Source organism: Camellia sinensis, chromosome 12 (assembly GCF_055761805.1).
Source record: "Camellia sinensis isolate YWXY chromosome 12, ASM5576180v1, whole genome shotgun sequence".
NCBI classification, from domain to species: Eukaryota; Viridiplantae; Streptophyta; class Magnoliopsida; order Ericales; family Theaceae; genus Camellia; species Camellia sinensis.
The window spans coordinates 174032533-174176711 of NC_138972.1; the positions used below are offsets into that span (position 1 = coordinate 174032533).

At 40.7% G+C, this 144179-nt stretch overlaps 3 long non-coding RNA genes across 5 annotated transcripts; 2 read left to right on the top strand and 1 right to left on the bottom strand.

Annotated features, from left to right (window-relative positions):
* Positions 1 to 24938: 24938 nt before the first annotated feature.
* LOC114318555 (uncharacterized) lies at positions 24939 to 72133 on the bottom strand. The gene is made up of 6 exons (XR_003649039.2): positions 72005 to 72133; positions 71879 to 71922; positions 71680 to 71748; positions 25265 to 25308; positions 25066 to 25134; positions 24939 to 24983 (listed from the first exon to the last, which is right to left on the bottom strand). It is a non-coding gene; the product is annotated as an uncharacterized LOC114318555 (long non-coding RNA).
* Positions 72134 to 72751: 618 nt separating this feature from the next.
* LOC114318574 (uncharacterized) lies at positions 72752 to 109877 on the top strand. Of its 3 annotated transcripts, none has more exons than XR_014345521.1 (3): positions 72752 to 73441; positions 74365 to 75173; positions 81770 to 81904. It is a non-coding gene; the product is annotated as an uncharacterized LOC114318574 (long non-coding RNA). The 3 variants fall into 3 exon arrangements; XR_014345522.1 differs by lacking the exon at positions 81770 to 81904 and adding an exon at positions 109814 to 109877 and having other exon boundaries at positions 72790 to 73441; positions 74365 to 74575; XR_014345520.1 differs by lacking the exon at positions 81770 to 81904 and adding an exon at positions 85633 to 87738 and having other exon boundaries at positions 72791 to 73441; positions 74365 to 74608.
* LOC145803413 (uncharacterized) lies at positions 105722 to 108660 on the top strand. The gene is made up of 2 exons (XR_014345523.1): positions 105722 to 105996; positions 106420 to 108660. It is a non-coding gene; the product is annotated as an uncharacterized LOC145803413 (long non-coding RNA).
* Positions 109878 to 144179: the final 34302 nt, after the last annotated feature.

The following is a 144179-nucleotide window of genomic DNA, read 5'->3' on the forward strand; positions in this document are numbered from 1 at the left end:
GCATGCAAAGATGGCTAGACGAGTAACCAAAATAAAGCATAAAAAAGAGGAAAATGGGTTACCCTTGAAGCTCTGCAAAACCAGCAACTTCTCCAGCCCAAAACCAACTCTTATGACCCAAAAACCACCTCTAAGGATCTTAGCTCAAATATGGTGATGTGTGGCTAGGAGTTGTAGTGCAAAAGTGAAGGAATAACACTCTTTAAGGCACAAAATATATATATATATATATATATAGAGAAGAATATAGAGAGGAAGATGTATGTATCACTCTTAGCCAACTTTAGAACTTGGAGAAGGGGGAGAGGTCTCCTCTCTTATAGAGAAACAACTCTCAAGCTTCTTGAGGAAGCCAAGAGCCCCAAGCAATCCCTCCATACACGTGTATGGAGGATACAGTCTGTGCCCTCCAGCTGGCACAGGTGGCATCCACAGACTCTGTAAAATATGTAGGAAGGCCACTGACCAGTTAAAGTGGTCGGTCGACCACATTTTCTGGTCGGCCTGCTACTTTTTCTGGTTTTTTAGGACAAAAAGTGGTCTCCTAGAAAGAAAAGTGGTCCCCAGGTGGTCTCTAATGCCAAAAATTGGTTGACTAGTGTCCAAAATGAAGCCCCAGAAGTTAGCTTTCCAATGGAACCAGTCTTGCATCAAAATTCGACCTGTGTAAAAAGTTATGCCTATTTTGGTGAAGTCGCGTAGTTTCGGTCCAACCGGATTGATGCCCTACTTCAACCAACCATATCTCCCCCATCCGGACTTGGCTTTAGGAGATTCTTGAGTGAAAAATGAAGCCCAAGAAGTAAGATTTCCAATGGCAGTGGCCTCATAGCTAAAATCCAAGTATTTAAATGAATAGGCCCGATTCAGCGAGGGCTGCTCGACTCTCTCTTAACGGTTCATGCCCATTTTCTTCCCCAACTGGATTTCTTCCCTCTTCTCCTCTTTTCTTCAACTTCAAACCCCTAAGCAAGGTGTTTTGAAAGATTTTTCAAAGATTTCATCTCTCTTTCATTTATTTCCACTTCGTCCTTGCTTGGTTTACCGAAAAGCGCAACATTTAACGAAATGCGAGTGTCGGAACATCGTAGGAACTTTATTTTCAAAAATTTTTGAAAGAGAGGGTTTCAAGGTCTAAAATCTTTTGATCAAGATTGTTTTGGTCCAAAAGGGATATGAAGTTGAGATTTGACTCTCCCTCTGTCGAAGAAACTGAACCTTTTCCTTGCATACCTTTCTCCACCAAGTAAACCATCAACAATGCCCAAGTCTTAAGGGCGATCAAAAATGGGGTGTCTATAATGTCATCGTTTGAACACTCGATGATCATCTATGTGCATGTTCATTTTGAGTTCTCGGAGGTGTCAGTCACGCGCCTTGCCTCAAGATCTCTCAACTTGACTGTTTTGTGCTTGGTTGTGGACCAAACACTTGTGTTTTTGCTTTTGAGGGAAGAGGGTGGCTTGTTAGCCATCCCCTCAACCCATCAGCCAAGGCATGAAGCCATCGGCCTTGTTTTCCTTCCATTGGCCAAAAGTGTTGGCCAATCGACACTCTTTTTGGTCGATCGGCCATATTTTCTGGCCAAGCCCTGTTCATCTGCTTTATGCAGATATTTTATGCCAGCTGTGACAACTGGCATCCACAATTCACCCCCTCCATACACGTGTATGGAGGGATTTGCCCCTTAGCTTAGCTTCTCCTAGAAGCTTTGAATTTGGATTTCTATAAGAGGGGAGGCCCTCCTCCCTTCTCAAGGGTTCTGAAAATCTGAGATAGAAGATATATATATCTCTCTCTATATATATTTGATCTCTCTCGCTCTCTTGTTTAGTGCTTGTTCTTGCTCTAAAGTGTAGTATTGTCTTACTATTGCACACAAACACCTACTAGAAGACTATCTGTAGACACCCCATTTTTGACCGTCCTTAAGACTTGGACGTCATCGTTTGAACACTCGGCGATCATCCTTGTTCGTGTTCGTCTTGAGTTCCCGGAAGTCTCGGCTACGCGCCCTACCTCAGGATCTCTCGACTCGACTGTTTTGTGTCTGGTTTTGTACCAAACACTTGTTGTTTTGCTTCTGAGGGTGGGAAGTAGCTTGTAGGCCATCCCCACACCTCACTAGCTATGGCTTGAGGCCACCGGCCTTGTTTCCTTGCCACCGGCCATTGGTGATGGCCGGTCGGCACTATTGATGGTCGGTCGGCATTGTCTTTGGTCGGCCGGCCACTGTTTTTGATCAATCGGCCACTTGTCCTGACTGAGACCTTTTCTTGAGGGAGCTTGACCCTTTTGAACCTTTTTTTAGCTTCTCCAAGAAGCTTGACCCTTTTTTAGCTTCTCCAAGAAGCTTAACCCTTTTGAACCTTTTTTTAGCTTCTCCAAGAAGCTTGACCTTTTTTAGCTTCTCCAAGAAGCTTGACCCCTTTTTAAGCTTCTTGAAGAACCTTGAACCTCTTGACCCCTTTGCCTAGCTTCTCCAAGAAGCTTGGCCCTTTTGCTCCAAGCTTCTAAGAGAAGCTTGGCCTTTTTGCTCAAAGCTTCTAAGAGAAGCTTTCCCCCCTTGGTTTCTCTATATAAGGAGAGCCTCTCCTTCCATTTTAGGGGTTAGAAAAATCAGATATATATGATATATATATCACTCCCTCTCTATATCTCCCTCTCTCTCTACATTTGTGTGGATTAGAGGGTCCAAAAGGGGCTTGTTCTTGGCCTATTGCACACCACTTCATAGCCACACACTTCCATCATCACTTGGAGGTTCTTGGAGCTTGTTTTCAGAGGTTGAGGACTGGTTTTTGAGACCTAAAGGCTGCTGGTTCTTGCTGGTCTTCAAAGGTAACTTCTTACCCTCTTTATTTCCCGTTTTTGCACACCCTTTTAGCCTATCTTTCTTGCAGATTTGGGCTTTGTGTATAACATAAAAAAGTTCTGTTTTTTTGTGTTTAAGATACTTCATTAAGACTACTTTTGTGTTTGGGGTCGTTTACCCCCTCTTAGGCCTTGTTTGGCCCATTTTTTGTGTGATTTTGGTGAGCTCCGGGACCACATTGTTTGGGCCTCCTCACCACTGAAATCTTGAGGGATTTTAGTGGTGAGGATGGTGGTTTGAGGTCCTAAGAAGGAGAGGGGTGACCCTCTCCCTTGTTGCCTTGTTTGTTGCCCTTTTTGGCCTTCCAAAGGGGCTCCTATTTGCATGCTTCCAAGCCTTGTTTCAAGAATTTTTCAGTGGGTTCTAGGACCCCCATAAGCCATTTCCAGAGTTGGTTTCGTCTTGTTGAATGTCCTTATTGCATGTGTAGAGTAACCCTCTTGTTGGCCTTTCAAAGGAACACCCCATTGTAGCATGTGTGGACCTTGTTTCCATGGGTTTTTGGGGCTTATTTGACATACCATGTTACTGTTTTGGGCTGGTTTGGTGACCTCTCTTGTGCTTCATATACATGTAGTGTAAACCATGTTTACTAGCCTATGTTGCATGTTGTTTTGGCCCTTCATGTTAGCACTTTTTGGCCATGTCTTGAACTGATTTCATGCACGTTTTGGACTGCCTTAGCACTATTTTCATGCCTCATGGTCGAATAACGCTTGTTATGCATGCTTGTAGTGCAATGCCCATGCCTAGCTTTGAGTTTTGAAGCTTCTTTCATGCTTAAATGGTAGTGTTTTCATGTTTTGGGGTCATTTTGGAGTCATTTGGTATGCCATTTCAGATCTGGAACATGCACCATTGTATGCCATATTTCCTCCTTGCCATGCTTTGGTAGAGTTGCATTTTTGTGCCTTAAGCTTGGTTAATGCATTGTGCGTGCATTCCATGTATTTTGTGGCCTCACTTGCATCATTGTGGCCACTGATTTTGGCATGCTTGCGAGCTATCCATGTTAGTTTAAGTCCACCATCGCATGTTGTTGCATGCCATGTTTGCTTACATGTTTAGGTTGCGCCCCTAGTATACATTGCTCATTTGCATGTTCATGTTGCATACTTAGCCTCCATGCCTAGGTTGCATTTCATTGAGCATGCATCCCTTGCCTCTTGATCAATCATGAGAGGGGTTGGGGCCCTTTGATGTGTTTTGTGCTTGCATTTCATTTGATATCGATGTTACAAAACTTGGCCTCTTAGGCCATCATGCATAATTGATGGCCCGAGGGTCGAGGGGCATACTCCCTTGAGTCCATTACATGATTGGGAGAGTGGCCATGCATACATTGCTTTGGAAATTTCATGCCATACACTGCTTGCCCTCTGCTGCTGTCAATTGCAAGTTCTGCAGGAAGTTTTGGCCGGTCGGCTACATATAATGCCGACCGGCCAGGAATTTGCAGCCGATATATCAAAATGAAGCCGGTAATCATTCCCCGCGGCCGGTGACCATTCCTCCTAGCCGGTGGTGCTCCAAAGTGTGCAGAGAACCTATTCCAAGACTTGTGCAGTTTTCAGAGGAGCTAAGGCAGTGTAAACAGAGGCAGTAGTGCTATGGCAGCGAGTTTCCGGGCGAGATGAGTCAAACATGCATCATTCGAGCATCCCGAGGCGGGGCTGTGGCCATTTTAATTCTGCATTTAATTTGTTTATTAAATAGGAATTCTGTAATAATTAATTAAGTAGTTAGTTATTTATTTGGACTGTAATATTTATTCGGTCCCTCCGAGTGAGGGCGTATTTGTAATAAGTGTGGGTGCGTGTGTGTAAGTCTTCCAATTCCACGTCTTTCTTCCCTTTTATTTACCCACTTATGATGGTAGACTAGGGCATATTTAAATTAGCATACCTTATGCTATGCATGCGTGCATCCACACATTTGTCTTACATGCACCGGGCTCAGCACATCATGCTAACTGCACTGGTATTTCAATTCCAAGTTGAGTACTTGTTAATTGCAGCATTTCACATGCCACGTGTAGATTAGCCGAGCTTGTCTAGATTGCATCCTTGCATGTGTTACATTAGCCATCTTGAACATGAACTAGGATCATGCATATGATTACTAACTAGTTTCTGTTTTGGCTTGGAGTACTAGGTGAGCTTTTATGCTTTAGCATACAACATGCGTGTGAGTGTTGCTATAATTGCATGATTACCATGAGGCTAGTTGCTTATGTGATATAACTGCTTGAATGCCTGTGGATGGAGGTTAAATTACCTAAATTAGAATAATGCATTAAAACTGTGAGTTTCAAGCCCACTAGATAGTGGCAAAACCATCTTTTCTAAAATCCCACTTGAGGGTGGCAAAACCTGCATTTTAGCCTACTTGCGAGTAGCAAACCATTTTCAAAACAAACATAAAATGTTTTGTTCCAATTTAGGCGATTTGGTCTATACTTGTTTGCTGTGCGCATAACATAGTAACTCTAGGCTAATAACTGGAATAAGAACGCATAACGTTTTCAAAATTGGATATCATGGTTAGTAGAGGCCGATCTTCGGATCGGGCGAGAGGGGGTGCTCATAGCTGACCTTCCCCGATCGTACCCAAGTTCCTGAGCCGAGGCAACTTTGGTGATGACGGACACGTGGCCTTTGGCACCGAGTTAGGGTTTCCTAAATTCCCCCAAAATAAAATATTTAGGTGGCGACTCTGTATCTGGCAAAGCAGTCCATGTTTGGCACTTCTTTCAAAAATCTATTTTCTCAAAACGATTTGCCAGATTTGGACTCTTTGGTTCAGATTAAGAACCGTCACAATTCGAGAGTCCGAACTGTAGTGAGCCCAATATCGAACGGAACGGGACTCATCCTCCCGGGGCGTTCGGGGACATCTACACTATCCTTGGTTGCTGAGGTGCTAAGGAGTTGGTGTTAGAGTTCTTGAGGTGGTTTTGATCAGAGAAAGGTGCTGGAGCCTTGTTCTTGAAGGTGTTCTTCAAGGGTGAGCATTCTTGCTTTAGATATCCCATTTTGGCTTAAGTTTTTAGCCCTTCTTTCTTATTGTTTTAAGCTTAACTATAAACTACAATAAGTTCTATTTTTGCATGCTTTAGATCTTTGATTAAGGTCATTTTTGTGTTTGGGGTTGTTTACCCTCTCTTAGGCCTTGTTTTGCCTTGTTCTTGTACTTTATTTTTAAGCTTTGAGATCACCTTGTTTTGGCCTTCTCACCACTGAAATCCAGAGGGATTTTAGTGGTGGGGATAGTGTTTTAAGGTCTCAAAAAGGAGAGGGTCATCCCCTCTTCTTGTTGTCTTGTATGCTAGTATAAATAGCTTATATTGGTAGCATGTTCGCTTAGCTTGTTTTAGCTCCATTTCAGCAAGTATTTGGTGTTATTTTGCCATAATATATCTCTGTTTCAAGTTGATTTAATGGCCTCTTACATGCTCTATATACTTGTCTTGCAATCCCCTCATTTGCCTTAATATGCATCATGTTGTAACATGTCATTCTAGCATGATTTTGGCTCAAGTCCAAGAAGCTTGTAGCTTCGTTTTAACATGCTAAAGCTCTATTTTGCATTGTCTTGATCATATATGCCATGTTTTGTATAGCCATAAGGCATTTTAGTTTGTTAGCTTTGAGTGTCCAAGTCACTAGCATGCTTTACTTGGGCCATTTCAGTGATTTGGCATCACTTGTTACGTTATTTCAGCCCACATAAGATGCTCATACACTTGCATTTATTACTCCTTTAATGTTTTAAAGAGTTGATGTTTTATGCCTCTTGAATGGATCATTGTGTATACTTCCATGCTTAGGTCATTTGGATGCCATCTAAGTGGGTTTTTGGTTTTGTTTTACCATGCCATAACTCTGTTTTTATTGGTTTATGTCATGCCATGTTTGGTTTTGATAGGTGTAGTATAACACCCCTTTTATAGCCTTGCATGCCTCATACTTTTGCCCCTTTATTCTAGTTTATTTTGGCTTTGATCCTTGCATGTTTTAGGCTCATTTTGACATGATCTAGGACTTCTTTTGGATTATACTTGCCATTTGCTTCATGTTTTGCATAGCCATGGTTTGAGCTCCTTGGCTAGCCTTAAGCTTTGGGCTTTCTTGCATGCTATACTTGCTTTGATTGGTTGATTTGGCATCATTCCTCACATATTTTTAGAGCTTGTTGCATTGCCACATTCTCATGTTTGTCACACCTTGCTCATGTTTGAGAGTCGTGTCTTGTTGCCTAGCTTATGGGCCAATTGGCATGCATGTTTGTTTTGCATTTTGGTACCATCATTTTAGCATTTTGGCCACTGATTTGGGCATGTTTGAGAGTAGCCCATTTCGGTTTAAGTCCATCTTACCATATTGTTGCATGCTTGTTTCATTTTGCATATTTAGGTTGTATGCCTATTGCATATTGTATGCTTGCATACTCATGTTGCATTAGATTTGTATCATGCTTGAGTTGTTTACATGCTTGCTTGCATGCTTAGGTTGTATTGCATTATGTGTGCATTCCCTTGCCTCTTGATCAAGCATGATAGAGGTTGGGGTCCCTTATGTGTTTTGTGCATTTCATTTGATATTGAATTGCAAACTTGGCTTCTTTGGCCATCATGCATTGGAATGCATGATTGATGGCCCGAGGGTCGAGAACTACACTCCTTTGAGTCTTAAACATAATAAGGGGTGTGGTTGCAAACATTGTCTTGCAAATGTATTGCCATGCTCTGTCTGTCCTCTGTTGCAACAAAAGGAGCATTTTATAGGAAGGGATGGCCGATTGGCTGCCTTCAGTGCCGGCCGGTTAACAATATTTGGCCGATAACCTCATATTTGGTTGATGACCACTGTCCATGGGCCGATGGCCACCCCTTTTAGCTGATGACCTCTCAGAGTGTCCATGAGGTGGTTCAGAAGCATCACAGAGATTTTCACAGTTTCCAGAGGTGCAAAACAGTGCAAACAGAGGCAGCATGAGGCATGGCAATGGATTTTCGAGCGAAGCCGACCAAGCATGCATTCAACACTCGTCCCGAGGCCATTTCAATGTTTTAATAACTTAGAATAGTTATTTATTTCGATTTGGTTGTGTAATTAATTAATTAGCTTGTTAGTAAGTTAATTAGATGATTTGTATTATTCTTTTGGTCCCTCCGTCGAGAGGGCACAATTTTGTAATAAGCGTGCGTGTATGCGATGCATGTCTTCCAAACCTCCATTTCTTTCTCCCTTTTACTTAACCGCTTACGATGGTTAGTTCTAGGTCATTTTTCAATTAGCATCCTTATGCTTGCATGTTTGCATCCATTTATCTATATTGCATGCACCGGGCTCGACGCATCATACTAACTGCATTGTATTTCAATTCCAAGTTGAATACATGTATCGAATTGTCACATCTCATATGCCATCTTAGAATAGCCGAGCCTATTTCTAGTTGCATCTTGGCATGTGTTGCATTAGCTATCTTAACATGAACTAGGATCACACATGATTTCTAACTAGTTCTTTGTTTTGGCTTGAAGTACACTGTGAGTGTTTATGCTTTAGCATCTTGCATGTGTGTGAGTGTTAACATGACGGCATGCTTGCCATGAGGCTAATTGCTTATGTGATATAACTGCCTGAATGCCTATGGATGAAGGTTAGATTACTTGAATTGGAATAATTCATTGAAATCTGCATTTTAGCCTACTTACGAGTAGCAAACTTCAAACCATTTCCAAACAAACGGATATGTGATGCTTTGTTCCAAATTAGGTGATCTACTTTATACTTGTCTTCCGTGCGCATCACATGGTAAGATTAGCTAATTAATCGGAATAAGAACACATGTGTTTTCAAAAACAAGATATTATGTTTACTACAGGCCGATCTTTGGTCGGGCGAGCGGGGGTGCTCATAGATGACCTTCCCCAATCATACCCAAGTTCCCGAGCCGAGGCAACTTTGGTAATGACGGACACGTGGCCTTAGGCAACGAGTCAGGGTTTCCTAAATTCCCCCAAAACAAAATATTTAGGTGGCAACTTTGTATCTGGCAAAGCAGTCCATGTTTGGCACTTCTTTACAAAAATCAATTTTCCAAAACAATTTTCCGGATTTCGACTCTTTGGTGATTTATCAATCTCATATCGCACATTGTGAGATCAGATTAAGAACCGTGACACTTTGAGTCTGAACTGTAGCATGAAGCCCCAGGGCGCGTCTACAGTAACCACTATGTTTACTAAAGTATTTCCTTTTATTTTTTGATAATTTTGAATGGCCAGTAAAATCTTGTAACTGTTCAGCATTCCATTTGACTGCATGTGTTTGGACAATTTGTATTTCTTGATGACAACTCATTAATTGGACAATGGCAAAAAGTTCGATGATAAGGTTGTGTTAGTTTTTTTATTTTATTTAAGTTTATTTTTAAAAATCATGTTGTATGTATTTATGGCCTTATTGAATTTGTTTTGCAATATTTGAAGTCAGAGAATTAAATATTAGAGTCCATTAAATGAAATTTATTTGTTTGTAGTAAAACTTAATAGTCTTAAACACCTATCATACCCTTGGGAATTTTGTTGATAAATTACTGTAGCAGCAACAAATTGCACTAACATACCAAACTTGAGATTGTAACCAACCCAACAATTAAAGTTCAACGTGATATCCACACAAGCTCTTGGTGGACTTTGAATTTAGGCACCTATACTACGCATGCTTTTAGACTTTAATTTTTTGTTCATTGAAATTGAAACATCAAGTGTCGTTACCTTGATGAGCTTGGCAATTTAACCGTTGGCATCGTTCTAAGAGGTTGTGGAAGAACATCCTAGAGTACAACCAAGTTGGTTGAGCAGTCAGTGAAACAGAAAGAATTTATATGCATGGGAGAGAGCAAGAACTTTTTAGGTTGTCATTTGTGCTAAAGACATTTGAACATCGCAATTCAACTTCCATGGTATGTCCACACAACACTACAGGAAATTCAGCATTTAGCGGCGTTTAGAAAATGCCGCTATAAGTGTCAAAAACGCCGCTAATTCTTTTTACGACGCTTAGTACAAAACGCCGAGGATGCGGCCGTCGCTATAACTTTGTGACGTTTTAAAAACGTCGTTATATTAGTATAGGCGGCATTTTTAAAAACGTCGCCAAATGTCTTACTTGACAAATTGTGACGCCATTATGATATTTAGCAACATTTTTAAAACGTCGTCATATCTTTTTTAAAAAATCTAACCGTTAATATTTAGGGTTTAAGTGGCATTTTTGAAAAATGCCGTGACATCTCCTTTTTTTTTTTTTTTTTTTTGAAATTGTGCTAATTTTATGTGATTAAACTAAAAAAATACATATAATAAAATTGAATAACAATAATATAAAATAATAACTTACATTCAAATAGCAAATGCATCATTAATTCACTTTCCCATTTACCAATGACCATTACCCACAAAATAACATATCCACAAATGATATTTTAATATTACCCCCAAAATAACATATCCAAAAATTGTATTCACAATTCTCAACCAAAATATTAATTACTACTTTGTATACAAATCCACAAAATAACATTACCCTCTTCTCTCTCACTCTCTCTCACCACTCCCTCCCCCATTTAACATAAAAAATAAGAAGAAACTGAACCAAAACACCCAACTCCCCAATCAGATCAAAGGAAAAAAAAAAGGGAAAAAGAAGAGAAATAAGAATCCGAAGGAAAGCCCCCATCCATCCTTTATTGTCATTCTGAATCGCTCTCCATGCTGCTTCCCATGGCCTTCAATCCTTTCGGTCTCTGCCAATCATAAAACATAATAATAAACCAAGAAGAAGATCCAAATCAGAATAACCATGTACTCAGCTTTAGTTTATAAGTTAAATTATTGGCTTCTAACTATAACTTCACCTATGAATGAAATTATTTTCTAGAGTCCATTAAGCATGTCAGCTATTACCAAGAATTAGATAAAACATTTCCTCTCCATTTTTTTGAGAAAGTGAAACTTACTTATATAGATAGGTGGCAATCTAAAAAATTATGCACAACAGTATAATATCAATATAGAAATTTTGATTGGACCTCAGCTCAAACAAATCAAAACTTTCTGTCAAATCCAGCAAAGAGATCTACGACATAGCATAGCTGAATCTCTCTCTCTCTCTGTCTCTGTCTCTCTCTCTCTCTCTCTCTGCAGCACACACTGTAGACACCCCATTTTTGACCGTCCCCATGACTTGGACGTCACCGCTTAAACACTCAGTGATCATCCATGTTTGTGTTCGTCTTGAGTTCCTAGAGGCCTCGACTATGCGCCTTGCCTCAGGATCTCTCGACTCGACCGTTTTGTGTCTGGTTTTGAACCAAACACTTGTGTTTTTGCTTTGGAGGGCAGGGAATGGCTTTTGGGACATCCCTACACTCCACCGGCCGTGGCTTGAAGCCACCGGTTGTGTTATGTTGCCCTCGGCCAAATGTGATGGCCGACCGGCCAATTTGACTGCCGGTCGACTACTTTGATGGTCGGCCGGCCAAATGTGGTTTTCAACAGATATTTCTGCAGGCAGTTGGCAGCTGTCATTCCAAGCCATACCCCAGCCCATGCCTGGATGTGGGACTTCTGAGGGGGCTGTAGATTGATATATCTATATCAATCAAGCTTTCTCAAGAGAAGGAGAGATATACAAAGAGGAAGAGGAGGAGATATACAACCTAAGGAGTAAAAATCTCCCTCTCTCTCTACATTTTTCTGCCTCTCTCTCTCTAAGGTTTAGGGCTTGTTTGTGCTTAAAAGTGCATTTTCTTTGCACTTTTGCATACAAACACCTAGTTCTCTACTCCCTTTATTGAGCTAAGGTCCTTGAAAGTGATTTTTGGGGTGATTTGAAGCCTTTTCTTGGTCCAAAAGTTGCTGATTTGTTGCTGTGCTTCAAGGGTGAGCTTTTACCTCTTTTTAAGCCTTGTTTTCATAGCTTGTTTTGCCATATTTGCAACTATTTTTGAGCTTAACATATAACATAGAAAAGTCTTGTTTTTGAGTGCTCTAAATAGTTTATTAAGGGCGTTTTAAGCTTTGGGGTTGTTTGACCCCTCTTAAGGCTTGTTTGGCCTTTGTTTTGTGCCATTTCGGTTGAGCTCCGGGACCATTGTGTTTGGGCCTCCTCACCACTGAAATCTTGAGGGATTTCGGTGACGAGGAGGGTGCCTTGAGGTCCTAGGAAGGAGAGGACCATCCCCTCTCCTTGTTGTCCTTGAAAAGGGCCATTTTTAGCCTCTTGAGGGAACATATAGTTTGAGTGTGTATCGACCATGCCTTGACTGATTTTCATACTTATTATGTCATAATATAGCATTGTTGTATGTTGGTTTTGGTACACCATGCTTGCTTAGCATACATGCCTTGTAATGCCTTGTTTTAGCCTTAACATGTCCTATGCTTTGAGCCCTTATTCAAGCATGTTTAGGCCTAGCTTTGTGAAGCTTTTATGTTTGTCTTGCCTTGCTTAAGGTCTCTCCTTGGCTGTTTTGGTCGACCAAGACATGCATTGCATAGTCCCTTTGCATTTTGGATTGTTAGCCTCAAGTGTGTGAGTGTGTAGTGTGCGTTACTTGCATCATTTTCAGTGGTTTGGAACCACTTACCATGCTATTTCAGCTCTCATAACATGCTTGCATGCATGCCTTTGATGCCTCTTTGATGCCTTAAAAGCTTGTGTTGTATGCTCCATGTTTAGCCTCTTTTGCATGCTTCCATGCTTAAGCCACTTGGATACCATCTAGGTGTTCCCTTTGGATGGTCTAGGCCTACCTTGAACCTGTTTTAAGCCCTGTTGGCCTTGTGAGGCTTGGTTGGCTTAGCCATGGTTTAAGTCTCCTTGACTAGCTTCAAGTACTTGGACCAATTGTACGCTATGTTTGTCTTGGTTGAGTTGGTTTGGCACCATCATTAGCATAGTTTTCAGAGCTTACATTGCATGCCCTTAGTCCATGTTTAGTCTCTTCCAAGCGTGCTTGAGAGTTGCCTTTTGATGTTTAAATGTTGGCCCATTAACATGTGCATGTTTGTGTGTGTGTTGGTCCTCATGTTTGAGCACTTCGGTCACTGATTTTGGCATGCTTGCGAACCATCCTAAATTAGTTTAAGTCCATCCCCTTTGCTTGATTGTGTGCTCACCCTGTATGTTTGCTTGCATACTTGCATATTCGCATTGCATTGCCATGTTGTATGCTAGTTCACATACTTAGGTTGCATTGCATTTGCATGCATGCTTCACCTCTTGATCAAGCCATGATAGAGGTTGAAAGCCCCTTGACTTGTTTATGTGCATTGCATTTCATTTGAAATCAAAATGCACACTTGATGCTTTGGGCCATTATGTATGGAAATGCACGATTGGTGGTCCGAGAATCGAGAATCATATCCCTTTAAGTCATGAATATGATAAGGGGTGTGATTGGTGCATACATTGCTTGAAATACATTGCCATGTCAAGTTTTGTCCTCTGTTGCTGTCAAAACAGTTTCAGCAGGAATAATTGGCCGGCAGTGTTAAGTGCTGCTCGGCAAAGAATGTTTGGCCGAGAGTTCAATTTATGGTCGATGACCACTTCAAAATGGCCGGTGATGATCCCACTCAGCCGGTGGTGTTCTAAAACACTCAGAGAAGCAACCTTGGGAGTTGTGCAATTTTCAGAGAAGCAGAACAGTCAAAGCAGAGGCAAACTTGTGCATGGCGTTGGATTTCCGAGCAAACCCGAGCGCGCACATTGGATCCTCTTCCTGAGGCCTTTACTGCTTTCTTAGCGTAGTTAATTTGCTTAATTAATTAGGTGGTCTGTAATAATTAATTAGCTTGTAGGTTAATAAATTTGTATTATTCTTTTGGTCCATCCGAGCGAGGGTGAATTTGTAATAAGTGTGGGTGAGTGTGTGTAATACCCCTGTTCCGTAGTATGCCAATTGATCCTTAAATTGAGTATGATTACGTGTTTACCATGATTTTATGTGCCATTATGTGAATATATATATATATGATTTTGAAGTTTTATCTGTTCACCGTAGGAATATCTGTTTGAATAATCAGCTTTGGAAATTTAATTGAGGGCCTTATCGGCCACAGAACCCGGAATTGATTACGCCGTTGTGATTGGCATAATTCTTAGAGCCTACGGTGAACTTTAATTGAAGAATTGATTTGGACCAGATTAAGTTGATTAAGTTAGTAAAATGAGTACCCAATTACTCTATATTATTATATTATGACTTAGTGAGGCTCTATACACTCAAATACCCTCTTTGTTATTCTCCTTGGCTGAAAAACGCAAGAAAGAGAGAGGGGAGTCGGCTAGAGAGAGGGAAAAGAAGAGAGTTGGGTGTTTGGCTCAAAATTGTGATGAAGTGGAAGATCAAACTCAAGAAATTACTATAGGTTGGAAGATTGAGCCTCTAGGTAAGCTTTTGGTCTTGAATTCGTAAGTTTGAAACTGTGATCTTGTAGGTTCAAGGGTTGTTTGTGATCAAGAGCATGTAATAAGTTGATTTTTGTTGAGTTTGAAGTCTTGGAACTCATGCATGTAAGAAATCGTTTTGAATTTGCATGTTTGAGCTTGAAACACATGATTTATGTAGAGTTTTGGTTAAAGCTCATGTTGTAATCATCATTTGTACCATCTAAGTTGAGAATGATGAGCATCTCCCACATGCATGTACAAATCATGGGAGTATAAGTCTTGAATGTCTGAATTTGAGCATGTTGATGATGGGTTCGAGATATCTTGGGACATGCATGTAGATAAATTATGAAATTGAGCTTCCTAATGTTGTAATCTTGTATTAGTAGCATGTTAGCATGTGTAAGTGTGTAATTTGAGCCATTGCATGCAAGAAATGTAGATGGGGAAACCGAATTGGAGCTCAAGAACACGATCTGGGAAACCTAGATTTTTGAGGTCCGCTCGAGCGGGGTAATGGCCGCTCGAGCGGGAAAATCGTGCTCCCAGCACTTTTGCAGAGTTGGATGTCCGCTCGAGCGGGGAAACCTCACGCTCGAGCGTGGAGTTTCGTAGACAGGCCTTCAGCTCGAGCGCTCTATTCCACGCTCGAGCGTAATTTTCATGCAACCAGTACTTTTGCAGGCCTTAAGGGTCCGCTCGAGCGGATAAGTTGACGCTCGAGCGGGGACCCTGTTTCCTGGAATTTTGTTTATGCGTTCTGTGTTTCGTTTTCCGTTCCCTTTCACTTGTAAGCACTCTTAGGCATATGTTAAACCTTGTAAACGAGTTATTGAGATAAAAATAAAGCCTAGAGAGGAATATGTGAATTAAAGAACGGATTGAACTGTTAGTGACCCTTTTGTACTCATGAAATGTGTAGGGTCAAGCTCCAGGGCGCATCCACAAGCCGATCACTGTGAGTAATATCAATATTTGAAAGCTTGTCAATGTCCAATTGTTATTCCCTTATAAGCTTTATGAGTTGTTAATTGGGATTGTGGGCAAAAGTCTGACAGGAATAAGAATGAATGGACCGAAGGTCGTTTTGATGTAAATGAATGGACCGAAGGTCGTTTTGATGTGAATGAATGGACCAAAGGTCGTTTTGATAAAAATGAATGGACTGAAGGTCATTTTGATGTAAATGAATGGACCGAAGGTCGTTTTGATGTGAATGAATGGACCAAAGGTCGTCTGATGAAATGAATGGGCCAAAGGCCGTTTTGACATGAATGAACGGGCCGAAGGCCATTTGGACAGAAATGAATGGGCCGAAGGCCGTTTCGACATAAATGAATGGGCCGAAGGCCGTTTCGACATAAGTGAATGGGCCGAAGGCCGTTTTGCCATGAACGGAAACCTGAGTGGGCCAAAGGCCAGAATGTTTAGAACTACAGTTACTTGACTTAAATTTTTGTATAGCTATATACATTCGTTAAATAGAAGTATGAATTGGGCCCAAGGCCGTTTGGAGCATGTTGTTCTATATATTGTTATGTAACTGTCATGTTAGATATTATTCACTGGGCTATCGCTCACACTCATTCATGTGTTTGTAGGTGAGCCAAGAGAAGTCCAAACCCAGCCCCAGTGAAGTCTGCTAGGAAGAATCCGAGTTTTTGAGGAAGTCAGCCTTGCGTCTCACTCTTGAGACCTACCCTTGCCTTTTGCTATGTAATTATGTTTTGTCGTGCCGGCAGGGACTTTATGTAAATATATAAATAGTCTGTCATAGGTTGACTTGTTTTGGATGATCCTGTCTGTAACGAATTTTGTGAAACTGTACTTTTGAACTGTGGGTTATTAACGTAACTGAATATAGTCTGTTGATGTGCATATAAGCACGGCTCTATGGACAAAGTTTTTATTTATTGCTTCCGTTTGGCCCCTTAACTCTGACAGGTTATGTCTGTTTTGGTCTGAGGCCGTAGGTAATCTCAGGATTACTGGCCGGTTATGTCCTTAACCCATAGGGGCGGGTTTGGGTCATGACAGAGTGGTATCAGAGCACAAGTTAATAACTCACACACTTGTCCAAAAAGAGCAATAAGCGTCTAGATAAGACCTAGGATGCATTCATGTGATAAATACGAGTTTGGAAGCATTGATTATATGCTTAAATTTCTTGTTATGAATAATTATATGCGTAAGTTGTGAACTACTTGCATTGCAAATTATCTGGAAATATGTGCTCCTTAGTGTATGCGTACTTGTGTACCTTTTGTGTGAAATATAATACAAGTTTAATCAGATGGTGAGAACCAGAGGTGATGAGTTAGAGGAATCCTCTACTGCCAGACTGGACAGAATGGAAAGACTGATTCAGGAAATGGCAGAAGCTTTGAGACAGCAACAGGAGTGGCAACAACAGTGGCAGCAACCACACCCGCCACCTCCACCTCCGGCACCACCCGTGCCGGATAATCAAAATGATGATCGGATAATCGCTCTCACCAAGGAGTTCAAGAAAATGAAACCACCACAGTTCCATGGTGGACTGGATCCTTTGAAAGCAGAAGCTTGGGTTCTTGGAATCGAAAAACTGTTTGAAGTATTTCCGTGCTCGGATACACAGAAAGTGCTTCTAGCCACTTTTATGCTAGAAGATGAAGCGAGAAGATGGTGGATGTTGATGAGGGAAAACCACAGAGATATTGATTGGGCAAGATTTTTGGAAATCTTCTATGACAAGTACTTCCCGCAGTGTGTCCGGGATAGGAAAGTGGCAGAGTTCATGGAACTCAAACAAGACAGTATGACTGTAGCTGAGTATGAGGCCAAATTTACTGAGTTGGCCAGGTTTGCACCACATGTAATTGACACTGATTATAAGAAGGCAAGGCATTTTGAAGGTGGGCTCCGAAGTGACATCCTAGAGCGAGTGAATGTCCTGAAGTTGGAGACCTACATCGGGGTGCTTGACCGGGCCATCATATCAGAGGCTAATATAGCTAGACAAGCTAAGCCAACAACCGAATGGAGAGGCAACAAAAGGCAAGGTTTCTTTTCGAAGAAGAAATTTCTGAAAAAGCAAAACACGGGCTCCTCAACTACTTCAAGTTCTTCCCGAGACACAGCTCCCATGTGCAACACTTGTAGCAAAAGGCACTGTGGAGTCTGTTACCGTGCATCGGGAGCCTGTTTTAAGTGTGGGAAACAAGGGCACATAGCCCGAGATTGTAATCAGAATAATGGGAAGATAGCTGCTAGCTCCACTGCATCGGTCCCGAAGCCGGGAAACACTTTGAGATCTGCTACTACTGGGGATACAGTGAGACAAGGAAGAGTTTTTGCACTCGTTCCGGGTGATACACGGAATGCCAACGCCGTTGTCTCAGGTACTATTTCAATATGTAATCAGGATGCCTTTGTATTAATTGATTCTGGATCGACGCACTCATTTGTGACATATGCATTTGCATCTAGACTGAAAAGACCCCTAGAATTGTTGCCATATTTGTTATGTGTGTCTGCTCCATCGGGGGAATCTGTGTTATGTGACTATATATATCGGTTTTGTGACATGCATATTGAGGATGCTACCCTGTATGTAGATTTGTTGCCCTTAAACTTTAGACACTTCGATGTAATTTTGGGCATGGATTGGTTAACCAAATATTGTGTCACTATAGATTGTGTGACAAAGAGGGTTGTGTTTAAACCCCCAGAACAGAAAGAGATTGTGTTTGTGGGAAATGGGGTAGTGCCTCCACCATATTTGATATCTGCAATGAAAGCATGTAAATTGATCAGGAAGGGGTGCCAAGGTTATTTGTGTTATGTATTGACTGAACAATCCGTGAATGTTGAATTGAATAATATTCCTATTGTTAGAGAATTCCCGGATGTGTTTCCGAATGAATTACCAGGGGAATTGGTAGACAGGGAGATCGAGTTTACCATTGAAACTATGCCGGGTACCCAGCCCATTTCTAAAACTCCCTACAGAATGGCTACTGCCGAAATGAAAGAATTAAAGGAACAGTTGCAAGACCTTCTTGATAAAGGGTTTATCCGGCCTAGCACTTCGCCTTGGGGTGCACCAGTGTTATTTGTAAAGAAGAAGGATGGTACTCTGCGCCTGTGCATTGATTACCGGGAACTGAACAAGGTAACGATAAAGAACAAATATCCCTTACCCCGTATTGATGACTTATTTGACCAGTTGCAGGGATCACAGGTGTTTTCTAAGATTGATTTGAGGTCCGGGTATCATCAGCTAAAGGTTAAAGCAGAGGATGTTGAGAAAACAGCTTTCAGAACGAGGTAGGGTCATTTTGAGTTTCTTGTTATGCCATTTGGAGTGACTAATGCTCCGGCAGCATTTATGGACTTAATGAATAGAATTTTTAAAACCTACCTTGATGAGTTTGTTGTAGTCTTCATCGACGATATTTTGATATACTCTAAAGATAGGCTTGAACATGAACGTCATTTGAGGACTGTTTTACAAATACTTCGGGAAAGGAAATTATTCGCTAAACTAAAGAAATGTGAATTTTGGCTGGATGAGATTGTTTTCTTAGGGCATGTGATCAACAAGGAAGGAATTTCAGTGGACCCGCAGAAAATAGAAGCAATTGTGAATTGGCCTACACCAACTAATGTGACAGAAGTTCGCAGTTTCATGGGCTTGGCCGGGTACTACAGGAGGTTTGTAAAGGACTTTTCGAAATTAGCTGTGCCTCTTACCCAATTGACACGTAAAGGACAACCATTTGAGTGGAATAGTGAAAGAGAATCAGCCTTTCATGAATTGAAGGCAAGATTGACCACTGCACCAATTTTGACACTACCTTCAGGTACGGAAAATTTTGTGATTTTCAGTGACGCATCTTATAAGGGCTTGGGCTGTGTGTTAATGCAGAACGGAAAGGTTATCGCTTACGCCTCCCGACAGTTGAGGCCACATGAGAAAAATTATCCAACACATGACCTAGAATTGGCCGCAGTTGTTTTTGCTTTGAAAATTTGGCGGCATTACTTGTATGGGGCAAAGTGTGAAGTCTACACGGATCATAAGAGCCTGAAATACTTCTTCACGCAGAAAGAGTTGAATATGCGTCAGAGAAGATGGCTAGAGCTGATAAAAGACTACGACCTAGAGATTCAGTACCATCCCGGGAAAGCTAATACAGTGGCTGATGCCTTGAGCAGAAAATCAACAGGGAGTATGGCTTGTTTGCTTACTGAACAAAGGGAGATTTTGCAAGACTTTGAAAAGTCTAAAATTGAGGTGGTGGTATGTGAACAGGGCGGATTGATAGCCGCTATTACAGCCGAACCGGCAATTGTTGATGAGATCAAGCAGAAACAGAAAGAAGATGAGTTCCTCAGAAAGGTGATTGATGAATTGGAAGTAAGCCCAAAGGCAGAGTTCAGTGTCGAGAATGGAATGTTGAAATTTCGAAACCGAATATGTGTCCCAGATATCCTGGAGCTAAGGAAAAGGGTTTTAGATGAAGCCCACAGATCTGTATTTGCTATGCATCCGGGTAATAATAAAATGTATCGAGATTTGAAACAAACCTACTGGTGGCCTAAAATGAAGAAAGAGATTGCAGAATATGTGTCCAAGTGCCTCCAATGTCAGCAAGTTAAGGCTGAACATCAGAAACCAGGCGGTCTACTTCAACCTCTCCCTATTCCTGAATGGAAGTGGGAACATGTGACTATGGATTTCGTTGTTGGCCTACCTCAGACTTCCCGAGGTATGGACTCTGTTTGGGTTGTAGTTGACAGACTGACCAAATCTGCACATTTTCTGCCTGTCAAAACTACATTTACTGCTTATAGATTGGCTACTATTTATGTTGATGAAATTGTCCGGTTACACGGAGTTCCGGTGTCCATTGTGTCAGATAGGGACCCGAAATTTGTATCTAGATTGTGGAAGAGTTTGCAGGAAGCTATGGGAACAGAACTAAGGTTCAGTACTGCATTCCACCCACAGACAGATGGGCAGTCAGAACGAACGATACGGACTTTGGAAGATATGCTTCGCATGTGTGCTTTGGATTTTCAGGGGAGTTGGGAAGACTATTTGCCGCTTGCAGAGTTTGCTTATAATAACAGCTTCCACTCCAGCATCGGTATGGCACCATACGAGGCTTTGTATGGTAGGAGGTGTAGATCACCTATTTGTTGGACAGAGGTTGGGGACAGAGCTTTACTTGGGCCTGAGATTGTACAAGACACCTCTGAAAAGATCAAAACTATTCGGCAAAGGCTCAAAACAGCTCAAGACCGACAGAAGAGTTACGCAGACGTCCGGAGAAGACCTCTTGAGTATGAGGTCGGCGACCATGTGTTCATCCGTGTTTCTCCAATGAAAGGCCAAGTCAGGTTTGGGAAAAAGGGCAAGTTGTCGCCCCGCTATATTGGGCCATTCCAGATTTTGGAAAGGCTTGGTCCAGTTGCCTACAAGGTTGCTTTGCCACCGGGATTTGAGCAAATCCACAATGTGTTTCATGTGTCAATGTTGAGGGGTTACCTCCGAGACCCGTTGCATGTGATTGATTATCACCGGGTTGCTATAGATGAAAACATGGAATATGCCGAATGGCCGGAAAGAGTTGTTGACCGACAAGTGAAAGAATTGAGAAACAAATCCATTCCAATGGTGAAAGTGGAATGGAAGGAACACTATGGGACAGATGCTACATGGGAAAAAGAGGAGGAAATGCGTCTACGCTATCCACACTTGTTTCCCGACGAAGGTAAATCAAGTTTGGAGGACCAAACTTCCTAAAGGGGGGGAGACTGTAATACCCCTGTTCCGTAGTATGCCAATTGATCCTTAAATTGAGTATGATTACGTGTTTACCATGATTTTATGTGCCATTACGTAAATATATATATATGATTTTGAAGTTTTATCTGTTCACCGTAGGAATATCTGTTTGAATAATCAGCTTTGGAAATTTAATTGAGGGCCTTATCGGCCACAGAACCCGGAATTGATTACGCCGTTGTGATTGGCATAATTCTTAGAGCCTACGGTGAACTTTAATTGAAGAATTGATTTGGACCAGATTAAGTTGATTAAGTTAGTAAAATGAGTACCCAATTACTCTATATTATTATATTATGACTTAGTGAGGCTCTATACACTCAAATACCCTCTTTGTTATTCTCCTTGGCTGAAAAACGCAAGAAAGAGAGAGGGGAGTCGGCTAGAGAGAGGGAAAAGAAGAGAGTTGGGTGTTTGGCTCAAAATTGTGAAGAAGTGGAAGATCAAACTCAAGAAATTGCTATAGGTTGGAAGATTGAGCCTCTAGGTAAGCTTTTGGTCTTGAATTCGTAAGTTTGAAACTGTGATCTTGTAAGTTCAAGGGTTGTTTGTGATCAAGAGCATGTAATAAGTTGATTTTTGTTGAGTTTGAAGTCTTGGAACTCATGCATGTAAGAAATCGTTTTGAATTTGCATGTTTGAGCTTGAAACACATGATTTATGTAGAGTTTTGGTTAAAGCTCATGTTGTAATCATCATTTGTACCATCTAAGTTGAGAATGATGAGCATCTCCCACATGCATGTACAAATCATGGGAGTATAAGTCTTGAATGTCTGAATTTGAGCATGTTGATGATGGGTTCGAGATATCTTGGGACATGCATGTAGATAAATTATGAAATTGAGCTTCCTAATGTTGTAATCTTGTATTAGTAGCATGTTAGCATGTGTAAGTGTGTAATTTGAGCCATTGCATGCAAGAAATGTAGATGGGGAAACCGAATTGGAGCTCAAGAACACGATCTGGGAAACCCAGATTTTTGAGGTCCGCTCGAGCGGGGTAATGGCCGCTCGAGCGGGAAAATCGTGCTCCCAGCACTTTTGCAGAGTTGGATGTCCGCTCGAGCGGGGAAACCTCATGCTCGAGCGTGGAGTTTCGTAGACAGGCCTTCAGCTCGAGCGCTCTATTCCACGCTCGAGCGTAATTTTCATGCAACCAGTACTTTTGCTGGCCTTAAGGGTCCGCTCGAGCGGATAAGTTGACGCTCGAGCGGGGACCCTGTTTCCTGGAATTTTGTTTATGCGTTCTGTGTTTCGTTTTCCGTTCCCTTTCACTTCTAAGCACTCTTAGGCATATGTTAAACCTTGTAAACGAGTTATTGAGATAAAAATAAAGCCTAGAGAGGAATATGTGAATTAAAGAACGGATTGAACTGTTAGTGACCCTTTTGTACTCATGAAATGTGTAGGGTCAAGCTCCAGGGCGCATCCACAAGCCGATCACTGTGAGTAATATCAATATTTGAAAGCTTGTCAATGTCCAATTGTTATTCCCTTATAAGCTTTATGAGTTGTTAATTGGGATTGTGGGCAAAAGTCTGACAGGAATAAGAATGAATGGACCGAAGGTCGTTTTGATGTAAATGAATGGATCGAAGGTCGTTTTGATGTGAATGAATGGACCAAAGGTCGTTTTGATAAAAATGAATGGACTGAAGGTCGTTTTGATGTAAATGAATGGACCGAAGGTCGTTTTGATGTGAATGAATGGACCAAAGGTCGTCTGATGAAATGAATGGGCCAAAGGCCATTTTGACATGAATGAACGGGCCGAAGGCCATTTGGACAGAAATGAATGGGCCGAAGGCCGTTTCGACATAAATGAATGGGCCGAAGGCCGTTTCGACATAAGTGAATGGGCCGAAGGCCGTTTTGCCATGAACGGAAACCCGAGTGGGCCAAAGGCCAGAATGTTTAGAACTACAGTTACTTGACTTAAATTTTTGTATAGCTATATACATTCGTTAAATAGAAGTATGAATTGGGCCCAAGGCCGTTTGGAGCATGTTGTTCTATATATTGTTATGTAACTGTCATGTTAGATATTATTCACTGGGCTATCCCTCACGCTCATTCATGTGTTTGTAGGTGAGCCAAGAGAAGTCCAAACCCAGCCCCAGTGAAGTCTGCTAGGAAGAATCCGAGTTTTTGAGGAAGTCAGCCTTGCGTCTCACTCTTGAGACCTACCCTTGCCTTTTGCTATGTAATTATGTTTTGTCGTGCCGGCAGGGACTTTATGTAAATATATAAATAGTCTGTCATAGGTTGACTTGTTTTGGATGATCCTGTCTGTAACGAATTTTGTGAAACTGTACTTTTGAACTGTGGGTTATTAACGTAACTGAATATAGTCTGTTGATGTGCATATAAGCACGGCTCTATGGACAAAGTTTTTATTTATTGCTTCCGTTTGGCCCCTTAACTCTGACAGGTTATGTCTGTTTTGGTCTGAGGCCGTAGGTAATCTCAGGATTACTGGCCGGTTATGTCCTTAACCCATAGGGGCGGGTTTGGGTCATGACAGTGTGTGTATGTCTCCCAACCCCACGTCTTTCTTCCCTTTTATTTACCCGCTTATGATGGTAGACTAGGGCATATTTAAATTAGCATACCTTATGCTATGCATGCGTGCATCATTCATTAGTCTTGCATGCACCAGGCTCGGCGCATCATACTAACTGCATAAGTATTTCAAATCTAACTTAAATACGTGCTACTTGTGCATTTTCACATGTCATTTATAGACTAGCCGAGCTTACTCTAGTGACATTCCGTATGCGTTGCATTAGGCATTTAAACATGGACTTGGATCATGCATGATTGCTAACATGTTCTTGTTTTGGCTTGGAGTACTTGTTAAGCATTTATGCTTTAGCATACCGCATGCGTATGAGTGTTGCCATAACAACATGATTACCATGAGGCTAACTGCTTATGTGATATGACTGCTTGAATGCCTGTGGATGGAGGTTGAATTACCTAAATTGGAATAATGCATTAAAATTGTGAGTTTTAAGCCCACTAGAAAGTGGCAAAACCATCTTTTTAAAAGACCACTCAAGGGTGGCAAAACCTGCATTTTAGCCTACTTGCGAGTAGCAAATCATCTTCAAAACGAACATGCAATATTTTGTTTCAATTTAGGCGATTTGGTCTATACTTGTTTGCTGTGTGCATAACATAGTAATTCTAGGCTAATAACCGGAATAAGAACACATAACGTTTTCAAAAACGGATATCACGGTTAGTAGAGGCCGATCTTCGGATCGGGCGAGAGGGGGTGCTCATAGCTGACCTTTCCCAATCGTACCCAAGCTCTCGAGCCGAGGCAACTTTGGTGATGACGGACACGTGGCCTTTGGCACCGAGTCAGGATTTCCTAAATTCCCCCATAAAAAATATTTAGGTGGCGACTCTGTATCTGACAAAGCAGTCCATGTTTGGCACTTCTTTTCAAAAATCTGTTTCTCAAAACGATTTGCCAGATTTGGACTCTTTGGTTTAGATTAAGGACCGTGACACAAATTGAGTTCGAACTGTAGCAAGGCCCACGGGCGCGTCTACACACACAAAGTGATGCAAATCTACAGAAAATACAGTGGCAGCTCAATCACCTGGTTAACAGTATCCTTAAGTCTCACATTGGTGTTCTTAAGGTCTGATCCTGCATTGTCGACTTGTAGGATGTGAAAATACACCATTAATAATTTAAGAATACTTGTAGCTTCAGATATTACTAGGACGGGATGTGTTCTCAAGCCTTAGTGTCAATCTGTCCATTAAAGGAACTTGCCTATCCATTTCCTGTATGAATTGCAAAGTCAAAAATTGATGTGCACAAAATGGGACAAAGCAATAGATACAAATGCACAAGGCAGTAGCAAACCTCATTCAAATCATGGGCCATGTTTTTCAATGTATCCAAACCTTCTGATATCACTTCCAATCCTTGGTCCTGTGTGAACATTAAAGTAAAACACAGTCAGATGCTGCATTGTTGACCTGTAGGGTGTGAAAATACACCATTAATAATTTAAGAATACTTGTAGCTTCAGATATTAGTGGGACAGGATGTGTTCTCAAACCTTAGTGTCAATCCGTCCATTAAAGGAACTTGCCTATCCATTTCCTGTATGAATTGCAAAGTCAAAAATTGATGTGCACAAAATGGGACAAAGCAACAGATACAATGCATAAGGCAGCAGGAAACCTCATTCAAATCATGGGCCATGTTTTTCAATGTATCCAAACCTTCTGCTGTCACTTCCAATCCTTGGTCCTGTCTGAACATCAAAGTAAAACACATTATTTTTATTTTTTTATTTGGAATCAATAGAACAATGGATGCAGAAATCATAGAAGAATAAATCCTCATCAGAAAGGAAAAATCATATTTCCCTCCAATTAAAAAAAGAAAGGTATTCAACTCTAAAGAATTACATGCCTGCTTTATTTTCTGAATTTCCTATGCAAATGAATTCCATTGACCTGATCAATGTTGACAAGCCTTATCTGGTTTTTATATCTATACTAACCTCACCACAAAAAATAAATAAATAAATAAATAAAAAAAATAGTGTTGCTTTATATATGACGGACCTAAGAAATCTATTTTCTAATCTTGTTGGATTTAATTGAACAAGGCTCCAAATCATCCAAGAAAACCGGTTCTGTAGTTTCCTAAACAACCACTAAAGCTTTGGATCATTTGTGCAAAGTGGCTGTTCAAACCAGAAGTCACATGCCTAGGCTTTTGTTCTTGAAAATTAGAAATTTTTGCTAATTGCAATGCACAGGTAATGTTTCTTCTCACAACATTTCAGAAGATAATGAATCTTGAGATCTTGCAGTATAAATTGAAACCATATGATCTGAAATGAAATTATTTGTAGTATTTATTTTCGCCCTTAAGGTGTGGGATCTGCCCAATCTGATTTGATTTAAAATATTAGATATTCGTTTGTGTTCATGCCAGCATATGGGCAGGTTCAAAATTACCTGAACTCTTCATAAAGAAAGTTATACTGGTTCAAAGGCTTTATGGTCAGCTTTATTCAATGTGATTAAGGCTCCATTTGGCAACTTGCCACCCAAAAAAAAAAATAATTTTGAGATCCAAAAAGTCAATAAAACAATCTAAAAAGCCAGTAAAAAAAAGTCAAACATCTCAGTAATTCACAGTTTTCAAAACAACTCAAAAAGTTCATTCCCAAACACATTAACTTTACCTCATTAAAAAGCCGATTCGCCACTAAAATAACCAATTCCCAACCAAGACCTAATTTCCAGAATGAAATCAATCGCAGTTAACCTAACAGTCAGCAGGTATTGATTGAACTTCTCCAGTTAGTAAGGGAACAGTACATGACATATTTATTAGGATTTAAATTAACCTATTAGCTAATTAGGTATATTATGTGAGATTGTTAAGCAGTATAAATGAAAGTTTAACTTAATTACTGTCACTTTCTTTTTAGGAACTGCAAAATACTTCTTTTGTCAATTAATACGAAATAAAATCTTATCTCAAGGTTTTATCCAGATTAGGAGGGTAGTTTATACCAAATCATTTTTCGAGGCGATCAACATTCTATAACAATATTTATTAGGATTTAAATGAGCCTATTAGCTAATTAGGTATATTATGTGAGATTGTTAAGCAGTATAAATGAAAGTTTAACTTAATTACTGTCACCTTCTTTTTAGGATCTACAAAATACTTCTTTTGTCAATTAATACGAAATAAAATCTTATTCAAGGCTTTTTCCAGATTAGGAGGCTAGTTTATACCAAATCATTTTTCAAGGCGATCAACATTCTATAACAATATTTATTAGGATTTCAATGAACCTATTAGCTAATTAGGTATATTATGTGAGATTGTTAAGCTGCATAAATGAAAGTTTAACTTAATTACTGTAACCTTCTTTTTAGGATCTGCAAAATACTTTTTCTGTCAATTAATACAAAATAAAATCTTATTCAAGGCTTTTTCAAGCTTAGGAGGCTAGTTTATACCAAATCATTTTTCAAGGTGATCAACATTCTATAACAACTCTGTCCGTTGAAGGGCTCAAACCATTCACCTAGCAATGATATCAACCAATAAAATTGCATGTTGAAATTTCAAGAACAATAAGAAAATATTCTTAAGAAATAATGAGATTGCAAATCCTGAAACTTCAAAATCAAATGACATCTAAATTCTTACAAAAATATAATCTTGGAGACTTTGAAAATTTACCCTTTCACATCTCTCTAATCTCATTGCCCGCTGAACCGGCTGCTCAAGGCCGATGATTTAATGCAAATCTTGGCCACAAAAATGATCCAATAATCCATTAGCAATGACACAAGTCCAAAAAGAACTAGCTCTGCCAAACGGTAAAGATAACCAAAAATATAACTGCACAAAATAAGAATAATGAATTTTAAAAAAAATAGATAAAAAACAAAAACCCATCAATATACCAAGAAAAGCTAAAGAAAAGAATTTTATGACTCTTGGAAAATAATACCTCTAACAAATAGCCAACCATTACTTTGGGCCTATTGAGCACATTTAAACAAAAACATGAAGATGGAAAGACATTCTAAAACAGGGGACCAATATCTTGAGTTCAGCTGAAAATCATCCAATGCATCTGCATGGGTTCAGCTTTTATGTCGTTGGGTCAGGTTTGGGAATTTTGACAAGAAAACTGACCCGAAAGGGTTTAAATTGGTTGATCCACCTAAGTTGAACACTGTTGGGGTCCGTAAGAACGGATAGGCTGTCATGAGATTTAAAGCTGGTAATCCAGGTATGTTAGGGCACTTTTGGTATAATTTTCATTTACAATTTTTGAATATAGAAATTAAAATAAAAAAACTAACAAAATTTGCATGACAAATTGTTTCTAAAATATGTAAATAGGAAAAAAAAATTGACATGTTTTGCTAAAGTGGTTGTAATATAACAGCAAAAGTGGTGGCATGAATTCTTAAAATGATTTTGTTAACTTAACTTGTGCCTTTATGGCACATTTCAAGAAACTTAAAATAATTGTATATTCTACATGAAAAATATGTGTCATAAAGAATGTATAATATTTATTAGCATTCTTAATATGTACCCTAATGTTGTTGAACAGTCCTCGTTCCAACAGAGCCCACTTCAACCCATAACTGAGTTTAACGAGACCCTTTTGACCAATAGCTCTATCAGGGCTAAAATCAACAAGTTTTATAGTTTATTTTGGTTGAATCATTTACTACAAATACACTGTGACATCAAAATTGACTCTGTTATAGTTAATCACCTCTAAGACCCATCCAAGACATGTTCTTTTGTCCCCCTTTGAGAGAGAGAGATGAAGAGATACGATCCAAAGCCATCCACAAATAGATGTCATGGTAGGCATGAAAACTACATGGCCCACTACTAGCCTCAATAACTGGCATTTTGAACAAAAATCAACAAGCAATTTTAAGCAGCCCGAGAGTAGGTATAATCTTTATCAGTAGCAAACAAAAAAGTCTACACCACACACTAAATTCTGTCAAATTTAACTGCATGCTTGATAATAATCACAATGTAAGTTGCATTACACCAATATTTCATCACTTGATATATATATCCAATGCAACAAGTGGGGTATGAATCCAACCAGCAACCTTAAAAAACAATTTAGTTTTCTTTATCCATGCTATCTCTGATTTCTAGTATCAAAAAATTAAAAATTTTAAAAATAAATTAAAAAAATAGGAGGAATAAACATGATAGTACTAGGATTCTAGGGCATTTAACATTAAATAAACCAATGCTAACTCATTTGTTGCTTAGAGTCAACATAAGAGTAAAAGAGCAGACAACTAACTAAATTAGATATCCACTATAGAAGTATATAGAACAAACAATTTAATTGTATAAATTTGTTGCTTAGTGAAAGAGAAAAGAGAAACATACACTACCAAAGTCAATCAACAATACATTTATCACACTACACATTAATCTCATTTGTTATTCCTATTCAATATTCTATTTTGTTCAATAATATTTACTTACTTGCCCAATGCTTTAAACATAGAGATGAGTCATCTGACCAATCAATATGTATTCGCCAATACCAATTGATGAAGAATTGCTCCATAACAATGTGAAAACTAGAAACTATGCAGTTTGATTACATCCAACATGCCCTTGATCAACAACTTCCATGACCTTTGACAAACCTACTACTGCCACTGTGATCACAGCCTTCCAGAATCTGGTTTCCACTAACGTTCACACTGAGGTACACCCCTCACCCCCATATCCAACAGTCTGGAATTCCAACCATAAAGTATCAGACAACACCTTGGGCCTAGCTGACATGCCAATAAAAGTATGGTTATTTAACAGCATTTGCATCCTCCACCATCTAATCAGTGTAACCTCCAAACAAGATTCTATTGCACCACAAAACACTTAAAAACTAAACATGACCAAAAAAAAAAAATAATAATAAATTCAAATTCGTAAGTGAAATCAAACAACTTATAGCCTTTCTTCTCAGCGTCTTGGGTTTGGACAGGGAGGAGGAGCTTGAACTTGACTATGAAAAAATAAAAACAAGATTCAAATCATTAGAAGAGAAGCCACAAAAAAATTGAAGTAATTTGAGAGGAAATTGAGAGAGAGAGAGAGAGAGAGAGAGAGAGACGGTGAAGGTCACCTTAGTGAAATCGAAATCGTCGGTGCAAATGGTGGTGGGGATGGCGCTTGGAAATCAAAATCGCTCTGCAATCACTGAATCTCTGCAAATGACGATCAAATAAGAATGCCTTAAAAACATTGATTTCATAGATCTAAAGAGAGATAGCGATCTAGAGAGAGAGAGAGAGAGAGAGAGGATGGAGCTCGTTACCTCGCTGGTGTAGATGGTGGTGGCGATGGAGCTTCGAAATTGCTTTGAATCTCGAAATCGATCTGAATCTTCGAAATCGCTTCGAAATCATTCTGAATCTTCAAAATCGCCAGTGCAGATGGAGCTTCGATGGAGGATTGAGTGCGTATAAGGGTTGAGAGAGAGAGAGAGAGAGAGAGAGAGAGAGAGAGAGAAATCATAAAGGTCTCAGTAAAACAACCAAACTACCCCGACCTCCATAGCTGAGCTTCAAGCTAAGACTTAGTGTTATGTATACTTACAGAATTGAGAGTGTTGTGTTCTTTGAAGCTCTCTTCAATAATAGCCGATTGATCATTTGAGAAATGAAGCTTCTTCCTATAGTCATCTCCTCCGTCTTCTTCATCGCAGAGAGAGAGAGAGAGAGAGATGTGTGCGTTTAATGGTTGAGAGAGAGAAAGAGCTCAGATTCAAAATAAAGGTTTCACAAAGAAGCATCAGCGCGTGTACCTACCGCATTTGGAGGTGGTTTCAATTATAAAATGGTGCCGTTTTGGTTAAACAATATGCGGCGGTTATAGAAATGCCGTTAGAAATTAACAAAAGTGACGTTTAAAAAAACGTCGTTAAAAAAATGCCATTAAAACCTATTTTTCCTGTAGTGCAAGCCTTTATTGGATTTAGTATTTAGGCACCTATATGTGACTGAAGTTTGGTAGCAGCATGTTTCTTGATAACTGTCTCAACTTTTCTCATTGTTCTTTGTCAATAACCATTCAACTTCATTGTGGCGTTTGGAATTTAGTTACTGTTATCAGTTCCTGCCTTCTACAATTAAATTTTTCCTGATAAAATCTGAAGTGAAAATGTCAATTTTTTGCAATATGTAGGGGAAGTTATCTCCGAAGACTATGAGCTTGAGTGTGGTACTGATTGATGATTTAGTGGCGACAGGGGGGACATTATCTGCAGCCATAAGGCTTTTAGGTAACTTCTAGGGCTTCTTTCATGATTTTTCTTTCCCAGTTCAGTATGTGTATTTCAGCGCTTTCCTTAATTCTCTAGCCAACAACTAATGTGCTTGGAATTGTTATCAACTAGAACGTGTTGGGGCTGTGGTAGTTGAATGTGCATGTGTTATTAGGTTGCCAGACTTAAAGGTAATGCTTTATAAATTATATGTGATTTCCCTTTGTTTGTTACATCATCAAACCTAGTTTATGCTGCTATTGCAACATTAATCTTCTTTTCTCTTCTGCTTCTTTAATAAAATTATTATATTATCAAATTTATTGAAATTTTATTTGTCATTTTATACTTTATTTTATTTTCCTCTGTCATGGATGAACTTCGAACATTGTTGAGACTTGAATTAGTTTTCTTATACTGCACTATTGTTGTGGAGCAAAATGTTTGAGTAACTTGGATATTAGCTGTTTTAAGTACTTAACTTCGAGTGAAAATATTTAAATAGGAAACTTTGACAACTTAGCAACTCTTTCATAATAGAATATTTAAAAACATTTTAACTTTAATTAGTAGAGCATTTTACCATTCTAGAAAGACTAGAATGACGTAATTAGTTGTAACAATAAATAAGAAATAACTGAATCCATAATCAATCAAAGTTTCTAAGTATGTACAGTTCCTAAACAAGTCCTATGCTTAAAACTATCGAGTCATCGACATTTAATTGATGTGGATTTATTTTTCTACTCCTGTTATGTGTATAAAGTGTTAAAAAGTGTTAATGCATTAGGTGTTAAGAGTTATTACATCTTAAATTATGTTGGTCTAAAGTACTCTTCGTGTATTTTGTGGAGCCTTGGATGCTTGAATAAGAAATGCATCATTTAATTGGGACTTGGAGTATCAAAATGAATGTATAGCTTTCAACCGGATGTAAGTTAATTGAACCCGACTTAATTAGCTGTTGAGCTTTTATAGTTTGGTTTTCTTATTAATGATGCAACTTCCCGTGTTGTTGTCTTTTGATAATCTCAATTGACTAAATTGCATTTAGTACTGTATCTTTAACTATATCTTTGATAATCTAATTGACTATTCTTGTATTTATGGTATAGCGATCCCGGTTGTCCCTTTACTGTTCTGTTGTGTTCCGGACTCAGTTCTGTGAAGTTGGTAGTTGTATCTATCTTGTTGTCATCCTTAAATTCCGTTTGTTTGGGTTATAGGATGTGTTGGGCTTGTTTCGAACAGGTGGGTTGAACCTTGGTCTGAAATCTTATTGCCGGGTTTTTGGTCGTCCCGCTTGAGCGGGTCTTGTTGCGCTTGAGCGGATATTGCACACTCCCAGTTTTTCGTGTCCCTGCAAAACTTCTGCAGGTGTGATTTTTACGCTCGAGCGGGTTTCCTTACGCTCGAGCGGTGGCGCTCGAGCGGGTACTCTGGCGTTCGAGAGGGTAATACCTTTTCGGTGTAAGTTCTGGGAGGGAGAAATCTACGCTCGAGCGGACTGGTTTTCGCACTCGAGCAGATATGCTTTATTCTTGTGTCTTGGCGCTCGAGCGGGCCTTTTTGTGCTCGAGCAGACCTAGTTTTTGTTCTTGACGCTCGAGCGTTGTGTTTTCCGCTCGAACGGGAAAGTCGTATATCAGTTGGCAGCTGGGCGTTTTAAATTCACTTTTTCTCATTCTTTCTCTCTCTTACTTTTCTGAAAAAGCCATTTGAGAGCTCCTCTCTCTAAAACCTTAACTTCTCTCTAAGTATTGATCTAGCTAGGGTGTTTTCCTCACCTTTGGCCTTTACAAAAGAGTTGTTGATCGTCGAGGGCTATCTTTTGATCCGAGAAACTCGTGGTTTGGAGCAAGTTCGTTGTCACCATCTTCTTCGTTGGGTGTCATCTTTTGAGGTAGGGATTCCTACTCATCCTTATAGTCTTTGACCTAGATTTTTAGTTGTTTTGATAGAGTGTTGAACTTGGGAAATTTTGGGACTTAGGGTTTCAAAATGTGTAAAAAGGGTTTTGTGATTTTGGGCTCATAACATGTATTTTGGGTTTCAAAGTGATGATATAGTTGTTGGTTGTTGATATTAGGCCATTGGGTCAATATTGGGAAATGGGGTAGAAAACCCTAATTTGTTGTATAAATTAATTGGCATAATGAATTTGGAAAAATTGTAAACTTATGGAATTGAGTTGGAAATAATGAAATCGGTTCATTATGTGGTTGAATAGTGGAGTTAGATTTATTAATCGCTCACTTTTGAAAACATCGATATTTTATCTGTTGGAGCTTTTATTACCTGTTTAGAAATAATTGCTTGGGCTACCGGTGGAGGGTAGTTTTGATTGTTGTAGACAATGCATGATGATTAGGCAAACTAAAACTAATCAATTGGATATGTCATAGAGTATGACGGTTTATAGAATACATTAACGTTATGCATTGATTGATTGCGTATATGACCTTTATGTATATATGTTGTGTGTGTGGGAGGAGAGAGGGGATGTACTCCACGGTTTAGGGGAAGATAGGGGATGGACCTCTAAACCGGATGTTGTTTGGGAGGAGATAGGGAATGGACTCCACTGATACAGCTCATATACTTGTCAGGTAATGTGTTGATACAGCTCGTATGCTTATCTTTGGAAGTGTTGATACAGCTCATATGGTTGTCATTGGAAGTGTTGATATAGCTAATATGCATATCTGTTGAAATGTAGATGCAGCTTGTATGCTTATCTGTTGAGATGTTGATACGACTAATATGTTTATCTATTGTAAAATGGGAAGTGCTTAATATGAGCCATCGTCTCATATAAGTGGTTGGCCAGGTTCTGAGCTATTGATGTAAATTGTGAAATTGATAAGACATGGAAACTGAAATGAAACATGAACATAGTGGTCATGAAATGGAAATGGATTATGAATTGGTTTATGAAAGTTGAACATTTATCAATTGCTAATGTCTTAGTCATTGCTCATACTGTGTTTAGCATATCTCTACTGGGCGTTGCCTCACCCTTTATGGGACATTATTTTCAGGTACAGGTAGTATGCCACCCCCAAGGACATAGCTGGGATGATGATGAGAGTTGAAGACTCTTTCTTTTGTTTCTTTTGATGCATTACATGTAAATTCAAGCCAAGGGCTTAATATGTATTGAGTTAGTACTTTTCTTTTTGTAACCAAGTGTTAACTTGGAAAGCTGTAAGCCCATAGGGCATTTGCTTTTGTTGTTAACATGTAATACAATTGTAAGAATTATTCTGATGAATAGAAATGGTTGATTTCCTTTGTATCAATGCATGTCTAAAATGTTAGTTTTTATGTATTATTTTGAGGGCGTTACATATGGAGCCTTGGGTACTTGAATAATAAATGCTTCATTTACTTGGGATTTGTAGTATAAAAAAGAATATCAATATTAGTGTGATGCGAACTAATTGAGCCTGAGCCTGACTGACTTAGCTGCTGAGCATTTTGTGTTTGTTTCTTTGTTGATGATGCAATCTTTGCTTTTCCATTTATTGGAGGTCGTTGGCTCATGATAAACCCAGTTGACTAGATTGCGTTTTTGCTTAGGTGTGATGTAAATCTATTATTGTCTACTCTGTGCACACATTCAATTCAAACTCGTGAAGGGATTATTGTTAAAGCTTTGGATTGTAATGCTGCTATTGCAAGTCGGGATGCTCTGGAAAAGACTATTTATGCTAGGCTATTTGATTGGTATGCTTGTTATTAATGTGTTGTCAGTAGCTTTTTATTTTTCCTGATTTAAAAATTCACTGTGGTTGCTTGATGAGTATGCTTGTGTGGCTTCTACATTTGTTTCTTTTAGGTTTGTTGAGAAGATTTGAATGCTTTAAAAACAACAGGTGGATTTTTTTTCTCATAAATGTTTTTGAAATTACTTCTACTCACGTTTTTTCATTTTTCATGCAATTCAGGAATTAATTTTTGAATGTTGTCTGTTTTTTGTTATTGTATTTGGGAGGAAACATTCAACTCCTTCAGTGAAGAGAAAAGAGGAACAAAGAGAGATGGTATTTTAAAAACAGACAGTTTAAATATAAAATATATCCAAAATGATGTGTTAATGATATTTTTGTAGCCCCACATGCAAAGATCAATTTTTTTTTTAATCTCATCAGTACTTTACATGAAATTGATCACAATATAAAAAATTACTGAATAGTTGTCTTTGTGGGCCATTAGCTTAATTTGTATATATTATTTGTAGTCATTATTTTCAAATATTGAGTGTCATGGTAATTTGTAGATTTCAAATGGGAGATTGGTCAGGACTTGGTGCGCACATCAAAAATCAGTGACTTGCTTGACATTTTCCAACGATGATTCATTTCTTATTTCTAGTTCAGAAGATGGCATGATCATTATTTGGCCTATGATCGGGTAAAAAAAATGAATCTTCGTTTCTTCAACAATTTAATGTTTGTATTTGAATGTCGTTTAGTTTTATTTTTCTGGAAAAATAAATAACTGACTTTGTAATCACATTGTTTGGTGGAAGTTTGGTAGACGAGACAGATTGTTGGACTGTGGCTTTAAAACTAAATTTTTCGTTGTAGCTTTCATCATCTATAACGGGCCTATTGTAGCACGCGCCCACGAGGGGCCCTCGCTACAGTTCGGACTCGATTTGTGTCACGGTTCTTAATCTGAACCAAAGAGTCCAAATCTGGCAAATCGTTTTGAGAAACAGATTTTTAGAAAAGAAGTGCCAAGCATGGACTGCTTTGCCAGATACAGAGTCGCCACCTAAATATTTTATTTTGGGGGAATTTAGGAAACCCTGACTCGGTGCCAAAGGCCACGTGTCCGTCATCACCAAAGTTGCCTCGGCTCGGAAACTTGGGTACGATTGGGGAAGGTCAGCTATGAGCACCCCCTCTCGCCCGATCCGAAGATCGGCCTCTACTAACCATGATATCCGTTTTTGAAAACGTTATGTGTTCTTATTCCGGTTATTAGCCTAGAATTACTATGTTATGCGCACAGCAAACAAGTATAGACCAGATTGCCTAATTTGGGAATAAGCATTGCATATCCGTTTGTTTTGGAAAAATATTTTGGAATTTGCTACTCGCAAGTAGGCTAAAAACATGGATTTCAACGAGTTTTTCCAACTCAGACAATCCAACCTTCACCCACAGGCATTCAAACAGTTTATCACATAAGCATCTAGCCACATGGTAAGCATGCTGTCATAATAGCATTCACACGCATGCGATATGCTAAAGCATGAAAATACTTACATTGTACTCCGTGCCAAAACAATAAACTAGTTAGCCAACATGCATAGTCCTAGTTCATGTCAAATTGACTAATGCAACACATACAGGATGCAATTAGAGTAGGCTCGGCTAACCTATGAATGACATGTGAAAATGCACAAGTAGCATGTATTCAAGTTAGATTTGAAATACCAATGCAGTTAGCATGATGCGCCGAGCCCGGTGCATGCAATACTGATGAATGATGCACGCATGCATAGCATAAGGTATGCTAAATTAAACATGTCTTATTACTAACCGTCAAAGCAGGTAAGTAAAAGAGAGAAAGAAGTGGGGGTTGAAAGACATGCACACACTCACCCACACTTATTACAGATTCTCCCTCGCCCGGAGGGACCAAATAAATATTACAGATAATTAACCTACAAGCTAATTAAATATTACAGGCCATCTAATCAGCTAAGCAAATTAACTAATCTAGGGAAAATATATAAACTGCCTCGGGAAGAGAGCCCAATGCAATGCATGCTCGGTCCTGCTCGGAAGTACACTGCCATGCGCAAGCTGCCTCTGTTTTCCCTGCTATACTCCTCTGAAGACTGCCAAAGTCTCAGGATGTGCTTACTGGACATTGGAAGACACCACCGGCAGAGTAGAATAGCCACCGGCAGTGGTATATGATCATCGGCTGTTGGTGATGCTATCGGCCACCAATGGATTGCCGGTCGGCAAAGAATGTCTGCAGAACCTGCAATTGACAACAGCAGAGGGCAAGGCATAGCATGGCAATGCAATTCAAGCAATGTATGCGCCAATCCTATCCCTCATCATGTGTATGACTCAAAGGGACATGGTCCTTGGTTCTCAGACCATCAAGCGCGCATTTCAATGCGTGATGGCCCAAGGGACCAAGTGTGCACATTTTGATGTAAAATGCAATGCAAAGGGGGCCCAATTCCTATCACTAGATCAAGGAACAAGGCATGCATGCATGACGCAATGCAACCTAGGCGTATGAACTAGCATGTAACATGGACAATGCAATGTATACATGCAAGCAAACGTGGAAGGTAAGTATGCAAACAAGCATAGGATGGACTTAAACATGATATAGGAAGCCTTAAATAGACCTAAAACAGTGGCCAAAATGCTGTGAAGTGAAGACTAAACACACATACACACATGCACATGTTAAAGGGCTAGCACTCAAGCACAAAAGGGGCAACTCTCAAGCACACTTGAAAGAGGCATAACATGGACTAATGGCATGCAAGGTAAGCATTGAAAATCATGTTACAAAAGGTGCTAAGCCAATTAAACAAGATAAACAAGGCATGCAAACAAAGCCAAAAACCTAAGACAAGCCAAGAGGCTTAAACCGAGACTAAGTCCACCGAGCCTCACAAGGCTAAGAGGACTTAAAACAAGTCTAAGGCATGCCTAGACAACACCCAAGGGACACCTAGATGACATCTAAGTGGCTCAAATTCAAAGGGTATGCACAATGGCCAAAACATGGAGCATGCAAGACAAGCTTTCAAAGCTTCAAAGAGGCATCCAAGGCAAGCATACAAGCATGTTAAAGGGACTGAAATAACATGGAAAATGGTCCCAACCCACTAAATTAAGGCAAGGATGCATGCTATACATTCACACACTTAAGGCCAACAAACCAAAAATGCAAAGGGGCTATACTAAGCATACCAAAGTTGAGCCAAAAAACTATGGACAGACCTTAAACATGGCAAAATAAGCACGAAAGCTTCACAAGACTAAGCCTAAAACATGCTAGAATAATGGTTTACAACCTAAGGCATGTTAAGGCAACAAAATGGCATTACAAGGCATGTATGCTAAGCAAGCATGGTGTACCAAAACCAACTAAAAACAGAGGCATATTATGACATAATAAGCACAAAAATCAACTAAGGCATGGTCAACAAGAGCCTAAGCTAGGTGCTCCCTCAAGAGGCCAAAAATGGTCCTTTTCAAGGACAACAAGGAGAGGGGGTGCCCTCTCCTTCTTGGGACCTCAAGGCACCATCCTCACCTCTGAAATCCCTCAAGATTTCAGTGGTGAGGAGGCCCAAACACCAAGGTCTCGGAGCTCACACAAAATGGCACAAAATGGAGCCTTACAAGGCTTAAGAGGGGTCAAACAACCTCAAACCACAAAACACTCTAAACAAACTATTTAGAGGGCCTAAAAGCAGAACTTTTTTATGTCATATACTAAACACAAAAACAATTTCAAGGTAGGTAAAAATACAATGCAAAAATGGGAAATAAAGGGACAAACTTCTTACCCTTGAAGACCTTCTTCACAAATGGTGGACCAGCTGCTTCCTTGAGCTTAAACCAGCCCCAAAACTCCAAGAACAGACCTCTGGTCCTTCAGAACGAAGAAAAGGTGTAACACTATGTGTTTGTGTGCAATAGTGAGCTTAAACACACACACTAAACACAAGAGGAAGAGAGATATAGAGCTAGGATATAGACAAACCCTAACCCTAGAACTCAAACCCTAAAATGGCTGTCTAAAATGTCTAACCTCTCTTAACAAGGGAGAAGACCTCTCTTTATAAATCTTTTTGTCTTGTGAAGCTTACAAGACAAGCTTCTAAAGAGAGAGATCCCTCCATACAGGGGAGCCAAATGCAAGACAGCTGTATCAAAATATCTACAAAAGCAGATGCATAGTAGTCAGCCGGCCAAAATTGCCATTTTGACAAAATGTACTGCCGATCGGCAACAAAGAATGCCGACCGGCAATATATATTGCCGATGGCAACAAAACACCAGCCGGTGGCCTCTGGCCATGGCCGGTGATGTGTGGGGATGCCTCACAAGGCATTCCCTGCCCCTCCAAGGCAAAACACAAGTGTTTGGTGCAAAACTAGACACTAAACAGTCGAGTTCGGAGATCCTGAGGCAAGGCGCGTAGCCGAGACCTCCGAGAACTCCAAACGAACACAAACATGGATGATCACCGGGTGTTCAAACGGTGACGTCCAAGTCTTGAGGACGGTCAAAAATGGGGTGTCTACAGTTGCCCCTCTTTGACAGAACTCGAAAGTCATAACAATGACGGGAGTGAATGTCAAAGCCTAGAGACGACCCATTTTTGACAAGGCCGAAGACTTAGACAAACATGCAAGACAAACAAGGTATACGCCCGAGGGCAGGGGGAAAATGCAAGACAATGCACCAAGCCGAGCATAACTAATGATCATGCAAAGAAACATAGGGACGTATCTCGGAGTTTCGGAAAGGTATAAGCATTGGAACGTATTCCAAATGCTCTTAACCAATGGGAGAGGAACATAGGGACGCATCCCTGTGTTCCGGAAGAGCGGAAGAAACATAGGGATGTATCCCAGTGTTCCGAAAAAGTAGAAGAAACATAGGGACGTATCCCGGTGTTTCGGAAAAAGAAGAAGAAACATAGGGACGTATCCCGAAGTTTCAGAAGGAAAGAGAAACATAGGGACGTATCCAAGAGTTTCGGAAGGAATGAGAAACATAGGGACATATCTCGGAGTTTCGGAAGGAAGGAGAAACGTAAGGACGTATCCCGACGTTTCAGAATGGTTCAAGCACCAGAACGTATTCCAAATGCTCTTAACCAAAGAAGGAGAAACATAGGGACATATCCCGGTGTTTCGAAATGGTGTAAGCATTGGAACGTATTCCGAACGCTTTTAACCGAAGAGGGAGAAACATAGGGACGTATCCCGGTGTTCCGGAAAAGAAGAAGAAACATAGGGACGTATCTCGGAGTTTCGGAAGGAATGAGAAACATAGGGACGTATCCCGGAGTTTCGGAAGGAATGAGAAACATAGGGACGTATCCCGGAGTTTCGAAAAGAATGAGAAACATAGGGACGTATCCCGGCATTTTCAGAGTGGTTCAAGCACTAGAACGTATTCCAAATGCTCTTAACCAAAGAGGGAGAAACATAGGGACATATCCCGGTGTTTCGAAATGGTGTAAGCATTGGAACGTATTCCGAACGCTTTTAACCGAAGAGGGAGAAACATAGAGACATATCCTGGTGTTTCGAAATGGTGTAGGCATTGGAACGTATTCCGAACGCTTTTAACCGAAGAGGGAGAAACATAGGGACGTATCCCGGTGTTCCGAAAGAGAAGAAGAAACATAGGGACGTATCCCGAAGTTTCGGAAAGAAGAGAGAAACATAGGGACGTATCCCGGAGTTTCGGAACGAAAAGAGAAACATAGGGACGTATCCCAGAGTTTCGGAAGGAAGGAGAAACATAGGGACGTATCCCGGCGTTTCGAAGAGAGAGAAATGTAGGGACGTATCCTGGTGTTCCGCAAGGAATGAGAAACATAGGGACGTATCCCGGTGTTTCGGAAAGAAGGAGAAACATAGGGACATATCCCGGAGTTTCAGAAAGAAAAAGAAACATAGGGACGTATCCAGTGTTTCAAAAAAGGAGAAGAAAAATAGGGACGTATCCCGGTGTTTCAGAATAAGGAGAAGAAACATAGGGACGTATCCCGGTGTTTCAGAATGAGGAGAAGAAACATAGGGACGTATCCCGGTGTTTCAAAATGAGAAGGGGAAACATAAGGACGTATCCCCGTGTTTCCAAATAAGAGAGAGTGCATAACAATGCAAGTGGAAAGTGCGTGACAACGCAAGTGAAAAGGTGCACGACAGTGCAAATATAATGTGCATAACAATGCAGGTGTAACGGTGCATAACAATGCTAGATAGATGTGCATAACAATGCAACGAATGGAGTGCGTAAGAATGCGAGAAATGGTGTGCATAACAATGCGACGAATGTGTAACTTAAAAAGTGCGTTTGAAACAAAATGCCGAATGAGGAAATACAAGCCTTAACGAGGCCAAATCCAAATGCGACCTCCGATTTACCACTCGAAGGGGTTTGTAACACACTCCACCTGAAAAGGGGACACCCTGTTTATATTGGCGAGAGGTAACATCTGCTGCTGCTTTAATTGCCATTCTGACTTGAAGCAGACTTAAGCTTGGAGTAGAGGCACACTCATTCTTAGGAACATTGACAAGGCCTGAAGAGGTACATCCGGAGTACAATCACGGAATTTGCTAAAGGTGAAACACACTTAGATGCTTCGATTTTCCCTTTTTTCTTTTGCTTTGCAGTCCAGAGCCTATATAGCTTCAGATAGATCCCGATTTTACTGTTCTCACATGACCTGGGTTGAACCCTGCAGTTTTCGAAAGAACAAATTCCTTTTTTGCACAAATGTGGAGAATGGCACAGCACTCTGAGCACACAACAAATCATTTTTTGAAATTGAGAAAATGAGTTCTCGACCAGGTATTGAGCCTACGACTGAACACAGCGAAAAAGACTCAACAATGAAAAACAAAAGGTAAACAACCTAAACACATCAAGACACGCTCGGAACGACTCAAATCCAGAATCGAGACAAACAAAAGAAGAGACACGACACACAGACGTGTTACAAAGACGAGAGACCTCTCAGCGCACGAGGAGCCAGTTTCTCTGGGTATTGTTTCCCACCCTTTTCTCATTTGTGATTCTCACGTCACTCTGGCACTCAATCTCTATTTTTCTGAAAAAGCCCTTTTCTCACTTTTTCTCTCAGCGCACATCTCTCTATTCTTCAATCTCTCATTTTTTATCCCTCCCCTAGGTGGTTGGTGGATAAACAAGGAGTTACGGGCTCTTGTCCCTAGCATTCTGCTAGATTCTCTTCTTCTGCTCACAACAGTGATCTTCTCCCATGGAGAGGTTGTGATGCGGCTGGATATGCAGCAGATTTGCAATTGACATCGGTTGATGATGCTTTGCTGGGGAGTTTGGATGTGATCAGATCTGTCCAGATGAGGGAGTGGAATATCTTGATCCTTTCCAGTTTGTGCTTCGCACTTGGCTCGATACCTCGTTGCTCAAAGGATGTGAGCTTTCTGCCCTTTTGTGGTCAGCTTCGGGGGTGCCCTTCTTGGCAGGTAGAGTGCTCTTTCTAGCAGGTATGTTGATAATAGGGGAAAGACAGGACACCTGACTCAATTGTGCCCCTAGTTCATCATTTTGACCATTTTTTGTTTTGGTTTTCTACTAAAACAATTTTGACCGATATGAGAGTTAGATTAACACACTTGTTCGATTTTTGATTTGAAATCATGCAAGTCAGGCTATGAACACAGAAAATTTTCCTTTTTTGGGTCCAAGAAATGGTCCAGTTTTTGGAAAAGATGGAACAATTTTCAAGAAAATTAGTCAACTTCAGTAAAAATTCTCAAAAACTATTTTTGCAAACGGCCAATGCTTAACAAGCACGGAACCTACTCTTGAGACGCACAACCTCGGATTTGGAGGAAAATTGCCCCCTTGCTCGAAGAGAGCTGCATGGCAACGGAAAGTTGCCCCTTGTTTGAACGGCACCGCAGCGCATTGAATGGCAACGGAAAGTTGCCCCTTGTTTGAATGACACCGCGGTGCATTGAATGGCAACGAAAAGTTGCCCCTTGTTTGAATGGCACCGTAGTGTATTGTAATCATTCCTCAGAGTGATGATTGCAACCAAACTCCCGGATACAGAAAAGACAAAGATGACTAGAACCATCACATGGACACAGTTGAATTTGAAGTATTTTACGGCTGGACTTCAGAATGAAGTTGCCTACGTATCCCATAGATGGGAATCAAGCCTCATGTAGTTCAGGGTAAGGTACACTCGGGTATTATCCTCTCATTTTTAGGCTTTAACTTTTGCCAAGGCGCCCGTTGCGGGTTTTCAATCTTGCGAGCTTTGTTCTTCATTTCTTTTCAATTTTTTTCATTTCTTTTTCTCTTCTTTTTTTTTTTTGCATTTTTTTTTCTTTTTTTTCTTTTATTTTGCATTTTTTTTTTGCTTTTTTTTTTGGTATTTTTCTCTTGCTCTAACTTTTGACTGGGTCGCCCTTCCGGGTTTTCGGCCCAGCGAGCCTCTCAAAGGGTAAAAGTGTAACAAGTCCATGCCAAATGGTTTTAGGGTTTTGAAGCCATCCGTATCCAGGAGAGTGGCTGTTGTATTGATTTACTGAAGGATCCATCTTCGGCTCTTCGAGCATATCTGACATTTTTGCCCCTAGTTTAAGAGGGGGCTTCTGATCTAGCTTTACAAGCTTCCTTTGATCTAATCTCCTTGATCTGACTTTGGTGCCTCTTGTTCGAGGGTTGCTTTAAAATGGCCACACAGGCCTCACGTTGTGGTTGACCGTTGAACGTTCTGAACTCAGGTTCAAGGTTTGAAAGTGAGGGGTCGAATCTCGAGGCTGAGAGCGATCCTAAGCTGCACAATCTCAAGAGCGATCCCACACAAGTCTTCGCAGGACCGCGCAAAATATTTTTTGAAATTTTTTAAGAAAGCGACAAATCGCTCGCGCCGAAGACAGTGTAGAACCAATCTGGATCAAGCCAGGGTCCTTCTCAGTACTCACATTAACAAGCATGATCTCAATCATTAAGGGCTCAGCATGCCTCTCTTTCTCTCAATTGATCAAGTTTTGCAAAACCTGAGGAATTCCTTCCTCTTCGTTTTTATCACAAGGTTTCAAAAAAAGTTTTGAAAAACTTAGGTCGTTACAATGACTTCAAAGGCACAGAAATGGCAGGCGAAGAGCATTGTCATTTCATTCAAACTTCTAGCACAACTGGCACACGGCAGAAGCAAACACAAGAGTGTGAAAATCACTGCTGTTCCATTCAAATCTGTTGGCATAATTGGCTCCAAGGCAGAAACAGACTCAAAAGAAAGCAAAAAGACAAACACAAAACAAGATAGTGATGTCAGAGGTAACACCCCCGGAATCACCCGACTCTAACAAAATAGGACTGACTCGATATAACAAGACAGACCCAACTGACTCAGTAAGAAAAGACTGACTCTATACAAAACAACAAGACTGTCCCAATACCCAAGTCAAAAAGCACAAAAACCAGCATTCGCAAAATGCTCAAAACAGTGCGTGCCATACGCCACGTCCGGAGTAAACTGAGCGCCGCCCGCAGGTGGTTCATTCCTCGATCACATCGCATTATCCCCCACAAGTTCACTGATCAAGTGACGATAGACTTTGCAAGACCTGGTGTGGGGATGACCTTGTTGTCAATCAAATTTTGTATTTCGTGGAGGAGACGGATGCAACTGTCGGTGTCATGACTGGTTTGTTGATGGAAAGCACAGTACTTAGTCGGGTCATGCTTTGCAGGGAGAGGATCGGGTAGGGGCCGTTGTTCTAACGGTTTCAGATGCCCTTTCCTGAGTAGGACCCCTAGAGCTTTAGACAAAGGCATAAAGAGCGGGGTGAAAACCCTCTTACCTCGGGGTAGATACTCCGAAGTTCGGGGGTTTGAAGTGGATGCACCAACAAAGGGGGTGGCTGCTCTCAGTGTGGTGGTGGCGACCATGCCCATGTCTGAAGTCCTAGCAGCTGCATCACCGCTGGTGGTCGCATTCGAACTGCGGGTAAACGCCCTCCTGGGCTGCTCCTTCTCCTGGTCAATGAGGCCCTGCTTCATGGCATCCTCGATCTGTACTCCCATCTCATACAAATCTGAAAAGGTAGGGAAGGGGAGCACGATCATTTTCTGCATTAGCTTAGGTTGGAGATTGCGCACAATCATCCGGATTTGATCCTTATCAGTAGGCCTTAGAGTTATCATCGAGGCCTTCGCCCTCCATCGGGCCACGAATTCTGAGAAGCTCTCCGTAGGCTCCTGCCTTGTCGTCTCAAGATCACGGGTCGTAATCTCGATTTGAGTGTTATAGGAGTACTGTGCAATGAACGCCTCAGCCATCTCATCCCAGTTTCTCTTGACATCATCTTCCAGTTTTGCATACCAGATGGCCGCTACACCTAACAGGGTCCGGCCAAACAGTGAAAGCTTCTGTAGTCTGGTGAGGCCCATCGGCCTTAGAATATCTGAAAACAATCGCAGGTGCACCATGGGATCCCCGGATCCGTTGAAACGATCAATTTGTGGCATCTTAAACCGATCTGGCAGCGTCACGGCTGCGTCGGTATACCCGTCCTCAATGTCCGGAATGGACTTCACACCTTGAGATTTCTTGAACAGCTTTTCAAGCTTGCTCACTTTTAATGCCATGGGGTCCACCTCGGACTCGAAGGGAGAATCCGGTTGATTGATAGGAGTGGGTGCCTTGGATAGTTGAGGTAGAATCGGGGGTGGAGCCGACCCCGTTGGGATGTCTGTATCCTCCTGAACGTTCTGAACATTTGCCGTCTCCCCAGGTATTGGGACTCTTGGTGGGGGACGGACCTGGTGTGGAGCAGATGCTCCGGTTTGCTGTTGTAACCGGGCAATTAACTCTGCCTGTTGAGCCATGACCTCGGCCTATTGTTTGGCAAATTCGACTTGACGAATAGCGTCCTGCTGCATGGTTTTTATACTTTCTTGGAGTTGGCGCACCATCTCTTCCATTCCTGCCATACTGCCCTGATCTAACTGATCTATCGGTATATCTGTCTTTGTGGTAAAAGCAGATATCTCAACCCAACTGCACGTAGGTGAGATGGATAATGACTACTGATCCGAAGACTGTTGAACTAATGATCTGTGCCTGACTGACGTTTTTACCCTGTCTCTGGTGAAGGAACACCAATTGCCCTTGAACTGAATCTCTGACCCGACAAAGTCTATCAGCACAAATCTAATGTACCCGGGGGATAGTGGAGCCTTCTGAAGCTATGGTTCCCAGACTACCCTAGCAAAAGAGAAAACAGACAGCACCTCAGCCTGATTTCGCCAAAATAGATATGAGCATAGTAGGATGACTGTGCCCTTTTACTGAATTCTGCCCCAAAATTCTGCCTATAAACCGATACCCTCAGGTAAACTGATTCGCAAAATACTGAACTGGTGCCCGCAGGCCTGATGCCCAAACTTGCAAACTGATACACGCATTCCCTATAGAGACGCACTCTAAAGCACATAGCAGATAAGAGAGAGCCAAAACACCCCTATGTTGGGGTAGGGTTTCCTTGTCCTTTTTGTCAGGAGCTAGGGTTTCACTATGCATGCAGCGGTTTCAAACAACCTATAAACGGGTAAGCAACCTGTCCTAGAATGGTCAGTACGGATTCTGAATATGCACTAGGTCGAATGGTCAAAAGGGTGCCCCGGTAAAACCAGGGTTTGTGTTCCCATACTGTCAGAGCCCATAACCGGTCAGCCTTATGGTCATGCCTTGACATGACAAGCCTCCAGCAAACCGTTCAGGAATGGCAAATGGCAAACACGGTGTCCTAGGCGCACCAATGCACATGCAATGCAAAGAAACACATAAATGAAATCCAAACAGGATATCATGAGTTCGAGTCAAGCTCTCTAAAATTCCCCAGCAGAGTCGCTAGAAACTGTAGCACGCGCCCGCGAGGGGCCCTCGCTACAGTTCGGACTCGATTTGTGTCACGGTTCTTAATCTGAACCAAAGAGTCCAAATCTGGCAAATCGTTTTGAGAAATAGATTTTTAGAAAAGAAGTTCCAAACATGGACTGCTTTGCCAGATACAGATTTTTTGATAATTTTGAATGGCCAATAAAATCTTGTAACTGTTCAGCATTCCATTTGACTGCATGTGTTTGGACAATTTGTATTTATTGATGAGAACTCATTAATTGGGCAATGGCAAAAAGTTCGATGATAAGGTTGTGTTAGTTTTTTTATTTTGTTTAAGTTTATTTTTAAAAATCATGTTGTATGTATTTATGGCCTTATTGAATTTGTTTTGCAATATTTGAAGTTAGAGAATTAAACATTAGAGGCCATTAAATGAAATTTATTTGTTTGTAGTAAAACTTAATAGTCTTAAACACCTATCATATCCTTGGGAATTTTGTTGATAAATTACTGTAGCAGCAACAAATTGCACTAACATACCAAACTTGAGATTGTAACCAACCCAACAATGAAAGTTCACAGCAAGAGACAAAAAAGATACAATTCATCTTCAACGTGATATCCACACAAGCTCTTGGTGGACTTTGAATTTAGGCACCTATGCTAGGCATGCTTTTAGACTTTAATTTTTCGTTCATTGAAATTGAAATGTCAAGTGTTGTTACTTTGATGAGCTTGGCAATTTAACCGTTGGCATCGTTCTAAGAGGTTGTGGAAGAACATCCTAGAGTACAACCAAGTTGGTTGTGCAGTAAGTGAAACAGAAAGAATTTATATGCATGGGAGAGAGCAAGAACTTTTTAGGTTGTGATTTGTGCTAAAGACATTTGAAGATCGCAATTCAACTTCCATGGTATGTCCACACAAGCCCTTATTGGATTTAGTATTTAGGCACCTATATGTGATTGAAGTGTGGTAGCAGCATGCTTCTTGATAACTGTCTCAACTTTTCTCATTCTTCTTTGTCAATAACCATTCAACTTCATTGTGGCGTTTGGAATTTAGTTACTGTTATCAGTTCCTGCCTTCTATAATTAAATTTTTCCTGACAAAATCTAAGGTGAAAATGTCAATTTTTTGCAATATATAGGGGAAGTTATCTCCGAAGACTATGAGCTCAAGTATGGTACTGATTGTTTAGAGATGCACCTTGGGGCTGTTCAACCTGGGGAACATGTTTTGGTCATTAATGATTTAGTGGTGACAGGGGGACTGTAAGATTTCTGAATAGCTTTCTGTATCTCATATATTCAATGTGTGTCCATTACAATCAGATCTTAGAATATATATAGCCCTAACTCCTAAACCAAAAAGGAAATACAAATACAATACGACCATGACTCTAATAGGACTCTAATACAATAATACAATCACGCCTCTAATAGGACTCTAAGTTAATTTGTAAGACACACAATATATTTCACAATATATTCTCACACCCCCGCTCAAACTCACGGTGTTTTGGCAGAAAACACGGAGAGTTTGCTAAGAAGAAATTGAAACCGAGTAATAGTGTGAGTCTTGGTGAAGAAGTCCGCAAGTTGCAAAGCTGAAGGGATGAAAGGAAGCGAGATAGAGGCAGACTGCAAATGTTGGCGAACAAAGTGACAATCAATCTCAATGTGTTTTGTCTGCTCATGGAAGACAGTATTGTGGGCAATCTGAATAGCACTGCGGTTGTCACAATAGAGAGAGGTCGGAGAAGACTGAGAGACACCCAAATTAGACAAAAGACAATGAAGCCAAATAATCTCAGCAGTGGTATGAGCCATAGCACGATACTCAGCTTCAGTAGTAGAGCGGGCAACGACTGATTGTTTCTTACTTTTCGAAGAGATCAAGGAATCACCAAGAAATATACAGAAACCAGACGTAGACTTGCGATCAGTAACATCACCAGCCCAATTAGAGTCAGCATAGGCCACCAAGTCCAAAGAAGAAGTAGATGACAATAGTAAGCCTTGAAATATGGTACCCCAGAGATAGCGAAGAATGCGAACCAAAGCAGCCCAATGGGTAGAGCGAGGAGTAGAAACGAACTAACTAACCACATGAACAACATATGCAAGATCAGGGCGAGTGATAGTCAGATAAACTAAACAACCCACAAGCTCGCGATATAAAGTAAGATCATCCAGAGGGACACCATCAGTAGAATTAAGCTTCACATTAAGCTCAATAGGTGTATTAGAAACCTTAGTATTGGTAAGACCAGCATAGTGAATGACTTCATTAGCATACTTAGCCTGAGACAGAAAATAGCCCTTTGGAGAAGAAGCAACCTCAATACCAAGAAAATACCGTAATGGACCCAGATCTTTCATTTCGAAGGTGTGGAAGAGATGCTGCTTGACCTCAGAGATAGCAGAAGAGTCAGAGCCAGTGATGATCATATCATCCACATAGAGTAAGAAAGCAACAAAACCAGCCGATGTATGTCTCAGAAATAAAGCAGAGTCGGAAGCAGAAGAATGAAACCCAAGCTCAGTAACAGCAGTCTGAAACGATCATACCAAGCACGAGGAGACTGCTTCAGACCATATAGAGCACGCCGAAGACGACAAACTTGGCCAGAGGAATGGGGAAGACCAGGAGGAGGACGCATGTAAACCTCCTCAGTGAGATGGCCATTAAGAAAAGCATTCTTAACATCCATCTAATAAAGAGGCCAAGAACGAATAGCAGCGACAAAGATCAAAGTACGGACAGTAGTCATCTTGGCAACAGGGGAAAATGTTTCTTCATAATCAATACCGTACTCCTGAGAGAAACCTTTGGCAACCAGGTGAGCTTTGTAGCGCTCAAGAGACCCATCAGAATGAGTCTTGACTTTGTAGACCCATTTATAACCAACCAAGTTCTTACCAGCAGGCAAAGGAACCAGCTCCCAAGTACTAGTTTTCTGTAGAGCAGACAACTCATCTTCCATAGCGTGAACCCAATGAGGGTCCTGACATGCCTCTTTGTAAGACTGAGGTCTTGAAAAAGAGTGAATAGCAGACAAAAAAGTACGATAGGAAGCAGAAAAACATGTATTAGACCAACCTAACCTATTTGGAGGATGACGCGTTTGAGTAGGATATCAGTGTGTAGCAGAATCAGAGTCGGCAGCAGCAGGAGGATCATCAGTAGGGGTAGAGACAACTGGTGGAGGAGGAGCCTTGCAACGAGAATAAACTAGTAATGGATAAGGAGAACAAACAGAACGAGGAGAAGCAGCCAGAGGTGAAGCAGGAGGAGAAGATAAAACAAGCTCAGGAGGAACTGTGGAGATGTACTCATCAGACGGTACCTCAGAAAGCAATGGGTCAATGTGAACCAAATCCTCTTTGGAAAATGGAGCAGTGACAGGAGGAAGCTGAAAGTAAGGCAGATGTTCGAGAAAAGAAACATGATGGGAGACATAAAGACGACGGGAAACAAGGTCATAACACCGATAACCTTTCTGAGTAGGACTATAACCCAAAAAGACACAAAGGACAGACCGGGCACTAAGTTTGGTCCTATCATTGCGGGAAGAAGGACAAAACAGGCAGCCCCAAACACACGAAGGAGGGAATAGTTAGGAAGTTGGGAGAACAAAGCCTCATAAGGAGACCGACCAGTAAGAATGGAAGTAGGCATGCGATTGAGAAGAGAAGTAGCAGTAAGAACTGCCTCCCCCGAGAATAGAGTCGGAACTGAGGTAGAGAGAAGAAGAAACCTAGCTGTCTCAAGGAGATGACGGTGTTTACGCTCAGCGTGACCATTTTGGACAGGTGTATCTGTACAGGAAGTTTGGTGAATGGTACCCAAATTGGCCAAATACTCACAAAAGTCAGTTTTAAAATATTCCCCACCCAAGTCAGACCGTAACACTTTAATAGTAGACCCAAACTGTGTAGTAATCACAGATTGAAAGGTACGGTATATCTGATAAAAATCAGACTTATGAGTCTTAAGATAAACCCAAGTGTAACGGATGCAGTCATCAACAAATGACACGTAGTATGCAGAACCCCCTTTGGTGAGAATAGGAGAAGGGCTCCAAACATCAGTATAAACTAAAGAAAATGGTGTATCAGATATAAAAATGCTTTTACGAAAAGGTAAGTGTAGACACCCCATTTTTGACCGTCCTCAAGACTTGGACGTCACCGTTTGAACACTCGGTGATTATCCATGTTTGTGTTCGTTTGGAGTTCCCGGAGGTCATGGCTCGCGCGCCTTGCCTCAGGATCCCCGAACTCGACCGTTTAGTGTCCGGTTTCACACCGAACACTTGTGTTTTGCCTTGGAAGGGCAGGGAATGCCTTGTGAGACATCCCCACACACCACCGGCAGTGGCTGGAGGCCACCGGATGGTCTTTTTTCTGCCATCGGCACTTTTGTTTGCCGGTCGGCACACTTTATTGCCGGTCGGCATAATTTGTTGCCGGTCGGCACTGTTTTTTGTCGAAATGACATTTTTGGGCAGCCGACCACTGTTCATCCACTTTATAGAGATATTTTGTGCCAGCTGTGATAGCTGGCACCAACTCTTCCCCCCTCCATACACGTGTATGGAGGGATCTCCCTCTAAGCAAGCTTGTTGTATAAGCTTTGCAAGAGGGAGTCTTATAAGAGGAGGGCCTTCCTCTTTGATCTAGGTTGGACTCTTGCAACCAAAAACCAGACCTTAGAGATATAGATACATATTATCTCTATACCTCCCTCTCTCTCCTCCCTGGTGTGTGTTTCTTAGCTCAAAAGGTGGTTTTTACCTTACTTTTGCACCATTACACACACCATTACACCTTACTCTGAGATTGAGGGACTTGGGGGGTTGTTTCTTGAGTTTTTGGACTGGTTTTGATCAAAAGAAGGATGCTAGACCATTTGTTCTTCAAAGGTTCTTCAAGGGTGAGCATCTTGATTTATATTCCCCAAACTTGCAATGGTTTTTTACCTATCTTGCTTGCTGTTTTAGCTCTTGTGTATAACATAAAAAGGGCTTGTATTTTCCTGCTCTAGCACTTTCATTAAGGTCATTTTGTGGTTTGAGTGCAAACTCACCCTTCTAGGCCTTGTTTGGTCCATTTTGGTGCCTCTTTGATAAGGCTTTGTTCACTTCAGCATTTTGGGTCTTTTCACCACTAAAAAACAGTTCATTTTTGGTGTTTTAAAAGATGGTTTGAAGTCTTGCATAGGGGAGGGACACCCCTCTCCCTTCATGGTTTTGTTTCCTTACTTTTTGGGCTCAAAAGGGTAGCATGTGTGCTTGATGATTCTTGGCCTCATTTCAGAAGTTTTTTAGGTGTTTTAGATCATATGTAACCTCTGTTTTTTGGTCGGATTTGTGCCTCCTTGTATGCTTGTAATACTTGCTTTGTATTGCTCCATTTTGCTTAGAAGTGCATCTCATGATTAGGCCATGATTCTTGTGTGTGTTGGCTTAGTTCCATGAAGCTTTTAGTGTTGTTTTTCCATGCTTAAAGTCTGTTGGCTATCCGTTTGGTCATGCTTGACATGTTTGTTAGGGTTGCTTTGCATTTTGGCTTAAAAGCTTTGAACATGTTGACCTCTAGCATGCATGGTTGTAATCATCCTCATGATTTGACATCATCTAGGATCACATTTTAGCCCAAGGATCATGTTTGTATGTGTGCATGCATGGCCTCTTTTATGCCTTGAGGGTGTACCCTCTTATGCTTAGGAATGAGCCTTAGTGCATATGCCTCTTGGGAGTCATCTTTAGCTGCCATACTAGGAGGTTTTGGGGTCCCATTTTGCATAAAAAAATCTGTCCTTACTTGTCTTAATCATGCCATAGCTTGGTCTTGTTGTTGGAAGTAAAGTTGTCCCCTTTTGTGCCTTAACCTTGGGATCATAAGTTTGCTTGTTAACATGAGTTGTTCGTCCATCATTTTGAGCACTTTTGGTGCTGTTTTGAGGTGAATAAAGGTCTGCACCTTTATCACTTCGAGGCCCCCTTTGCATGCTTATTTCATGTTGATTGCATGATTGTCCTATTAATGTGCTATTCTAATGCTAACTTTATGGCAAATTGGTTCATGTTTGTATCCCAATTGCATCTTGCATGTTGACATTACATACTTGCCATGTTTTGTTGCATAACATTTGGCATATCTTGCATGTTTAGCATCATGTTGTATTTTGAGCCTTGTGAGCATAACAGGCATTGCATCATTTGGCTTGGGGTGTCAAGCCAAATATGAGGGTCAAGGGACATTCATACTCCAAGTGATGTAATGTACCTTGCTTCTCGGTCACCGGGGCCTTTGACTTCGACATGATAAGGCTTCGGATCTCATTTTGTTTGTTGCATACATCCTTATACCAAATGGCAAATTTGATCCTTTGAGCCACCATGCACCATTGATGGCTCGAAGATCGAAGGACATGCTTCCTTGAGTTCAAAACATGATAGGAAGTATGGCCATGCTTACATATGCCTGAAAACCCCATGCCATGCACTGTCTATTCTCTGTTTGCTGTCAAATTGTCTTCTGCAGGAAGTTTCTGCCGACCGGCAGAATTTGGTGCCGACCGGCAATCTTTTAAGTGCCGATGAATCCAAGAACAGCCGATGAAAATTGTAGAGTGCTGGTGGAAATTCTGTCTGGCCGGTGGTGCTCTGCAGCATGTGAGGAACCTGTTCCAGGACTTTGGTAATTTTCAGAGAGACAAGGCAGTACAAACAGAGGTGGCAGGGGTACGGTACGGGCTTTTCGGGCGAGTCAAGTTCCGAGCATGCATCATCTGCGCATCCCGAGGCAGAGGCTGCGGCCACCCTCTCATTTCTTTTGCATCTTTTCTCTTAATTAATTAGAATTCTGTAATAATTTTATTTGTTTATTATTTTGGGATTGTAATATTCATTTGGGCCCTCTGAGTGAGGGCAAATCTGTAATAAGTGTGCGTGAGTGTGTGTATGTCTTCCAACCTCACGTCTTTCTTCCCTTTTATTTACATGCTTAGGATGGTAGATTAGGGCATGTTTAATTTAGCATACCTTATGCTATGCATGCGTGCATTCATGCGTTTGTACTACATGCATTAGGCTCGGTACATCACGCTAACTGCATTCGTACTTCAATTTACAAACCGAATATGTGATAATTGATCGCATTACATATGCCATGCTTAGGTTAACCGAGCTTATTTAAATTGCATCTTGTATGTGTTACATTAGGCAATTTAACATGAACTAGGACACGCACGTTTTGCTAACTAGTTTACTGTTTTGGCACGGAGTACGATGTAAGTATTTATGCTTTAGCATCTCGCATGTGTGTGAATGTTAACATGACAGCATGCCTGCCATGCGGCTAAGTGCTTATGTGTTAAACAGCTTTGAATGCCTGTGGGTGGAGGTTGGATTGTTTGAGTTGGAAAAACTCGTTGAAATCCGCATTTTAGCCTACTTGCGAGTAGCAAATTCAAAACATTTTCCAAAACAAACGGATGTGCAATGCTTACTTCCAAATTAGGCAATCTAGTCTATACTTGTTTGCTGCGCGCATAACATAGTAATTCTAGGCTAATAATTGGTTCAAGAACACGTAACGTTTTCAAAATTGGATATCACGGTTAGTAGAGGCCGGTCTTCGGACCGGGCGAAAGGGGGTGCTCATAGCTGACCTTCCCCGATCGTACCTAAGCTCCCGAGCCGAGACAACTCCGGTGATGACGGACATGTGGCCTTCGGCACCGAGTCAAGGTTTCCTAAAGTTCCCCATTTTAAAATATTTAGGTGGCGACTCTGCATCTGGAAAAGCAGTCCATGTTTGGCACTACTTTTCAAAAAATCTGTTTTCTCAAACGATTTGCCAGATTTGGACTCTTTGGTTCAGATTTAGAACCGCGACAACAAAAATCGAGAGTCCAAACTGTAGCGAGCGTCCTCCGCGAGGGCGCTGTTACAGTTTCTGGCGACTCTGCTGGGGACTTTAGAGAGCTTGACTCGAACTCGTGATGTCCTATTTTTGATCTCATTTATGTGTTTCTTTGCATTGCATGTGCATTGGTGCGCCTAGGAACACAGTGTTTGCCATCTGCCATTCCTGAACGGTTTGCCGGAGGCTTGCCTTGTCAAGGCATGTCCATAAGGCTGACCGGCTATGGGCTCTGACAGCATGGGAACACAAACCCCGGTTTACCGGGGCACCCTTTTGACCATTCGACCTAGTACATGTTCGGATCCATAGTGACCATCCCAAGAATAGGACAGGTTGCTTACCCGATGTTAGGTTGTTTGAAAAACTGCTGTGTGCATAGCGAAACCCTAGTTCCTGACAAAATAGGACAGGGAAACCCTACCCCAACATAGGGGTGTTTTGGCTCTCACTTACTTGCTATGTGCTTTTAGAGTGTATCTCTACAGGAACGCATATACCAGTTTGCGAGTTTGAGTATCGGGCCCGAGGGCACCAGAATCAGTATTGTTGAGAATCAGTTATCAGGAATCAGTTATCTGCGGGTATCGGGTTCAGTTCTTGGGAACAGAAATCTGGGAACAGTGATCAGCAGTAGGGTACAGTTGTTTGGCTACACCCGTGTTTGATCAGTTTGGACTGAAATGCTGCCTGTTTTTCCTTTCAGTTAGAGAGTGGCAGAGTTGATACAGAATAGCCAGTGTCTCCCCTTGCTGAAGCAGGATTTATGGCGGCACAAAATACAGAAGAAGTTGTGGTTATGACGGCTGCATTGGAGCAGGGGACCGCTCCGCAGAGTGAGGCCAGCATCAGTATGTCACACCCACCCAGGTCGCCCGTTGTGCACCCGGTCTGGGCTCCCCAGTTATATCAGGCTCGTGAGCCCACCCCCTTCGAATTGATGGGAATGATAGGTGACCTTCAAAGGTCTGTGGCAGACCTTGCCTATGGAATGTCGGCTTCACCGCCAGCGGCGTCGTATGCCGGGAATTTCGTACCACAAGAGCCCCCGCTACTGGGGCGGATTATGATAGAGCTCAGCCAGCCAGAGGTGGCTTCCAGCTACAGCCGCGACATGCCAGCACCGACCTAGACCCTTGATCAGGCTAAGGCCAGAGGAAAGGATAAGGCAAAGGTAGATGCCGACCCCATTGAGCAACTGCTGTGGGCAGTCGAGGCTCTGAAAATCAGAGGGATGAACAAGCAACAAACATCTGCGATCGTGATCAAAGCTGTGGATGATGCTTTCCCCACTCCAATCAAAGGCAGTTCAAGCCAGACAGAAAATCGGGATGGGCCCCGTCATGCCCAGACAATTCCTGTAGTCCCCAACCCTGCACCGGGAAAGGTTCAAAAAGCCAAGGCAGTGCCAGCCGACCCTTTCGCCAACGCCTCTGGCAAGAATCCTCAAACTTCAAAGTACCTGCCCCGAGGGCGCAGGGTCTTTCACGACCTCCACATGCCTTTGTCTAGGGCATTGCTAATATTGGCGAAGAATGGGCATCTTAAGCCTTTTGAGCCTCGGCCACTCCCGAAGAATCTCCCTCCCACGCACGATGCTACCTTGTACTGCGCGTACCACCAACAGTCCGGTCACAGTACCGACGGATGTTCCCGCCTTCGTCATGAAGTGCAGGATTTGATCGATAACAAGGTTATCCTACCACCCACCTCAGGCAAGCCCGTCACCACTCAGTTGTTGGATTTCGAGGGCTCAGATACTGCGAGTATGTGAAGTGAACTGCCTGCGGGCAACTTTTGGTGTATTTTTGAAGCGTCTGGCACACATTTTTGAGCATCGGTGAAACTGAGTTTTGTAAATCCTGGCTTGGATATCGAGTCAGTCTTTTGTTTTGAGTCTGTCTCTTTGTCTTGAGTCAGTCTTTTTTGCTTAAGGGTCTGTCTGATTGTATCGAGTCAGTCCCCGTTGTATATAATACCAGGTGATTCTAGGGTTGTTGTCCCGAACACCATTTTGTTTTGTAATTATTATCTGTTTTTGTTTTGAGTCTGTTTCTGCCGAGGGGCCAGTTGCACCAACAGAGCCGATTGAAACAGTTGTTGCTATCTCAAACTTCATGCTTGCTTTCAGCATAAGTGCCAGAGAATTTGATTAGGCTGACAGTATATCTCGCCTGCTCTCCTGCGCGCCAAACTCATCGCATTGACCTAAGTTTTTCAAAAAAAAAAAACCTTTTGAGCACTGCGGTGATAAAAACGAAGAGGAAGGAATTCCTTGGGTTTTGCAGATTTTTGATCATTTTAAGAGAAAGAGAGGCGTGCTAAGCCTTTTTATGAATGAAATCATGCTTGTCGGCGTGAGTACTGAGAAGGACCCTGGCCTGATCCAGATTGGTTCCACACTATCTTCGGCGCGAGCGATTTGTCGCTTTCTTAAAAACTTTCAAAAACAGATGTTTTACGCGGCCCTGTGAAGACTTGTGTGGAATCGCTCTTGAGATTACGCAGCCTAGGATCGCTCTCAGCCTCAAGATTCAACCTATTTGTTTTCCGACTTTGAACCCGTTCAGAGCGTTCAGATGGTTCAACGGACAAACGCCATGAAAGGCCCGTGTGGCCATTTTTGAAGTAGCCCTCGAGCAAGAAGCACCAAAAGCCAAAATCAGAAGGAGCGGATCTCGCCGAAAGAAGCTTGTGGAGTAACCGGGATGGATTCTCCGCAAATCATTGCAACAGCCGTTCTCCTAGACACAGAGGGGCTTCAATTTCAGGAACCATTTGGCATGGACTTGCTACACTTTTACCCTTGAGAGGCTCGCTGGGCAGAAAACCCGGAAGGGCGGCCCAGGCATAAGTTAGAGCAAGAGAAAAACACAAAAAAGAAGAAAAGAAAAGAAGTAAAACAAAAAAAGAAAAAGAAAAGAAAAAAGAAAGAAGAAAAAGAAATGAAAAAGAAATAGAAAATGAAAAGAAGCTCGCAAGGTCGAAAACCCGCATCGGGCGCCTTGGCAAAAGTGAGAGCCTAAAAAGTGAAGGTTAAAATACCCGAGTGTACCTTAACCGGAACTACGTAAGGCATGATTCCCATGTTTGGGATACGTAGGCAACTTCATCATGAAGTCCAGCCCCCAACGCTTTCATAGCGTCTCAGTCCATGCAATGGTTTCGATTTCATCTCGAAGTCCAGTGGCCGACACCCTTCAAGGTGACTGTGTCCATATATGTGTTGTGACCGTCTTCGTCATCGCTGTGTCCAAAAGCTCGACCACCGCCAATGAAGACTGTTTACAGATTGCTGCGGCACCATCCCAAACAAGGGGCAACTTTCCGTTGCCACAAGCCGTCGTGAGACGCCATTCAAACTAGGGGCAACTTTCCGTTGCCTCCCACCCCCCTTCAAACCAGGGGCAATTTTCCATTGCCTCCGATCCGAGGTTGCGCATCTCGAAGAGTAAGTTCCATGCTTGTTGAGCATCAGCTGTTTGAAAAATAGTTTTTGAAAATTTTTACTGAGGTTGACTATTTTCTCGAAAACTATTCCATTTTCCAAAACTGGACCATTGTCTTCGACCCAAAAAAGAAAAATTTTCAGTGCTTGCTGCCTGACTTGCATGCTTTTCAAATCAAAAATCGAACAAGTACGTTAATCCGACTCTCATTTTGATCAAAATTGTTTTAGTAGAAAGCAAAAACAAAGAATGGTTAAAATGATGAACTAGGGGCACAGTTGAGCCAGGCGTTCTGTCTTTCCCCCGTCATCGACGTACTTGCTAGAAGAGCGCTCTACCCGTCAGAAGAAATAGCCGTGAGCTAACGGTGTTGAGCATGAACCCACACCTTTCTATTTATCCATCAATCACCCCAGGGAGGGATGAAAAATGAGAGAATGAAGAATGGAGAGGTGTAAGTTGAGAGAAAAGTGAGGAAAAGGGTTTTGAGAAAAAAATCCGAGCTCGAGAGCCGAGTGATGTGAGAATCACAAATCAGAAAGGGTGGGAAACAATGCCTAGAGAAACTGGCCCCTCGTGATCTGAGGTCCCCCATCTTCGCTAACGCGTCTGTATGTCGTGTCTTTGGTTTTGTTTACCTCAACCTTTGTTTTAGGTCTTTTCCGAGCGTGTCTCGTTGTGTTTAGGTCGTGTACCTCTTTATTTGAGTCCTCCCTGCTGTGTTCAGTTGTAGGCTCGATATCCCGGTTTGAAAAACCCTCATTCGATTTCAAAAATCATCTATGCTCAGAATGCTGTGCCATTCTCTACATTTGAACGTGTTTCGACTCCAACCGGTTCCACCTTTGAGGTCCGTCCTGTTAGATTGGGCCGTTTGTTCAGAATTTGCTGTGTGCAGAATGAACCGAATGCTGTGTTATGGGCTATATGCAGATTAATCCCCAACAGAGTAAGGGCCGTGTATCCGGAATCAGGCAGTGGGTTGCTTGGGTTATTTTGCTGTTGGCTGTTTAGTTATCTGGTCATTACAGTGCAAGTGTTCAATTTTCAGATAACCAATCAATTTCATTTACATTGAGGTGTAACATGATGAGATGCGATGCAATGCATGAAATGTGTAAATGTAAACACTTTTTCAGATAAAAAGTCCGTTTCATTTCATTATCTTTTCAAATGTACAAGTTTTGGAAACAAAAATCTGCCTGCGGCAGTACAAGGTAATCTATCTACCAACAAAAAGAAAAGTACAAGAAAGAAGAAGATAGCAAAAATCTGCACCCATGTCAAGCACTCCAGGGGGCCGTCAGTCCGTCCTAGTCCTCTTCCTGGACGAGGGTCCAGGAGCATCATCAGTGTCGTCGTCAGAGCCCGAGCTAGAACCGTCTCTGGTCTCCGACGACGACGACTCGGACTCCGCCTCTGCCTCTGCCTCTGACTCCTCCTCATCATCATCGTCCGGGACTGGAGCTCGCGAGCTACTCCCGACATGAACACGCCCTCCCCTGGTACGGGGAAATATCCTGCCCTCCTCATCTCTCCCCCGGGCAGGGACGGAAGGTCCAGTTGAGGCACCTCCTGCCATGGGAATCTGGAAAGGAGGCTGAAAAGGTACATAAAAAGGGAAATGCATCAGTATACTGTGAACAGTTCAAAGGTGCAGAATGTAGTGTATGAGTACCGTGTGTGAATGCCGTGAGCAGTTTATCAGTTCAGAATGCAATGCAGTGTATGAGTACAGTGTGAGAATGCCGTGAGCAGTTTGTCAGTCTAGAATGCAGGGTACAGTGCAGAATGCAGTGTATGCAATGTATCAGATGTTGTGAGATCAGTGTATCAGGTGTTGTGCCATGCGTCAGATTATGTAAAGCAGTGTATGAATGGTTTGAGGCCAGTGTCAGAAGAACATACCGGTATGCTGTAGAGGGCTAAGAGGTCAAATGTCCGCTGAAGCATCCCCATCATCGAAGCATCCATCGCCAACGACTGACGGGTGTACTCAGAAGAGGCCTGCAAAATATCAGATGCATCAGTATTCTGTGGGATATCAAGTAAACTTAAATGACATGACTGTACGAAGTGCAGTGATACATACCGGTGGTAAGTCGGGGACGTCAATGAACTCGTGACCAGCCGGTGGAGGGGCGAAGGGGAGCTGATAGGTCGTCCCACCCTGCCCCTGGAAAGTCAGTACAGCAGGCAGAGCGGGCCAGCCAGTCCCCCGTCCTCCCTGCACTCCGCCCCTGCCACGGACCCGGGCCCTCCTCGAAGATCCAGCTCCTGCTCCCGCTCCGGCCCCAGCCGCCGATGCCACAGGCCTGGCCCCCTCTGCTTGACGGCCGCTCAAAGGTCGCATCAGGTACGCCCGCACGTACTCCTGATAATCTCCGGTACCTCTGAAGTCGGCCTCCTCCCAGCCAATGGAGTAGTCGTCCACCTGCTCGCGGGTGAGCCTCTCGGTCTCCCTCATATCCGCAGGAGGGTGAACCGGGACTATCTGCTCAGGTAACCCTAGGGTCTGGCGTAGAAAACGCTCCCCCAGGTACCAAGCCCGACAGACCGGGCCCTCAAGCAGAATCCGGAAACGCAAGGTCTCCTCCGCAACAGGGAACCGACCCCGCATCGCCGCCGGCATAGGAGCCCACGGCCGCCAAGTGATCTGAAAATGACAGACAGTTTGTTATCTACTGTTATTGAAATATACAGTTGGAAAGCGGAGCTTAAATGAACTGAAAGTAAAGCATACCTCCGCGGGGGTGATGGTGTCGAAATATCGGCGGAAGAAGCCGAATGTCTCCCGTGGTCGCCGGGTGCATCTCCCGTCGAAGCGACTCGAAAAGGGGACGGCCCGGGGAGTCTCCGCAACTGGCACAGGAGCAAGCCTAGGAAAGTAGGCGTAAACCCACAACTGCAAAACAGATGTCAGTATGACCGTCAGAGAAAGCAGAAATGGCAGAGCCGTGTGTTGTGCAGTGTATTGTTTGCAGTGTACAGTGTGAGCAGTGTACAGTCAGTGTAAAGCAGAGTGTATGTGTGTGCCGTGTGTACAGTATACAGCAAGTATAGAGCAGACTACAGTGTGTGCAGTGTACAGAGTACAGAAAGTACGAGACAGAAACGAACAAGCAGAGAAGAAATGTACCTCCCAGGCCCGCCAATAGCCTCCAAGCAGCTGGCCGCTGCCGCGCGAAGCCGAACTCATGTACCCGTAAAGGGTGGCCAGAGCAACGCCGCCCCAGTCATAGTGCAGAATGTCCCGGACGTCCACCAGTGCGCTGAGAAGACAGAGAGGCACGGTGTTCGCCCGATCGGCGAAGATGGTAGTCCCAAACAGGAACATGAGGAAGTCGCGAGCATACCTCTCTACGTCCTCCGGGGTCATCTGCGCCTCCTCCTCCAACACGGGCTGGACTCGAAACTGGACCTCGAACCAGGAGTATCGGACGAAACCTGGACGAGCTAGTGGTGGTGCCTCCCCCAACAGATAAACTTGAGCGGCGGTCCACTCATCCATGGCTATGTCGAAGGGGATCGAATCACCCCCTACCCCGATGCCTGTGAGCATCGAGAAGTCATAAGGGGTCATCGTCATATCCCCTGCTGCAGAAAAATGGAAAGAATCGGTGGTGTCCCACCACCTCTCCGCCAGAGCGGCAAGGAGAGGTCTGCATGTGGAGAGCCTGGAGTGTCCTCGGCAAAAGGCGCTGAAACCCGCTCGATCCACGATGCGTCGCACTGCATCGGGGAGCTCATCATACCACTCCCGTGCACCAGTATTCCCATACCCGCGAATGGTATGGGAGCCCTCCTGTAAATAGAAGATGACAATTGCAAAACAACATTCAAAATGCAGTTTTGAAAAAGCAGATAAAGCATGTGTGCAAGTTTGTCAGATTCAGACAAATACCGGGTGCCGGTGTGTTTACAGTGAACTACAACGTGTGATGTGTCAGCGTGTTTGGGTGTTTCAGAACAGATATAGCATGTGTGCAAATTTAACAGGTTCAGACAAATACTGGGTGCCAGTGTGTATGCAGTGGAATACAGTGAGTGCAGTGTGTTTGAGTGATTCAGGGCTAGTGCAGTGTGTGTGCATGTGTTAGTCTCAAGCAGATATCAGTTGTATGTATGTTTACAGTGAACTACAGTCTACGGTATATCAGATTCAAGCAGTTAAAGAGTACAACTAACTATGACAGTTTTGTATCCTACATTACGGAAAGTAAAGAAGAAGAAAGAGAGTTACCTCGGAAGTGCCGAATGAAAGGTGGGAGGTAGGCTCGCGCAGCAATAGCTCAGGCGCCACGTGCCTCTCGAAGCTCCGGAACTGATGCAGGCCGTCGGGGGGCAGAACATGGATCGCCGGTCGGTAGGTCGCCGGGTCGAACGGGCACTCGCTCAATGGTAGGAGCTCGACCCCGGGATCCATCTTGTGGTCCGGGGGAGTCCCGCCACGTGGAATGTCGTCCGCCATATCAAAAATGATGAGAAAATGGCCGGAGGAAGGAAAACCGGGCTGGAATACGAAGAGTCAACTGGAAAGTCAACTCCCGAGAAGGTCGGAAATGGCCGGGAGGGGCCGGAATGTGAAAAGGCACGGGAATGAAGATGAAAACGAGGGGAACAAACCCCGAAAAGGCGAGAATGCCAAACGAGGCGCCGAAACGAAAATGTGATCGGTGGAAAATGTCCGAAACGCGAAGGAAATCGCGAATCCGACGACGAAACGAGCGTAGAACGCGAAGAAACGGGCGAAAAGGGAGAGAGAAACACTCTAGAGAGAGAGAGCAAGGGATTTCGGCGGTAGGGAAGTGAGGAAATAGGGCTTGAAGCCCTATTTTATAACACCCAAGGTGAAAAGTCAAAACTGCCCCGCATCAGCAACTGTTTGCCGGTCGGCAATGTTTTGTGCCGGCCGGCACTTTTTTGTGCCGATGGACTTATTTTGATGCCGGCGGCCAGCCGGTGGCCTCCCCTTCCGGCCGGTGGTGTTCCCACAACCTTGTTCAGGCCATGTGAGTAATGTGTGGTCTTCATAGCTCAAGAAAGTGCAAGAAAGTGCATCTCCGATGCTCAATCGGCCTCCGTTTTGACCTCAGGTCGTGTCTCCTGTGCGTGGCACTCCAATTCGTACAAGGTGTATCCTTTTCGTATCCTTTTGACTTTTTACAAGATCCAAAAGTTGCCCCATGCATTTCGAATCATCGCACTGTTTTGTGCATTTCAAACCGACGCACTGTTTTGTGCATTTCAAATCATCGCACTGTTTTGTGCATTTCAAATCATCGCACTGTTTTGTGCATTTCAAAGCATCGCACTGTTTTGTGCATTTCAAATCATCGCACTGTTTTGTGCATTTCAAACCGTCGCACTGTTTTCTGCATTTCAAACCGACGCACTGTTTTGTGCATTTCAAACCGACGCACTGTTTTGTGCATTTCAAATCGTCGCACTGTTTTGTGCATTTCAAGCATCGCACTGTTTTGTGCATTTCAAATCATCGCACTGTTTTGTGCATTTCAAATCATCGCACTGTTTTGTGCATTTCAAACCATCGCACTATTTTGTGCATTTCAAACCGTCGCACTGTTTTGTGCATTTCAAACCGTCGCACTGTTTTGTGCATTTCAAACCGTCGCACTGTTTTGTGCATTTCAAATCATCGCACTATTTTGTGCACCTCGCTTGCATCTTGCATGTATCCTCTCGCGTTATTCTACGCACCTTACTTGTACTTGTCAGTACATTGCATTGTTTTGAACACAAACCGGCTTCGCGTAACGTGGAAGTCCAACTTTCAAAACCGGCTTCGCGTAGCGTGTAAGTCCAACTTTCAAAACCGGCTTCGCGTAGCGTGTAAGTCCAACTTTCAAAACCGGCTTCGCGTAGCGTGTAAGTCCAACTTTCAAAACCGGCTTCGCGTAGCGTATAAGTCCAACTTTCAAAACCGGCTTCGCGTAGCGTGTAAGTCCACTTGTATCTTTTTTTGCATCTTATGAGGCACACGTGTCTCATTTGTTTCATTTTTCATTCCGTGTGGCATGTGTATCACACTTACATTTTGCATGCGGTCTGGCGAGACCTTAAACACGCATGGTCTGACGAGACCTTAAACACGTACGGTCTAGGAGACCTTAAATCCTTGGAAGGTGCAAGACCTTTAATGCATTGGTGTGCGCACTATTGCTTTGTACATGTCTTAAGCCGCGTGTTGTCGCGCATTCCATGCAACATGCATCACTTGCATCATTTGCATTTCAAAAAACAAAAACAAAAACAAAAAAAACATGCATAGTCATGCATACATTTTGCATCCCGATCTAGGAGACCTTAAATCCTCTAAAGGTGCAACTCCTTTGGTGTTTGTCGTGCCCGAACGACTTTTGGTGGTCTGGTAAAGCCACCTGCCTATGTTCGCAGTGAGTTCCTAGAATACCAACTGGGATGGTGGAAACTAGAGTTCGAATGGCTTATGCCTAGAACGCAAAGGTTCCAGAGTTCCGAGACTAAAGTCTGGTTTAAATACCTAGGGGTGTATCCTCGGCTTGAAATCTGTATGGAAACCCCATAGATTGAGGCAGCTTGTCTGCGCCTCAGTTCTGGATACGGAACCAACCTAGTATATCGCCCTATTGGTAAGATAGGGAAAACTGCAAACATAGTCATTGCATCATAGTGCATTGTCATGCATTTGCATTGTAGATTGCATGCATTCATTGCATCACCTTCCGCCTATGGCTTGCGCCTTTCCAGGTTGAGCTTGGTTTGGTATGTGTCCTTACTTTTCATGTTAAAACACAGTTCTGCATGTGTATCGCGCCGATTCCACGCTGATATGTTGGTTGAGGGTTGCGGCACCTTTTCTGTGTTACACATGGCTCGTATGTGTACATGCCTTTCCTAGGCAAGATTTGGTTTGGCTTGCGTGCCATATCCATTGTATCCATATCCATTCCATTGCATATTTGTAGATATTGCATTGTAGATTGCATGCATTCATTGCATCACCTTCCGCCTACGGCTTGCGCCTTTCCAGGTTGAGCTTGGTCTGGTATGTGCCCTTACTTTTCATGTTAAAACACAGTTCTGCATGTGTATCGCGCCGATTCCACGCTGATATGTTGGTTGAGGGTTGCGGCACCTTTTATGTGTTACACATGGTTTGTATGTGTACATGCCTTTCCTAGGCAAGATTTGGTTTGGCCCGCGTGCCATATTCATGTATTACATTGTAGTGTAATTTTTGCATCCGGCATTAGGATCGTAGTCCTTTATCCAGCGGGTTGTTTCCCCACTTGTGTCAATTCCACCCAATACTTGTTCTTGCGTCTGTCTACAATGCTCATAGTTCAGTTGACCGTTCTATGGTAGACAGACTTGTTATCTCCATCAATCTATTTGACATAGGTGTGGTTTCGAACCGCTCGTGATTGGATCACGATTCAAATGCTTTGCATGTAGCTTGCATTGTTTCAATTACATTGCATCTTCATTTGCATTATTCGTACATTGTTTTGTATATATTGCATTTCGTTTTGCATCCACATTTGCATTGTCATGCATGTTGCTAACGATATTGTACCTGTTAAGTTTGTTTTCTTTGCAGGCAAGATATTGTATGTACGGTTCATTTGAGGCTGGTGCAACCAGACGAACCGCACAGGTATTGTATCTCCCGAGTGAGACGTATTGAGAATTGCATAATTCTCTTACATCCTTTCTGCATTGTAGTGTAGTTTGGTGTATGCTAGCTTAAAACTGTCGCATGTATGCTTCGTTACAGCTTTCTTTGCATGATCATAAGTTATGCTCGGCTCTGTGCATTGTCTTGCATTTTGCCCCTGCCTTCGGGCGCATATCTTGATTGTCTTGCATGTTTGTCTAAGTCTTCGGCCTTGTCAAAAATGGGTCGTCTCTGGGCTTTGACATTCACTCCCGTCATTGTTATGACTTTCGAGTTCTGTCAAAGAGGGGCAACTGTAGACACCCCATTTTTGACCGTCCTCAAGACTTGGACGTCACCGTTTGAACACTCGGTGATTATCCATGTTTGTATTCGTTTGGAGTTCCCGGAGGTCATGGCTCGCGCGCCTTGCCTCAGGATCCCCGAACTCGACCGTTTAGTGTCCGGTTTCACACCGAACACTTGTGTTTTGCCTTGGAAGGGCAGGGAATGCCTTGTGAGACATCCCCACACACCACCGGCAGTGGCTGGAGGCCACCGGATGGTCTTTTTTCTGCCATCGGCACTTTTGTTTGCCGGTCGGCACACTTTATTGCCGGTCGGCATAATTTGTTGCCGGTCGGCACTGTTTTTTGTCGAAATGACATTTTTGGGCAGCCGACCACTGTTCATCCACTTTATAGAGATATTTTGTGCCAGCTGTGATAGCTGGCACCAACTCTTCCCCCCTCCATACACGTGTATGGAGGGATCTCCCTCTAAGCAAGCTTGTTGTATAAGCTTTGCAAGAGGGAGTCTTATAAGAGGAGGGCCTTCCTCTTTGATCTAGGTTGGACTCTTGCAACCAAAAACCAGACCTTAGAGATATAGATACATATTATCTCTATACCTCCCTCTCTCTCCTCCTTCGTGTGTGTTTCTTAGCTCAAAAGGTGGTTTTTACCTTACTTTTGCACCATTACACACACCATTACACCTTACTCCGAGATTGAGGGACTTGGGGGGTTGTTTCTTGAGTTTTTGGACTGGTTTTGATCAAAAGAAGAATGCTAGACCATTTGTTCTTCAAAGGTTCTTCAAGGGTGAGCATCTTGATTTATATTCCCCAAACTTGCAATGGTTTTTTACCTATCTTGCTTGCTGTTTTAGCTCTTGTGTATAACATAAAAAGGGCTTGTATTTTCCTGCTCTAGCACTTTCATTAAGGTCATTTTGTGGTTTGAGTGCAAACTCACCCTTCTAGGCCTTGTTTGGTCCATTTTGGTGCCTCTTTGATAAGGCTTTGTTCACTTCAGCATTTTGGGTCTTTTCACCACTAAAAAACAGTTCATTTTTGGTTTTTTAAAAGATGGTTTGAAGTCTTGCATAGGGGAGGGACACCCCTCTCCCTTCATGGTTTTGTTTCCTTGCTTTTTGGACTCAAAAGGGTAGCATGTGTGCTTGATGATTCTTGGCCTCATTTCAGAAGTTTTTTAGGTGTTTTAGATCATATGTAACCTCTGTTTTTGGTCGGATTTGTGCCTCCTTGTAAGCTTGTAATACTTGCTTTGTATTGCTCCATTTTGCTTAGAAGTGCATCTCATGATTAGGCCATGATTCTTGTGTGTGTTGGCTTAGTTCCATGAAGCTTTTAGTGTTGTTTTTCCATGCTTAAAGTCTGTTGGCTATCCGTTTGGTCATGCTTGACATGTTTGTTAGGGTTGCTTTGCATTTTGGCTTAAAAGCTTTGAACATGTTGACCTCTAGCATGCATGGTTGTAATCATCCTCATGATTTGACATCATCTAGGATCACATTTTAGCCCAAGGATCATGTTTGTATGTGTGCATGCATGGCCTCTTTTATGCCTTGAGGGTGTACCCTCTTATGCTTAGGAATGAGCCTTAGTGCATATGCCTCTTGGGAGTCATCTTTAGCTGCCATACTAGGAGGTTTTGGGGTCCCATTTTGCATAAAAAAATCTTTCCTTACTTGTCTTAATCATGCCATAGCTTGGTCTTGTTGTTGGAAGTAAAGTTGTGCCGTTTTGTGCCTTAACCTTGGGATCATAAGTTTGCTTGTTAACATGAGTTGTTCGTCCATCATTTTGAGCACTTTTGGTGCTGTTTTGAGGTGAATAAAGGTCTGCACCTTTATCACTTCGAGGCCCCCTTTGCATGGTTATTTCATGTTGATTGCATGATTGTCCCATTAATGTGCTATTCTAATGCTAACTTTATGGCAAATTGGTTCATGTTTGTATCCCAATTGCATCTTGCATGTTGACATTACATACTTGCCATGTTTTGTTGCATAACATTTGGCATATCTTGCATGTTTAGCATCATGTTGTATTTTGAGCCTTGTGAGCATAACATGCATTGCATCATTTGGCTTGGGGTGTCAAGCCAAATATGAGGGTCAAGGGACATTCATACTCCAAGTGATGTAATGTACCTTGCTTCTCGGTCACCGGGGCCTTTGACTTCGACATGATAAGGCTTCGGATCTCATTTTGTTTGTTGCATACATCCTTATACCAAATGGCAAATTTGATCCTTTGAGCCACCATGCACCATTGATGGCTCGAAGATCGAAGGACATGCTTCCTTGAGTTCAAAACATGATAGGAAGTATGGCCATGCTTACATATGCCTGAAAACCCCATGCCATGCACTGTCTATTTTTTGTTTGCTGTCAAATTGTCTTATGCAGGAAGTTTCTGCCGACCGACAGAATTTGGTGCCGACCGGCAATCTTTTAAGTGCCGATGAATCCAAGAACAGCCGATGAAAATTGTAGAGTGCCGGTGGAAATTCTGTCTGGCCGGTGGTGCTCTGCAGCATGTGAGGAACCTGTTCCAGGACTTTGGTAATTTTCAGAGAGACAAGGCAGTACAAACAGAGGTGGCAGGGGTACGGTACGGGCTTTTCGGGCGAGTCAAGTTCCGAGCATGCATCATCTGCGCATCCCGAGGCAGAGGCTGCGGCCACCCTCTCATTTCTTTTGCATCTTTTCTCTTAATTAATTAGAATTCTGTAATAATTTTATTTGTTTATTATTTTGGGATTGTAATATTCATTTGGGCCCTCCGAGTGAGGGCAAATCTGTAATAAGTGTGCGTGAGTGTGTGTATGTCTTCCAACCTCACGTCTTTCTTCCCTTTTATTTACATGCTTACGATGGTAGATTAGGGCATGTTTAATTTAGCATACCTTATGCTATGCATGCGTGCATTCATGCGTTTGTACTACATGCATTAGGCTCGGTACATCACGCTAACTGCATTCGTACTTCAATTTACAAACCGAATATGTGATAATTGATCGCATTACATATGCCATGCTTAGGTTAACCGAGCTTATTTAAATTGCATCTTGTATGTGTTACATTAGGCAATTTAACATGAACTAGGACACGCACGTTTTGCTAACTAGTTTACTGTTTTGGCACGGAGTACGATGTAAGTATTTATGCTTTAGCATCTCTCATGTGTGTGAATGTTAACATGACAGCATGCCTGCCATGCGGCTAAGTGCTTATGTGTTAAACTGCTTTGAATGCCTGTGGGTGGAGGTTGGATTGTTTGAGTTGGAAAAACTCGTTGAAATCCGCATTTTAGCCTACTTGCGAGTAGCAAATTCAAAACATTTTCCAAAACAAACGGATGTGCAATGCTTACTTCCAAATTAGGCAATCTAGTCTATACTTGTTTCCTGCGCGCATAACATAGTAATTCTAGGCTAATAATTGGTTCAAGAACACGTAACGTTTTCAAAATTGGATATCACGGTTAGTAGAGGCCGGTCTTTGGACCGGGCGAAAAGGGGTGCTCATAGCTGACCTTCCCCGATCGTACCTAAGCTCCCAAGCCGAGACAACTCCAGTGATGACGGACATGTGGCCTTCGGCACCGAGTCAGGGTTTCCTAAATTTCCCCATTTTAAAATATTTAGGTGGCGACTCTGCATCTGGAAAAGCAGTCCATGTTTGGCACTACTTTTCAAAAAATCTGTTTTCTCAAACGATTTGCCAGATTTGGACTCTTTGGTTCAGATTTAGAACCGCGACAACAAAAATCGAGAGTCCGAACTGTAGCGAGCGTCCTCCGCGCGGGCGCTGTTACAGTAAGGCTGTCATCTTGGCGAGTTTACACCCTTTACATTCAGTAAGTTCACTAGGAGAAACTTTTCCAAAGATACTTGATTGAGCCAAAGACCGTAAGCGGTCAGCAGACAAATGCCCTAATCTAGAATGCCACAAGTAGAAAGGACTGGATAGAGAATCTAACTGAAAAGCGAAAAAGGCAGTCGGAGAGGTTGTCAAAAGCCAATGCAAGTTCTCTACTACATAGAGGTCCCCAACTCTATGACCAGTCCCAATTTGCTGCTTAGACATTCGATCCTGCACAGAACAAATAGAAGAGGAAAAGTTAACATCAAAACCAGAGGCGTCAAGTGGACTGATAGATAATAAACTAATAGATAATTGAGGAACATAAAGAACAGATGAAATAGAGATAACAGACATAGCAGACGGTAGGAGAGACCCAACAAATATAACAGACGTACCAGACCCATTAGCAGCATTGACAGTAATAGGAAAAGGAGAATGAGTGCAATTTTGAAGTAAGGAGAGATGGGGAGTCATATAATGAGAGGCACCAGAGTCAAAAAGCTAGACAGACGAAGAAATACCTGAAGAAGACCCAAGCAAACCTGAATGAAGAGAGGAAACAATGGAGGTAGATGGGGATGGCTGGGAGTTAGACAATATATGCCCAAGCTGACTAATCTGAGTAGTCAAGGAAGTCTAGTTAGGATCAGGAGTCGGAGCAGAAGCAGTAAAATTGGCAGGAGACTGAACAGACAGACATCCATTCTTGGGACAATAGTACTTCCAATGACCCTTTGATGGCAGTAGGCACACTCATCTAAAGCAATGAGCCCTTTCTTGGGCTTTACAGAAGCAGAAACTGTCATCATCATAATAAATTGAAAGCTAATGGGGGCAACAAAAGAAATATATCCAACATCACAGTGTAAGAACCAAAAGATAACGAGGTCTAAATGCAATATCAGAAAATAATATGACAATAATCCAATATTAGAGGATTTCAGATGCAAAAATCCAATGGGTCGAACCAGCTTCAAACATAACGCTTTCGAGTGAGAGAAGCTGAGAGGTAACTTCACTTCGATGCAACCAACAGATGCGACGAAGCAACCAAAGAACCATACACCAGGGACAATCGCGAGGCAGAGAGCAGCGAGAAGAAGTCGCAAGTCAAATACTTGCGAATCAGCTAGGTCGCGAAATTTGTCTAGAGAGCTTCGAACCAGAGAGAGAACTAGGGGTTTTGACAGACTGAACTAGAGATGGGTCGAAGTCTTGCAAAACCAAGATGGGTTGACCACGAAGAATAGCCAGAGAGAGAAGACGAGCTGTGAGGAGGCGATGACTAGATGGGTCGAACCGTTGGATGGGTGCGACTACCAAATAGCACACACAGAGAAGAAATCTAGATGGGTTGGCTGAGACAAGGCACAATCACGAGCAGATGGGTCACGAACCAGAATGAGCAAATGAGTCAACTGAGATAAGGCACAATCACACACCAAAGTTGAACTAGAATGAGCCTGGGAGAAGCAAGCACGAACAAGAGAGTAATGGAGACGGCTCTAGGGTTTCGGATCAGCGAACGACTCTGATACCATGTAAGATTTCTGAATAGCTTTCTGTATCTCATATATTCAATGTGTGTCCATTACAATCAGACCTTACAAAATATATAGCCCTAACTCCTAAACCAAAAAGGAAATACAAATACAAAACAAAATCTTATTAGATGGGCCATGTTTTTCAATAAAATCCTGCCTATCCATTTCCTATATGAATTGCAAAGTCAAAAATTGATGTGCACAAAATGAGACAAAGCAACAGATACAAATGCACAAGGCAGTAGCAAACCTCATTCAAATCATGGGCCATGTTTTTCAATTTATCCAAACCTTCTGATATCACTTCCAATCCTTGGTCCTATGTGAACATTAAAGTAAAACACAGGCAGATGCTGCATTGTCGACCTGTAGGGTGTGAAAATACACCATTAATAATTTAAGAATACTTTTAGCTTCAGATATTACTGGGACAGGATGTGTTCTCAAACCTTAGTGTCAATCCGTCCATTAAAGGAACTTGCCTATCCATTTCCTGTACGAATTGCAAAGTCAAAAATTGAAGTGCACAAAATGGGATAACGCAACAGATACAAATGCATAAGGCAGTAGGAAACCTCATTCAAATCATGGGCCATGTTTTTCAATGTATCCAAACCTTCTGCTATCACTTCCAATCCTTGGTCCTATCTGAACATCAAAGTAAAACACATTAGTTTTATTTTTTTATTTGGAATCAATAGAACAATGGATGCAGAAATCATAGAAGAATAAATCCTTATCAGAAAGGAAAAATCATATTTCCCTCCAATTAAAAAAAGAAAGGTATTCAACTCTAAAGAATTACATGCCTGTTTCATTTTCTGAATTTCCTATGCAAATGAATTCCATTGACTTGATCAATGTTGACAAGCCTTGTTTGGTTTTTATATCTATACTAACCTCACCACAAAAAAAAAAAAAAAAAAAAAAAAAAAAAAATTAGTGCTGCTTTATATATGAAGGACCTAAGAAATCTATTTTCTAATCTTGTTGGATTTAATCGAACAAGGCTCCAAATCATCCAACAAAACCGGTTCTGTGGTTTCCTAAACAACCACTAAAGCTTTGCATCATTTGCGCAAAGTGGCTGTTCAAACCAGAAGTCACATGCCTACTATGTTACACGGACTTGGTTGCGGGTATCGGGCACGGGTACATATCTAGGGGTCGGGTACTTTAAAATTAAAAATTGAGGATACGTGAATATGGATCCAAACGAGGATACGAGTACGAGTACGAGGATACGTTAAATATTTAATTTTTAAAATATATTTATTTTTTTTATCTTATGTTTTGCTTTTATTGATAATTTTTTTGATTTATCTATATAATTTTTTTTAACTTTTAATTGACATATATATTATAAATAACAAAATATAATAAATAAAGAATAACAAATTATGTTAAAATAAATATAAAATAGATAATGTATTTTATAGATTTTATTAATTTATTAATTTTTTATTATATATTATTTAATTAAATTTATTATTATATAATTGATAGGTAAATGGTAACTTTTTTGACTTTTGATTGGTAGGTGAAAAGGTGAAAATCTATTAACTTGTTGGTTGGTAACAAATTTCAAGATGGAAGAAAAGAAGTTGTTCTCAACATATTATTTATGATATAATTTATATTATATATTATTTATGGTAAATTATATTATGTATGATATAATTTATATTATACATTATTAATTTATATTATATATTATTTATGATATAATTTATATTATACATTATTTATATAATACACACCCATTAAAAAGAAGAAAGAAGAGAAGACGGTCAATAGAGAGAAAAGAGAGAAGAAAACAGAGAGAAGGGAGAGACGACGTTGATCGAAACAGAGAAGAGAGAGATGAAGATGATCGAGAGTGAGAGAAAATATAGAAGAAGAGAACAATCGAGCGTGAGAGTGAGAGAGAGAAGAAGACAGTTTGAAAGAAGATCGGAGCCCTAATCGCAGGATCGAAGGCCTAATCGCAGTTTTCGTAGCCCTAATCCTAGGTATGTCATCTTTCTTCTTACTTCCATATGCCATATCTACTTCTTCCATGCCGTATCCACTTCTTCCATGCCGTATCCCGTCCGTATCTCGTACCCGTACCCGTGTCGTGTCGTGTCGTATCGACACGGGTACTTCGCTAAAATTGACGAGTTCGTGTAACGTAGTAGAATAGCTATAAGGCCAACAATTTTAAAGGTTCATTGCAGGTAGATGGAATTTAGTTTATAGTAGATGAATAAAGATAAAATTGGTAAAACGGAACTTTCTTTCCTTGGGCTTTATTTGAAGTGTTCTCTTTTCTCATTAGAAAGATGTGTAGTAATAACAGAAAAAGGCCTCTCTCGTTCACAATAAATGGAAATGGATATCAATTAAATTAGAATAGGAAGATTAAGCAATTGTGTTTCACTTGCTATTGACATTATTATGAATGGAGAAGTATTTTGTAATTGGATTAAAGACTTTTCTGAAGTACAAAAAATGATTTATTTGGATGATAGATATTCTATCATACTTCTGTATTTTATCTTGGTTAACTTCCATCAAAGATCTTTCGAGTCAACAGAAAGCCTTACCTAGAAAGCCCAATTTTATTTTATTTTTTTGCTTTTGTCAAAGAATATATTTTGAAGCTTTGTGTTGTAATTCTACAGAAAATGCTTGTGGATAACAGATTGCAGGCCAAAATGTTCCTTAAAATGATGGAATTGAGAATTTAACTTCCTTTCCTTTCCTTCTAATTTTAAAGTATGAAAAGGAAGTTAGTTTAAAGAAATTGGACTTTTTCATGCTAATTCTGAGATGGGATTTATCGATGTAGGTTTAACATCCTTCTAATATCCCTTTGGTGGACTGTTTTTTTGGTCTGTTCATTTCTTCTTGAAGAAAGAAATTTAATAAAATGATTCATTATGATTTGCAGGGGATGGATTAGGTATATACTGCCCTCCATTTTTGTAATTCTTGCAGTTCTCATGCTCTGGTATGGGCATATAAAGAAAGAGAGGCCAGTGGAAGCATTTAAAATTACCATTCCCCTAAATGAAAATGCAGCAGAGCAGCTGCTGACATTACAAGAAGCCATCACTCAAGTTGAATCTCTAATACAAGCTGGAAATATTACTTTGCTGAAAGTAAGAGCTCTCCTATTTGCTGCACTTCCACAGGTATTTGGCCTCTCAATTTGCAATGTTATTTACAATTATTTAAAGCTATGATAGCATACACTCTGTTGTGTGATTTTGCAAGTTTTTTCTTGCTAGTAGTTTAGATAATTTCTAGGTATGATATTCAACCTGATTTTACCTAAACTGTTCGAGTAGATTAACGGTAAAAAAGGATGAGAGAGAATAAGAAAGAAAATAAATAAAACCTGATATTTGTATTCCAGATGAATGTTTTGTACTCCGGCCCAATTCATCAAATGTTTTTTTTTTTTTTTGCTATAGCTACTGCTGCTCTCCCATAATAATTGTCATTGGAGACACTGGTGACTTCCTCAAATCAGTCACATTACCTGTACATTCCTCTTGGCTAGTAAAGTGAGATGTAGATACAAATTTTGTCATAATGATGAAAGTTATCACAATTTTTTTTTTTTTTTTTTTTTGTGTGGATAAATATTAGTTCTCTCAAATTTTGTCATGATGATACTAGTTATCATTTATAGTACAAGCTACATGAACAAGTTGAGTACCATGTTTCTTTTCTTTTCGAAGTTGGGGCTGTTTGGTATTGTAGACACCCCATTTTTGACCGACCTTAAGACTCAGACGTCACCAGTTGAGCGCACGGTGATACTGCATATTATGCTTGTTTAGAAGTCTCAGAGTCGCGGCCGTGAGCCCTGCCTCTGGATTTCCGAACCCTCTTCTGTACCTTGCCTCGGTTTGCGAACTAGACTCGGTTTTCTCTGTTTCTTTTCCTGAAGAGAGGGAGAGGTCCCATAGACCATCTCTCAGTGGCCATGGGCTACATTTTGTGGCTGTAGGCCATTTTGCCCATTTCGGAGCCCAGTTCCCAGTTTTCGGAGCCGTCAGGCCGTGTGCCTCGGTTCGGGACCACTTAATCACCTCCATTTGCTCCGGTTTTTGGCGTGCATCTTATTTACTCCCTTTTGAGGGACACTGAGGTCTGAGAGAGCCACTTCGTGGTCGAGTGCCACTTTCGGTGCTTAACAGGCAGTTTTCGGGGCCCCAAACTGCGCGTTTTGGCCCCCCGAACATTCGTTTTGCATCGGTTTTCGTTCATTTTTGGCAGGTACCTCTGTTTCATCACCAGGAAGGCCGTAGAAGGGTGGGAGGCCAGTAATTGTTTCAACAACCAGTTATATATCCCCCGGCGCCCTCCGACGCCCGTTTTTCTCACTTCCAAGCTAATGTTGAACACCCTTGGGCCATTTTCTTGAATTTTTAACCACATATTTGTGATGTACACACATGGGAGGACCCTAAAAGTTAGTGGCCGGCCACTAATTCCACTTGACCCTTTTGAACCCTTCCTAAAAATGGCCTATTCTCTCTCATGTTTTACAGTTTGCAATTTTGAACCATAGGGTTGTGATGAGGGAACCTGGGAGGACAGCAATTTGTGGTGGCCGGCCACTAATTCACCGTGACCCTTTTGACCCTTGGCCAGCCGGCTAGAGGGGGTGGCCGGCCGGCCACCTGCAGCTCCAAAAAGTGGCCGGCCATAATCCTCAGGTTGTGTACATTACAGCTATGCACTTTTTTTCCCCCCAAAAATCTGTATCCCGGGGGACAACCCTTTTGGGGGGAAACTTGGCTTGTTTTCCCCCACTTTTTCCCACCATTTCTCCCTCTCTTTGGTCTAGATACCTGACCTCCAGCATTGATGAAGGGGGTTGGAAGAATTGCCTTGAGCTTGAACATACATATCTCCCTCCATCTCTCTCATTTCCTTGAAGAAACACCAAAATCCTACCTCATTTCTTCATCAAACCATAGCACCACTCCACCACTTCCATTTCCAGCAGCTTGGGGAGCTTTCCAGTAGCTTGGAGGCACCAATTCTCAAGCCAAGAAGCAACCAAAGTTTGATCTTCAAAGGTGAGCATCAATTCCCTCTTTTTGAGCTTAACTTTGCAACATTTTTCTAGTTATTTTGCTTCCTGTTTTGAGCTCCGACCAAAACTGAAAGTATCTTTTATTTGAGCTCTATTTCATGTTTCATTAAGGGAATTTTGTCATTTGAGGTCCCCATCTTGCACCTCCTTCTTTATCCCTCTTGTATGCCATAATCTTGCATAGTATTTTTGGCCTGTGTGTGATCTGTTTTGGAGCATGGTGTAAACTGTAGATAGGCTTATTTTGAGCCCTTCTTCAACATTGAAGAAGGGCTCATCACTGTTTGGTACCTCCATGTGCCACTTGTCATTATATCCCTCTTTGGTCCCCATTTTTGCATGATCTATTAGCCTATTATGCTTCTGTTTTTGGTCATTTTACAGAACTGAAAACAGTCTTATTTTGACCCCATATTCATGTTTCATTAAGGGTCTTTGGCTGTTTGATGAATGTTTTGTATACTTTGTGTTTTGACCTCTTTTGGGCCCTATCTTGCATGGCATTTTGAGCATACTTGTGTACTGATTTAGGCTTGGCCATAAACTGTAAAATATCATATTTTTGGCCCCTCTTCAATATTGTAGAAGACCCCTAACCTGTTTGGGGTCGGCAGCTGTGAGTTGCTTCTTTACCTCATGTTTAGGGCCATTTTTGCATGCTAGTTTTGCCATATTTGTGCTTACTATTTGGCCATGTTTTGAACTGTAAAAGTGCTTGTCTAGGGCCTTCCTTGCTTCTTCCTTTTCACTCCATGTACCAATTATGCATGCTTCGTATAGCTGTAAGCCTTTTCATGTACCTAATTTTGCATTTCGGGAGAAATTCCATGCATCGGGTGTCATTTCGCCTTGTTTCGGGGCTGTTTTCCCCCTCATTTTGCTACTGATTTTTGCATATTTGTATATCATATTCCATGTCTTTGCCATGTCTCATTAGAGTGGCATTTCGGTGCCTGAGGGTCGGTCCTCGGTTTGCGTGCACGCGTGCACGCATTTCGAGTCATCTTGTTTTCATCTGATGGCCTCCTGTGTGAGTGTGGCTGAGGCTCTCTCATATTGGTGTAAGCCCATTATTGCATTGCGTATGCCATTCCATCCATAGCATTGTGTATGCTCGGTTGTGTATTACCTTATTGCATTGTGTATGTCATTCCATAACATTGTGTATGTTAGGATTGTATCTTAGTTGCATTTCATGCATGTCATGCATATTGCATCGTGTTCGGGATAGGAGTTAGCCCGGGCACGGGAAACGAGGTGCGTTTCGTACTCCGAGTGACGGAACGTGTCTCAATTCCCTAGTCACCGACACTCCGGTTCATCCATGATGGAGTTAGGTTCTTGTTGTGTTTATATGTGCATTCATTCTATATTGAATTGCACAATTCGACTCCTCGGCCATCATGCATCGATATGCGTGATTGGTGGCACGAGGATCGAGACATGCATACATTTGTGAAAATACATTGCTATGCCCCTTTCCTGCTCTCTGTTGCAGCAAATCAATAATCAGCGGTCTTTCGAGGCTTGGCACGCATTTCAAGAACAGGTGCAAACAGAGGCTAATTGGGGCATCGTCATGGATTTCCACGCAAAGGCAACCCGGGCATGCATCATTCATCATCCGGAATGGAATCGAGGCAGTCCCTGGCTTGCATGCCAGTTTATTTATTTTCTTAGTTAATTAGTTAATTAATTAGGAATTTGTACATTATTTGGACTGTAATATTCTTTTATTCGGGACTGTATATTTATTCGGACCCTCTGCGCGAGGGCAATGTTGTAATAAGTGTGCGTGAGTGTGATGTATGTCTTCCACACCCACGTCTTTCTCCCTTTTATTTACCCGCTTATGATGGTTAGATTAGGGCATGTTTCAATTAGCATACAGTATGATAGCATGTTTGCATTCATTCATCTGTTTTGCATGCACCGGGCTCGGCGCATCATACTAACTGTATTGTATTTCAAATTCAAAGTTGAATACTTGTTAGCTGTTGCATCTCATATGCCATGTTTAGAATAGTCGAGCCTGCTATAGTTGCATTTTGCATGTGTTGCATTAGGCATTTCTGTATAATTAGGATCATGCATGAATTTCTAATTAGTTTCTGTTTTGGCTTGGAGTACTCGGTAAGTTTTATGCTTTAGCATCCTTGCATGCGTGTGAGTGACTGCCATAAATAGCATGCTTACCATGAGGCTATATGCTTATGTGATATAAACATCCTGAATGCCTGTGGGTGAAGGTTGGATTATTTGGATTGGAATAAATTCATCAAATGTGTGTTTTAAGCCCACTAGATAGTGGCAAAATCATGTTTTCTAAGCCCACCTGAGGGTGGCAAATCCACGTCTTAGCCTACTTGCGGGTAGCATCATCAAACCATTTTCAAACAAACAAACATGAAATGTTTTGTTCCAATTCAGGCGATCCAGTCTATACTTGTATGCTGTGCGCATCACATAGTAAATCTAGGCTAATAACCGGAATAAGAACGCATAATGTTTTCAAAAATAGATATCATGGTTAGTAGAGGCCAATCTTTGATCGGGCGAGCGGGGGTGCTCACGAAGTGACCTTCCCTAATCGTACCCAAGTTCCCGAGCCGAGGCAACTTTGGTGATGACGGACACGTGGTGTCACAGCCCAAACCCGGCCCTATGGGTTTAGCACCGTAACCGGCCAGTAATCCAAGATTACCGAAGGCCTGCAGAACAGTAATACAGTAAAACAGAGTACAGGGCCTGGCGGAAGCCAAAACAGTAATTAAACAATGTCCAATGAGCTGTGACAGTCTGTATGCCAAAAAGATTTTTCATGCATTCATACATAAACAGTACAGAACAGTATGCACAATATTTACATTCATTCAAACTAGGGACTCAACCCTAGATAGCGGTACAGTGAACAGTCAGTCTATACAAAACAGTGAAACAGTACAGAAGGGGGAATCCTTAAAACACCCCTAAGCCTTAGCAGATAGGCTCGGAACCTCGCAGTGAGGCACAAAGGCTGGCTTGACAAAACTGGAGTCTAACCCACGCTCCTAGCTCCGATCTGGTGGCTGAGCACCTACATATATATATATAAACAGTGAGCTAAAGCCCAGTGAATAACATAATGCGTAAAGGGGATTAGAATGAATGTCCTTACAGTAATGAAAACAGTTCAATTCAATCAGTATTTCAGTTGTTCAGTACAGTAAACAGTCATATGTGGTACATCCATTAGCATAGCAGTAACAGTAGGTCATAAAAGACCGAACAGTAATGATGGCCATCAGTCAGTAAACAGTAGTGGCTCCAAGAGGGAACCGACAGAGATCTCTGTAACAGTAACAGTAAACAGTAGTGCTAAGGATGCCACAGTACAGTTCAGAAATAAAGGACATACATTCATTCAGTAAACAATATCAGTTCAGTAAACAGTTCAGTTCAGTAATCAGAAGATAATCATTTGTGAACATATCTTTACACAATTGTTACTCACAGAGTTCGGGCTACAGTATGCTAGAGCGTGTCTCCCCAGTCGCCAACCCTACACAGTTAACAGGTTGAACACACTAAGCTACACAGTTGGGAAATATCATAACTTAATCCCTAATTTGCCTTGGTGTGTTCTACATCTATATCCTCAACAAGATGTCTTAAACTAGGCCTAAGAATGCCTAGAATGGGATGAGGATGCAAAGATGTACATTCAAAGGCATTTTCAGAAAAACAGAGTCCCGCTCGAGCGGACATGCAACAAAGGTACACGCTCGAGCGTAAACTTTCCCGCTCGAGCGTACTGTGAAAGTACTGGATGGGTGAAATCTCCGCTCGACGCCCGCTCGAGCTTGAGACATGACTCCGCTCGAGCGCCCAATCCTCCGCTCGAGCGGACTGTAAAACAGTGCAGAGACACTGGATGCTCGAATTATACGCTCGAGCGTCACTATACCCGCTCGAGCGGAAGTGCGAAATCTGGAAATTCCAGATTGCACCTTCAAGCTCAAAACCAAGCTGTTAACGACTCAAAAACGATCCTCTTGGGCTCATTTGCTGGAAAACTCTTATAAACACATGGAATAACATGATTCAAAACTCACTTTGAGAAATCAAAGCCCAAGAGTGTTTAATTCAAACCCAATTTCAACTCATTTTCAAGAACAATCTTCAAACATCACATGCATGATCTTAAATCATTTTCAAAGCTTCAATGCTGTTTCAAAAGAGCTCAAACCTTCAAAAACAAGATGAGCTCATGGAGTATGACCAAAAGATGGACATGCATGTGAGGTATTATGAACTACAACCTCAAAACTTCAAGAATGGCAACATGCATGCAACAATTAAGCTTCAATTCATGAACCAAAACATGACTTAGTTCTATAATGAAGCATGAATCATGCAAGAACTAGCTCAATTCACAAACAAGAGAGTAATTACTCTACCTTAGGTCTCCAATGCAAGGCTAGAGGCTCAAATTAGTGATCTACACTTTAATTACCAAGCAATTCCACCAACAAACTTGAACTCAACTCAATTCCCTCTCACTCTCTATTTCTCTCTCTCTAGTCGGTGCTGTGCTCAAGAATGAGCTAACAAAATGTGTATGTATGAGTGTAATGAGATGAGCCAAGTAGTGGGCCACTCTAGTGGCAAAATGGTAAATAAGACCAACTATGCAATTTAACTCATTTTAATCTAATTCAATCACACCTAATCAGTTTTCAGGTAAATACACCATAAAATCACATTAATTACGAGGGTCAAGGAACATCAATCGGTTTCTAATTCGGCCGCCGATAAGGCCTTCAATTAGCAGTTTAAACATATAAGCATGAACAGATAATCATGCAGTCGGACAGATAGAATGCAATTTAACTAACATATACTCAATCGATTCGGTTTCCAATTTCAGTCAGTCAGTTCAGTACTTTAATCCGTTCAATTATCAGTCATAATCATTCATAAGTCGGTAAACAGTATGAGGGTTGTTACACGTGGCCTTAGGCAAACGAGTCAGGGTTTCCTAAATTTCTCCAAAATAAAACATTTAGGTGGCGACTCTGTATCTGGCAAAGCAGTCCATGTTTGGCACTTCTTTCAAAATCTATTTTCTCAAAACGATTTGTCGGATTTGGACTCTTTGGTTCAGATTTAGAACCGTGACGATTTGAGAGTCCGAGCTGTAGTGACCCCAAATGAACAGAACGGGAGCTCACCCTCCCGGGGCGTTCGGGGACGTCTACAGGTATCATGTTCATCTTCTTTGTTTTTGTTTTTTGTTTTCTCGTCATTGGGAACAAAATAATAAAACATTTAAGAACACCCATCCATTATATATTTTTTTCATTTTTTTTGTTGTTGCAAAAACAGTTATCCAAAATTCACAAAAACAACTATAGGTGTTTCCTAAAAAATGGAGTTTTTACAGAAAACGTTCCCGAAAACAGTTTGCCAAATGTTTTTTCAGCATTTTTCTGTTTCTTCAGATAGAAAACTGAAAACGATGCCAAATGCTTGTCTAAAAGATATGTTTCTTGGATTCTTGCTTTCAACTTTCTTGTCATTTCCATTTCAGGCTACAGATGGTATTGCTTTCTTGTTAGTTTTTGTGGCTGCGTTGTTGGCAATTGTACCTATAAGACACTTAACCTTGTTGGTGTTCCTTGAGTCCTTCACTAGGGAGATGCCATTGAGGAAAGCCAGTAGGGACCGATGGCTGAGGTGGATAAGAGAATGGTGGGTCAGAATATCGGCGGCGCCTGTTCTTCTAATCAAAGCTGATGACAAGAAAAGGAAATGAGTAATAAGTGAGTCAACGTTCCATGCAACCCAACCCAACCCAACCCAACCCAACCTAACCCAACCATCCATCTGCTCTATTAATAATGTCCTTTGGTGTACATGTCAAGATGATTTTGATTTTGTGAATTTATGCGTTAATAGGAGGGATGTAACTTCCATCCCGCTGGAGTGAAATTTCATTTGAATGCTAATTTTTTACGTCGAAAAAATGCTTGATAAAAATTTAGATGATGAACTAAAACAAGTAGTTTGATAAGTATAAGATATATTTTTTTTTTATTTTTAGATTTTATCTTTCAATTTTTATAGTGTTGTGCTGAGGTTGGGGTGGTAGATGTGGTAGTGGTGGTGGCTATGGTGCCAGTGGTGGGATAGTGGTTGTGGTGATGGTGGAGAGGGTGGTGTAGTGGAGGTAGAGGGGTAGCGGCGGCGGCGACAATGGTGCAGTGATAGTGATGGTGGTGGTGGAATAATAGTGGCGATTATGGTAGCTGTGGTGATAGAGGTTGTAGACGTTGGGGGGGTGGTGGTGGTTGTGGCTATGGTGCTAGTGGTGGAGGTGGTGGTATAGTGGTTGTGGTGATGGCGGAAAGGGTGGTGTAGTGGAGGTAGAGGGGTAGCGGCAGCTGCAGCAATGTAGTGATAGTGATGGTGGTGGTGGAATAATAGTGGTTATTATGGTAGCTGTGGTGATGCTAAAGGAGATGGAGGGTGGTTGTAGTAGTGGTGGTGGTGAGATGGTGGTAGTGGCAGTAGCAACCGTGGTAGTGGCGACCTCAACGAAATAAAGTAGTGCATGCGACAACGATGACAATGGTGGTAGTCGCGGTGGTGGTGGAGGGACGTTGACGATGGTAGGTGTGGGGGTGTAGTAGTGGTGGTTATGGTGATGATAACGAGGTCAGGACGGTGCACACTAATATTTATGTATATTTATAAATTCAATTAGTATAAAATTATGCTACTTAACATTTATAAATTCAGTTAGTATACATTCATGTACCATCTATTTTGAAATAAATTTTAGTATAGGGTTTTGCTGATTCATTGCTCTCAAAATAAGACAGCAACCCCTCCAATATGGAGTTATTTATTTCATTCCTTAATATCCATATTACAATTTTCATGTGGCACTAGTGAGGGTGAATGGTATTTCAAGCCAAAACAGAGGGTGAATGTCTCTGTGAGCCTCTCTCGCAGCAAAAAAAGCATCAATCCCGTATAATTCTTGAGTGGCAGCAAGAAGTCCTATGGCTGACAGTGTCCATGCCCAAGGATGAAATATATCCACTAGACTGCAGAGGAAGTGCTTAATAGCAGATGAAAACAGTGTCATGTGATAGAAGGCGAGTAATGGATGGCACCGATACACAATGGCATCACACAGTGTGAAGGCACCGTTGAACGCAGTCAACAAAAGTGACAGATACTTCATATATTGTATCTCACGCCTATCAAAATGTCCGATTTCTAGTAGAAGTATCAACACCTTGACAATCCAAGCCATGGCAACAGCAGGACGGACTTGGTGGCGTTGAAGAAACAATAAGAACCACAAAATGCATGTCCAAACTGCCATCTGAAATCAAATTTATAAAGTACGAAAATACACTATATCAATCATTAGGCATAGTTTTTAACTAGATGGCTTCCATAAACATAATGAAACATAACCAAAATCAAACCATAATACCATAAACTTAATGAGAGTTGCGGGGGGTTCAGGACCGCAAGGTGAGGGGCTGTGGGGGGTTATGTGTCAACATCATATGATGTGGTACAACATATGTAATTCCTCGTGATTTTCATGCCAAATATGCATGCCATATGAAAAATCTATTTATTTGTTTGTTTGATTGGTTTCAATAGCAAAGCTCTTGAGGTGTACTTTATCTTCTAAAGCACATTCATAATTGTTTAGCGGAATTGATGGATTACATATTCCTTCTACCGTATAGTTCTGCATGCACAGGAAATAGGTACCAATTGACATGGAGCAATCTTTTAATCATATTAATCATATTAATGCTTTCATATTCTACCTTATAGTTCTGTATGCAATCTTTTGTTTTGTCACCGGAATTTCAAGGATCTTTCTTCTTCTTGTTGCTATTCAATTCCTTGTAATTACATACTTACATCAAAATTATAATAAATGGATCTTGATGGAGTATAATGTTTTTCTATAGTTGTCAATTGAAAGGAATTGTGAATCGTTTTGGTATCTTTTTGAATTATGCATAATCATCAACGTTACAAAAGCAAGGTTCCTAGAATTAAAGATATGCATGCATCGATACTTCATACATAAAAATGCAGAGCGGAGATAAAAATAAGTATAAAAAAAGATATAGCACTATAGCACATTATTATGTCCTTGAATCAAATTTACTCCCAAATTTTTCTCATTCTTAGTAATTGTATAATATATTTTTCGCATCGTCTTAAATCATCAGTGATGTTTTAAAATTTTGGGTTAATCACATAGACACGTCATCAACTATCACTTTCCCGCCTCAACTTCAAAATCGTACATTTGGATCCCTTAGTACACAATTGCATCACTTTCACCCCCTCTGGAAGGGAGGGTTATTTGTACATATATATATACGAGGGTTCTAAATATATAGTTTTAAAGTTTAGGGGGTAAATTAATATTCAGTGATAGTTCAGTGGGTGCCTGTGTAATTAACTCTTTAATTTTTAATTTACAACATTTATGTTTTCAAATAGTTTATCTATAATAGAAAACTTTAAGCTTTACTTCAGGTATCAATCAATATCATAAGATACTTAATACCAAACGAGTAGATATTTGTAGAAATGTTAGACAAAGCAAAAGAGAAAGTATCATTGTTATTTTAACAATATATATTTTTAATTATTTAATTAACCTTTCTAATAATATTAACTTTCACAAAAGAAGTTCTGCTACTTTTTTTTTTCAAATAATGTTAAAAAACAATTTAAGTATTCATGTATAATATGTAGTAGGTCATGTCACATGTATCGTAGGATATATTTAAACCAAGACACATATTGGTGATATGTATTGATTTTCCTTTAAACATATCAAATCGTAAGTGACGTATCGTGAATTGTAAGATACTCACAACCCTTATCTTTCTCATATGCTTCTCTCTAGCTATCAGAAAATAATGTTGCCCATTTGACCATCTGTCAATGGAATATCTAGATGCTAAGAAATAGTTTAAATTTTTGTTACAAATAAGAAAATTTTACAGTTGCAAGAAATTATCCCTTTATTGATTTTTCTTTCCTAATGCATATTTTTTGCAAGTGCAGGATTCTTCTAATGGTAGCTTAACAAAACCACCTAAGACATGAGCCATTGGCAGCTTGCCAACATAAAATATATATATATATATATAAGACAATGAGAGAGGAAGATGGTTGAGGAGGAGGAACACTTACCGAGAAACTCTGCTAAAAAGTGGAGGAGAGGTGAGGCCTACTGCTTGATAGAGAAAATGAGGATGGACTTTGGGGGAGAGAGAGAGAGAGCTATGAACATAAACACGTAGCTATAGAATGAACATGTGATGGTGTATATATATAATAGAAAAAGTTAATGAGAGAGATGACAAGATATGATCAAATAATGAAGAATAAATGGAAGATTAGGAGAGATTAAGAATGGACATGATAGAAATACTAAAGAGGAAAAAAAAATATATACATTACATTTCTTTCCATTTAGAATGGACATATGATGACATTTATTCTTAGTGATATATACATTTCTTTCCCTATTCCCTGTCCGATTTAATAAAGTTGTTTAATGTTTCGTGTCTACTTGGTAAGTGGTCTGTTGACAACTACTTCTGTGGTAGCCTGAACGTTTAATTAAATACCACATAAATAATTATAGTTAAATATAATTGTGGTTATATGTGATAATATATTATTAAATAAATAATAAATAATAAATATATAAATCTAATTCGGCGTTGGGTTATCAAATATGCAATTAATTAGGGATTATTATTTGGGGCCAAACTAACACAAATATGGAATTATAATACTAATTGGGTCAAATTAGAGTTAAAGATAGTAAATAAATAAATAGGTTAAATAAATAAATAATAATAACAATAATGATAAAATAAATATATGGAATAAGAATAATAATAATGGCAATAACAAAATAAATAAGTTATATGTGCTATGTAAATTAAATTGTTATTATGGTTATCAAATATATGATGAGGAAATTTATTAGGATAAATTAAGTACCAGATTTATTTGGGGGTATATTAGCTGCCCAGATTTATCAAATAAAAGCAAATCAAGGACCATTAATTATCTAGATTACAAATCTGCTGAAATAAAGAAATAGTGGGGCCATCTGGACACCCAGGCTTAGGTAGGGGAAGTGAGTCATCACCTTGGGGCCTTAGGATAAAGTTGAGTCATCACTTGAAGTATGTGTATAAATGGGGGTGGAAGTGCTCTAAGTGAACGGAGAAAGGAACGAAAAGAAAAAACGAGGGAGAGGTACGTAAGTTGAAAGTAAGAAACTTATAGTAGTAAGGTTGTGATAGTGGAGTAAGGTTAAGGGTCAATATTAAGGTGAGTTATATTATACCTTGAGTTACCATAATATATTTTACGTATGTTTTGACTTATCATAATTTATTTTATACAAGTTATATTTTATAAGTTATATTAATTCAAGTTATGTTTTAGAAATGTTTCAGTTACGTGGGTTATTTTCTAAACTCTATTTGTTTAAAATGAAACCCATGGATATGTTTGTTTAAACTTTAGTATATATTTGACTATGACCTCATAAACAATTATGTTTTGTAAGTACCACCACGGGAGTCCCACGCCTTGGGGGACTTAAATAACCACTGGCCTCTGTTTGACCACTTTGTGGTTCTCTGTTTGTCATGGATCCATTGACCTCTGTTCTGATTGTCACTTCTGTGACCTCTGTTTTGTTTTGTTCTGTATTGTGGTTATGGTTATTTATTTACATAATTTCCGTATTTCAGTTTCTGCCACTTAAATGATTTATTTACCAAATTGAGTTATGCAAATGTTTTGGCTTAACTAACTATCCATGGTTATTTTGTATTCCCTGTACTCTTGGCATAATATTTCTCATTCTGCTGTGTGCTTACAGCTGTTACAAATTCAGGTGACGAGATGTAGAGGAAAACCTATAACCCCACGAAATGGAACCGCACGTGAATTGATGTTGAACCATTTTTTTCCCTTCTTCTCTTCATTTTTTTTAATATATATTTTGCTCCCTTTTGTTCTACTCGGGGCCAATCACTGAATACTAAAAAAATAAAAGTCCTATTAATGTATTTTCTCTTATTAAAATAGTAAAATGGAGTAATTTACTGTTTAATTATTTTTATTTCCGCTTGCGCAGTTTAATTTGCTACAAATAGAAAAAGTTAGTAAGTTGCGATTCCAACCCAAAGACCCTGGGATTGGGTCGTGACAACTTCTTCCATTTCAAATTGTTTGCCTATTTAATTTTATAGCATAAGAAGATAAATAGGGGTTTTTCTTCTTTTTTTTTTTTTTTTTTGTGAATAAGATTGATTTTTGGGGTTTTATTTTGTTTCCAAAATTGGCGGCCCAAGACAGTTGATTGAGATGACTTAATATTGGGAAAATTGTAAATTAGTGGATCTCTTCAAAATAAATGTAAATTCATAAAGATGGTTTTTGAGCACTTCTAAATTTAATGAAAAAAAATATGTGAAAGTTTGGAAATGCTTTAATGCATTAATATTAGGTTGAAAATGTAAGATTGATTACATTTGCTTGTACACTTAGCAAATGTTTAATTAGGAAGATTAATGATGAGGAGATTAATAATTCATAGAGTTGGTGTAAAATTGGTTATTCGACTGAATTAATGAAATAAATAATTTTCTCCTGTTCATTTTGTTTTGCAATAGATATGAAAATATATAATTCAAATTATATATTTGTATTACATTATTAGTTGTATGATGAAAAATTCGTCAATTTAATTGGATAGAATGTTTATCCATGCTTAAAGTCCTTCAAAGTCTATTTTCCAGACCTTTTTGTGAAAATTGAGTCGATCAACTCAAAGAAAATAAAGCAAAGAGAACAAAGAGAGACTAATCAAGAACTGACATTAAACTTAATTGCTTCCAAGTAGAGAATGACTCGTGCTGCCTTGGAAGCCACCACTCCTACCCTTAATGATTCCCTAAGCTAGTGTTTGGTTCACTGGAATGGAATATGGTCATTCCATCAAAATATCCATTCTCATATTTACTTGACTAAAAAAAAAAACAATGGAAGATACATTTGAACCAAATAGAGTATAATCCTATCTTCTTCTTTTTTTCTTTTTATCATTTTTTTCTTGATGACGAGGGTGTCCTCACCTGGCAGCAAGACTAATCCTTCGGGGGGCAATCACAGCAACCCACTGCCGCGGCCCCGCTTAAATCACGAGTTTAATCTCAGGTGGAATCGAACCCATGACTGTGTGCCTTACCCACACAGTCCTGTGCTCGCCCTTACCATTGGGCCACCTCGTTGGTGGGTGTCTAATCCTATCTTTCTAAGTGTTTGGTTGACGGATTTGAAAAATGATTTGGAAAGAGATAGGGAAACGATAGGTGAAATGTAGATAAAATATACTTAGGTGAAATGTGAAACTAGGTGAAATATAAGTATATTTTATTCACATTTCACATACCTTTTTTATTTTCCTTTCTAAATCTCTTCCCAAATCGCTAAACCCAACACAGAGTCCGGGATTTTTGTCTAGCCTCATCACAAAATGAAACTCCAACAGGATGGGCAACACGGTAGGCATTTTGCCTCATTCTTTCTTGGCTAACTACATTTGGAGAGCCTTGGAGACTAGGCAAACCAATTTTAGTAGCAGAGAATGTTGTTGGAGTACACACTAGGTAAAGTGGTTAGGCAAAATACAAAATGTACTATTTATTTTATTTTATTTTATGTACTTTTGTTAGGCAAAATATCGATTAGTGCTAGAAGTGCTCCAAGTCCCAAAATCTAATCCTAAATTTTAAGGATAACTCAACAGAGTCCGGGTGTGTTAGATGATTTGATGATGCCCCCTTCTGCGCCTAGTGAACTGAAATTGGATAGTGGTCCTTCTTAAGATTATATTTGGTTTAATATTTTTAGAAACTATATGTCATATTTATATACTTTAAATGTATTTACGTATGGCACCACAAATTTATGAAATATTTGCGACGTGTTTATGTAATGTCACCTCATAAGTCTATTAAATTTGATATTCATGTCAGCCAATCTAGTTAGTAAGTACACTGCAGTAATTAGACTCGGTACATTAGGATGCTTAATATCTTCAAGATTGCTACAAATAAGTTGGAAAGTTGATATTGTTATTGTTTCTCCACTAGACATTGTGCATGCTAGATTTCTTGAGAGACAATTGATGCATGCACCACATGTTTTTACATCTTGAGTTTATATTTGAGATAATGGCATTGATGATGTTTACTCTTCCCAAATCATGATTATTTGATATAAAAGCATGGATTAGTGAATATTGAGATAGAATGCATCATCTATCATAAATATCTATCTATACATATATTTATTTTTAGTAGGTTGGATTGGTGTTAGGCAGCAGACTGCTTTTGGCTGTCATAGACTTGTTGGTAGGATCCTTGTGTCATAGAGTAGGACCAGTTTGTCTATAGCTTCGTGTGGACTGAACAAATAATGCCACTTTCTGCTAGGTCCAACAAGTGCAAGTTGCTTGCGTTGTGAATGTGATGGTGTGAGTTTGAGTTCAAAGGCAACCACATTTTGCAATAATGCCAAATGCTAGGTTTGTATACAATCCACCCTCATAGCTTTGTGTGTCAGTGAAATAATGCTAGCAATAGACTCCTCTTCCCCCTTCCAACAAAAAAATAAAAATAAAAATCAATGGGGACAACATGGGCTCAAATTAGGCCTACAACATATGGTATTAGTGAATCAGTGTGGCTTGGAAATTTTGAATCAGCTTCTTCGGCAAACCCCTCCACCTTCCTTGGCCAAACTGCCCTGCCATCCCTTACTTCCGGCATACCCATTTGCTACCCTCCCTCCCTTTTCAAAAAACCCTATTTCCATCCTCTCCTTCCTCTCTCACTGTTACACGGTCTTAAGTAAAACTCAACCCCAAAAGCCAGCTCAAGAGGTGAGGGTGTCCTCACGCTTATATGCTTAATATTATTTTAGTACTTGGACGATGTGGGACTTCACTTCTCACGCTCCCTCACTCCCAGCGTGCTCGCTCGGCAGCTCCTACGGCGTGCAGGCCAAGGACACTCACCCTATCCATCCCAAAGTACTTCAGCTCTGATACCATGCTACATGGTCTCGGGTAGAACTCAACCCCAAAAGCTAGCTCAAAAGGTGAGGGTGCCCTCATGCTTATATGTTTAACATTATTTTAGTAGTTGGGTGATTTGGGACTTCGCATCACACCCGCCATCCCCCAACCCCTTCCCAACCCGCAACCCTTCTCTACTATCTTCTCATCACGTCACAACCCTAAATCTCCCCCATGCGAAACCCTAGTCACGAAAGAGAAATGGGTTGCGATTGTGTGCATGCGTGCACGAGAAAGAGAGAGAGAGAGAGTTGCGGGGGGTTCAGGACCGCAAGGTGAGGGGCTGCGGGGGGTTATGTGTCAATATCTTTTGATGTGGTACAACATATGTAATTGCTCGTGATTTTAATGCCAAATATGCATGCCATATGAAAAATCTATTTATTTGTTTGTTTGGTTGGTTTCAATAGCAAAGCTCTTGGGGTGTACTTTATCTTCTAAAGCATATTCATATTTATTTAGCGGAATTGATGGATTACATATTCCTTCTACCTTATAGTTCTGTATGCACAGGAAATAGGTACCAATTGACATGGAGCAATCTTTTAATCATATTAATGCTTTCATTTTGGAATGCATTTTTTGTTTGTTTGTTTTATCACTAGAATTTCTTGTTGCTATTCAATTCCTTGTAATTACGTACTTACATCAAAATTATAATAAATGGATCTTGATGGAGTATAATGTCTTTTCTATAGTTATCAATTGATAGGAATTGTGAATCGTTTTGGTATCTTTTTTGAATTATGCATCTTAAGATTTTTTAGCATCTTTTAAAATAGGTAGAAAAATAAATATTTTTATAGAAAACAAATATCTTGCAAGAACAACATTAAACAATGTATAATCATCAACGTTACAAAAGCAAGGTTCCTATAATTAAAGATATGCATGCATCAATACTTCATACATAAAAAAGCAGAGTGGAGATAAAAATAAGTATAAAAAAAGATATAGCACTATAGTACATTATTATGTCCTTGAATCAAATTTACTCCCAAATTTTTTCTCATTCTTAGTAATTGTATAATATATTTTTCGTATCGTCTTAAATCATCAGTGATGTTTTAAAATTTTGGGTTAATCACATAGACACGCCATCAACTATCACTTTCCCCCCTCAACTTCAAAATCGTACATTTGGATCCCTTAGTACACAATTGCATCACTTTCACCCCCTCTGGAAGGGAGGGTTATTTGTACGTATATATATATATTTTATAGATGAGGGTTCTAAATATATAGTTTTAAAGTTTAGGGGGTAAATTAATATTCAGTGATAGTTGAGTGGGTGCCTGTGTACTTAACTCTTTAATTTTTAATTTACAACATTTATCTTTTCAAATAGTTTATCTATAATAGAAAATTTTAAGCTTTACTTTAGGTATTAATCAATATCATAAGATACTTAACACCAAACGAGTAGATATTTGTAGAAATGTTAGACAAAGCAAAAGAAAAAGTATCTTTTTTATTTTAACAATATATATTTTTAATAATTTAATTAACCTTTCTAATAATATTCACTTTCACAAAATAAGTTCTGCTACTTTTTTTTTTCTTCAAATAATATTAAAAAAAATTCGAGTATTCATGTAAAATATGTAGTAGGTCATGTCATATGTATCTTGAGATATATTTAAACCAAGACACATATTGGTGATTTGTATTGATTTTCCTTTAAACATATAAAATCGTAAGTGACGTATCGCGAATTGTAAGATACTCACAACCCTTATCTTTCTCATATGCTTCTCTCCCGCTATCAGGAAATAATGTTTCCCATTTGACCATCTGTCAAAGGAATATCTAGATGCTAAGAAATAGTTTAAATTTTGGTTACAAATAAGGAAATTTTACAGTTGCAAGAAATTATCCCTTTATTGATTTTTCTTGCCGAACGCATATTTAATGCAATTGCAGGATTCTTCTAATCCTTACTGAAGAATTACAGCATCGTTTTGAGACAGAGCTAGCTGATGCTGTTAAGCAACCTTCAACCTGTACCAGGAATTTTTTAGGATTCTGTTCTTACCAATCACTCAATCTGGTGACTGCACATCCGGATTATTTAAGTGATAAGGAGTTCCGTTGTTTAACCTTTGAGATGATGCTTGCTTGGGAGGCCCCTGGTGTCAAGAATGAGACACTAGACACAGTAAGATAGCTATCATATTTTCTCTGGATATTTTGGCGAACTTTTAATGTTTCATATTGTTAGTGGTGCCTTTTCTTGATTGTTTGTTAGGAATTTCAGAGTATGGAATGAAAATGTTTTTTCATTTCTGGATTGTAAATGCAGCCTTAACTTTTCCAAATGACAGAAAACTGCTTCTTGTAGTAACCAGAAAGTGGAGGATGAGGATGAGTGGTCATTATTTTATTCTAGTTCCACAAAAATGGCTGTTCAGGTGGTCTTCTCATTTTTATTTTATTACTTTAAAAATATAGGGCCTTTTTCACTGACGGTAATATTTGGTGTAGGGTAGCTCTTTCTTTTGGGTAAGTTGGTTTAGGGTAAATCCTTAGCAGTCTGTTATGTCGGTCTTGTGTGCTCATTCATTTCACTTTTCATCAGGTTGATAGCAAGAAGACTGTTGGGACAGAGGCTTTTACACGGATAGCTCCTGCCTGTGCTTTTATTGCACATATAATCACTGTCCACAATCTTTTTGATGCACTGACTAGTTCTTCTGGTCATCGACTTCATTCTCTCATCTATGACAAGTACCTTCGAACACTTGAGAAGTATGGTCAGCTCCTCAAGCTAAGAACACTTGTTTAAGTACAAGTTTTTTTTTTTTTTTTTTGGTTGGGAGGGTGGGTAGGGGGATGCAGAAGTGGGGTTCAGTGGAATTCGTGAATTATTTGGGTGTAGCTTGTACTGACACTTGCCACCTTAACCCCATACTTTCAGGGTCTTCTTTGGATGTCTTAATTCGTTTGTAGTAACTCTAATAATCCAGGATCAAAATTTTTATGCATTAACACCAAAAATTGTTAATGAATCTTACGGTGCACCTTCAAGAACCTTTTCAGTTCTCTTGTTTGGATGAGGTTGATTATTTTTCAAAAAAGTTAAGAAAAGGGTGGGGGAAAAGGGGGAACTAGTTGGTGTTTCCTTGAGTGTTCCCAGCGTGTCTCCTAAAAGCAAATTAATTAAATAATGTGACATGCTGCGTGCCCCATACGTGTCCTCGTGTCCAACACCCCTACGACATTTATTTTGAAGTGTCGATGCTTCATAGGCCCCAAGTATTCCAATGTGTGCATGTCGAGTTGCATGCCGAGCACTGTGCATGCCCACCCAATCTGTATGTGGTGCATGTCAGGCGATTCGGTGGGACATTGTGGCAAAACCTTGGCATAGGGTTTTGGGGGTCAAACAATGGAGTTTTGAGTTAAGATTTTTATTGGGAATTCATGGAGTTATGTAGTTTCTATAATTTAAAATTGTGATTTTTCATAATCTGTGAAATTAATGAAAAATCTTTATGACTCCTCAAACAAGAGTAGTGTTTCCTTTTCTTAGTCAGCAAATGACTCAAAATTCTATTATAAGGGTGTAAGGTGTGCTTCTACTTGTCTCCTTATTTGAAGTGGGCAACCTCAAGGCAACTTGGGGGCCGGCCTTTGGCATCCAGAGCGGCGTCTTTGGTCTCCATACAGTTTTGGAAGCCCCGTGGACAGTATGATCAAGGGGCATGTGTGCCGACATTGCGCCCACCTCCTTGGCGCAAGATTTGGGAGTCGCACCCGTTATTGTAGCATCTTGGGTTGTCATCCTTGACAGAATGGGCTATTGAGGTGCCACCAAAGCCTTGTGTGCCAAATCACAAGTCACGACATATGCTTGGATTTGGCCATGCTCATGGGGGTCTCGTGCCTTAAAGTAAGTTGTTCGATGGCAACGCCCCTACTCATGGGAATATTTGAAAGGCATGAAGCTCTATGTCATGCGAGGCACCTTGTGCTAAGCTTGTGGGACGGTGTAATGCTACTTGTGGGCTACATACCAATGTTGCCTTTCTCGTGCAGCACGTTAGTGCAACGCCTTGGGTGCGCAATGGCCCATGGTAGACAGTTAGCATGTGAAGCGTGCATGAGGACTATGTTGTGGGTGCGCAACTGACCCATAGTCATGTGTGGGGTACATGAGAGCCTCGTGACTATTCGAGATGTGTGCAACAAGAGATCCTAACATGAGTTGGAAGCTTGTTAGCTAGGTCGAGGGCTTATGCTAGCACACAGTTGGGAACCTTAAGTGGCCCAGTTGTGGGCAGCACTGTTGATAACATTAAGGTGTGCAGCTGTGTGGCAAGTGGCGTCTTGGCGATATTGGACGCTTCAATGGGGCAAGCGCCTTGCTCTTAGTGCAGTGAAGCAACTGGTTGGCCATATAGATGCGCCACTTGGGGCAAGCCCGTCATAAGGCAGCATTTGAAGTGCAGGACTTGACAAAGGATTGGGCCTACATATGCCTGGGTGGGGTGAAAATTCAACACTTGATGTTTGATGGTTGAAAGAATTAGGCAGGCTTGGACTAAGTTGGAGTTCGAGCGCATCACTGGCAAAAATATATTCTGCTGTGCATTCGAAAGAGTCGGCATGTGACACCTTGTCATCCTAAATTCTTGTGTTCATTGTAGTTCAATGCTGCATATCTAATCTACGATACAGAAGCATAAAGTATTTACACAAAACAATTGTTGAGTCTACACAACCTAGTCAATGGCTGATTCAAGTGTTGAACTTTGTTGCCAGGCTCAGACAGTATGTTTTCATTAATATCCTCTCTGGAATGTGTTCATTATTTTAAAAATTTATCTATTTGGCAGGGCGGTCGACACTGACCAATTATGCATTGTACTTTGAGTCTTTGGGAGTTGGTTTATATGACAAAGCTGTCAGATATGATATGGCAATGGACATGAAGCAGGTCATAAGGCCTGAATTAACCGGACCATTGGGTGCTCGTCTCTTTGACGAAGCTGTGATGTACAAATCAACATCTATGTATGTTTTCTACTTACATTTATTTGTTTGAAACTTGCATACTGGTACAAATCTTGAGATTTTGACTAAATTTTCGTACAGAGCGGAGCCTGTTTATTTGGAGTTTCCTGAATTCAAAGGCAATTCACGACGGGACTACTGGTTGGATGTCTGTCTTGAGATCCTCCGTGCTCACAGGTTCATTAGGAAGTATAATCTCAAAGGGATTCAACAATCTAAAGCACTTGCAAGAGCAATCCTAGGTATTTTCCGATATCGTGCGGTGAGAGAAGCGTTTCGTACCTTCTCATCCCATTACAAAACCTTACTATGTTTTAACTTGGCTGAAAGTCTTCCGGGAGGCAGATGTGATCTTGGAAACTCTATCGATTTGTTTGGCGCTTTTGAATGCCGGCGCTTTTGAATGCCAGCGCTTGCCAACGTGATTCAGTTGGGGTTTTAAATGCAAAACAAGGGTTGAAACTCCCAGTTTCAGTTTTGACACTACACAGATTTGGGCTTATATCAGAACACTGGGAAGATGTTGATGGGGAAGCGTTTGATGCAGCTGTAGATGTTAAAAATTATAGCGATCCCGGATTTACCCTTGTTGTACAGTGATCCGGACTTGTGTCCGTGGATGTTGGTAGTTGATTATTATCTTGTTTACATCCCTTTTACTTCGCATTTGAGTTATAGGATGTGTTGGGCAGGTTTGTTACAGGTTGGTTGAGTTTAGAAACCAAAACTAGTTGCCCAGATTTTGACCTGTCCGCTCGAGCGGGGGTTCTGGCGCTCGAGCGGGAATTGCACCCATCCAGTATTTCCTATGCAGTGTTGGACGCTCGAGCGTGGAGTTGGTCGCTCGAGCGGGGTTGTGTGAGTGCAGCTCGAGCGGGGAGTTGGAAGCTCGAGCGGAGACCTGGTTCTGTAAAAGTTCTGGGAGTGTGTATCCGACGCTCGAGCGGGATTGTTGACGCTCGAGCGGGAGTCTGTGAGTGACGCTCGAGCGGGTCGACTGGGTTTAAGTTCTGTGTTTTGACTTTTCAAATCACTTTTTCACTTTCTCTTCTCTCTTCTACTTTTCCAAAAACACCATTGTTGAGCCTCTCACTCTAGAACTCTACCTTCTCTCTAGGTTTTGATCTAGTAGGAGTGATTTGCTCATCTTTGGCCTTTACAAAAAAGTTGTTGATCGTCGAGGGCTTCATTTTAATCAGAAAATTTCGAGATTTGGAGCACGTTGGGTTTTGTCATCTTCTCCCTTGGAGCTCCGAATTTGAGGTAGGGATATCCTACTTCTCTCTATGGATTTTGTATTTAAATTTTTGGTATTTTGAGATGTTGGGGTTGGTTTGGTAATTTTGTAAAAGTTTGGGGCTTTTGTGTTATTTTACAAAAGTTGGGGTTTTATTTATAATAAACCTAGATGCATGTTTGGTATAGAGAAATGGAATAAATGTTGAATCATTGATGAAAATGGGACCTAAGGGTTGAGATGGTAATTATGGAAAATGACCTAATTACATTATTTGATTAATTGGGATAATTAATTGTGGGAAATGAGGAAATGAAATGGAATTGTCGAGATTGGGAATGTATGGGGTTAAAGGGTGTAGTTGAATTATTTATCACTCACCGAATTGAAATGTTGATTGAATATCCATTGTGCATTTATTTTCTGTATAGAGATAACTGCTTTGGGCTATCGGTGGAGGATAGTCGTGATTGTTGTAGACAATGCATGATGATTAGGCAAACGGAAACTAATCAATGGAATGTGTCATGGAAATTGACGGTTGATAAAATACATTAACTGTATGTATTGAGTGATTGTATATAGAACCAATGTGTTTGTATACGTTATGTGTAGAGGAGGAGATGGGGGATGTACTCCGCGGTTTAGGGGAAGATAGGGGATGTACCTCTAAACCGGATAGTGTTGGGAGAAGATAGGGGATGAACTCCGTAGATACAGCTCATATGCTTGTCTAGAGAAGTGAAGATAGAGCTCATATGCTTATCTTTGTGAAGTGTGGATACAGCTTATATGCTTATCTGTGAATGTAGGATATTGTCGTTATACATATCTGTTGAGAATGTGGATATAGCTTGTATGCTTATCTGTGAATGAGGGATATAGTTTTTATACATATCTGTTGAAATGATGATAGAGCTAACATGCTTATCTGTTGAAAAAGGAAAAATGAAAAGTAACTTGGACTCATAAGTCGTATGACATAAATATGTGATTTATGTGAATGTATCAGTGTTGGCCATCTATCAATTGCTAATCTTTTAGTCATTGTTCATGGTTGGTTTAGTGTATTTCTATTGGGCTGTGGCTCACCCTATATGGGAATATCATTTTCAGGTACAGGTAGCATGCCACCTCCAAGGACATAGCTTGGGAGGCTAGAGGCGGACATACTTTTGTCGTTTTATTTTTGATGTATTACATGTAAATTCAAGCCAAGGGCTTAATGTGTAAATGAGTTAGTACTCTTTTGTTGTAACCAAGTGTTAACTTGGAAAGCTGTAAGCCCATAGGGCATTTTGCTTTTGTTGTTAACATGTAATACTTTTGTAATGAAACTCTGATGAATAGAAGAATGTGGTTATTTCATTTGTCAATGAATGTCTTATTTGATGGGTTTAATGTCATTATTTTGAGGGCGTTACAACTTGGTATCAGAGCGTACCGAGTTCGAATACTTTGGGTACGTGGGAAGTGATTAGGATCACAATGGGTTTGTCTCGCTTGATAGAGACTTAGATGTAGTGTCATATGCTATGTGCTTAATTGATAACATGCTTATGTGTTTATTTGGGTATGGGATTTAGTTTCTAGGATGTTGATTGGATCCTTGGGTTTCGGGGAGTCTTGTTGGAAAGGCACTTGATCAATGCTGTTTCTAACCGGAACTCTAGTAGCGCCTCGGGACTGTCATTATCCGGAAATGAAATTCATAAGTGCTTATGTGTTTATGTGCTTACGTGGAGTGAATTATAGTTGTCCATGCATTAGGACGTGAGTGTTTAGTTTCGGCACATTTATGAATGTGCTAACGTTCTGCATTACCTTTATTAGGATGTCAGGACGAGGAAGAGGTGCTAGGCGCGGTAGACCTGCGAGGCAGGAAATACCGTTACCGGAGGAGGTTCCGGCAGTACAGGAGGGAGTTGGCCAGGCCAATGTGGCCGAGCCAGTGGGTCAGCAGGCCATGGGTGCCTTGGCCAGAGAGATAACAGGAGCTTTGGGTATTCTTAGAGCTGGGAATCAGGCAGCTGAGGCAGGGCCTTCTTTCTTGAAGAGGGAGTTTTTCCGGTCTAATCCGGATGAATTTATCAGGGATCCGAAGGAGCCACTGAAGGCTGATGAGTGGCTAGAGCAAATGAGTAAGACGTTCGAGATGCTTGGCATCGAAGACGGAGCACTGAAAGTGACCTTGGCATCCTTCCAGCTGAAGGGAGATGCGGGTCAATGGTAGAAGTACGAGAAGGCTCGTGTTGGTGGTACGTGGGAGGCGTTTGTGAATGCTTTTCAGGAGAGGTTTTTGTTTGCAGCAGCTAGAGAGAAGCTGAGGGATCAGTTTAGCCGGCTTAAACAGCAGGGCTTGTCAGTGGCCGAGTTTGAGGCTACTTTTACCAGTCTGTCCAGGTTTGCACCTGAACTGGTGGCGTCTGAGGAACGCCATTGCTATGAGTTTGAGTGGAAATTGAGGCGGGGCCTCAATTTGAGAGTTGGTGGGTCTTACATCCGAGAGTATAGACACCTGGTAGATGCTACTGCTCATATGGAAATTAAGATGCAGGAAGAGGAGGAAGAGTAGAGGGGCTCCAAGAGGGGCCAAGATGGCCAGGGTGATGGCAGGAGGCAGAGGGGCTATAACCCTCAGCAGTCTCAGGGAGCAGTTTCTAGATCAACCTTTCCAGTGCCGAGTGCAGGCTCGGGGAGAGGCAATCAGGGGGAGTTTGCTTGTTACAAGTGTGGCCAGCTAGGTCACAAGGTTTCAGTTTGCCCGCAGAAGGGTGGGGGTCAGAGAGCTGCTTCTTCTTCAGCTAGACCGTAGAGTCAGAGTTTGGGCAGGGGGCAGCCCTTGTCTTGTTATCAGTGTGGACAGCCTGGGCACCTGAAGAGGTTTTGCCCGCAGTTGAGTGCCACGTCGGGAGCGTCTGGTTCCAGGCAGACGCAGAGTTTTCAGCCAGCTCAGTCTGTGCAAGCCTCGAGGGCCAATCTGGGGGCTTCGTCGTCCCAGTCTGTGCAACAGTCGTATGCTCCTAGAGGTGAGCAGGTAGACCAGGGGCCTACGGGGCGCGTGTATGCTGTTACCGTGCAGGATTTAGTACCGGCTCCATCAGTAGTGAGAGGTACTTTTCTGTTTTGCAACTCGGTTGCTAATGTGTTGATAGACACGGGTGCATCTCATTCTTTTGTATCTGCTGCATTTGCATCTGTTTTGGAATTGGAGTTAGCACAGTTAGCATCTCCTATTTGTGTAGTGTCACCTCTTGGTGGTGTGTTGATCCTGAAACAGGGTGTTAGAGGTTGTGATATAGAGGTCGCCGACCATAGGCTTCCTTTTTCCGTTTGTTGTCATGCCCATGAAGGGTTTTGATGTTATTTTGGGTATGGACTGGCTATCGTCATACCGGGCTGTTATCGATTGCTACCGGCAGAGGGTCACGTTGTGTACCTTGAGCGGGGAGTGGTTCCATTTCTTGGGAGACCGGGTTGGTAGTGTTTTGCCACTGGGGTATGATTCGCGAGGGCGAAGTGAGCTTAGTGGTCTACTTGCTAGCTTTGAGAGTGGTGAGTGTGATGAGACCCAGATTGTATTGCCGAGGGTGGTTTGTGAGCATTCGGATGTCTTTCCCGAAGATCTTGTTAGTTTGCCACCTCACCGAGAGATAGAGTTCTCTATTGATTTGGTGCCCGGCACGGCGCCGATTTCTATGGCACCCTACCGTTTTGCTCCAGCAGAGTTGGTTGAGTTGAAAGTTCAGCTCCAGCAATTGTTTGATAAGGGTTTTGTTCGCCCTAGTGTCTCACCGTGGGGAGCACCGACCCTCTTTGCTAAAAAGAAAGATGGTGCCTTGAGATTGTGTATAGACTACCGGAAGTTGAATCGGGCTACGGTAAAGAATAAGTACCCTATGCCCCGTATAGATGATTTGTTTGACTAGTTGAAGGGTTCCCGTTGTTTCTCTAAGATAGACTTGAGATCGGGTTACCACCAGTTGAGGGTCAGGGATGAGGATGTTCCTAAGACGGCATTCCGTACGCGGTATGGCCATTATGAGTTTCTGGTGATGCCATTTGGGCTTACCAATGCACCGGCAGTCTTTATGGACTTGATGAACCGGATCTTCCGGGAATTCTTGGATCGATTTGTAGTCGTTTTCGTGGACGACATTCTTGTTTATTCGCCTTCTGAGGAGGAGCACGAGGAACACTTGCGAGTGGTGCTTGAGTTGCTTAGAGCCCATAGGTTGTATGCCAAGTTTGGGAAGTGTGAGTTCTGGCTGAGGGAAGTCAAATTCTTAGGCTACGTAGTATCCGGGGAAGGGGTGTCTGTTGATGCATCCAAGGTAGAGGCAGTGCAAGATTGGGCACAGCCTAAGAGTGTGTTTGAGGTCCGCAGTTTGCTGGGATTGGCTGGGTATTACCGCCAGTTTGTGAAAAATTTCTCCAGGTTCGTCACCGTTGACTAGACTGACTTGGAAGGGAGTCAAGTTTGTGTGGAGTGAGACTTGTGAAAAGTCGTTCCAAGAGTTGAAAGTTAGATTGACCACCGCTCCGGTGTTGATTATTCCGGAGAGAGGGTTGGGTTATGCGGTCTATTGTGATGCCTCACGAGAGGGTTTGGGTTGTGTGTTGAAGCAAGAAGGGAAAGTGGTAGCTTATGGCTCACGTCAGTTGAAAATACACGAGAAGAATTACCCTACACACGACCTAGAGTTAGCGGCTGTGATCTTTGCCTTGAAAATCTAGAGGCACTACCTTTTTGGTGAGAAGTTCGAGGTGTTCTCGGACCACAAGAGTTTGAAGTATCTGTTTACACAGAGAGACTTGAATCTGAGGCAGAGGAGATGGATGGAGTTCATCGAGGATTATGATTTTGAGTTGCATTATCACCCGGGAAAGGCCAATGTTGTGGCCGATGCCCTTAGTAGGAAATCCATTAGTGATGTAGCTAGTATAGCCATCCGAGAATGGGAGATGTTGGGAGCACTTGGCGAGTTTGATTTGCTACTGGGCGAATCCGTTGAGGCTGCGGCCTTGTTTTCTGTTGTGGCGCAGTCTACACTTGTGACACGAGTGTTAGAGGCACAGAGAGGTGACCTTGAAGTAGAATCCCTCCGAGAGAAAATCTCCAGTGGGAAGGTTGAGAAGGGTTTGAGGGTGTATCCTGACCTGAGTGTGAGATACCGAGACCGTTTGTTTGTGCCGGAGTCTTGCCGAGAGGAAGTACTCCGAGAGTTTCATCATTCGCGCCTTGCGGTGCATCCGGGAGGTACTAAGATGTATCGGGATTTGGGTCGCCAGTTTTGGTGGCAGGGTATGAAGAGAGATGTGGCTGTTTTCGTATCGAAGTGCCTTACTTGCCAGCAAGTGAAGGCCGAGCATCAGAGGCCAGCGGGTTTGTTGCAACCCTTGCCTTTTGCCGAGTGGAAGTGGGAGCATGTCACTATGGACTTCGTTGTAGGTCTTCCGAGGACTCAGCGGGGTAGTGATGCTATTTGGGTGGTTGTAGACCGGTTGACTAAATCGGCGCACTTCATTCCTATGCGCGTGAGAGATTCGGTAGATCATCTTGCCGACTTGTATATTCGGGACATAGTGAGATTGCATGGGATCCCAGTGACGATCGTCTCAGATAGAGATCCTCGTTTTACTGCTAGGTTGTGGCAGAGTTTGCAGAGTGCCTTGGGCACTAAGTTGACCTTTAGTACGGCTTACCATCCTCAGACTGACGGGCAGTCCGAGCGTACTATTCAGATGCTCGAGGATATGCTTCGGGGTTGTGTCCTGGACTTCAGTGGGACGTGGGAGAGGCACTTACCCTTGGTAGAGTTTGCCTACAACAACATTTTTCAGTCTATCATCGGTATGGCACCGTTTGAGGCCTTGTATGGCCGACCGTGTAGGTCTCCAGTGTGTTGGGCCGAGGTGGGTGATGCACCTTTGTTGGGTCCGGAGTTGGTTAGGGAGACGACGGAAAAAGTTGAGCTTATCCGTAGGAGGCTTGTTACAGCCCAGAGTCGTCAGAAATCTTATGCTGACCGTAGGAGGAGGCCTTTGGCATTTGAGGTAGGTGATCATGTCTTTCTGAAGATATCACCTAGGCGAGGCTTGATGAGGTTTGGGAAGAGTGGGAAGTTATCCCCTCGGTTTATTGGTCCTTTTGAGATTCTTGAGAGGATTGGCAAGGTTGCTTATCGGTTAGCCTTACCGCCGCAGTTGTCCGGAGTGCATGACGTGTTTCATGTGAGTATGCTTCGGAAGTATGAGCCGGATCCATCGCATGTGTTGGATTGGACCGATTTAGAGGTAGGTGAGGATGCCTCGTATGAGGAGGGACCGGTTCGGGTCTTGGATAGGCGGGATCAGGCCCTGCGTGGCAAGACCATTCCTTTGGTGAAAGTCTTGTGGAAACATCACGAAGTGGAGGAAGCCACTTGGGAACGTGAGTTGGAAGTCCGCGAAAAATATCTGGACTTGTTTGTTGATATGTAATCTTGTATTTAGATTTTGAACTATTGTTGAACTTAAGGGCTTTTATATATTGTGAAACGTTGAAAATGTTTGGTTTATTGGAAGTATGTTTTGGAACTTGCCTCATATGGAAGTTGAATGTAACATTATATATGTTGAATATGTTGTTGAAATTGGAAAGGAAATGCGTAATATTGATGCATGTTGAAAGTACATATGTTGTTTACATATTGTGAAATGCCTCTTGCTAAAGGGAGGGGGTGTTCGGTAATGGGTCGGGTTGTTGAATGTTAAAATGTAACATTGTTTAAAATGGAGGAAAACCTGTTTTTGAAAACTTGTGCTTAATTTCGGGGACAAAATTCTTTAAGTGGGGGAGGTTATAGCGATCCCGGATTTACCCTTGTTGTACAGTGATCCGGACTTGTGTCCGTGGATGTTGGTAGTTGATTATTATCTTGTTTATATCCCTTTTACTTCGTATTTGAGTTATAGGATGTGTTGGGCAGGTTTGTTACAGGTTGGTTGAGTTTAGAAACCAAAACTAGTTGCCCAGATTTTGACCTGTCCGCTCGAGCGGGGGTTCTGGCGCTCGAGCGGGAATTGCACCCATCCAGTATTTTCTGTGCAGTGTTGGACGCTCGAGCGTGGAGTTGGTCGCTCGAGCGGAGTTGTGTGAGTGCAACTAGAGCGGGGAGTTGGAAGCTCGAGCGGAGACCTGGTTCTGTAAAAGTTCTGGGAGTGTGTATCCGACGCTCGAGCGGGATTGTTGACACTCGAGCGGGAGTCTGTGAGTGACGCTCGAGCGGGTCGACTGGGTTTAAGTTCCGTGTTTTGACTTTTCAAATCACTTTTTCACTTTCTCTTCTCTCTCCTACTTTTCCAAAAACACCATTGTTGAGCCTCTCACTCTAGAACTCTACCTTCTCTCTAGGTTTTGATCTAGTAGGAGTGATTTGCTCATCTTTGGCCTTTACAAAAAAGTTGTTGATCGTCGAGGGCTTCATTTTAATCAGAAAATTTCGGGATTTGGAGCACGTTGGGTTTTGTCATCTTCTCCCTTGGAGCTCCGAATTTGAGGTAGGGATATCCTACTCCTCTCTATGGATTTTGTCTTTAAATTTTGGTATTTTGAGATGTTGGGGTTGGTTTGGTAATTTTGTGAAAGTTTGGGGCTTTTGTGTTATTTTACAAAAGTTGGGGTTTTATTTATAATAAACCTAGATGCATGTTTGGTATAGAGAAACGGAATAAATATTGAATCATTGATGAAAATGGGACCTAAGGGTTGAGATGATAATTATGGAAAATGACCTAATTACATTATTTGATTAATTGGGATAATTAATTGTGGGAAATGAGGAAATGAAATGGAATTGTCGAGATTGGGAATGTGTGGGGTTAAAGGGTGTAGTTGAATTATTTATCACTCACCGAATTGAAATGTTGATTGAATAGCCATTGCGCATTTATTTTCTGTATAGAGATAACTGCTTTGGGCTATCGGTGGAGGATAGTCGTGATTGTTGTAGACAATGCATGATGATTAGGCAAACGGAAACTAATCAATGGAATGTGTCATGGAAATTGACGGTTGATAGAATACATTAACTGTATGTATTGAGTGATTGTATATAGAACCAATGTGTTTGTATACGTTATGTGTAGAGGAGGAGATGGGGGATGTACTCCGCGGTTTAGGGGAAGATAGGGGATGTACCTCTAAACCGGATAGTGTTGGGAGAAGATAGGGGATGAACTCCGTAGATACAGCTCATATGCTTGTCTAGAGAAGTGAAGATAGAGCTCATATGCTTATCTTTGTGAAGTGTGGATACAGCTTATATGCTTATCTGTGAATGTGGGATATTGTCGTTATACATATCTGTTGAGAATGTGGATATAGCTTGTATGCTTATCTGTGAATGAGGGATATAGTTTTTATACATATCTGTTGAAATGATGATAGAGCTAACATGCTTATCTGTTGAAAAAGGGAAAATGAAAAGTAACTTGGACTCATAAGTCGTATGACATAAATATGTGATTTATGTGAATGTATCAGTGTTGGCCATCTAGACTATGAACACAATGAGGAGAAGTTAAGCAACTATTTTTCCATTTTAGGTAAACCTATCTGATATTTTCCCATATATTCTTCAGCTTGATATAGCGGGTCCATTAGATTTAAATTTTATATTAGATATGATTGGTTACAAACTTACAATTTACTCAGGTTCTATGGCTCACTCATATACGTTGACACAAGTCACCAAGGATTTGATTCCTTGGTGTTTTGGGTTCCATAGAACTCCATCATGATTTTGGTTGTTGATTCTCGACAGCTTAATGGTCTTAAGATAGCTTGGTACGATTTTGATGCATTATTCCTTAGGATGACATGTTCGACCTACTTTCCTTTGCAGGAGTTGCTTTTCCGACTTATTGAATCATTCAACTGTCTTCATGTTTTGGCTACATGGCAAGACCCTTGGAAATCAACAATGTTTCTGGTGATGATCAGCTATTCAATTTTTAGGTAATTTACTTTCAACTTGAATTTCGTGTTTCCGCTGGTGGAAAAAATCTTGATCCCAAGTTTGTTTAACATAGATTAATATTTTATATTATTGGTATCTTCTGAAGGAATCTAAATATCTTATCAAAAAAAAAAGAAAGAAAGAAAGAATGTACGTAAGTTAATTCATTATACTTCGTAATGAATGGAAAATTTACTTCCTACTATGAAACCTATTGTGTCAGACTTGAACTTAAGGCAACACTTTCAATGCTAGAAATTTATGAACTTGGTTTTCATTTCTTTGAGCATAACAGGAATCAATGAGCAATGATGGAAAGATATGAAGAGCATTTTGAATGGTAAAGGCTTAAAATAATTGGAGTAGGTTGTAAGCATGCTTGAATTTTGACTTTATGCTTCTCATCTTTTCTTGGATATTAGGTGACTTGATGTTTCAAAGAGAAAAGCAGCAGTAAAGGCCTTTATCAATCAGTGGATATTGGATGTGATTGCTTGATATGAAAGAAAAATGGAGGCAATGCTTAATAACCCAAAAGGAATTTTTAAGCTCAAGTTTCGTGGATTCTCTTCATATTTTGGTCCAAAGACGGACGGACCAGGTTGGCTAGTGGATAGGGTAGTTGTGATGCCATCTTAAATAAATTTTACATGAAGATAGTGGTGGCCAAGTTGCCTGCTTCTTTTCATCCCAGCTTGACTCTTCAATAGGCTTGGTCTTCATGTACAATCTCCTAATGACATTCATCATATGATTATTCATTGTTGAAATTTTATTTTATTAATAATGAAATTCCCAATGATTTCCCACTGATTGTTCTAAGTGATTCCAATATCCAAAAATCAAATCAAGAACAATCAACAATTATCAACCAAAACCCCACATGATTTCTCAATAGACAATAATGAAACAACATAAAAGATGCACAATTTATGTGGAAACCTTATGAGACAACCATCTCACAGGATGAAAACCGTGAACCCAACACCGAATTTTACTAGATCAATGAATCGACCAATTACAAGACTCAAATAGGAATTACCAAGAATCTCATTTTCTCCCACATCAAAAAGACATCGACACTTAACCTCAAAGATTCTCGCATTCCTTTCCAACCATATGACCCGGAATAAAGCAAAAGCCACATAAAGCCCCAACAACACCTTTGCTTTTTTATTTGAGCCAAAAACCAAAAATCAATAGAGAGCATTGAACTACTTGATTCAGGTGCCACCCAATCAAGGCCACCCCATGAAAAAAATTGCTGCCACAAACTCCTTGCCACTGGGCAATGCAAAAAAAATGGATAATCCAGAGTCTCCCCCTCTTCCTTACACATAATGCACCATTGAGGAAAAAGATAACGATTAGGCCTCCTTTTTTGAAGGACATCATTGGTCAAAATGCTTCCATGAATCAAAGACCACATAAAAAACTTCACTTGAAGAGGCTCAAAAGATTTCCAAATTCTTTTGTGTAGAGAAAAAAATAGAATATTTGGCTTCTCAATGATTTTTGGGAAAAAGGATTTGCAAGAAAAGATACCGGAAATATGCAAGAGCCAAACTAGTTTATCACTCGAGGATGAATCCATTGATAAATGATCAATGCGAGACAACAAGGAGGTTAAATCACTAGCCTCACCACAAGCTTCAAGAGCTAGATCTCTGCTCCGTAGTGGCCTTGCAAGCACAGGCACTGTTGATTCACAAATCTCCATAAAGCTTTGAGCTCCAATCTCCAAATCAATGGCTTTGATCTTCAATTGACCATGGTGATTAAAGGATAAAAAGGGGACGTGTATGATTTAAGAAAAATGAGTTGAAAAACAATCAATCTAGAGAGAAATAAAGATGGAAATCTTAAACCAATCTCTAGATTGAAACCCTTATCCATGGATTCTTGGAGCACAGGCTTAAATCAACCAAGTAGAGAGAGAAAGTGTGTCTAAGCTTGTATTCTCGAATCTCTACCAAAAAGATGAGATCAGATTTGATCAAGAAACAGTTAAGGGGCAAAAGAGTCACAAAAAGCTCAAAAACACACGAGCGACAAGTCGTTAGTGCTCGAATGGCTGTTGAGCACCTATTGATCGCGCTTTACAAGAATTCCAGTGCTTAAGCCCCTGTAGAGTGTGAAGCAAGCGCATAATACAGGGAGTTCCAGCGCTTGAGCAACTATAGAGCACTTGTTGAGCAGAACACGCAGCAATGATAGCGCTCGAGTAACTGTCAAGCTCGAAGCAAGCAAACAACTCACGGGTTGTAGCGCTCGAGTGACTGTCAAGCTTGAATCGAGCGGGCATTGCAGGAAAACCAGAGCTTGAGCGACTGAGGGGGCCGAAAAGCGAGTGCAAACCATAAAACCAGTGTGTGAAGTGTGGCTGGGTCACAAACCTTTGAGACTTGGAAGATTCTTCCACCAACAAGAACCCAAGCACAACAAAATGAGCTCAACTAGTCTAAGACTCAAACCCCAAAACAAAAAAAACCCAAAAATACGGGCTCAGACGTTTTGTCAACCGGAAATTAGCCAACTAAAAAGCTAACAAATAATGACAAGCCTAGTGCAAAGCACTTGAGTCAAAATGGTTTAAAATTAGTAAGAATAAAATTGAATATATGGAATGTGACTTCAGCAACAATAGAACTGGAAATAATGAAGAAGTTACAGTTGAAAGCCATAAGATAAGATATAGTGAACATTTTCTTTACTTAAGTTTGATTAATAATAATGATGGTGAGGTTAGAGATGATTTGATTCATAGAATCAAAGTAGGTTGGCTCAAGTGGAGAAGTGTGTGGCATATTATAGAACAAAATTGAATTCTATATTTATTATTTGTAGAATAGCTATAAGGTCAACAATTTTAAAGGTTCATTACAGGTAGATTGAATTTAGTTTATAGTGGATGAATAAAGATAAAATTGGAAAAACGGAACTTTCTTTCCTCGGGCTTTATTTGAAGTGTTCTCTTTTCTCATTAGAAAGATGTGTAGTAATAACACAAAAAGGCCTCTCTCGTTCACAATAAATGGAAATGGATATCAATTAAATTAGAATAGGAAGATTAAGAAATTGTGTTTCACTTGCTATTGACATTATTATGAATGGAGAAGTCTTTTGTAATTGGATTAAAGACTTTTCTGAAGTACAAAAAATGATTTATTTGGATGATAGATATTCTATCATACTTTTGTATTTTATCTTGGTTAACTTCCATCAAAGATCTTTCGAGTCAACATCAAGCCTTCCCTAGAAAGCCCCGATTTTATTTTATTTTTTTGCTTTTGTGAAAGAATATATTTTGAAGCTTTTGGTTGTAATTCTACATTAAATGCTTGTGGATAACAGATTGCAGGCCAAAATGTTCCTTAAAATGATGGAATTGAGAATTTAACTTCTTTTCCTTTCCTTCTAATTTTAAAGTATGAAAAGGAAGTTAGTTTAAAGAAATTGGAATTTTTCATGCTAATTCTAAGGTGAGATTTTACCGATGTAGGTTTGACATCCTTCTAATATCCCTTTGGTGGACTGTTGTTTTGGTCTGTTCATTTCTTCTTGAAGAAACAAATTTAATAAAATGACTCATTATGATTTGCAGGGGATGAATCAGGTATATACTGCCCTCCATTTTTGTAATTCTTGCAGTTCTCATGCTCTGGTATGGGCATATAAAGAAAGAGAGGCCGGTGGATGCATTTAAAATTACCATTCCCCCAAATGAAAATGCAGCAGAGTAGCTGCTGACATTACAAGAAGCCATCACTCAAGTTGAATCTCTAATACAAGCTGGAAATATTACTTTGCTGAAAGTTAGAGCTCTCCTATTTGCTGCACTTCCATAGGTATTTGGCCTCTCAATTCGCAATGTTATATACAATTATTTAAAGCTATGATAGCATACACTTAGTTGTGTGATTTTGCAAGTTTTTTCTTGCTAGTAGTTCAGATAATTTCTAGGTATGATATTCAACCCGGTTTTACCTAAACTATTCTGGTATATTAAGGGTAAAAAAGGATGAGAGAGAATAAGAAAGAAAATAAATAAAACCTGATATTTATATTCCAAATGAATGTTTTTGTACTCTTGCCCAATTCATCAAATGTTTTTTTTTTTTTTTTTTTTTTTTTTTTTTTTTGCTATAGCTACTGCTGCACTCCCATAATAATTGTCATTGGAGACACTGGTGACTTCCTCAAATCAGTCACATTACCTGTACATTCCTCTTGGCTAGTAAAGTGAGATCAAGATACAAATTTTGTCATAATGATGAAAGTTATCACAATTTTTTTTTTTTTTTTTTTTTTTTTTTTTTTTTTTTGGTGTGGATAAATATTAGCTCTCTCAAATTTTGTCGTGATGATCCTAGTTATCATTTATTGTACAAGCTGCACGAACAAGCTGAGTACCATGTTTCTTTTCTTTTCGAAGTTGGGGCTGTTTGGTATCATGTTCATCTTCTTTTTTAATTGTTTTTTGTTTTCACGTCATTGGAAACAAAATAATAAAACATTGAAGAACACCCATCCATCATATATTTTTTTCATTTTTTTTGTTGTTGCAAAAACAGTTATCCAAAATTCACAAAACAACTATAGGTGTTTCCTAAAAAATGGAGTGTTTACATAAAACGTTCCCGAAAATAGTTTGCCAAATGTTTTTTCAGCATTTTTCTGTTTCTTAAGATAGAAAACTGAAAACGATGCCAAATGCTTGTCTAAAAGATATGTTTCTTCTCATTTCCATTTCAGGCTACAAACGGTATTGCTTTCTTGTTACTTTTTGTGGCTATGTTGTTGGCAATTGTACCTTTACGACACTTAACCTTGTTGGTGTTCCTTGAGTCCTTCACTAGGGAGATGCCATTGAGGAAAGCCAGTAGTGACCGATGGCTTAGGCGGATAAGAGAATGGTGGGTCAGAATACCGTCAGCGCCTGTTCTTCTAATCAAAGCTGATGACAAGAAAAAGGAAATGAGTAATAAGTGAGACAATGTTTCATGCAACCCAACCATCCATCCTCTCTATTAATAATGTCCTTTGGTGTACATGTCAAGATGATTTTGATTTTGTGAATTTATGCATTAATAGGAGGAATGGAACTTCTATCCCGCTGGAGTGAAATTTCATTTGAATACTAATTTTTTACGTCGAAAAAATGTTTAATAAAAATTTAGATGATGAACAAAAATAAGTAGTTTGATAAGTATAAGATAATTTTTTTTTTTATTTTTAGATTTTATCTTTCAATTTTTATAGTGTTGTATTGAGGTTGGGGTGGTAGATGTGGTAGTGGTGGTGGCTACGGTGCCAGTGGTGGGATAGTGGTTGTGGTGATGGTGGAGAGGGTGGTGTAGTGGAGGTAGAGGGGTAGCGGCGGCGGCGACAATGGTGCAGTGATAGTGATGGTGGTGGTGGAATAATAGTGGCGATTATGGTAGCTGTGGTGATAGAGGTTGTAGACGTTGGGGGGGGGGGGTGGTGGTTGTGGCTATGGTGCTAGTGGTGGAGGTGGTGGTATAGTGGTTGTGGTGATGGTGGAAAGGGTGGTGTAGTGGAGGTAGAGAGGTAGCGGCAGCTGCAGCAATGTAGTGATAGTGATGGTGGTGGTGGAATAATAGTGGTGATTATGGTAGCTGTGGTGATGCTAAAGGAGATGGAGGGTGGTTGTAGTAGTGGTGGTGGAGAGATGGTGGTAGTGGCAGTAGCAACTGTGGTAGTGGCGGCCTCAACGAAATAAAGTAGTGCATGCGACAATGATGACAATGGTGGTAGTCGCGGTGGTGGTGGAGGGACGTTGACGATGGTAGGTGTGGGGGTGTAGTAGTGGTGGTTATGGTGATGATAGCGAAGTCAGGACGGTGCACACTAATATTTATGTATATTTATAAATTCAATTAGTATAAAATTATGCTACTTAACATTTATAAATTCAGTTAGTATACATTCATGTACCATCTATTTTGAAATAAATTTTAGTATAGGATTTTGCTGATTCATTGCTCTCAAAATAAGACAGCAACCCCTCCAATATGGAGTTATTTACTTCATTCCATAACATTCATATTATAATTTTCATGTGGCACTAGTGAGGGTGAATGGTATTTCAAGCCGAAACTGAGGGTGAATGTCTCTGTAAGCCTCCCTCGCAGCAAAAAAAGCATCAATCCCGTATAATTCTTGAGTGGCAGCAAGAAGTCCTATGGCTGACAGTGTCCATGCCCAAGGATGAAATATATCCACTAGACTGCAGAGGAAGTGCTTAATAGCAGATGAAAACATTGTCATGTGATAGAAGGCGAGTAATGGATGGCACCGATACACAATGGCATCACACAGTGTGAAGGCACCGTTGAACGCAGTCAACAAAAGTGACAAATACTTCATATATAGTACCTCACGCCTATCAAAATGTTCGATCTCTAGTAGAAGTATCAACACCTCGACAATCCAAGCCATGGCAACGACAGGACGGACTCTGTGGCGTCGAAGAAACAGTAAGAACCACAAAATGCGTGTCCAAACTGCCATCTGAAATCAAATTTATAAAGTACGAAAATACACTATATCAATCATTAGGCATAGTTTTGAACTAGATGGCCTCCTTAAACTTAATGAAACATAACCAAAATCAAACCATAATACCATAAACTTAATGAGAGTTGCCGGGGGTTCAGGACCGCAATGTGAGGGGCTGCGGGGGGTTATGTGTCAACATCTAATGATGTGGCACAACATATGTAATTCCTCATGATTTTAATGCCAAATATGCATGCCATATGAAAAATCTATTTATTTGTTTGTTTGGTTGGTTTCAATAGCAAAGCTCTTGAGGTGTACTTTATCTTCTAAAGCACATTCATATTTATTTAGCGGAATTGATGGATTACATATTCCTTCTACCTTATAGTTCTGTATGCACAGGAAATAGGTACCAATTGACATAGAGCAATCTTTTAATCATATTAATCATATTAATGCTTTCATATTCTACCTTATAGTTCTGTATGCAATCTTTTGTTTTGTCACTAGAATTTCAAGGATCTTTCTTCTTCTTGTTGCTATTCAATTCCTTGTAATTACATACTTACATCAAAATTAAAATAAATGGATCTTGATGGAGTATATTGTTTTTTCTATAGTTGTCAATTGATAGGAATTGTGAATTGTTTTGGTATCTTTTTGAATTATGCATCTTAAGATTTTTTAGCATCTTTTAAAATAGGTAGAAAAATAAATATTTTTATAGAAAACAAATATCTTGTAAGAACAACATTAAACAATGTATAATCATCAACGTTCCAAAAGCAAGGTTCCTAGAATTAAAGATATGCATGCATCGGTACTTCATACATAAAAATGCAGAGCAGAGATAAAAATAAGTATAAAAAAAGATATAGCACTATAGAACATTATTATGTCCTTGAATCAAATTTACTCCCAAAATTTTTTTGATTCTTAGTAATTGTATAATATATTTTTCGGATTGTCTAAAATCATCAGTGATGTTTTAAAATTTTGGGTTAATCACATAGACACGTCATCAACTATCACTTTCCTCCCTCAACTTCAAAATCATACATTTGGATCCCTTAGTACACAATTGCATCACTTTCACCCCGTCTGGAAAGGAGGGTTATTTGTACATATATATATATATATATATATAATTTTTTTTGAATAGACGAGGGTTCTAAATATGTAGTCTTAAAGTTTAGGGGGTAAATTAATATTCAGTGATAGTTGAGTGGGTGCCTGTTTAATAAACTCTTTAATTTTTAATTTACAACATTTATGTTTTCAAATAGTTTATCTATAATAGAAAACTTTAAGCTTTACTTCAGGTATCAATCAATATCATAAGACACTTAATACCAAACGAGTAGATATTTGTAGAAATGTTAGACAAAGCAATAGAGAAAGTATCATTTTTATTTTAACAATATATATTTTTAATTATTTAATTAACCTTTCTAATAATATTAACTTTCACAAAATAAGTTCTGCTACTTTTTTTTTTTTTGAAATAATGTTAAAAAACAATTTAAGTATTCATGTATAATATGTAGTAGGTCATGTCACATGTATCGTAGGATATATTTAAACCAAGACACATATTGGTGATATGTGTTGATTTTCCTTTAAACATATCAAATCGTAAGTGACATATTGCGAATTGTATGATACTCACAACCCTTATCTTTCTCATATGCTTCTCTCCAGCTATCGGGAAATAATGCTTCCCATTTGACCATCTGTCAAAGGAATATCTAGATGCTAAGAAATAGTTTAAATTTTGGTTACAAATAAGAAAATTTTACAGTTGCAAGAAATTATCCCTTTATTGATTTTTCTTTCCTAACGCATATTTTATGCAAGTGCAGGATTCTTCTAATGGCAGCTTAACAAAACCGCCTAAGACATGATCCATTGGCAACTTGCCAACATAATATATATATATATATATATAAAAGACAATGAGAGGGGAAGATGGTTAAGGAGGAGGAACACTTACCGAGAAACTCTGCTAAAAAGTGGAGGAGAGGTGAGGCCTACTTCTTGAGAGAGAAAATGAGGAGGGACTTTGGGGAGAGAGAGAGAGAGCTATGAACATAAACACGTAGCTATAGAATGAACATGTGATGGTGTATATATATAATAGAAAAAGTTAATGAGAGAGATGACAAGATATGATCAAATAATGAAGAATAAATGGAAGATTAGGAGAGATTAAGAATGGACATAATAGAAATACTAAAGAGGAAAAAATATATATACATTACATTTCTTTCCATTTCGAATAGACATATGATGACATTTATTCTTAGTGATACATACATTTCTTTCCATATTCCCTGTCCGATTTAATAAAGTTGTTTAATGTTTCGTGTCTACTTGGTAAATGGTGTGTTGACAACTACTTCTGTGGTAGCCTGAACGTTTAATTAAATACCACATAAATAATTATAGTTAAATATAATTGTGGTTATATGTGATAATATATTATTAAATAAATAAATAATAATAAATATATAAATCTAATTCGACGTTGGGTTATCAAATATGCGATTAATTAGGGATTATTATTTGGGGCCAAATTAACACAAATATGGAATTATAATACTAATTGGGTCAAATTAGAGTTAAAGATAGTAAATAAATAAATAGGTTAAATAAATAAATAATAATAACAATAATGATAAAATAAATATATGGAATAAGAATAATAATAATGGCAATAACAAAATAAATAAGTTATAGGTGCTATGTAAATTAAATTGTCATTATGGTTATCAAATATATGATGAGGAAATTTATTTCGATAAATTAAGTACCATATTTATTTGGGGGTATATTAGCTACCCAAATTTATCAAATAAAAGCAAATCAAGGACCATTAATTATCTAGATTACAAATCTGCTGAAATAAAGAAATGGTGGGGCCATCTGGACACCCGGGCTTAGGTAGGGGGAGTGAGTCATCACCTTGGGGCCTTAGGATAAAGTTGAGTCATCACTTGAAGTATGTGTATGAATGGGGGAGGAAGTGCTCTTAATGAACAGAGAAAGGAAAGAAAAGAAAAAACGAGGGAGAGGTACGTAAGTTGAAAGTAAGAAACTTATAGTAGTAAGGTTGTGATAGTGGTGTAAGGCTAAGGGTCAATATTAAGGTGAGTTATATTATACCTTGAGTTACCATAATATATTTTACGTATGTTTTGATTTACCATAATTTATTTTATACAAGTTATATCTTATAAGTTATATTAATTGAACTTATGTTTTTGAAATGTTTCAGTTACGTGGGTTATTTTTTAAACTCTATTTGTTTAAAATGAAACCCATGGATATGTTTGTTTAAATTTTAATATATATTTGACTATGACCTCATAAACAATTATGTTTTGTAAGTACTACCATGGGAGTCCTACGCCTTGGGGGACTTAAATAACCATTGGCCTCCGTTTGACCACTTTGTGGTCCTCTGTTTGTCATAGATCCATTGACTTCTGTTCTGATTGTCACTTCTGGGACCTCTGTTTTGTTCTGTTCTGTACCGTGGTTATGGTTATTTATTTACATAATTTCCGTATTTCAGTTTCTGCCACTTAAATGATTTATTTACCAAATTGAGTTATACAAATGTTTTGGCTTAACTAACTATCCATGGTTATTTTGTATTCCCTGTACTCTTGGCATAATATTTCTCATTCTGCTGTGTGCTTACAACTGTTACCATTTCAAGTGACGATATGTAGAGGAAAACCTATAACCCCACGGAATGGAACCGCACGTGAATTGATGTTCAGCCTTTTTTTTTTTCCTTCTTCTCTTCTTTTTTTTTTTTTAATATATATTTTGCTCCCTTTTGTTCTACTGGGGGCCAATCACTGAATACTAAAATAATAAAAGCCCTATTAATGTATTTTCTCTTATTAAAATAGTAAAATGGAGTAATTTCCTATTTAATTATTTCTATTTCCGCTTGCGCAGTTTAATTTGCTACAAATAGAAAAAGTTAGTAAGTTGCGATTCCAACCCTAAGCCCCTGGGATTGGGTCGTGACAACTTCTTCCGTTTCAAATTGTTTGCCTACTTAATTTTATAGCATAAGAAGATAAATAGGGGTCTTTTCTTTTTTTTTTTTTGGGTGAATAAGATTGATTTTTGGGGTTTTATTTTGTTTCCAAAATTGGCGGCCCAAGACAGTTGATTGGGATGACTTAATATTGGGAAAATTGTATATCAATGGATCTCTTCAAAATAAATGTAAATTCATAAAGATGGTTTTTGAGCACTTCTAAATTTAATGAAAAAAATATGTGAAAGATTGGAAATGCTTTAATGCATTAATATTAGGTTGAAAATGTAAGATTAATTACATTTTCTTGTACACTTAGCACATGTTTAATTAGCAAGATCAATAATGAGGAGATTAATAATTCATAGAGTTGGTGTAAAATTGGTTATTCGACTGAATTAATGAAATAAATTATTTTCTCTTGTTCACTTTCTTTTGCAATAGATATGAAAATATATAATTCAAATTATATATTGGTATTACATTATTAGTTGTATGATGAAAAATTCGTCAATTTAATTGGATAGAATGTCTATCCATGCTTAAAGTCCTTCAAAGTCTATTTTCCAGACCTTTTTGTGAAAATTGAATCGATCAACTCAAACTCACCAAGTGTTTCAAGTGAAAAACAAAGAAAATAAAGCAAAGAGAACAAAGAGAGACTAATCAAGAACTGACATTAAACTTAATTGCTTCCAAGTAGAGAATGACTCGTGCAGCCTTGGAAGCCACCACTCCTACCCGTAATGATTCCCTAAGCTAGTGTTTGGTTCACTGGAATGGAATATGGTCATTCCATCAAAATATCCATTCTCATTTTCACTTGACTAAAAAAAAAACAATGAAAACTGCATTTGAACCAAATAGAGTCTAATCCTATCTTTTTTTTTTCTTTTTATCTTTTTTTTTTTTTTTTCTTGATGACGAGGGTGTCCTCACCTGGCAGCAAGACTAATCTCTCGAGGGGCAATCACAGCAACCCACCGCCGCGGCCCCGCTTAAATCACGAGTTTAATCTCAGGTGGAATCGAACCCATGACTGTGTGTCTTACCCACACAGTCCTGTGCTCGCCCTTACCACTGGGCCACCCCGTTGGTGGGTGTCTAATCCTATCTTTCTAAGTGTTTGGTTGAGGGATTTGAGAAAGGATTTGGAAAGAGATAGGGAAAAGATAGGTGAAATGTGGATAAAATATACTTAGATTTTACTTAATTTCACACACCTTTTCTCTTTTCAAATTTCTCCCTAAATCCCTCGACCAAACACAGCCTAAAACCATCTCCATCAGGAGAAGCATTTAGAGCATTTTACGCTGTGTTTGGTTGAGTGATTTGGGAAGAAATTTACAAAGGGGGAAAAAAAAAATAGGTGTGTGAAACTAGGTGAAATATAAGTATATTTTATTCACATTTCACATACCTTTTTTATTTTCCTTTCTAAATCTCTTCCCAAATCGCTAAACCAGACACAGAGTCTGGGATTTTTGTCTAGCCTTATCACAAAATGAAACTCCAACAGGATGGGCAACATGGTAGGCATTTTGCCTCATTCTTTCTTGGCTAACTACATTTGGAGAGCCTTGCAGACTAGGCAAACCAATTTTAGTAGCAGAGAATGTTGTTGGAGTACACACTAGGCAAAGTGGTTAGGCAAAATACAAAATGTTCAATTTATTTTATTTTATTTTATGTACTTTTGTTAGGCAAAATATCGATTAGTGCTAGAAGTGCTCCAAGTCCCAAAATCTAATCCTAAATTTTAAGGATAACTCAACAGAGTCTGGGTGTGTTAGATGATTTGATGATGCCCCCTTCTTCACCTAGTGAACTGAAATTGGATAGTGGTCCTTCTTAAGATTATATTTGGTTTAATTTTTTAGAAACTATATGTCATAGTTATATACTTTAAATGTATTTACGTATGGCACCACAAATTTATGAAATATTTGCGACGTCTTTATGTAATGTCACCTCATAAGTCTATTAAATTTGATATTCATGTCAGCCAATCTAGTTAGTAAGTACGCTGCGTAATTAGACTCGGTACATTAGGATGTTTAATATCTTCAAGATTGCTACAAATAAGTTGGAAAGTTGATATTGTTATTGTTTCTCCACTAGACATTGTGTATGCTAGATTTCTTGAGAGACAATTGATGCATGCACCACATGTTTTTATATCTTGAGTTTATATTTGAGATAATGGCATTGATGATGTTTACTATTCCCAAATCATGATTATTTGATATAAAAGCATGGATTAGTGAATATTGAGCTAGAATGCATCATCTATCATAAATATCTATCTATACATATATTTATTTTTAGTGGGTTGGATTGGTGTTAGGAAGCAGACTACTTTTGGCTTTCATAGACTTGTTGGTAGGATCCTTGTGTCATAGAGTAGGACCCGTTTGTCTGTAGCTTCGTGTGGACTGAACAAATAATGCCACTCTCTGCTAGGTCCAACAAGTGCAAGTTGCTTGGGTTGTGAATGTGATGGTGCGAGTTTGAGTTTGAAAGCAACCACTTTTTGCAATAATGCCAAATGTTAGGTTTGTATACAATCCACCCTCATAGCTTTGGGTGTCAGTGAAATTATGCTAGCAATAGACTCCTCTCCCCCCTTCCAACAAAAAAATAAAAATAAAAATCAATGGGGACAACATGGGCTCAAATTAGGTCTGCAGCACACGGTATTAGTGAATCAATGTGGCTTGGAAATTTTGAATCAGCTTCTTCGACAAACCCCTCCACCCTCCTTGGCCAAACTGCCCTGTCATCCCTTACTTTCGGCATACCCATTTGCTACCCTCCCTCCCTTCTCAAAAAACCCTATTTCCATCATCTCCTTCCTCTCTCGCTGTTACACGGACTTGGGTAGAACTCAACCCCAAAAGCCAGCTCAAGAGGTGAGGGTGTCCTCACGCTTATATGCTTAATATTATTTTAGTACTTGGGCAATGTGGGACTTCACTTCTCACCCTCCCTCACTCCTAGCGTGCTCGCTCGGCAGCTCCTGCGGCGTGCAGGCCAAGGACACTCACCCTATCCATCCCGAAGTACTTCAGCTCTGATACCATGTTACATGGTCTTGGGTAGAACTCAACCCCAAAAGCTAGCTCAAAAGGTGAGGGTGCCCTCATGCTTATATGCATAATATTATTTTAGTACTTGGGTGATTTGGGACTTCGCTTCACACCCGCCACCCCCCAACCCCTTTCCAACCCGCAACCCTTCTCTACTATCTTCTCATCACGTCACAACCCTAAATCGCCACCATGCGACTCCTTCGGTGGCTCCCATCCCATGCGAAACCCTAGTCACGAAAGAGAAATGAGTTGCGATTGTGTGCATGCGTGCACGAGAAAGAGAGAGAGAGAGAGTTGCGCGGGGTTCAGGACCGCAAGGTGAGGGGCTGCGGGGGGTTTTGTGTCAATATCTTATGATGTGGTACAACATATATAATTCCTCGTGATTTTAATGCCAAATATGCATGCCATATGAAAAATCTATTTATTTGTTTGTTTTGTTGGTTTCAATAGCAAAGCTCTTGGGGTGTACTTTATCTTCTAAAGCATGTTCATATTTATTTAGCGAAATTGATGGATTACATATTCCTTCTACCTTATAGTTCTGTATGCACAGGAAATAGGTACCAATTGACATGGCGCAATCTTTTAATCATATTAATGCTTTCATTTTGGAATGTATTTTTTTTTTGTTTGTTTTGTCACTGGAATTTCAAGGATCTTTCTTCTTCTTGTTGCTATTCAATTCCTTGTAATTACATACTTACATCAAAATTATAATAAATGGATCTTGATGGAGTATAATGTCTTTTCTATAGTTGTCAATTGATAGGAATTGTGAATCGTTTTGGTATCTTTTTGAATTATGCATCTTAAGATTTTTTAGCATCTTTTAAAATAGGTAGAAAAATAAATATTTTTATAGAAAACAAATATCTTGCAAGAACAACATTAAACAATGTATAATCATCAACGCTACAAAAGTAAGGTTCCTAGAATTAAAGATATGCATGCATCAATACTTCATACATAAAAATGCAGAGTGGAGATAAAAATAAGTATAAAAAAAGATATAGCACTATAGAACATTATTATGTCCTTGAATCAAATTTACTCCCAAAATTTTTCTGATTCTTAGTAATTGTATAATATATTTTTTATATCGTCTTAAATCATCAGTGATGTTTTAAAATTTTGGGTTAATCACATAGACACGTCATCAACTATCACTTTCCCCCCTCAACTTCAAAATCGTACATTTGGATCCCTTAGTACACAATTGCATCACTTTCACCCCCTCTAGAAAGGAGGGTTATCTGTACGTATATATATATATATATATTTATAGATGAGGATTCTAAATATATAGTTTTAAAGTTTAGGGGGTAAATTAATATTTAGTGATAGTTGAGTGGGTGCTTGTGTAATTAGCTCTTTAATTTTTAATTTACACCATTTATCTTTTCAAATAGTTTATCTATAATAGAAAACTTTATGCTTTACTTCAGGTATTAATCAATATCATAAGATACTTAATACCGAACGAGTAGATATTTGTAGAAATGTTAGACAAAGCAAAAGAAAAAGTATCTTTTTTATTTTAACAATATATATTTTTAATAATTTAATTAACCTTTCTAATAATATTGACTTGCACAAAATAAGTTCTGCTACTTTTTTTTTTCTTCAAATAATGTTAAAAAAAATTCAAGTATTCATGTATAATATGTAGTAGGTCATGTCACATGTATCTTGAGATATATTTAAACCAAGACACATATTGGTGATTTGTATTGATTTTCCTTTAAACATATCAAATCGTAAGTGACGCATCGCGAATTGTAAGATACTCACAACCCTTATCTTCCTCATATGCTTCTCTCCAGCTATCGGGAAATAATGTTTCCCATTTGACCATCTGTCAAAGGAATATCTAGATGCTAAGAAATAGTTTAAATTTTGGTTGCAAATAAGGAAATTTTACAGTTGGAAGAAATTATCCCTTTATTGATTTTTCTTGCCGAATGCATATTTAATGCAATTGCAGGATTCTTCTAATCCTTATTGAAGAATTACAGCATCGTTTTGAGACAGAGCTACCTGATGCTGTTAAGCAACCTTCAACCTATACCAGGAATTTTTTAGGATTCTGTTCTTACCAAGCACTCAATCTGGTGACTGCACATCCAGATTATTTAAGTGACAAGGAGTTCCGTTGTTTAACCTTTGACATGATGCTTGCTTGGGGGGCCCCTGGTGTCAAGAATGAGACACCCGACACAGTAAGATAGCTATCATATTTTCTCTGGATATTTTGGTGAACTTTTAATGTTTCATATTGTTAGTGGTGCCTTTTCTTGATTGCTTGTTAGGAATTTCAGAGTATGGAATGAAAATGTTTTTTCATTTCTGGATTGTAAATGCAGCCTTAACTTTTCCAAATGACAGGAAACTACTTCTTGCAGTAATCAGGAAGTGGAGGATGAGGATGAGTGGTCATTATTTAATTCTAGTTCCACAAAAATGGCTGTTCAGGTGGTCTTCTCATTTTTATTTTATTACTTTAAAAATATAGGGCCTTTTTTCACTGACAGTAATATTTGGTGTAGGGTAGTGTAAACACCCCATTTTTGACCTTCCTCAAGACTTGGACGTCACCGCTTGAACACTCGATGATCATCCTTGTTTATGCTCGTCTTGAGTTTCCGGAGGTCTCGGATACGCGCCTTGCCTCAAGATCCCTCGACTCGACTGTTTTGTGTTTGGTTTTGTACCAAACACTTGTGTTTTGCCTTGGAGGGGCAGGGAATGGCTTGTGGGCCATCCCCACACTCTACCGACCATGGCTTAAGGCCACCGGCTGTGTTTTGCTTCCACCAGCCAAATGTTTGGCCGACCGACACTATAGATGGCCGGCCGGCTATCTTTTTTTGGTCAATTGCATTTTTAGCCGGCCGACTACTGTGCATCTGCTTTTGCAGATATTTTTGTGCAACTGGCATACACTGTCACCCCCTCTATACACGTGTATGGAGGGATTGCCCTCTTGTTAGTTTCCTTTGGAAGCTTTACAAGACCAATTGTCTTTAAAAGAGAGCCTCCTCTCTCTTGTTCAAGGGTTAGACAATTTAGACAACATTTTCAGAGGGTGTTGAGTTTTAAGGTTAGGGTTCATATATCCTCCATCTCTATATCTCTCTCTGTTGTGTCTTGTGTGTGTTTTGTCTTAGTTTTGCACACAAACACCCACCATCATACCTTTTCTTGGAGCTGAGGCCCTTGAGGGTTGTTTTTGGAGTTGTGGAGCTGGTTTGAGCTTGAAGAACCAGTTGGTTCACCATTGGTGAAGAGGGTCTACATGGGTAAGAAACTTGTCCCTTTATTCCCCATTTTTGCCTACCTTGCATCTATTTTTGAGCTTTGTGTATAACATATAAAAGTTTTGATTTTTAGTGCTCTAAATAGTTTGTTAAGGGTGTTTTAAGCTTTGGGGTTGTTTGACCCCTCTTAAGGCTTGTTTGGCCCTTGTTTTGTGCCATTTCGGTTGAGCTCCGAGACCATTGTGTTTGGACCTCCTCACCACTGAAATCTTGAGGGATTTCAGAGGTAAGGATGGTGCCTTGTGGTCCTAGGAAGGAAAGGGCCACCCCCTCTCCTTGTTGTCCTTGAAAAGGGCCATTTTTGCCTCTTTAGTGAGCATCTAGTCTAAGTATGTGTTGGCCATGCCTTAGCTGATTTTCATGCTTATTATGCCATAATATGCCTCTGTTTTTAGTTGGTTTTGGTACACCATGCTTGCTTAGCATACATGTCTTGTAATGCCATATTGTAGCCTTAACATGCATCTAGGTTTTAACCCTTGTTCAAGCATGCTTTCGGCCTAGCTTTGTGAAGCTTTCATACTTGTTTTGCCATGTTTAAGGTCTGTTTTTGGTTGTTTTGGTCAACCATAACATGCACTGCATAGCTCCTTTGCATTGTTAGCTTGTAGGCTTTAAGTATGTGAAGTGTTGAGCATGCATTGTTTGATTTATTTCAGTGGTTTGGCACCACTTATCGCATCATTTCAGTCCTCTTAGCATGCTTGTATGCTTGCATTTAATGCTTCTTTGATGCTTTAAGAGGTTGTGTTGTATGCTCCATGTTTGGTCATTGTGTATGCTTCCATGTGTAAGTCATTTAAATGCCATCTAAGTGGTCTTTTGGCTTTGTTTTAGCATGCTAAAACTCTGGTTTTGGTCACTTAATTCATGCCATGTGTGGTTGCATTAAGTGTAGTTCAATCCCCCTTGGGCTTGCCTTGAATCTTGGACCATTGTCGCATGCCATGCTTACCTTGTTTGCTTGTTTTGGCACCATCATCAACATGATTTTCAGAGCTTACATTGCATGCCATATGCCCATTTTGTTCCTCTTTTAAGTGTGCTTAAAATTTGTCTCTATGTGCCTAAGTGTTGGACCTTACATGCATGCCTATTTGTATGTGTTTTGGCTCCCATTCTTGAGCATGTTAGCCATTGTTTTGGGCCTAGTTGAGAGCTGCCTAATTCAGTTTAAGTCCATCTTTTGCATACTATTCAAATGTTGCGGCATTAATCCACGTTTGTATGTTTTGGTTACATGTGTTGCATGCTTTAAATCACTTGCATTTGGCATGCATTCCCTTAGTCAAGTTGCTAGCATGTTTGCATGTCTTGCACACTTGCATGATTAGATCACATCTCGCATGCTTCATTAGCTTGTATAGTTGTGACATGCTTGTTTGCCTTGTTCGCTTAGGTTGCGTACCTAGTGTACATTGCATGTTTGCATGCTCCCCTCCATACCATATAGCATACTAGTTTGCATGCCTAGGTTGCATTCCATCTAGCATGCATGCCTTGTCCCTTGATCTAATGATAGGGATTGGGCCTTTGTTTGTGTGTGTGCATTGCATTTGAAATCAAAATGCGTACTTGGTCTCTTGGGCCATCATGCATGGAAATGCGTGATTGGTGGCCCGAGAATCGAGGCCCATCCTCTTTTGAGTCATACATATGATAAGGAGTGTGGTTGGTGCATACATTGCTTGAAATGCATTGCCATGCCAAGTTTTTCCCTCTGCTGCTGTCAGCTGTAGGTTTCAGCAGGAAGAATTGGCTGGCCAGCAGTGTTAGGTGCCGACCGACAAAACATGTTTGGCCAAGAGCATAAGTTTGTGGCCAGTGACCATTCTCCATGGCCGGTGATGATCCCACTCAGCCGGTGGTGTTCCACAATACTCAGAGAAGCAGAACAGTCAAAGCCGAGGCAACTTGTGCATGGCAGTGACTTTCCGAGTGAAGCTGAGCGCGCATTGTATTGGGCCCCCTTCCCGAGGCTGTTTACTGCTTTCATTAGATTAGTCAATTTGTTAATTAATTAATTGATTTGTAATATTTAATTAGCTTATAGGTTAATTAACTTGTATTATTCTTTCGGTCCCTCCGAGCGAGGGCAAATCTGTAATAAGTGTGGGTGCGTGTGTGCATGTCTTCTAACCCCCACTTCTTTCTCCCTTTTACTTACCTGCTTTTGATGGTTAGTATTAGGACATGTTTACTTTAGCATACCTTATGCTATGCATGCGTGCATCATTCATCAGTATTGCATGCACCAGGCTCGGCGCATCATACTAACTGCATAAAGTATTTCAAATCTAACTTGAATACATGCTACTTGTGCATTTTCACATGTCATTTATAGACTAGCCAAGCCTACTCTAGTGACATTCTATATGCGTTGCATTAGGCATTTAAACATGGACTTGGATCATGCATGATTGCTAACATGTTCTTGTTTTGGCACGGAGTACTAGGTGAGCTCTTTATGCTTTAGCGTCTCACATGAGTGTGAACGTTAACATGATAGCATGATTACCATGAGGCTAGATGCTTATTTGATGAACTGCTTGAATGCCTGTGGGTGAAGGTTGGATTGTTTGAGTTGGGATAACTCGTTGAAATCCGTATTTTAGCCTACTTGTGAGTAGCAAATTCCAAAGCATTTTCCAAACAAACGAATATGCAATGTTTTGTTCCAAATTAGGCGATTTGGTCTATAATTGTTTTCTGTGCGCATAACATAGTAAATCTAGGCTAATGACCGGAATAAGAACACATAACATTTTCAAAAACGGATATCACAGATAGTAGAGGCCAATCTTCAGATCGGGGGAGAGGGGGTGCTCATAGCTGACCTTCCCCAATCGTACCCAAGCTCCCGAGCCGAGGCAACTTTGGTGATGATGGACACGTGGCCTTTAGCACCAAGTCAGGGTTTCCTAAATTCCCCCATAAAAAATATTTAGGTGGCGACTCTGTATCTGGCAAAGCAGTCCATGCTTGGCACTTCTTTTCAAAAATCTGTTTCTCAAAACGATTTGTCGGATTTGGACTCTTTGGTTCAGATTAAGAACCGTGACAATTTGAGAGTCCTGAACTGTAGTGAACCCAAGATGAACAGAACGGGGATTTCCTCCCGGGGCGTTCGAGGACGTCTACAGTTTCTGGCGACTCTACTAGGGATTTTAGAGAGCTTGACTCGAACTCATGATATCCTATTTTGATTTCATTTATGTGTCTCTTTGGATTGCATGTGCATTGGTGCGCCTAGGACACCGTGTTTGCCATCTACCATTCCTGAACGGTTTGCCGGAGGCTTGACTTTGTCAAAGCATGCCATAAGGCTGACCGGTTGTGGGCTCTGACAGTATGGGAACACAAACCCCGATTTTACCGGGGCACCCTTTTCGACCATTCGACCTAGTGCATATCGAAATCCATAGTGACTATTCCAAACTAGGACAGGTTGCTTACCCGATGTTAGGTTATTTGAAAACCGCTGCGTGCGTAGTGAAACCCTAGCTCTTGACAAAATAGGACAGGGAAACCCTACCCCAACTTAGGGGTGTTTTGGCTCTCTTTTACTTGCTATGTGTTTTTAGAGTGTATCTATGCAGGGAACACACATATCAGTTTGCAAGTTTGAGTATCAGGCCTGAGGGCACCAGTATCAGTTTATGAGAATCAGTTATAACTGTGGGTATCCGATTCAGTATTTTGGGGGCAGTGATTTCGGGCAACAATGGTTAGCAGTAGAGTACAGTTGTTCGGCTACATCTGTGTTTGATCTATTTTGGGCGGAAACGCTGCTTGTTTTTCCTTTCAGGTTCAGAGAGTTGATACAGAATAGCTAGTGTTCCCCTTTGCTGAGGCAAGACAGATATCAGATCTGTCAGTTACCGTTCAGTACAGCGGACTTATCATGATGCAGAATTCAGAGGAGATTGTGGTTATGACGGCCGCATTAGATCAAGGAATCACTCTGCAAAGCGAGACCAATGTCGATGTACCGCATCCACCGAGGTCGCCTATCGCGCACCCGATCTGGACCTCCACTACAAGTAAAAACACTTTCCGTGACCAACATTTTGGTCGCGAAAAGTACCATATTTGGTCGCTAAAACCTTTTCGCGACCAAAATATGTTGGTCACAAGTTGGTCACTAAAGCCTCGTCACAGATAGTTTTCTGCGACCAAAAAAGCTTTTGGTCGCTAAAAGTAACCATTCACGACCAACTTTTTTGGTCGCGGAAAGTCCAATTCATATTAGCCAAAAGTAAACTTTTAGCGACCAAAGATAAGTTGGTCGCCAAAAGTCAGCGCCTTGACCCAAAAAAAATAATTCTTTTGTGCTACCTGGGACTTGAACTCCTGACCAAGGAGTCACCATGCACCCAATCCACTCTGCCAATAACATGCTTCTTGTTCATATTTGGCAAAAAATATATATAACCCATAAAAATTGAGTTAACCTTAATGCATTAGAAATGGCAAGTAAACACGATAATTACATATCTGCTCTCACGCAAGAGGGTCTGAATAAGTGTTTGAGTGTTTAAACCCTAATGCATGAGAAATGGCAAGTATACTCGATAATTACATATCTGCCATCATGCAAGAGGGTCCGAATAAGTGTCCGAGTGTTCGAACCGTAATTCTCCAGAAATGGCAAGTAAACACCATAATTACATATCTGCCATCATGCAACAGGGTCCAAATAAGTGTCCGTGTGTTTAAACCCCAATGCATGACAATTGCAAATAAACCCCATAATTACATATCTGCCATCATGCAAGAGGGTCTGAATAAGTTGCCGAGTGTTTAAATCCGAATGCCAGAGAAATGGCAATTAAACACCATAATTACATATCTGCCATCATGTAAGAGGGTCAGAAAAAGTGTTTGGCTGTTTAAACCTTAATGTACGAGAAATGGCAAGTAAACACGATAATTACATATCTGCTCTCACGCAAGAGAGTCCGAATATGTGTCCGAGTGTTCGAATCGTAATGCTCGAGAAATGGCAAGTAAACACTATAATTACATATCTGCCATCTTGTAAGAGGGTCTGAATAAGTGTCTGAGTGCTTAAACCCTAATGCATGACAATGGCGAATAAACCCCATAATTTCAAATCTGCCATCATGCAAGAGGGTCCGAATAAGTGACCGAGTGCTTAAACCCGAATGCATGAGAAATGGCAAATAAACACCATAATTACATATCTACCATCATGCAAGATGGTCTGAACAAGTGCCCGAGTGTTTAAACCCTATTGCATATGAAATGACAAGTAAACACCATAATTACATATTTGCCATCATGCAAGAGGATCCGAACGAGTGTCCAAATTTTCGAATCCGAAAGCACAAGAAATGGCAAGTAGACACGGTAATTACATATCTGCCATCATGCAAGAGGGTTCGAATAAGTGTCCGAGTGGCTAAACCCTAATGCAGTAGAAATGGCAAGTAAACACCATAATTATATATCTGCCATCATACAAGAGGGTCCGAATAAGTGTCCGAGTGTTTAAATCCTAATGCATGAGAAATGGCAAGTAAACACCATAATTACATATCTGCCATCATGCAAGAGAGTCTGAATAAGTGTCAGAGTGTTTAAACGCTAATGCATGAAAAATGGCAAGTAAACACCGTAATTACATATCTGCTCTCACGCATGAGGGTCCGAGTAAGTGTCCGAGTGTTTGAATCCTAATACTCGAGAAATGGCAAGGAAACTCTATAATTACATATCTGCCATCATGCATGAGGGTCTGAATAAGTGACTGAGTGTTTAAACCCCAATGCTTGAGAAATGGCAAGTAAATTCGATAATTACACATCTGCCATCATGCAAGAGGGTCCGAACAAATGTCCGAGTGTTCGAATCCTAAAGCTCAAGAAATGGAAAGTAAACACCATAATTACGTATCTGCCATCATGCAACAGGGTCCGAATAAGTGTCCGTGTGTTTAAACCCTAATGCATGACAATGGCAAATAAGCCACATATTTATATATCTGCCATCATGCAAGAGGGTCTGTATGAGTGGCCGAGTGTTTAAACCCGAATGCATGAGAAATGGCAAGTAAACACCATAATTACATATCTGCCATCATGCAAGAGGGTCAGAATAAGTGCCCGGTTCTTTAAACCTTAATGCATGAGAAATGGCAAGTAAACATGATAATTACATATCTGCTCTCACGTAAGAGGGTCTGAAAAAGTCTCTGAGTGTTTAAACCGTAATGCATGAGAAATGGCAAGTAAACTCAATAATTACATATCTGCCATCACACAAGAGGGTCCGAATAAGTGTCCGAGTGTTCGAACCGTAATTCTCGAGAAATGACAAGTAAACACCATAATTACATATCTGCCATCATGCAACAGGGTTTGAATAAGTGTCCGTGTGTTTAAACCCTAATGCATGACAATTGCAAATAAACCCCATAATTACATATCTGCCATCATGCAAGAGGGTCTGAATAAGTGGCCGAGTGTTTAAACCCGAATGCAAGAGAAATGGCAATTAAACACCATAATTACATATCCGCCATCAAGTAAGAGGGCCAGAAAAAGTGTCCAGCTGTTTCAACCTTAATGCACGAGAAATGGAAAGTAAACAAGATAATTACATATCTGATCTCACGCAAGAGGGTCCGAATAAGTGTCCGAGTGTTCGAATCCTAATGCTCAAGAAATGGCAAGTAAACACTATAATTGCATATCTGCCACCATGCAAGAGGGTCCGAATAAGTGTCCAAGTGTTTAAACCCTAATGCATGAGAAATGGCAAATAAAGACCACAATTGCATATCTGCCTGCATGCAAGAGGGTCCGAATAAGTGTCCGAGTGTTTAAACCCTAATACATGAGAAATGGCAAGTAAACACCATAATTACATATCTGCCATCATGTAAGAGGGTCTGAATAAGTGTCCGAGTGTTTAAACCCTAATGCAAGATAAATGGAGACTAAACACTATAATTACATATCTGCCATCATGCAAGAGGATCCGAATAAGTGTCCAAGTTTTCGAATCCTAATGCAAAAGAAATGGAAAGTCGACACCATAATTACATATCTGCCATTATGCTAGAAGGTCTGAATAACTGTCCGAGTGTTCGAATCCTAATGCTCGAGAAATGGCAAGTAGACATGATAATTATATATCTGCCATTATGCAAGAGGGTCCGAGTAAGTGTCCGAATGTTTAAACCGTAATGCATGAGAAATTGCAAGTAAACACCATAGTTACATATCTGCCATCATGCAAGAGGGTCCGAATAAGTGTCCGAGTGTTTAAACCCTAATGCATGAGAAATGGTAAGTAAACACCATAATTACATATCTGCCATCATGCAAGAGGGTCATAATCAGTGTCCCACTGTTTAAACCCTAATCCATGAGAAATGGCAAGTAAACACCATAATTACATATCTGCTCTTACGCAAGGGGGTCCGAATAAGTGTCCGAGTGTTCGAATCGTAATGCTCGAGAAATGGCAAGTAACACTATAATTACATATCTGCCATCATACAAGAGGGTCTGAATAAGTGTCTGAGTGTTTAAACCCTAATGCGTGAGAAATGACAAGTAAACACCAAAATTACATATCTGCCATCATGCAACAGGGTTCGAATAAGTGTCCATGTGCTTAAACCCTAAAGCATGACAAGGGAAAATATACCCCATAATTTCATATCTGCTATCACGAAAGTGGGTCCGAATAAGTGTCCGACTGTTTAAAGCCTAATGCATGAGAAATGGCAAGTAAACACCATAATTACATATTTGGCATCATGGAAAAGGATCCGAATGAGTGTCCGAATTTTCGAATCCTAATGCACAAGAAATGGAAAGTCGACACCATAATTACATATCTGCCATCATGCAAGAGGTTCCAAATAAGTGTCTGAGTGTTCGAATCCTAATACTCGGGAAATGGCAAGTAAACACCATAATTACATATCTGCCATCATGTAAGAGGATCTGAAGAAGTGTCTGAGTGTTTAAACCCTAATGCATGAGAAATGGCAAGTAAACACCATAATTACATATCTGCCATCATGGAAGAGGATCCGAATGAGTGTCCGAATTTTCGAATCCTAATGCACAAGAAATGCAAAGTCGACACCATAAATACATATCTGCCATCATGCAAGAGGTTCCGAATAAGTGTCTGAGTGTTCGAATCCTAATACTCGAGAAATGGCAAGTAAATGCCATAATTACATATCTGCCATCATGGAAGGGGGTCCGAATAACTATCCGACTGTTCGAATCCTAATGCTCAAGAAATGGCGAGTTAACACCATAATTACATATCTGTCATCATGCAAGAGGGTTCGAATAAGTGTCCGAGTGTTTAATCCATAATGCATGAGAAATGGCAAGTAAACACGATAATTACATATCTGTCATCATGTAAGAGGGTCTGAATAAGTGTCCGAGTGTTTAGACCCTAATGCATGATAAATGACAAGTAAACACTACAATTACATATCTGCCATCACGAAAGACGAACCGAATAAGTGTCCGAGTCTTCGAATCCTAATACAAAAGAAATGGAAAGTCGACACCATAATTCCATATCTGCCATCATGCTAGAAGGTTCGAATAAGTGTCCGAGTGTTCGAATCCTAATGCTCGAGAAATGGCAAGTAAACACGATAATTACATATCTGCCATCATGCAAGAGGGTCCGAGAAAGTGTCCGAATGTTTAAACCGTAATGCATGAGAAATGGGAAGTAAACACCATAATTACATATCTGCCATCATGCAAGAGGGTCCGAATAAGTGTCCGAGTGTTTAAACCCTAATGGTTGAGAAATGCCAAGTAAACACCATAATTACATATCTGCCATCATGCAAGAGGGTCAGAAAAAGTGTCCGAGTGTTTAAACCCTAATGCATGAGAAATGGCAAGTAAACACCATAATTACATATCTGCCATCATACAAGAGGGTCCGAATAAGTGTTCGTGTGTTTAAACCCTAATGCATGACAATGGCAAATAAACCGCATAATTACATATCTGCCATCACGCAAGAGGGTCCGAATAAGTGTCCGAGTGTTTAAACCCTAATGCATCAAAAATGGCAAGTAAACACCATAATTACATATTTGCCATCACGCAAGAGGGTCCAAATAAGTGTCCAAGCGTTTAAACCCTAATGCACGAGAAATGGCAAGTAAACACGATAATTACATATTTTAAATCAAGAAAGCGGGTTCGAATTAGTGTCCGAGTGGTTAAACCCTAATGCATGACAATGGCAAATGAACCTCATAATTACATATCTGCCATCATGCAAGAGGGTCCGAATAAGTGTCTGAGTGTTTAAACCCTAATGCATGAAAAGTGGCAAGTAAACACCATAGTTACATATTTGCCATCATGTAAGAGGGTCCGAATAAGTATCCGAGCGTTTAAACCCTAATGCACGAGAAATGGCAAGTAAACATGATAATTACATATCTGCCATCATGAAAGAGGGTTCGAATAAGTGTCCGAGAGGTTAAACCCTAATGCAGGAGAAATGGCAAGTAAACACCACAATTACATATCTGCCATCATGCAAGAGGGTCCGAATAAGTGTCCGAGTGTTTAAACCCTAATGCATGAGAAATGGCAAGTAAACACCATAATTACATATCTGCCATCAGGCAAGAGGGTCTGAATAAGTGTCCGAGTGTTTAAACCCTAATGCTAGATAAATGGCAAGTAAACACTATAATTACATATCTGCCATCATGCAAGGGGATCCGAATAAGTGTCCAAGTTTTCGAATCCTAATGTAAAACAAATGGAAAGTCGACACCATAATTACATATCTGCCATTATGCTAGAAGGTCCGAATAAGTGTTCGAGTGTTCGAATCCTAATGCTCGAGAAATGGCAAGTAAACATGATAATTACATACCTGCCATCGTGCAAGACGGTCCGAGTAAGTGTCCGAATGTTTAAATCGTAATGCATGAGAAATTGCAAGTAAACACCATAGTTACATATCTGCCATCATGCAAGAGGGTCCGAATAAGTGTCCGAGTGTTTAAACACTAATGCATGAGAAATGGCAAGTGAACACCATAATTACATATCTGCCATCATGCAAGAGGGTCTGAATAAGTGTCCAACTGTTTAAACCCTAATGCATGAGAAATGGCAAGTAAACACCATAATTACATATCTGCTCTCGCGCAAGGGGGTCTGAATAAGTGTCCGAGTGTTCGAATCGTAATGCTCGAGAAATGGCAAGTAACACTATAATTACATATCTGCCATCATGCAAGAGGGTCTGAATACGTTTCTGAGTGTTTAAACCCTAATGCATGAGAAATGGCAAGTAAACACCATAATTACATATCTGCCATCATGCAACAGGGTTCGAATAAGTGTCCATGTGTGTAAACACTAATGCATGACAAGGGCAAATATACCCCATAATTTCATATCTGCCATCATGAAATGGTGTCCGAATAAGTGTCCGATTGTTTAAAGCCTAATGCATGAGAAAGGGCAAGTGAACACCATAGTTACATATCTGCCATCATGCAAGAGGATCCGAATGAGTGTCCGAATTTTCGAATCCTAATGCACAAGAAATGGAAAGTCGACACCATAATTACATATCTGCCATCATGCAAGAGGTTCCGAATAAGTGTCTGTGTGTTCGAATCCTAATACTCGGAAAATGGCAAGTAAACACCATAATTACATATCTGCCATCATGCAAGGGGGTCCGAATAAATGTCCAACTGTTCGAATCCTAATGCTCGAGAAATGGCGAATTAACACCATAATTACATACCTGTCCTCATGCAAGAGGGTCCGAATAAGTGTCCGAGTGTTTAAACCAGAATGCTTGAGGAATGGCAAGTAAACACGATAATTACATATCTGCCATCATGCAAGAGGGTCCGAATAAGTGTCCGAGTGTTTAGACCCTAATGCATGATAAATGGCAAGTAAACACTACAATTACATAACTGCCATCACGCAAGAGTAACCGAATAAGTGTCCGAGTCTTCGAATCCTAATGCAAAAGAAATGGAAAGTCGACACCATAATTCCATATCAGCCATCATGCTAGAAGGTCCGAATAAGTGTCCGAGTGTTCGAATGCTAATGCTCAAGAAATAGCAAGTAAACACGATAATCACATATCTGCCATCATGCAAGAGAGTCCGAGTAAGTGTCCGAATGTTTAAACAGTAATGCATGAGAAATGGCAATTAAACACCGTAATTACACATCTGCCATCATGCAAGAGGGTCCGAACAAGTGTCCAAGTGTTCAAACCCTAATGCTTGAGAAATGCAACGTAAACACCATAATTACATATCTGCCATCATGCAAGAGGGTCTGAATAAGTGTCCGAGTGTTTAAACCCTAATGTATGAGAAATGGCAAGTAAACACCACAATTACATATCTGCCATCATACAATAGGGTCCGAATAAGTGTTCGTGTATTCAAACCCTAATGCCTGACAATGGCAAATACATCCCATAATTACATATCTGCCATCATGAAAGAGGGTCCGAATTAGTGTCCGAGTGTTTAAACCCTAATGCATGAAAAATGGCAAGTAAACATCATAATTACATATTTGCCATCAAGCAAGAGGATCCAAATAAGTTTCCGATTTTTCAAATCCTAATGCAAAACAAATGGAAAGTCGACACCACAATTACATATCTGCCATTGTGCAAGAGGGTCCGAATAAGTGTTCGAGTGTTCGAATCCTAATGCTCGAGAAATGGTAAGTAAACACCATAATTTCATATCTGCGATCATGCAAGAGGATCCGAATAAGTGTCCGAGTTTTCAAATCCTAATGCAAAAGAAGTGGAAAGTCGACACCATAATTACGTAGCTGCCATCATGCAAGAGGGTCCGACTAAGTGTTCGAGTGTTCGAATCCTAATTCTCGATAAATGGCAAGTAAACACCATAATTACGTATCTGCCATCATGCAAGAGGGTCCGAATAAGTGTCTGAGTTTTTAAACCCTAATGCATGAGAAATGGCATGCAAACACGGTTATTACATATCTGCCATCATGCAAGAGGGTCAGAGTAAGTGTCCGGGTGTTTAAATCGTAGTGCCTAAGAAACGGCAAGTAAACAGCATCGTTACATATCCGCCATCAAGCAAGAGGGTCTGAATAAGTGTCCGAGTATTTAAACCCTAATGCATGAGAAATGGCAAGTAAACACCATAATTACGTATCTGCCATCATGCAAGAGGGTCCGAATAAGTGTCCGAGTTTTTAAACCCTAATGCATGAGAAATGGCATGTAAACACGGTTATTACATATCTGCCATCATGCAAGAGGGTCTGAGTAAGTGTCCAAGTGTTTAAATCATAGTGCCTAAGAAATGGCAAGTAAACAGCATCGTTACATATCCGCCATCAAGCAAGAGGGTCTGAATAAGTGTCCGAGTATTTAAACCCTAATGCATGAGAAATGGCAAGTAAAAACCATAATTACATATCTGCCATCATGCAAGAGGGTCTAAATAAGTGTCCGACTGTTTAAACCCTAATGCAAGAGAAATGGCAAGTGAACACCATAATTACATATCTGCTCTCACGCAAGAGGGTACGAATAAGTGTCCGAGTGGTCGAATCCTAATGCTCGAGAAATGGTAACTAAACACTATAATTACATATCTGCCATCTTGTAAGAGGGTCTGAATAAGTGTCTGAGTGTTTAAACCCTAATGCAAGACAATGGGAAATAAACCCCATAATTTCAAATCTGCCATCATGCAAGAGGGTCCGAATAAGTGGCCGAGTGCTTAAACCCGAATGCATGAGAGATGGCAAGTAAACACCATAATTACATATCTGCCATCGTACAAGAGGGCCTGAATAAGTGTCCTTGTGTTTTAACCCTAACGCATGAGAAATGGCAAGTAAGCACCATAATTACATATCAGTCATCATGCAAGAGGATCCGAATAAGTGTCTGTAGACACCCTATTTTTGACCGCCCTTAAGACTTGGGCGCTACTGATGGTTTGCTCGATGATGAAAGGTGTGCAGGGAAAAGGTTCAATTTCTTCGGCAATGAGGGGGTCAAATCCTAACTTCACACCCCATTTTGGACCAAAGCTATTTTGAATGGTTTTTAGACCTTAAAACCCTCTCTTTCAAAACATTTTTGAAATAAAGTTTCTACGATGTTCCGAGGCTCACATTTTGTCAAAAAAATGCGCTTTTCGATAAACCGAGCAAGGACAAAGTGGAAATGAATGAAAGAGAGATGAAATCTTTGAAAAATCTTTCAAAACATCTTGCTTAGGGGTTTGAAGTTGAAGAAAAGAGGAGAAGAGGGGAGAAGCTCAGTTGGAGAAGAAGATAGGCAAGAATTGCTAAGAGAGGGACGAGCAGTCCTCGCTAAATCAAGCTTATTTGTCTATACACTTTGATTTAAGATATAAGGCCACCACCGTTGGAAAGAAGACTTCCGAGGCTTCATTTTTCATTCAAGAATCTCTTAGATCCGAGACCGGAGGGCGGAGATATGATTGGTTGAATTTGGGCATCATCCCGGTTGGACCGAAACTGAGCAGCCTTCACTAAAACAAGCATAACTTTTTGCACAGTTGGCATTTTGATGCAAGGCTGGTTCCATTGGACAGCTCACTTCCGGGGCTTCACTTTGGACACAAGAATGACCTGAAAAAGAGTTCATATGAAGAAGTTATGCCCGTTTGAAGTTGGACCTGCAGAGTAGATTTTTCCTGCCGACCGGCCAAAACAAATGGCCCACCGGCCAAATAGATGGCCGACCGGCCAGAAAAGATGGCTGACCGACCAAGTTTTCTAGCTGATGACCTTCCAGAGTATTCTACACATTGAATGGATGCCAGCTGTGCCAGCTGGAATGCACAGACTATGCTCCTCATGCACGTGTGTGGCTATTTTGCACCCTTTGCACCCCTTTTGACCCCTTTTTTTGCACCCTTTGCTCAAAGCTTGTTGAGGAAGCTTTGACCCCTTGTCTTGGCTTCCTCAAGAAGCTTGCACCTTTGCATTAGCTTCTCTTAGAAGCTTGGTCCCTTTGACCCTTTTGTATAGCTTCTTTGAGAAGCTTTATGTCATTTCCTTGCTCTATAAAAGAAACCCATCCTCCTCCATTGTTTTGGTTCAGAAAAATCAGACCTAATACATACATATAACATATATATCACCCTCTCTCTCTATATCTCCCTCTCTCTCTCTACATTTGGGTGTGTTAGAGTGTTCAAAGACCCTTGTTCTTGGCCTATTTGCACTACACCCTATAGCACCACACCACCACTCCATTCCAGCAGCTTGGAGGGCCTTCTCAGAGGCTAGGAGGCAGCTTTTCTTGGTCCAAGAGGTAGCAAAGGATTGGTCTTCAAGGGTGAGTTGATTTCTCTCCCTTTCTAGCTCATTTTTGCAAGTTTTCTTAGCCCCTTTTGCTTGCTGTTTTGAGCTCCGACCATAACTGGAAATATCATTTTTTTGAGCTCATTTTTCTGTTTCATTAAGGGTCTTACCCTGTTTGGGACCCCCATCTTGCACTTGCTTCATTACCCCTTTGTATGCCATAATCTTGCATAGTATTTTTGGCCTATGTGTGATCTGTTTTGGGGCATGATGTAAATTGTAGATAGGTTTATTTTGAGCCCTTCCTCAACATTGAAGAAGGGCTCATCACTTTTTGGGACCTCCATGTGCCACTTGTCATTATACCCCTCTTTGGTCCCCATTTTTGCATGATTTATTAGCCTATTGTGTCTCTGTTTTTGGACTTTGGTCTGAACTGAAAATGGCCCTATTTTCACCCCCTCTTCATGTTTCATTAAGGGTCCATGGCTGTTTGAGACATCCTTTGTATACTTTATGTTGTAGCTCTTTTTTGGCCTTAATCTTGCATAGTATTTTGAGCATACTTGTATACTGTTTTGGGCTTGGCCATCAACTGTAAAAGGTCATATTTTGGGCCCCTCTTCAACATTGTTGAAGGGCCCTAATCTGTTTGGGGTCAGAAGCTGTGAGTTGCTTCTTTATCTCACATTTAGGGCCATTTTTGCATGCTAGTTTTGCCCTATGTGTGTTTGCTGTTTGGCCTTGTTTAAAACTGAAAAAATGCTTGTTTTGGGGCTGCCTAGAATCTGTCTTCACATGTCGTAATCGAATAACGCATGTTTTATATAGCTATAGGCCAATGCATGGGCCTAGTTTTGCATTTCGGTTTCATTTCATGCATCGGGTGCTATTTTGCCGTGATTCGGGGCTGTTTTGTACCACATTTCAGTGCTGAAATTACATGCTTGTATTCCATATTTCATGCCTCACCATGCCTTGTTAGAGTTTCATACTATGCCTTAGGTTTGGTCCTCAGTTTGCGTGCATGCGTGCACGCGTTTCGAGAGTCTCATTTTCATCTAATGGCCACCGATTTTGGCATGCTTGCGAGCTATCCATGTTATTTTTAGTCCATCATCGCATGTTGTTGCATGCCATGTTTACTTACATGTTTAGGTTGCGTGCCTAGTATACATTGCTCATTTGCATGTTCATGTTGCATACTCAGCCTCCATGCCTAGGTTGCATTTCATTGAGCATGCATCCCTTGCCTCTTGATCAATCATGATAGGGGTTGGGGCCCTTTGATGTGTTTTGTGCTTGCATTTCATTTGATATCAAAGTTGCAAAACTTGGCCTCTTAGGCCATCATGCGTAATTGATGGCCCGAGGGTCGAGGGTCATGCTCCCTTGAGTCCCTTGCATGATAGGAAGTGTGCCTGCGCATACATGTGCTTGAAATTCTATTCCATGCACTGTCTGTCCTTGTTGCTGTCAAAAACCAGCTTCTGCAGGAAGTTTCTGCCGACCGGCACTGAAGAATGCCGACCGGCAAAGTATATGAGGCCGATGGACTTGAAAGCAGCCGATGGAGATTTCCCATGGCCGGTGGTCATTTCACTTAGCCGGTGGTGTTATGCAGTTCTCATTGAAGATACCCTGAGACTTTGGCAATTTTCAGAGGAGCAGGGCAGCATTAACAGAGGCAGCAGTGGCATGGTATGGGTTTCCGGGCTTTCGGGGGAAGATAAATCCGAGCATGCATCATTCACGCATCCCGAGGCAGGGGCTGCGGCCATCCTCTCTTTGCATTTAATTTGTTAATTAGATTAGAAATTTTGTAATAATTAATTTAGTATTATTTATTCCGACTGTAATATTTATTTGGACCCTCCGAGTGAGGGCAATTCTGTAATAAGTGTGGGTGAGTGTGTGAAAGTCTTCCAACCTCCACTTCTTTCTTCCCTTTTATTTACCTGCTTATGATGGTAGACTAGGGCATCTTTAAAATTAGCATACCTTATGCAATGCATGCGTGCATTCATACATTTGCCTTGCATGCACCGGGCTCGGTGCATCACGCTAACTGCATTTGTATTTCAATTTCAAATTGAATACGTGATAGTTGTAGCATTTCGCATACCATGTTTAGGTTAGCCGAGCCTATCTAATTGCATCCTGTATGTGCTGCATTAGTCAATTTAACATGAACTAGGATCACGCATGTTTGCTAACCAGTTTATTGTTTTGGCTTGGAGTACGATGTAAGTATTTACGCTTTAGCATAATCGCATGCGTGTGAATGTTAACATGATAGCATGCTTACCATGTGGCTAGATGCTTATGTGTTATAAACTGTTTGAATGCCTGTGGGTGAAGGTTGGATTGTTTGAGTTGGAAAAACTCGTTGAAATTCGTATTTTAGCCTACTTGCGAGTAGCAAATTCCAAAACATTTTCCCAAAACAAACGGATATGCAATGTTTCTTTCCAAATTAGGCAATCTAGTCTATACTTGTTTGCTGTGCGCATAACATAGTAATTCTAGGCTAATAAATGGTTTAAGAACACATAATGTTTTCAAAAACGGATATCACGGTTAGTAGAGGCCGATCTTCGGATCGGGCGAGAGAGGGTGCTCATAGCTGACCTTCCCCAATCGTACCCTAGCTCCCGAGCCGAGGCAACTCTGGTGATGACGGACATGTGGCCTTCGGCACCGAGTCAGGGTTTCCTAAATTCCCACATAAAAAATATTTAGGTGGCGACTCTGTATCTGGCAAAGCAGTCCATGTTTGGCACTTCTTTTCAAAAATCTGTTTCTCAAAACGATTTGCCGGATTTGGACTCTTTGGTTCAGATTAAGAACCACGAGAATTTAAGAGTCCGAGCTGTAGTGACCCCAAATGAACAGAACGGGACTCACTCTCCTGGGGCGTTCGGGGACGTCTACAGTGTCCGAGTTTTCAAAACTTAATGCAAAAAAAATAGAATGTGCACACCATAATTACATATCTGCCATCATGCAAGAGGGTCCGAGTAAGTGTCCGAGTTCTCAAACCCTAATGCATGAGAAATGGCATGTAAACATGGTTATTACATATCTGCCATCATGCAAGAGGGTCTGAGTATGTGTCAGAGTGTTTAAATCGTAGTGCCTAAGAAATGGCAAGTAAACAGCATAGTCACATATCCGCCATCATGCAAGAGGGTCCGAATAAGTGTCCGAGTGTTTAAACCCTAATGCATGAGAAATGGCAAGTAAACACCATAATTACATATCTGTCATCGTGCAAGAGCGTCTGAATAAGTGTCCTACTGTTTAAGCCCTAATGCAAGAGAAATGGCAAGTGAACACCATAATTACATATCTGTGTAGACACCCTATTTTTGACCGACCTTAAGACTTAGACGTCACCGATTGAGCGCTTGGTGATGTTGCATATTGTGCTTGTTCAGAAGTTTCAGAGTCACGGCCGTGAGCCCCGCCTCCGGACTTCCGAACCCTCTTCTGTGCCTTGACTCGGTTTGCGAACCAGACTCGGTTTTCTCTGTTTCTTTTCCTGAGGGAAGGGAGAGGTCCCGTATACCATCTCTCAGTGGCCGTGGGCTACATTTTGTGGTTGTAGGCCATTTTGTCCATTTCGGAGCCCGGTTTCCGATTTTTCGGGACCGTTGGCCGTATGCCTCGGTTCGGGACCGCCTAACCATCTCCGTTTCCTCTGGTTTTTGGCATGTGTCTTATTTTCTCCCTTTTGAGGGACACTGAGGTCTGAGAGACCCACTTCGTGGTCGAACACCACTCCCGGTGCCTAACAGCCAGTTTTCGGGGCCTCGGGCTGCGCGTTTCGGCCCCCGAACCTTCATTTTGCATCGGTTTGGGCTCATTTTTGGTGGAGACCTTATTTTCACTGTTAGAAAGCTTGTAGGAGGATGGGAGGCCAGCAATTTTGCTGAAAAGCCAACTTCTTTTTGGTCAAAAGTGGTTCAGCATGAATCCGGGAAGGAGAAAAATTTGCGCGGCTTCACCGAAACGGGCGTAACTCTTTGCACAAGAGGAATTAAGATATGAGGCCACCACCATTGGAAAGCTTACTTCCGGGGCTTCATTTTGCACTCAAGAATCTCCCAATTCCAAGTCCGGGGGGGGGGAGATGTGGTTGGTTGAAGTCTGGTTGGACCGAATCTGCGCGGCTTCACGGAAAAGGGTATAACTTTTTCTACAGGAGGAATTTTAATGCAAGGTTTGCGCCATTGGAAAGATAACGTCTGGGGCTTCATCCTAGGGGGTGGTTGGCCACTTTTTTCCCTTTGACCTAGCCGGACGGCTAGGGGAAGTGGCCGGCCGGCCACTTGCAGCAAAAATGTCAGGCCGGCCTGCTTCTTCAGGTTGAGTACATTCCAGCTATGCCTTGGTTTTCCCCCCAAAATATCTATATCCGGGGGACCCTTTTGGAGGGAAAAGAAGCCTCATTTCCCTCCACTTTTTCCTAGACTCTTCTCTCCCTCTCTTGCCTATATGGCTGGCCTCCCAACTCAAGAGAGAGGATTACAAGAATTGGCTTGAGGATATACATACATATCACTCCATTTCCTTCAAGTTTTGGCTCCATTTTCTTCATCATCTCCAAGCTCTACCATCACCACTCCATTCCAGCAGCAAAGGAAGGGATTCCAGCAGCTTAGAGTCATCAAATCTGGTCCAAGAAGCAACAAAAGTGTTGGTCTTCAAGGGTAAGTAGACTTTCCCCCTTTTGTAGCTCATTTTTGTGCCAATTTCTTAGCCAAGTTTCTTATTGTTTTGGGCTCCGACCTTAACTGAAACTAGGTCTATTTTGAGCTATTCTACATGTTTGTTGAAGGGCTCAACCCTATTTGAGAACCCCATCTCACACTTGTTTCAATATCTCTTTGTATGTCAATATTCTTCCATGCTTCACTAGCCTATCATTTTTCTATGTTTGGACCATGATCAGAACTGAAAGTGGCCTTATTTTGACCTTCTTAACATGTTTTATTAAGGGTCTTTGCTTGTTTGGTGAATGCTTTGTATACCTCTTGTTATAGCCATTTTTGAGCTTCATTTTGCATCGCATTTCTAGCATGTTTGTATACTGATTTTGGGGCTTCCATAAAATGTAAATGTGCATATTTTTGGTCCCTCTTCAATGTTGTAGAAGGGAATTTTTCAGTTTGGGCTTTTCATATACCACTTGCCTCTTTGGCCACCTTTTGGCCCATTTTCTTGCATAAGAGCTTAGCCATATCTATGTTTGTTTTTGGGGTTTTTACAGTTCTGTAAAGTGGCTTATTTTGGGCCCCTCTTCAATGTTGTTGAAGGGCCCTAACCTATTCGGAGTCAGCAGCTATGAGTTGCTTCATAATCTCATGTTTAGGGCCATTTTTGCATGCCATTGTTGCCCTATCTTTGCTTGCTGTTTGGCCATGATTTGTACTAGTAAAATGCTAATTTTGGGGCTGCCTTGCTGCTGTCAATTCATTGCATGTCCATATTGTGCATATTTGGTATAGCTATAGGCCATTTCGGGTGCCAAAGTCCATGTTTCGGGACTATTCCATGCATCGGGTGTGTTTTCGCCTCATTTCGGGGCTGTTTTCCCCCACATTTCAGTGCCGAAATTCCATTAGCACGTTTGCATATCATTTTCCATGCCATTGCATTGCATATGCCATTGCCTCGGTTTGCGTGCCCGTGTGCACGCATTTCGAGGCGCTTCATTTTCATCCATCGGCCTCTTATGTGAGTGTGGCTGAGACTCTCTCATGTTAGTATAAGTCCATGTTGCATTCTATATGCCATTTTAGCCATATTGCATTGCGTATGCCATTGCCTCGGTTTGCGTGCCCGTGTGCACGCATTTCGAGGCACTTCATTTTCATCCATCGGCCTCTTATGTGAGTGTGGCTGAGGCTCTCTCATGTTAGTGTAAGCCCATATCAGATTTCCATGTCATTTGCATTGCATATGTCATTTTCTCAGTTTGCGTGCCCGTGTGCACGCATTTCGAGGCATCTCATTTTTACAGCATAATGCATACTAGGTTGTATCTTAGATCGCATTCAGTCATTTTCCTCGATTTGCGTGCCCGTGTGTACGTATTTCGAGACACCTCATTTTCATAGCATTGTGCATGCTAGGCTGTATCTTAGTTGCGTTCATGCATATCATGCATATTGCATCGTGTTCGGGATAGGAGTTAGCCCGGGCATGGGAAACGAGGTGCGTTCCGTACTCCGAGTGACGGAACGTGTCTCAATTCCCTAGTCACCGACACTCCGGATTACCCATGATGGAGTTAGGTTTTAGTTGAGTTTTCATGTGCATTCATTCTATATTGAGGTGCACATTTCGACCTCTCGGCCATCATGCATCGATATGCGTGATTGTTGGCACGAGGATCGAGGCATGCATATATCTGTGAAAATACATTGCTATGCCCCTTTCCTGCTCTTTGTTGCAGGAAAATGAAGAATCAGCAACTTTTCAGAGTCTGGCACGCTTTCCAAGAATAACTGCTAAACAGAGGCTAATTGGGGCATCCCGGTGGATTTCCGTGCAAGGCAGCCCAGACATGCATCATTCATCAGAAGCAAGGCAGTCCCTGGCTTGCACGCCAGTTTTACAGCTTTCTTAGTTAATTTGATTAATTACTTAGGAATTTGTATATTATTTGAACTGTAATATTTGGACTGTAATATTCTTTTATTCGGGACTGTATTATTTATTTGGACCCTCTGTGCGAGGGCATAACTGTAATAAGTGTGCGTGTGTGTGTTGTATGTCTTCCAACCCCACGTCTTTCTCCCTTTTATTTATCCG